The sequence below is a fragment of the Arachis stenosperma genome, chromosome 6 (assembly GCF_014773155.1).
Source record: "Arachis stenosperma cultivar V10309 chromosome 6, arast.V10309.gnm1.PFL2, whole genome shotgun sequence".
NCBI lineage: Eukaryota > Viridiplantae > Streptophyta > Magnoliopsida > Fabales > Fabaceae > Arachis > Arachis stenosperma.
Genome location: NC_080382.1, coordinates 139062246 through 139180325, shown reverse-complemented (window position 1 = coordinate 139180325; position 118080 = coordinate 139062246). Strand labels below are relative to the sequence as shown.

The following is a 118080-nucleotide window of genomic DNA, read 5'->3' as shown; positions in this document are numbered from 1 at the left end:
CAATAATAATAATAAATAAAAATACGTCAACTCGATATCTAAGAAAAAATGATGAGATAAAATCATAATACAGTTCTAAAGTAAAAGTTTAAATTAGAACATAATATCGTTACACACACATATTGAAAGTAATTTCACACTACAATATACTAAAAACAGGTAAATGACTTAAATTTAAATACGAAACATTTTTATTTATGCATACATGATAACACCATGGTCTAAATACTTCATAGATAACATATCTTATATAGCTTCGAATGATGACACGAAAGTTGGAGAGTGTGGTAGTTTGTTTCCACGATAGTTGCCTTCTTGCAACGACGCCTCATAGGAAGAAAAGAATTGTTGTAAAAGCTATCAAATGAAAGATTTATTGGTAAACGATGATATTTTCTTCTAGTATACATGGTCTTTTATAATAGTAAAATGAAGATGGAATTAAATTTTATATTTTTATATTAGGAATAGAATTTGATATTTATTCTAATAAAATTATTATTATTATCAATATAATGGGTTAACAACTTGCCACTAATAAATATATGTTCTCAAATTTAGATTCATATACCACAGGAAAACACTATATAGACTTTAGTAAAATAAAAATAAATATGTAATTACCTATTATTAAGTAATTTTTTAATAGTGTATTAAATTTTGATTTGATACAATTATAATGAAGATATATTTCTAAATTAGTATAATTATATATTCATTAAATATTAATTACAATATAATTATTTAAAGATATTTTTTATAAAATAATTTAGAAAAATTATTTGATATAGGTGAATCGGGTAACAAAGATTTTTTATTATTATTATTACTATTATTGATATTATTATTATCATTAAAAATTATTAAAAGTATTTTTAATTGATAATTGATAAGTAGTTTAATAGTGCATTAAATATTGATTTGATATAATTATAATGAAGATATGTTGCTAAATTAGTATAATTATATATTATTCATTTAGTATTAATTATAATATAATTACAATAAAATAATTTAGAATAGAAAAAAAAAATTTATTCGTTTTGGAGGGAAAACGGAGGCATAAGAGATCGACACGTCACCTTTAGTAGTTGGGGAAAAACCCAGTTTTAGTATATTAAGTAGATAGATATTAAACTTTAACTCTTTTTAGTAAGTTAGACAAACACTTTTAGGCACTATAGCAATCACCTAAATATTAATATAATTTATTATAATATATATTAATTAATTTTACTACATTAATTATAATTTGTTATATTAGTTAATTAATTTATTCATTTATAAAGTCTGAAATAAAATAAATAATTTGTTGTTTATTCTAATTGAATTTATTAAATTTAATTATACATTATATACAAATTAATAATAATTTATAAATCACTCTAATTTATAATATTCAATAAAATAATTTGTAAATCACTTTGTATTATATATGTATTAACGAAATATTATATATGTCTTAATGTGTTAATTAAATATTATATACGTATAGAAAAATAAATACAAAGATGATTTATACAATATTAATAATATTATATTAACACGGTAATTTTTTTTATATCATATAGTATTGATAATGATAATATTATTATATAATAATATATAAATTTTACAATATTAATATAGAAAATTGAAAAATTATTTTTTATGGGAATCACTCTTAGTAGAATAGTATGTCCCTTATATAGTATTGATAATTGTTGCTTAATTTAAAATAATTGTATGTCGGTATGTTAATTTTATTTTTCAATAATGATCTAAATAGATAAATCTAATTGAATTGAATGATTATATAAAATATTTTATATTATTAATATACTAAAATTAAAGTCATTTTTCAGTACAAAATTTTATAGGTAAATTTTATACAAGATTAAGTTATTTTTTATCTTTTTATTTGTTTTATCTGTGTTACTTTATTTAATTTTAAGTAGCGTCATATTTATAATTATCGCGAGTATAATATTTTATAAAATATGAAAATTATTTTTTTATAATTTAAATATCAATGTTTGAGTTAATTTTAATTTAACTTTTTTAAATTAATGTTATCTTTCATTTAGATCTTAATTAATTTAAAATACAAAAATACTAATCTATCCTTTTCTCTTTAAATAATAATAACTTTAATTTATTTACGGTCTTTTTTTCTTTTTATATTTTGTTTTGCAAAGATAATATATGAATTAGGATGGAGTTAAAAAAAATTCTATATGATGCATGTTTGGCATAGATAAATTTATATGGAATAAAAGAGAAGAAAACAGAAAGTTAAAGAACATTGAATTAAATGATGTAAACAGATTCATTGAAGTCAAGTGTCTGTGTGTTCTCGTGTCTCATCTCATTTTTCAAAGTTTGAACACATTTTAAATGTATGAATTTTAATTATATTTGTTTTTTTTTCTCTTCAACAAATACTACCATCTCTTCCTATTTTTTTCTATAAGTTTGTCTTTTATTTAAAAACACAAAAAAATGTAAAAAAATAAAAAATTAAAATTGTTATTATATTTTAAAAAATTAAATGCTCTTTTAATTAAATATCTATGTAATTCCTATTTAGATATAAATTGTATTTTAATATATTGAGTGGTAAATATAAAAAAATATATAATAGATAAGTTAAAATAACGAATAATGAGATATCTATTTATCTATTCTATTATATAAAAATCGAATTTTTGTACTTAATAATAAAGAAGTTGACCTATCATGCGTCTTAAAATGTTTCTTGGTTTATTTCTTTTTAACTCATTAAATACAATTTATTATGGTGGATTAATTATATCAACTAATTAATTTGATTAGATATTTAAGTATCACACAATTTTATATTATATATATATATATATATATATATATATATATATATATATATCAATTAATTGAATATAATTGTTAGAGTATAATTAGGATCAATTACATCAATTAGCATTATTTAATATATCTGAATATTTATTATAGAATATTACGTTTTTATTATTTCGATTTTCTTAGCACCTATAAATACCCTTCTATATTGTATTATTCTACACAACTTGAATATATAATACCCCGAATTTTAAAAAAAATAAATAATGATATATTACTTTATTTAAAGAATATTATTTTTTAAAAAGATTAAATTAAATTTTATGGTTATTTGAGTTAAAATCAATTAAAAATTTTAAATTATTTTTATTATTATAATAAGATATTTCAAATATATATATATATAAAAGAAATATTATTATTATTATTATTATTATTATTATTATTATTATTATTATTATTATTATTATTATTATTATTATTATTATTATTATTATTATTATTATTATTATTATTATTATTCGGTTTCACTTAAGGCCGAAGCCATTAAGGAAACCATAGGAAAGATAAAGGAAGCCAAGAGTGGCTATTATGCATGACACATATATATATACAAACATTACACATGTTTTCTTTTGCTTACATATGAGCAATGACACGTATCCTCCTTTTAAATTCATTCATCACCACTAATTATCATTTTGCTTCGTTTGGTTTCTTCATTCCACCGAAACCAAAACAAAAGAAAAGAAAGAGAGAATGTCGTAAGTAAGAAGCCGTGATTCCATGGCACCTCCGAGCCTTCGAGCTTGATTTTCTTTTAATCCGTAACTCCAACAAAAAATTTAATCCGATAAAAGTGTTCGTATCCTTTATCTCTACACGTTAGCGTCACTTTTGATCGGTGGAAGTTGACGGTGACATAACTCCTCTTTCCCTTGAGTTCGGTCAATTGGAGTTTTAAGAAGCACAGACGATTTTTAACTTTTTCTTCTTCAGCAGTTCGGTCAGAAAATTTCTCCGGAGGTCCCATTAGTTTGATTTCGTATGAAGGTAGGGTTTGGTAACTTTATAATAATTAAATGTGAGTTTGATAAGTGAATGTTGATTTAGCTGATTATTGCGTGAATTTGAATGAGTTTATGTTAAATTATTGTTGAATTATTGTTGTTTGCTTGAGATTTTAATTCAGTTATGTATGAACAACTAGCTGGGATGCTTTGATTATTTTGGGAATAAGAAATAGAATTTTCAAAAGCTTTAAGAAATATATTAACTGATTTTGAATTATTAAAGAAATATTTTTGTTGCTGGAGTCGGTTGGATTATTAATTATTTTAAAGATTTTGGAGAATGGCATAAAGATGTGGTTTTAGTTTTAAAAGAAAAAGAGAAGATAAATCGGCGCGTGTACTTATGAGAATGATTGAAAGGTCACGAGAGGGTGACGGAAAGTAAATAGTTATGGTGCCGATATGAAAGTGTTAAGCCGTGGGCTTTGTTTTTGAATGATTGTGCAGGGACGCCCGTGTGTATGGAACGGCTTCCAGGAGAAAGTGGCACATGTTTCAGCTGGAGAATCAGCGCCTGCAAGTACTTGCAGAGGTCATGTTCGGCATACTTCAGCTGGAGAATCAGCGCCTGCAAGAAGTGGAAACTTGCAGAGGTTATGCCACTGGAATGCCTTATCTGACTTGCGGGTAGGATTGCGTCGGGTGCGGGTCGAAACCGACAAATGAGCTCATTACCTGCGATAGGAATAGACATGCATCATGCTTGTTTGCGCAAATCTCTGTGCTGTGTAACTCTGTGATTGTGTGTGTGTGCTGCGTGACTGATTGACTTCTGAGTTCTTTTATTATTCATGCTTATAAGTGTTTTGTTGTTAGTTGTGGTTGGTTAATAATAGCAAAATGAACTTAACTTCTAACCCCGACCCTACTAAGAACTTCCCGGTTCTTACCCCCTATCTCCACCCCTTTTCAGCTACAGGTGCAAAGGCTCATTGTCAAGTTACGGGAGTACAGAGGAATATGTTTATAAGTTGAGTTGTTAGGATTTGTTTTCCCCTCGCCTTGTTAGTTAGAGTTTTTAGAGGGGTAGGATTTGTTTTTAGGAATCTTGAAATAAGTTTATGTATTTAATACTATGTGAATATATATACTTTTGTGATTTAGTGGCGTAAAATAAAGTCTCTTTTCGTTTTCTTAATTAAAGTTTCGGTTCGTATTCGCGAAGGCTCAATATTAAACAAAGATAGTATATAATAAAAAGGTTTAGAGGTAAGTAGCACTTAGACTTTTAATACGATCATGAGGTGCTAAAAGTTAGGGTGTTACAGAATACACACAAACCTTTTCTCTACTGCTTTCTCTTACCCTTTCTAATAATAATAAATACAATTTAATTTAGTTAGAAGTTCATTATTTTATAGTCTTTTATAAAATAATCTTTTTTTCACTTTGAATATTTTAACTATTTTTTCTTTTTTTTTCTCTTTATATGTAATTTTGTTGTGTGTTAACTTTGTTTATTTAATGATGAAATATATTCATGTTAATTCTATCATATAATAGTTTATTTTTCTCCTATGTATTTTGATTTGTATAATTACTATTGATCTTAGTATTTTCGATTTCTTGAATTGTTCTTTATTTTTTCATGACTTGATAATTTAAAAAAAAAAACAAAGAAAAGAAAAAAGATAGCCAAAAACGAAGGTTAGAAGCCTAAAGCGCAACATTATTCCTCAGTATTATTATTATTAATATGAACCTTATTATTTCTTTTCTAACATTCTTTAATACAAGCTTCATTTCTTTTTCTTAATTATTATTAATACTTTTATTCTTTCCTTCTCTAATTATAAATCTACTTATAATAATTTTTTAATAGGATATTTTTTTGGTCTAATAAATTTTTCATCTATTTTTTATCAAAAATAATTTATATTAGAAAAAAAGATACAAATTAAATTTTAAAATTCAAATTTAAATAAGATGTGCAAAGGATAACTATTAAATTCATTATTGGTCAATTTAAGCACTTTGTATTATCGCCATTAAAAATTTCAAATACTATTATAAAATTCTAGATATTTTTATTTTATTGTTCTTAAATTATATATTATACCATGTATTTGAAGAGTTTCATCTTTTTTAAAATATGTGTGACGTTATATACTTTTTTAGATACAATAAATGAATAATAAAGTTAAAGTGAATAACAAAATTGATTATATAATAAGATACAAATTTTTAGAATTTTTAGCACAATTAACAAATAATTTTTAGTTTCAAAATAAATGTTTACTCTATTTTTTATCTTTTATTTGATTTTTTATAATTTTTCTTGATTTTTTAATTAATTATATACTTTGTGTTTTGTAGAAAAAATTTATCAATCATAAAATATAGAAGATTTAACCAAAAAATTTTAAAAATATTGATTAATCACAAAATAAAAAATTATGAATTATATTTTAATTATTTTATAAAATATAAATTGGGACTATTTAAAATTTATTTTTTACCATTAATATTAACTTCAATCATAATAGGTAAAAAGTAAAAATTGTATATAATAATTTAATTTTACTATTTATACTACTAAAAATATTTTTTAATGTGTTATATCCTATTTATTTTTATTTATTGATGATCTTTAATTATCTATTTTCAATAAAAAATTTCTTTGATTAAATTGATTTTTTTAATTAGTAATATAATTATTATGACATTTAGTTTGTTCAATAATATTTTTAATTTTATTTAATCTGATTAATCATCTCTTTCTTATTTTATGCTAATTTAACTAATTAAAGTTAATAAATTTTTAGTTATTTTAATTCTTACAATTTTTTATTATAATAATGTATTTCTATTAATGTATTAATATAATTTTAATATTTATATGTCATTAATAATAATAATCTCATTTTAAAGTGATATTTTATTCTCAATATATATATATATATATATATATATATATATATATATATATAAAATATGTCTAATTATAGAAAATCTACTATTTAATTTCTTTATACGATTAGATTAGACATATTTATATTCAATTTATTTGATTTTTAATTAAAATTAATTATATTAAAAGATTAGATTAAGATTATGGTAGACTAATTATATTGTTATTAATTAATTATATTAAAAAATTAAGATTATGATAGATTATTATTATTTTATTATTTTTTTATATTAATTCAGATGTTTAGCTTCTTTTTATTATTATTTTTTATTCTCTTATTCTATGTATTTATTCCCATAAATCTTGCTAAATTAAATAAGGTATTGTATATCTTCTTTTTATTCTTCTTTTATATACACATAAAATTTATTAAATTATTTCTCTTCCGTCTAATAATTTTGTTTCTCTTCCATTTATACTTCTTTCCTTCAATATTTTATTGGTTCTTATTTTTCTAAATTTTATTTTAATTTATGTATTTGTTCTTACTATACCTAATTTTTTTTATTTATGTGTAATTTACATTCTTATATATGTTATAGAGATATGATTTGATTCCATTAGCTTGCCGAATTTTTTTTTAAAATCTAAAGCTAAAGCACAAAAATATATTTATAGATATTTTACTTTATTTTTTAACTAAAAAATATATTTTTTTGTCATATTTGTTGGAATTCTAAGTTAAATATGAATATTAATTTTTGAAATAGAATAAATATATTTTAAATTTTTTACATCTAAAAATAATATTCTATCAATGTTAGAATTATTTAAATAGAACTAAGTACATTTTTTATTGAAAATACAAATTTAAAAATATTATATTCAATTCTCAATAGTCAACCTCTCATTGAACCATTGTATTTTCAAAAGATTTTTGAAAAAATGAAATAGTTGTAGGTGTATAATTTTTGTAAAAATTTAATTAATTTAAGATATTTATTATCGTCGATTAAAAAAGTAAATTGAAATGACAATTTAATATTTCTATACTCTTAAAATATTATTTATTTATTTTTTTAGTATTTTTTATCATTCAATGATCACATTAATATAATTTAATTCAACAAAATAATTTATTATCATTTGATTGAATAAAATTTCTATTTTAGGTGAAAATTTTAGGATTTCTCAATCTCAAGATCATCTATGTTAAATCATTAAAAAATATAACTAAGAATGCGGAAGCGTCTCTTCATTCGAGAGTATGATTGAGATCAGAGAGCTTGGCTCTTGTGGTTCTTTGATCTTCGTCAACCAAAATTTTCTGTATTTCTGATAGGGCTGAATCACAATTTTACTGTAGAAAAAGAACTACGAAGGCGAAATAAATGTAATAATTATCAAAATAAATAATTTTAAAAATATTTATCGAAATAAATACCTCTCTCTTATCTCGTTTACAGTGTAAACCAGATAAGAGAGGAGTATTTATTTCGATAAATATTTTTAAAATTATTTATTTCGATTATTATTATAATTAATTTATTTATTAAAATAAAAAAATCCATCTAAAATCTTATTCACATTCACAGTGTATTGTTTTATATTTGGGTATATTATTTTTCTTTGATATAATTTTTAAATCAAATTTAATTTATCTTTCGAATATATATTTAAAATATATATTTTACATTACAATCAATAATAAAATATGTTTTTGTGATTTAATTAATATTTTTAATATTATATGATATTATTTTTGTTTTAAAATAATTTATTATAATATAAATATTATATAATATTTGTGAAATTAAATTACACTAATTATGTATGGAATCAATTCGATTTAATATATGAGAAATTCTCCATATACAAGCATTTTTTTATACAAGTCTTTACAAGTTATTATATTAACGCGCTTGAACGTTACTGCACGTTCTTCTTCCTCTTTCTCTTCTTTTTTTTTCTTTCGTTTCTTACTTTCTCTTTCTCCTTCTTCAACCGTTACTGCACAATTTCACTGCATCGTCTTCTTCTTCTTGCTGCACATTCTTCTTCCTCTTCCTCCTCTTCTTCTTCTTCTTTTCTTTCGTTTTTTGCCTTCTCTTTCTCCTTCTTCATTTACGTGCTTTTCTCTTTGTTTTCTTTTTTCGTTATTCTTGATTTCCATTATTTTTTGATATCAAGCTCTGAAATCATTTTTGAAGAAGAAGAAGCAGCAGAATATGAGGAGGAGAAAGAAAAAGAGTTCTGAATTATGCATAAAGTGTCCTTTGGGTGTATTTTCTATAATCGTTTGGGTGTATTTTCTGTAATCGTTTGGGTGTATTTCTGAAGTTTCATTATTTTCAAAACGATTTCAAAGCTTGATTTCAGAAACCATGAAAATCGAAAAAAAAAAGAAGTAAGAATACCAGTAATAAACGAGTAAAACAACTAATGAAAAGGCAAAGAGAATAACGAAGAAATATCGTTTGGGTGTATTTTCTATAATCGTTTGGGTGTATTTTCTATAATCGTTTGGGTGTATTTCTGAAGTTCTATTATTTTCAAAACGATTTCAAAGTTTGATTTCAGAAACCATGAAAATCGAAAAAAAAGAAGCAAGAATACCAGTAATAAATGCAAGTAAAACAACTAATGAAAAGGCAAAGAGAATAACGAAGAAATATCGTTTGGGTGTATTTTCTATAATCGTTTGGGTGTATTTTCTATAATCGTTTGGGTGTATTTCTGAAGTTTCATTATCTTCAAAACGATTTCAAAGCTTGATTTCAGAAACCATGAAAATCGAAAAAAAACGAAGCAAGAATACCAGTAATAAACGCAAATAAAACAACTAATGAAAAGGCAAAGAGAATAACGAAGAAATACATGGAGGAGGAGGAAGAAGAAGAAGAAGGAGAAGAAGAGGAAGAGGAAGAGGAAGAGGAAGATGAGTTGTTCATAATCCACGGTGAGTGAAGAAGAAGAAGAAGAAGAGGAAGAGGAAGAGGAAAAGGAAGATGAAGATGAGTTGTTCATAATTCACGGTGAGTGAAGAGGAAGAGGAAGAGGAAGAGGAAGAGGAAGAGGAGTCGTTCATAATTCACGGTGAGTGTAGCGCTTTGGAAATTAAATAACGCATTAAAAGACTCTAATGTGTAGCAACTTGTAAAACTTGTAAGTCAAAAAGACTTGTATGTGTAGCAAGCCTCTATATATATTACATAATTTTTTTGGAATTAATCATCATTCAAATATCTAAATTAGATTTTATAAAACATTTAGGTTAGATTCGGTTCTAACGGAATCTGGTTTGGTCAAATATATAATGAGAATTTTAAATATATAAAAAAAATTAGAAAAAGTAAAAAAACTGATAAAAGGATTAATTTGGTGTACGACATTCAATGTTAGGGATTAAAATGAGTCATTTGATGCAAAATAAGGGTTTAATTTAGTGCACATATAATGATGACATAATAGATTACACGTGGACAAATAGTATTGTGATATATGGCATAATTTGACACGTAAACAAATAGTATTATGACACGTGACATAACTATCCACTTCAGTATGTCACGTGTCATTGCCCGACATATCATGGTCAAACATGAGGTGACATATTTGTCTACGTCATCAAGTCACGTTAACGAAAAAATGGATCATGACTAATATGGTACAATTTTTCCAATCTCAAGAACGATTTTAATGCACGACGTTAATTTCAGAAACCATTATAAAAATTTAATCTCATAATTACATAACACTTTAAACATACATATTTTAAATATATTTTTTTACAAAAAATAAGGACAATATTTTTAATAAGGACAATTTTTGAATAAATCACAATTACATCACACTTTAAACATACATATTTTGAATATATTTCTTACAGGTGCTCCCTCATCAAGAATATGACCCTTCTATCCTAGTAATACGGTGAACTTCAAGAAAAATATAAGCAACGTCTTTAAGAGAAACAACCTAATTTTTATGAATAGGTGTAAATTAATCTTTATTGACATACTAAACACCGCAAGCACAAAGATCCGTGCACTGAAGCTCGTCTATGGCCGTAAGATTTCTTGCTACAATGTATACTTTGCAATAATTATTGGTCTTAAATTAGAGGTGTTTTACACATAGCATTTTCCTAATTAAATAATGCACCATGCAGCAGTGGGTTGAATATTCTAAATTTATAATAATTTTACAAAATAATATTAAATACTTTTAATAAAATAATTTCGTATATTAGTGAAACTTTAATGCATTATTAATAGATAATAACTAGGTTACCCTGATATTTATTTATGTAAAGTTTATAAAGCATATTTGATAAGTGTCAAAATATTGTTACTAATCTAATAATAGATAATTAATTTTTTTATAAAGATTTTACTTTGATAATATAATAAAATCAAATGTATAATATTTAATTAATTTATAAAATTTTAGTTATGAATATTATTATATATCTTAAAACATAACTAACAACTATAAGTATTATAAGCTAAGAAACAACAAAATTATAAACTTTGTATTAATCTTATTTAAAATTAAATGTGTTTTTAACTCATTCAAGGATTTGAATGGTATCAATGTAATTCTTTAAATACTGTTTGCATAGATCTAGCAGTAAAATATAGAATTGCAACTTGCAAGAATGGTCTCGTTATATATTTATATTTTAAAAATAAAAATCAACATGTGAATATCATGATAAGGTAGGTAATCATTCATGTGGCATGTATTTTGCCATGCAATTTTTATTTTCTTGTAAATAATTCGAATATGAATTTTGAAACAAGGTTGAGAATTATTTTTTTTAGGCCAATAATATTCGGTCAATATTTGTCTTTCATTTCTACCCCCTCCCCCTTTCCGCGGCTGAACATTTGCTATACATTGCTTTATTAGCTAATTATTGTTTAAAAAAATTGTTTCCCGAACAAAAGATTGAATCTGAATTTATATAGATTTATATAGTTACTATAACTCAATAATAATTACGGTATATTGTAAAAAGAAAAAGGAAACTATATCATGCAATGAATAATATCCTTGACCCTCTATGTTCGATAAAATTTCTTTTTAAATTAGTCCTTAGTATGTGGGTTGTAAATATCATAATATATATATATATATATATATATATATATATATATATATATATAAATATATTTTTTTATTTTATATTCTATTGTTGGGTGGGTTTAAACAATATAAAAGTAATTTATCTTTATATCAAAATGGTAGTGGCATTATACCAGAAATGAATTTTAAATGAAAATTATCTTTAGATGGAATACACTAAAATCTCTATCTACAGTTTCACTCAAATTCCAAATTTTCAATATAAAATAACGGTTTAATTAGGTATCCTTTGAAAATGGTACAATATTCAGTCTTTTATTACAATAATTTTAAAAAGTAAAACAAACACAACTAAAAATTATGAATAGATTTAATGTCTTTTTAAAATTAAATATACATTTAAAATACAAACTAAATAAAACTAAAATTTAAATTTTAAATTTTAAATTTCTGTTTCAGATTTAATATATTTAATTATTAATATATTATAATTTAAATACACATCTAAAAATTAAATTATTCAAAATTTAAAATTTTGATTTTAAAATTCTAAAATAAATCTTAAGCCATCTAATTATATTTATTTGATAAATTTTTTGATATGTTCTAAAAATATTTTGAATATGAATGTATTATTTTGTATGCATAATAAACTTACGAAATAAACTAATTTTAAACATTAGCTAAAACACCAAAAAATAACATCAGTAAAAAAATTAAAATAAATAAATACTAATACTCAAATAAATAATAAAAATTTTAACTAATACTATGATAATACATGTTAGCTATATTTTTTATTCATAAGATATAAAAAATTTAAATTAATTATTGATTTTAATAATTTTGATAACGTTAATGTTCAAATAAGTAACGAATAAATCTAACTAATGATAAAATAATAAATATTAGATGCATTTTATTAAATCAAATATCAAAAGATTAATTGTATTTTTAGCGTTTATATTTAAATGCTAGAATTTATAATTTTGGATGTATTTTAAAAATAATTTATATATAACATCATATTTTTAGATGTGTTATAATTGAAAAAAAAATTATGAACATACCATCTACATCTTCTTACTTAGACTTTTAAATTTTGGATGTGTTTTAAAAATAATTTATACATAATATCATATTTTTAGATGTGTTATAATTAAAAAAAATTATGAACATACCATCTATATTTTTTTACTTAAATTTTTAATCTTTTGTGCACCTTTAATCAAACTAATTAAGTATGAATTACTTTATTTAAAAACGTTAATGTTCAAATAAGTAATGAAAAAAATCCAACTTATAATTAAATAATAATATTAGTTACATTTTATCGAATAAAAAATCAAAAGATTAATTGTATTGTTAACGTTTATATTTAAATTCTATAATTTTATGATTTTAGATGTGTTTTAAAAATATTTTGTATATAATATCGTACTATTTAATGTGTCATAATTGAAAAATAAAAACATCATTTTTATGACTATATCAGCTACATCTTCTCTCTTAAACTATAGATTTTTTTTGTCTTTACTCAAACTAATTAAATACAAAATACTTTATCTATAACAATTTTATTTATAAAATCAAATAAAATCAAACTTGTTTCAATTAAATAAGAATGAAATTTTTTATGTTTATTTTTAAATATAATTAAAAATGATGAACATGATATTTGATAACATTAATTAAGCATAAGTGTAAAAAGTGGTGATACCTTTCACCAATAAAGACGAGAGGGTGCTTCAGCTGAAATGTAATGATACCTTTCACCGATGAAAATGAGAGGAGACTTAAGCTGGACGGTTCCTGTTTGTTTGAAATTCACTCATGCAATGTGGATGTTACGTAAAAAAAAAATAACAAATCATATTTGATTTTGTGAAGTTACGTAAAAAAAATAATGTCCTAATAACTAACTATGAAGTGAGAGAGAAATTAAAAAAAATTATTTTAATATTTAAATTAAATTTATTTATAGATATGTATCTAAAAAATAAGGATATGTTTTAATAAAAAAATAATTAAATATTCTTAAAGGCTGATTAAAGATTGATTAGTGTCCCATAAAATAATAAAGTCACAATCAGGCACGCTTTTGATTTTTGGTGTGGGAGAGAGAAACGTGTATGACAAAATATGGTGTGAGGAGAGAGGTGTTTTATTTAGCTGTGGGATGACACAAATATGAGGCACGGATTTACATCCGATTTGTGATTTCGAAAATAAAAAAAATTTTAATATTAAAATTGGATCCTCTCATTTTTATTTTAACAAATAAAAAAATAAAAAATACAAATCAGACCTTCTGATTTGAAGTTTATTTTTTTTCTTCAAGCAAATCGGACCCTCCGATTTGTAATTTATTTTTTCATCAAACAAATCGGACTGTTCAATTTGAATAAAACACCATATAAAAAAATACGTAATTTTCCAATAATAATGTATATTTAATCAATATAAAAAAAATTAGCCAAGCTTAATAAAATATTATTTTAAATATGAAATAAATAAATTTGCTATTGTTAGTTTAATAAAAGTAATTAACTAATTATTCAACTTCCAATTGGTACGATACAACAGTAAGTAATTAACTAGTTATTCAAGTTTCATGTTGGTCCTTAATTTGCAAAGACTTCATGGTATTTCTTTATCTTAAAAAAAAACTTTCTTTATGAGATGAATTTAAGATTTTCTAAGAATGTAAAAGAATTATCTATAACTTTGATGTTAGACAATCTTTTTCGTTCTTAAATATTCTAAGTAAAAGAAATTAAAAGAAGAATGGTGTGTTATGATTTGCTCCTCTTGTCTCTGAGCGAATGTTAACTATGAATGCCTCCTAGTGATCATTGGCCAACAAAGGCAACGAAATTCAAGAAACTTGTATTATCATATCTTGGATCTTGTGATGGAGTGGATAAATTATAAATTTAATTGATGAAACTTTTTGGCAATATAATTTGCTTGGTCTCTTTGAATGTTACGGTCAAAACAATCAAGGAATGTGCATTGTAAGGTCAAAATGAAAATGGCGATGTATCTATGGACATTGCTAATAATGTGAAAATACTATTTAATCTATTTGAAGTATTTCAGTACTCATTTTAAGGGTTCTGAATCATAATATGACAACAAAGCTAAGTTAAATGATAAATTCACAAATTTGAGCAACAAACAGCAGCTTGTTTTCTTTCATTAAATTATTAATCCAATACAAATCAAAAGTTCAAACCTGTCACACAGACATTTTGCTCAACTATCTTGGTATATACCAGAAAAAGGAATACGTATCAATAAATAAAATAAACAAATAATACAACACAACACAAAGGGTTAAGTCTTCTATGTTTCAATCTTTATGAAGAACCCTTCTTCACTTGTTTCCTCCATAAGAACCTTGAGATAATGAATTAGGTGTATGTTGTCTGTACTCATCTCGTCTTGCCAAGTAGAATAAGTACATAAAACATTTCTCAATGAATTCGGTATATACACTATGGCAACCTTGTGTGTCTCCGAATAATGAAACAATAGAGGATGGTGAGTTTAACAAGAGTGTCTCTAGCAGTTGATACCACAATTACCATTAGCATTTGTTGAGGTTTCTGTGGTGAAGGGGTCAATCCTAACCCACAAGAAGGAGAATATGGAAGCAAGGAGAACTGGCCAAACAAGAACAATGGTTGGTGTGCGGTTTTGCCTTCCCAAAAGACCCTTCAAGAATGGGTACACCAAGATTGGTATCCACTGTTTATAGCATATGACACACCAGCCACAATGCCTACAAGGTTCACTATGAGCACTGTTGTTGGAACCTTGGAGGGATGAGAAGTGATGTCCATTTGAACACGTCCTTTGACGTGACGGTGAAGTTTGTATCAATGCCTGCAAGGACTTTGAGAAGACTTTGGAACACAGTAAAAAGATGTGCTGATGTACCATCAAATCTGGGTCATTGATGGTACAATTAATTGCCGTGGTTGAAGAGAATGAATTCAAAATCACGGTTCAAACATAAATCCCAATAATAAGAAAGGAAGAGAGAAAATAACTTAGTTCTTTAGGAGCAAATTTAAGGTGGGTTAGTTCTTGAAAATCAATCATTGATAAGGTGGAAGAAAAATTCAGTTTGTGAAAGGTAAAAGTGCTCAATAAGACGGGTAAGTTAGTCTTTATTAAATCCGTACCAAGTAGCTTGTTAGTATATTATTTGAGTCTGTATAAAATGTCAAAAATAGTGGCAAAAAAGTTAATTTTGTTGCAGAAAAAATTTCTATGAAACAAGGAGGAAGATAAGAATGGTTTAGCATTGGTTAAGTGAGAAGTAGTTCAGGCTCCTAAAAAATTGGGTGGATTAGGAGTGGGTGATGTCGTGGTTAGAAACACAACTCTTCTTTTTAAGTGGTAGTGGCGTTTCTTAAAAGAAGAATGTCTATTATGAAAGAAGGTTGTATGTTCTTGGCATAACTTGGACCCCAATGTAATGTTATTTTCTCAGACATTGTCTAGTAGAGGGGTCCAAGGATATCTGTCAGTTGCAGTTCAAATATCGTAATGTGAGAGATAAGATGATTGCTGAGTTATCTTTGGAGGTAGGCGATGAAAGGAGGATTCAGTTCTGGGAAGATGTTTACTTACAAAGTGGTTCCTTAAAGATGAGTTTTTTGAGGCTCTTCTCTATTTTAAACCAAAGAGGATTTGTCATAGGGAATTGTAGGTTTTAGGACGGGTTAAAGTGGATTTGAAACTTTCATTGGATGCGAGATTTATTCCAATGGGAGTTAGAATTAGTGAATCAATTACATGAGACTTTAAGACTTGTAAAGATAGCATGTGATACGCAAGACAGAGTTATATTGGAGTTTGACAAGAAAGATATTTTTTCAACTAACTCTTTTGTATAGGTGTTGCAGTCAGAAACACTCCCAGAGAATATTAGCAGCTATAGTTTCACCAAAACATTACGGAAAGGTTTAGTTCTGCCACGAGTAGAGTTATTTATTTGGTTTGTTTTGATAGGAAGAGTGAATACCAAAAAAAGATTGCATAGACTAGAAATTATTAGTCACAGTGATAATATGTGTGTATTATGTAAAAAAGATGTTAAACATATCTACCACTTATTTGTTGGTTGTGAGTTTATCTGGCAGGTGTGATGTAAATGATTATTTAACTTTAGGAGGTCATGGTCTATTCGAAATTCACTAAAAGAATATTTTAAGAGTTAGAGAAAAGTCGTTAACGAAAAAGATGAGCGTAACAAGTGACACATGTTTCGTTGCAGTTATTTAAAATGTTTGACTAGAAAAAAAAAAAGAAAAAAAAGAAACTAACTCTTCCATAACTTTGAGCTAGAGGGGTTTGGCCTTGGCCATTCCCTTGACGAACTTTGTAGTTTTAGAGAGCAAGTTTTCTCTCATAAATGACCTTTTTAGAGGAATGGATTTCTTCAATTTTTTTTTAACAACTGAAGGAGTAAAGTATGATATCTCACCATTAATTTTATAAATGAGACTAATAATAAATATAAGAGAGAGAGCAATAAAGAATTAGAAATCACACGTTTACATTCTCAATTTTTTTAACACTTAAAAAGATATATTTCTCTTTTTAACGCCTCCTTTCTCGGCTAATTTTTTTTTATATTGGTTAGATATGTGTGTAATACATTGTTATTGGAAGATTAGGTATTTTTTTAATATGGTGTTTTATTCAAATCGGACGGTCCGATTTGTTTGAAGAAAAAAGTGAACTACAAATTAGAAGGTCCGATTTGTTTGAAAAAAAAACTACAAATCGCATGGTCCGTTTTGTATTTTTTATTTTTTTATTTTTTAAAATAAAAATCGGACGGTCCGATTTCAATATTAATTTTTTTTTTATTTTCGAAATCACAGATCGAATCGTCCGATTTGTAATTATTTGGAAAACAATCCTGCTACGTTACCAACAACATTTCTGCCAACATCTGCCAACTCTTATTTATAAGTGTGTTTAATGAAAGTGTCTTTGTGGATGTGTCTAATAAAAATGTCTTTTTTATAGTTGTATTTAATAGAAGTGTCTTTATAGATATATTTTTTGGATGTGTCTCTTTATATATGGGTTTAAAATATAATAATTAATCATTGTTAGTAATAAGTTGGCAGATAATATGTTGGTACCCTATATTTTTTCTTTGGAAAAAAAATAAAACAAATTGATGCCTCCAATTTATAGCTCCCATAGCAAAGTTAAACACTTCTCTTCTCACATCATTGGGAGATACACTCTTCTCTCTCGCACACAAAAAAGAAATGACCTCCTTTCTCTTCTTCTCTCTCTTTTCTGAATAGTATATATTAGTATAAACCACATTTTAATAAAATAATTTAGTATATTAGTCAACCTTTAATGCATTATTATTAATAGATAACAGGTTACATTGATATTTATTTATGTAAAGTTTGTAAAGCAAATTTGAATCTTGAGACTCGGTAAGTGTCAAAATATTGTTACTAATGTAATAACACATAATTCATTTTTTATAAAGATTTTACATTGATAATATAATAAAATCATTTTTTTTTTTGTGAAATTTTAGTTATGGTCGTATGGATATTAACAATTATGACAACCCTCCATTTCGTTGTTGGTCTTCAAGATCTCCCTCCGCTCCTCAATGTGTCGGTGATCTTAATGATAAACCCCAACCCCAATCCCAGCCCTCTTTCTCCCTCCGCCGCCAATGTCTTCGATTCGAATCGAGGCATCAAAGCAGCACTACACCACCACCTTCCTCGTAGTCGGTTACGCATTCTGCTCCAGTCTCCTCGCCATCATCAACAAGTACGCCATCACCCAATTCAACTATCCCGGCCTCTTAACCGCACTCCAGTACCTCACTTCTGCCCTTGGCGTCTATCTTCTCGCCAAATTAGGGTTCCTCCACCACGATCCCTTTACTCTCGACACCGCCAAGCGCTTCTTCCCCGCCGCACTAGTCTTCTTCCTCGCCATCTTCACCAATACCAACCTCCTTCGCCACGCCAATGTAGATACCTTCATTGTCTTCCGATCTCTCACCCCTCTCCTCGTCGCCCTTGCCGACACCGTCTTCCGCCACCAGCCTTGCCCCTCCAAGCTCACATTTTTCTCGCTGGTCGTTATCCTTGCCGGCGCCGTCGGATATGTCTCCACTGATTCCGCTTTTACCCTCACTGCTTATTCTTGGGCTTTTGCTTATCTTGTCACAATCACCACTGAGATGGTTTACATCAAGCACATGGTCATGAATCTAGGGTTGAACACTTGGGGTTTTGTTTTGTACAACAATTTGTTGTCTCTCATGATTGCGCCCTTGTTCTGGTTTCTTACCGGTGAGAATTTTGAGGTTTTCGATGCTCTGAGATCCGGTTCCGGGAGCTTGTTTGATCCCAGTGCTCTTGCTGCTGTTGGGCTATCCTGTGTGTTTGGATTGGCTATTAGTTTCTTTGGCTTTGCGGCAAGGAAGGCCGTTTCCGCGACGGCGTTTACTGTCACTGGCGTTTACTGTCACTGGCGTTGTGAACAAGTTTCTCACTGTGGCTATCAATGTGCTCATTTGGGACAAGCACGCCAGCCCCTTCGGATTGCTTTGTTTGCTATTCACCATTGTTGGTGGAGTTCTTTATCAGCAGTCAGTTACAGGGCCTGCGCCGGTGCAGCGTGATACAATGGTGGATGTTGAGAAGAGTACTGGTGATTATGATGATGATGGTGATGATTTGGAAGCTGAGAGACTATTAAAGGGTAAACTTGATTCATGAGTAATGTTTTGTTTGTAGCATTTCACTGTATTGTCTCAACAGCCTTGACAAATTTTTTTATGGAATATGAGGTATCTTTCTCAGAAGAGAAGGTTATGAAATTGTGGTGTTGCTTATTGCTTCTTTCAATGCAATTCTTTAAATATTGTTTACAACTTTACATAGATTTCTAATATATATATCATGTATAAATATATTTTTGTAAATACTTTTTTTATTTTATATTCTATTGTTTGGGCAAACAATATAATAGTAATTTATTTTATATCTTGGATCTTGTGATGAAGTAGATAAATTGTAAATTTAATTGATGAAACTTTTTGCAATATAATTTGCTTGTTGTCTTTGAATGTTATGGTCAAAACAATCAAGGAATATGCATAGTAAGGTCAAAATGAAAATTGTGATGTATCTATGGACATTGCTAATAATGTGAAAATACTATTTAATCTATTTGAAGTATTTCAGTACTCATTTTAAGGGTTCTGAATCATAATATGACAACAAAGCTAAGCTAAATGATAAATTCATAAATTTGACTATTTGAGCAACAAATAGCAGCTTGTTTTCTTTCATTAAATTATTAATTATTAATCCAATACAAATCAAAAGTTCAAAACTATCACACAGATATTTTGCTCAACTATCTTGGTATATACCAGAAAAAGGAATACGTATCAATAAATAAAATAAACAAATAATACAACACAACACAAAGGGTTAAGTCTTCTATGTTTCAATCTTTATCAAGAACCCTTCTTCACTTGTTTCCTCCATAAGAACCTTGAGAGAATGAATTAGGTGTATGTTATCTGTACTCATCTCGTCTTGTCAAGTAGAATAAGTACATAACATTTCTCAATGAATTCGGTATATACACTATGGCAACCTTGTGTGTCTCCGAATAATGAAACAATAGAGGATGGTGAGTTTAACCAGAGTATCTCTAGCAGTTGATACCACATTGACCATTAGCATTTTTTGAGGTTTCAGTGGTGAAAGGATCAATCCTAACCCACAACAAGGAGAATATGGAAGCAAGGAGAACTGACCAAACAATGACAATGGTTGGTGTGCGGTTTTGCCTTCCCAAAAGACCCTTCAGGAATGGATACAAATGAGCAATGACCCATATAGCAAAGAAAAGCTTCCCAAACAATGGTCCCCAAGATTGGTATCCACTGTTTATAGCATATGACACACCAGCTACAATGCCTACAAGGTTCACTATGAGCACTGTTGTTGGAGGGATGAGAAGTGATGTCCATTTGAACACGTAGAGCTCAGCAAATTCTCCGTCCTCGTCCGACGCCTTTGACGTGACGGTGAAGTTTGTATCAATGCCTGCAAGGACTTTGAGAAGACCTTGGAACACAGCAAAAAGATGTGCTGATGTACCACCAATAACCCAAAACTGTTCATTCCTCCACCAGTCTTCTATGCTCACACCACTCCATCTAAGCTCAAGAATTGAAGTCACGAAAATCGAGACGAAGAGGAGAATGAACCACATGCTAGCAAAGTTGCTTATCTGCGCAAAGTTAACCACATTTCACTCACTTACTTGATTTCTATTGTACAGAAAAGAATTGTTTTAATCCTGAAAAGATTAGTTCACTGGTAAAATGGTCCTTCAAAGATTGATAATTATTGTATGGCATCTGAAAGATTAGTTCTGCTTGGCAAATCCATCCATAGTGAAGACTAATTTGTCAACAAACTAATATTTCGAGGGCCAAAATAGTGATTTGGTTAAGACTAAAATGAATCAATCTTTGAGAGATTATTTTCTCAGCAAAGTCTTTTAAGAGTTACCTTTGGTATTTTAGTTTACTCTAATGATAACACTGCACTGAAGATTATTATAAATATATGGATGAAAATTGAAGCTTTGAGAAGAAGCAATTACTTACCTCAGGAATAATAAATTTATTTGTGAGAAGACAAAATGCAGGAAGTATGCAGTAAGCCAGAAGTGGGATTGAAGTAAGGGGATAGACAATGGTGTTGATGTAAGCCAGCCTTTGAAGAAGCTTCAATCTACCATTGTAGCCATACCACAAGGGACAATGTCTGCTTAGGAAGATCTCAATGGATCCCAAGGCCCACCGGAGCACCTGGTTGAGACGGTCGGAAAGATTGATGGGAGCAGAACCCTTAAACGCCGGGCGAGGTGGCATGCAATAGATGGAAATCCAACCGCGAGCATGCATCTTGAATCCAGTCAAGATATCTTCAGTCACAGAGCCATATATCCATCCAATCTGGTAGAATCACAAAAGATTTTATAAATAAGCTGAATAGAACTGTTTCATTAGTCTCATTTTCAGATTTCTTTTTTGTGATTCCTAAAGAACAATGTTAAGTAGCTACTAATTTGCTAACCTCTTTGCCCCATTCTGTCTTGTCTTCATAACCGCAGCTAATAACATGGATTGCTTCCTTCAGAAGCGTCGCGGGATTGGTGGAAGGAGGAATGCCACCCTGCTCCATGAAGGTGGCAGCTATGAAAACCGGAGACTGACCAAAACGCTTCTCTAACCTCTTTTGAGACATAAGCAGTGACCTTTCATCATCATACCCTGCAAAAGAAAACACATGCATCAAAATATCAAATAAGATCAATTTTCTATGAGAGGAAGAATGCAATTAAAGTATATTCTACTCAGAAAATCCACAAGAAAAAGCAGACCTTCAACACCCTCTTCAATGTCTTCAACATTAAAGATAGGAATGGTTGATTCAGTTCTTTTTGCAGCCCTCTTCTTGTCAATGTATTTCTTGTTCCCACCCCTTCCCTTCTTTCTTGAACCACAGCAACTCTTCACAATAATGTTAGGTTCCAAATCTTCCTCAGTCAAAACAGGATCATAACCATACAAAGCCTGCCTATTGAAACAACAACCAGTTCCGACATACACTGGTCCCTGAATACCATCCAGACCCTTCAAGTTGATCTGTTATGTCAACAAAAAAAAAAAAGGTTAAATAGAGCAACCTAAGGAAAGAAAATTTTATATCTTCTAACTTCACAAATATATGATACTTACATCAAAGAAAACAATGTTGCGGTTGGCATATCGATCGTGCAAATCAATGCCATCGAAACGCTGAGGGAACTGCACATAACATGTCTTCTTTCCAAGAGCTGGATCCATCATGAAACACATGGCTTCTTTTAGAGCTTTGCTGTTATTGAAGTAATGATCACAATCGACGTTCAATAGATATGCGCCATTTGTCAAGACAGCAGAAACTCGAATCTGCAATCACACAGGATGAACCATAGTTATATATGCTTATATACAATTGCTCAGAACATAGCATTCATAGGATACCAAAACATGAAAGATGAAGAAAATACCAAAGCAATTTGCTGAAAGAGATAACAATAAAATACAGTCATCCAGATGGTACAATATCATCTCCAAAAGCAGCCTTAGAAAATATGTACTTTTTTTATTTTTGTCATATACCTTTTTCCTTCTAACCTATCTAATGATTAAAACTTCACGAACATAAATGTCCATAAACCCAAATTATTTACTGAGAAAATGTAGGCATCAGGTGAAATCATTGATCAAATTTAATGTGAACATCAGACAAACCATTAAACAAATTAAATAAGATTCAGGGTAACGAACCAGAGCATTCATAGCTCCGGCTTTCTTGTGATGTTGGAAGCCTGGTCGCTTTTCACGAGAAACATAAACAAGTCTTGGTAGCTCATTTCCATCTGTATCAAGACCTCCACTATGACCCAAGAAGACCTACAAACAACAGATAGCATTAGTGTCAAAGCGCAACATACAAAATACTTATAAGAGAAAACAAAAAATACTATGTGCACACAAAATAGTCATCAAATCAGCTACTATGTATTTGTCTATATATACATGTGTTGTTGTTTTACACATTTTCAATGTATATTTTGTATTTCAATATGTATTCTATAAGAGTGGTTGATTTGAAGGCTATTTTTTTATGTACAAGTAGCATGGTTAAAATGGCAATACCTGAATCATTCCAGGATGATCCCTAGGATTATTTCCAGGCCAAGAAGTTCCATCCTGCATTGTCCATCCTTCTTCTGGTGTCTTTTGAGCTTTCGCGACAAGGGCATTGATCCGTATTTTAAATTCTTCATATTCTCTCTGTTTAGCAAAATGATAAATATTTTTAATTTACTATAAGATAACAGATAAGTTTTGACAATGTGCTTTGTAGTTAACAAAGTTTTCAGTTGGTATGTTGTGTGTGTGTGGACAAATTAGGAGCGTTTAGCTGAAAATGGATCACAATTTGCATTCTCAAGAATAACCTTCATTGCACGGCGCTCTTTCACAAAAGAGGGTTGAACCTTGTCCTTCAAGTAATCAATCTTCTGTGCAAAATAGAACTCTGGGGCTCTTGGCTCAATATTGTGCTTCTTGCAAAAGGGAACCCACTTCTTTGCAAACTCAGCTGTTTCTGAAAGGGCTTCAAAGGTCAACATGGCTGAACCATCATCTGATACATAGCAAGAAACCTTGTCGACAGGATAATCGACAGCGAGTATAGACAGAACAGTGTTTGCTGTTATGAGAGGAGGCTCTTTGAGAGGATCCACTGTACTAACAAACACATCCACCGGGGCCAATTGCGACGGTTCTCCATCACGGTCATACCTAAACAAGTCAACCCAAGATTAGTAAAATAGCAAAACAAATATCATACTTAAAAATCAGATTCCAAGTTCCAACCAAATATGTTAAAAAGTCAGATATCCTGACCTTAGAGCAAGCCTATCAAGGTATGTCTCGCGATTGATGGGAGACCATTTTGGAAACTGATCCAAGAGCCAGGATAAGGCAAACCAGATCTCACAAATAACTGATGTCAACCATAGAGGGTATGCATCCTTCACAGGATGAGTTGTACGATATTGCAAGAAGAAAGCCAGAATAATCAACCGGAGTATGATCACGACACGATAAGGAGTTATCTGAGATGAAGGAATAGGCACCACACGACTCAAAGGTTGTCTGGCATCATCAATCCTGTCATGAACAAAAACAATTAGCCTCAAAGAAATTGATATTCAAACAGGCAACAGCTTAAGTATTGAAAATTTCTATGTTCCTTCTATAAGCAAAACAGAAGAATGCAATATAACCATGAATATATGAGCAAAAGAAAAAGTGAGCTCTAACAAATTTGAAAGCAATTCTACAGAATTAAATGTCCAATTTTAATAACTAGTGACTTTTATATGTAGTGGCTTACATTTGAAGTTCTTCTCCATTGGAACCAGTTCCTTCAATATCACCTTTCCCCTCATTGTATCTACTACCATTCACATGCACCACATTCTTCTCCTGCTTGAGTTTCCAACTTTCAACCCTTTCTTTCCAGTCAACATTTCCAAGACCATAAGAATTTAAGTCCTTTGATGGATCTACAATTCTTACTGGAACTGTAACAAGAAAGATATTATCAAGTAACAATCCATAACAACCATGAAAATATAATATGATATATCATCAGTTCAAGCCAAACCCACACCTGGTTGCCTTGGATCAACATATGGAAGTGAGTGAACCTTGTCAGATGGACCCAAAGGGCCTGATGTAGTTCGAACTGATTGCGTATCAGGTGTAGCAATCTCACTAGAAATCTGTACAAAAACTTGTTCAGTAAGTGATATTGCAAATGAAGTATTATGAGAAGTTAACTAAACATTATTACTTCAGGATTATGGAAATTGCTATTCATAGAAGCAAGAGCATGGAAATGCACAATATGAAGTAAGATCCAACCAGGGAAATAAGTTATTATAGTTAGAATCTAAAAATCCAAGTTTGATGCATTACTTGGTGTCGATGAGTCAAAAGTGGAATTGGTTGTTCATGTCTTGAAGAGGAAGACATGTCAGCATCTTCATCCCACTGCGGCCGTGCCTTGGCCTTTCCTTGGCCATAACTGAACTCATTCTCCAAATCATCAACATCATCCTCATCTTCATCTCCATCCACTCGAGGACTCCCTGAAATCCAAAGATGATTCTTTCAGTTCAATTAAGTTAAGACAAAGGATCATCAGAGTCCAAAACAAAAAAAAAGAAAACACACATGCACAAAGTAAACTACCTTTGTGCCTTTTGTATCTAGTCTTGCACTGGGGGCAACACTGGTTCCCATCCTTTCGCTCGTATTCATAACAAGGACGACAAACTGGAAATGCACACTCATTGCAAGCAACAAAGACATCGCCGCTATCTGTTAATCCAACAGTTTCACCACAAATTTGACAGATTTGTCCATTCAAATTCTTCAGGGGTTTAGGCTACAGAATAAAAGGCATTTCACAAGTTGAATTACATCAGTAGAATTTAAACCAGATTAGCTTCATCAAACTCTTATAAACTGATAAACAAAACTAGTCATTTACCATCCAAAGGAAATGCTCAAGCAGGGCTAATTAGAATCTTAGAATGGAAATTAGTTTGACTTCATTACAATGTTTGTGATGTATAATAAGAAAAAAAAAGTGAAGTTCAATTCATTAATAATTAGCAATAATATCACTATATAAGTACAAAGATCTATAAGAAAAATATCCAATCTCAGATTATTTGATCTAAAGATGGTAACCTTTTAATTTCTCACTTCTAGAGTATCCAAATACTACATAGAGACTGTTTCAGAGATACATATCTAAATCCTCACGAACTACACATAGATCCAATCCATGCCCTGAATTTCACAAACACTAAAGTAATGCATCAAAGCAAAACTCCATGAAAAGAAAAATATCAATAGCATCACATTCACATCAATCGCATTATGTGAGTTTTCTAAAGTCAAAGCATAGGTAAGAATTGAAACCGACACATACTAACTTCGAAGTTAAGATATATACTTATCACAGTTATCAATAACAATGAAAGGTTAAGATACTCAGATCCATCGTTGAAAATAGCTATGTATGAATATATATAAATAAAAAGAAAATACTAACGGCGGTTTCAGAATCGTGGCGAATTCGAACAAGCTCGTTCCTCTTATGCGAGCCAGCAACCATTCCTGCAGTTGCTTCCATGGTTTTTGCTTGTTTTGAATTGGCACAGATTTCAATGCCTTAAAAACTCTTAAAACGATATTAATGAGATTTCGAGACAGTGACACGAAAAGAAAGACGACGCCAAAAAGAGAATGAAGAAGCTTCGGCCACACTCAATGTCCCATCTTTCTCATTCTCTTTATTGAGTCACTTGTTTGCTTGCTTTCATTTCCAGCTATCAACATCATATTCATTCACTTCTCTCAGTTCTGTGATTGGCTATTTCTTATGCTGTGTCTGATTTTAATTACCATTTTTTTAGTACGGTGGATAGGTTCTTTTTTACCGGATGCGTCGGTTCCCGGTAATCTAGAGAATCCTCTAAGGTCCAGCTGATTCCCTGGCTCAAGATTAAGAAAGTCTCTTGTTAGGTGCAAATGGGGCATGCAAATATTTATATGCCGATCGTTCTCTAGTTCCCTTCAATTAATGAACTTTTGTACTTTTATTACATAAATGCCTGTAATATTATTTTTTAAAAAAATTAAATTAATAAAAGAAAGTAATAAATAGTTATATTTTTAATATATTTTTTAAATAATAATTTTTGTAGGCTTTTTTATTTTTTATTTATTTTATGTTACATTTTTTTGTTCACTGAATATAAAATTTTATACTTTTTTATCATAAAGTTTATGATATTATATTATGATGTTATTTTTTAATTTAAATTAAATAAAAAGATATACGTAAATAATTATATCTCTAATAATAAAAATTTTTTGAATTGAATGGGTTGTTAGAAGTCTAAATGTATGTACCAAAAAGATATAAAGTATAATAATTTAGCAAGATTTTGCTTATATGAGCATGGAGTAGGTTAAGGTAATAAGTATATTATTCTTTGGTTAAAGGTTTTCAAGTTTCACACTTTGTTTGGATTGAGGATGGAAAATGAAAGGAAAGAAAATAGAAGGAAAGAAAATGGAAGAAAAGAAAATAAAAGGAAAAAATTATTTTTTTTATATTGTTTGGATGAAGAGAAAATGAATAGAAAGAAAATAGAAAGAAATTTTTCTTTTGTCTAGATAAAAAGAAAAGTAAGAAAAGAAAAAATCATAACCAAATAAAATTACTTTAATACTCTTTTCTACATTATATGTAAATTATCTTATACCAATATAATTGAAAGGGTAAATTTGTCTTTTTACTCAGAATTTCTTTTCTATCTCAGTTTTCTGTTTAACTTTAAAGTGAAAACTTTTAAGTGGGTCCCATACATACTTTTCTATTTTTCTTTCATTTTTCCTAGTGATCCAAAGGAAGAATAATTAAATTTTTCATCCATTTTCTTCTCTCTCATTTTCTTTCCTTCCAACTTCATGTGATCCAAACAAACTGTTAAAGATGGAGAGGGGGAGGGGGAGGGGGAGATGTGAAGAGACTTCCATCTTTGTAGTTAATTTCTAATAAGCAATTAATAATATGATTGAAATAATGGTTAATTAGGATTTGAAAAAAAATCTTTGTTTAAAAAATTTGTAACTAAAAAAATATGAGAGAGAAGTTTGAGTGATTTGGAACTTATAGTTAGTCATTTTAAAATAGTGAAACAAAACCAGACTAATTTTGTTTATTATAAATAAAATTAACAGTTTTTCTTGTGTATTGTAAAATTTTGTTGAGTTACTTATAATCCAAAATGATATTTGGTATGCATATGTTGAATAACTATTATACACATGGATTTCCAGTACCATATGTTGCATATTATAATTTTTAATTTGGTTGATGCATCACAATCAAATTCGGTTAACACTGAAAGAGACAATGAAGGGTGTATGATTATTTTTCCATACCATAAATAAATATATATATATTTTTGGGCACTAACCAGGCTGTCCCACGAAGTACCGGTTGCTGCCGGTTTGATTTCTGACCTGCTGTCGGTGCCACGTGAGTTAATTGCAAGTGTATCCTTATTATTCGTCAAATTACAACACTGCCAGTTAAGTTTTCTATTTTTGGATGTTACGACGTCCAACAATTATTTACTGGTGCACACTACAATACAGATCTAAATTTACAGAGATTTTCGTAGAGTAGCTTTTCTTGCGACACGTGCATTTTGTGGAGCAGCTTGGCATGCAGCGCTGGCTCAGAAAATTGGCTTAGCTAGTTGGCTAGGCATAAGCGATTTTCTTTCTTAACGCAGGAGAAGGGGTACAAAGAAGGGTGTGAACCTACAAACAGTGGAACAATATTTTTCTTTTCTTTTTTATAATGTAACCTAAAATTTAAAGAAAAATATTTGTTGTTTATTCTAATTCTTAGTAAAAACTTAAAAGTAGAAATAGATAAAACACTAATATTTGAACTAAATAAATATATTAAACAAAGCTTGATTTTGTCTAAGATATCTTGTGTGATTATATGTAATTTTAAATATTTTAATTTTGAATATTTTTTCTGTCAAGATTTTTGTTTTTTTAATTATATTATTTTTATTTAAAAGTAAAAAAAACTTCACTTTATTTTAAACAAGTAACATGTTTTTAGAAAAGTCAAATTCAAAAAGGTTTTAATAAAGAGAAAATGATGCTTTTCTCTTGTAAGATATTTAAATGTTCAAAAATATTATTTATACATTAAAATTAGTCACTAAAATTAGTCATTATATATTTATATTTAAATATATTATTTATTTTATTTTTAATATATATTTTATATTTTAACATATATTTTATATTGATAGCTGATTTTAGTGTACATCTAATATGATTATTAAATGATATATTCTTTTTCTATAAAAATTAAATAACATTTATTTTAGTCTCTTTGATTAAAATTCACTTTTATAACTAACATTTATATGATTAATAAAAGATTTGAAATAAAAAAATTAACTATCCAATTTTATTTAACTTTTTTTTAATTATTTTGAACTTTTTACCAATTATAAAAAGTATAATTCAGGGTGCACTGTATTAGCTATAATTTTCACCGTAATAAATTGTATTTAATGAGTTAAAAGAAATAAATTAAAAAAAATTCTCAGTTTGTCATGTCAGTCTTATTATTAAATGTATTACCTCAATTTTTATATAATACTGGTGTATACTTGTGTATGTACCCGTGCAATGTACGAAAAATATTTAATTTTTTATCTATATCTAAAATATTTTTAATAAAAATTAACATATTTAACTTTAAATTAAGCTCAATTTATTTTTATATTGATGTGAATACTAACCAAAAATACATAACAAAGAAATTCACAAAATAATTAAAATAATAAAAAATATATATATAATATACAATAAATTAATGTCTTAATTTTTTTAATGTCTTATTTTTTACATGGTTGTTAACCAAGTGATTTCCTCCACACGCGCGTCTCCCACCCCTCACTCGTTTGTCATATATGCACTACATATAACGTGCTGCAACTTAAAGCTTTGCTCAACGTAAACCTTCTGCTGCAACCAGTGGTGGAGCTTAGTTCAGACAAGAGGACCATGCCCCCCCCCAAATTTTTTATAAAAATATTAGTAATACTTTTTTGAAAAATAAAAATTAGTTCTGTTGGCTTACATACTTTACTATGACTTAAAGTACCCAATAAGTTCAATAAGCAATACTCTCTTAACCTTTAAGTTCAAATATAAAAAATTAGATATTTTTATTTATTTAATTTAATATTATTTTATATTTTACTATTTATTTAATTTAATTTTTTATATGATAAAAAATAATAGAATATTCAATAAGTATTAATATTATTGTATTTGTATAAATTGATAAAAAAATTCAATAAATATTATAAATTTTAATATTTGTCCTTTTAACTTCTTCTTTACATATTCTATAGGATATATATTCCAATTTTTATATAAAATAATAATGAAAAATCAAAGAATTGATGCATTTTTTAAGAGAAAGGCTAATATTTAAGAAGGAGAACATATAACTTTTACAATATCAACATCTGTAGATAGTTCTTATACTTTAATGAATCACGAAAAAAGTGAGATACAACCTTCAAAAGTTTAAAAAGTTATATTTGATGAGTTTGACCTTAATTTTTTAGAACGAGACCCTGAAAAATGACTTTAAATTTGGCAATATTATCCAAACTAGAGAGATGAGATTAGACGAGCTTATAATGGGTCCATATCAAAAGCTTTTTAACAATTATTTTCTATTTGGCCCCCAAAATTTTGTTTCAAGTTCCGCCACTGGCTGCAACGTAAAGAAGGAGAAAAAGAAAAAAAATACAGCAACAACAACAGCAAAAGAATGACGATAAGGAGAAAACACGTAAAAAAGAAGGAACGCAAAAAAGAAAGAGGAGAAAGAGGAACGCGAAGAAGAAGAAAAGACGCTCCGTGTATAAACAAGTGTGAGAAGAAGAAGAAGAAGCGTGGGGGAGAAGAGAAATTTCGTGTGTATTGGACGCATGTATTTCACGTTTCATTTAATGTTATAGAATTTTTTGTGTTGGGCCAACTTGATTACATGGTTACATGAATGTGTAGCATCCTTGTTTTTTTTAAACAACAAAAAATTTAATCTATGCCTTCAAGTGAATAGAATTGTTTCAAACCTATGGAATACATCACTATGAAATCAAAATATGATATCCTTTTTTTTTGTCCAATAACCAATCTTCTTCTCCACCGTGCTTGTTTAGCATTGTGCCTATTTGTGTCAGCCGTTATATTTAGGAGTAGAATGGGTAAGAGAGGATTTTCGCCCTAATTGATCTTGCTCCATCCTACAATAGCTCGCATAGAATCTGTCCCACTTCTACCCATAAATAGTAAAATATTAAACTCTAATTTAGTCTACGGGTACCCGCTCCATCCATACTCGTTCCTATAATTATTAAAATCTAACAATAAAATTATATTTTAAAATTTATATAACTATGATTACATACATAATATAAATTAAAATAAAAATTTAAATATAATATAATATATTAATAATTTATTTTAAATAGATTACATATTTTATATATATATATATATATATATATATATATATATATATATATACGAGCAAGTATTACTTAAATCTGATCCTGTCCTGCACCGACCCACTAAAAATCCGTTCAGAGTGGGAGTAGGGACAGGAGTGGATACCCGCGAATTCGAGTAGTGTTGCCACCCTTAATTATACTTTTAAAATTTTCTTGTTGTAATACCATTTGAATTAATCTTTTATAAAAAAAAAAACAAAATTAAACAAATCAAAATATTATCTAACTAAAAAATTATATTAATTATAGCCATTAATTATATCTTTTAAATTTTTCTAACAATCAAACCGCATAAGCATACGAATCGGTCAAACTCGGAAGATTCGGTAAAAACCGGACTGAACCGCGCATTGAAACCGGACCGGTCAGACCGGGCACGTGGATTTTAAAAAATTTTGACGCTGCGTCACCTGCTGGATTCGAACCTGGCACTCCTTGGAAAATAAAGGAATTTGTAACCACCAGGCTACCATGCTTTTTTGATATTTTTGATGCCTTTTTATAAATATATTATAACTTATTAGACATATCCTAATTAATAACTTTATCTTATTAACGCTTTTATTCATGTAAAATTTAAAATCTCCTTACACTTTTGTCTTTTTATTCTAATGATTAATTTTATATTTAATTTAATTAATTTTTTATTTTATATTTACTCATTTAAATTAATTATTTTTTAATTTTACATAATTATTAAAAATATTAAATGTTGTTAAATATTCTTTAAATTAAAAATATAAACAAAAATATTTTTATTAATCATACCATATTTTTGTTATTGATAATTATATAATATTTATTAATATTAACTCTTTTTCAACATATATTTGATTAATATAATTAATTAATAAATTATTGATATATTAAAATAATTTAATTTTGCATAAAAAAATTTTAGTATAAAAAAATTAAATTTTATATAATTATTTAATTATAACCGAGTCAACCGGTTCAACCTGTGACCCAACGGTTGAACCAGTGACCCGATGACCCAGTGATCTCACCGGGTTGATTACCGGTTCGGTTCTGATAACTATGGTTTTACATGTTAGAATATATTTAATGATTATTTTTATATATGTTAGAATATATTTAGTTCATATATATTCTATATTATTATAGTTAAACAGTTATGATTATTTTTTTATATATTATTATATTTTAATGTTATTATAGCACTTCTTTCCACCCACTAATGACGTGATCTCATATTCTCATTCTTCTAACAGATCTTTCATGTGCTACGCAGCTCAACTACGGAGTCATTTACTTCTGCTTCATGACTTAAAAATTCATCTTTTGTTTTTTCTGCTACGTGTCAATCTGAAGTTGCTTTTATTCTATCTCTATAAAAATATCGCTGTACCATATAAATCATTTTATTAAAAATACTTTAGATATAAATAAAAAATTAAATATTTTTCGTACATTGCACGGATACATATACCAATATACACTAATATTATATAAAAATTGAGGTAATATATTTAATAATAAGACTGACATAACAAACTAAGAATTTTTTTTAATTTATTTCTTTTAATTCATTAAATATAATTTATTACGGTAAAAATTATAGCTAATACAGTGCACTCTAAATTATACTTTTTATAATTGGTAAAAAGTTCAAAGTAATTAAAAAAAGTTAAATAAAATTGGATAGTTAATTTTTTTATTTGAAATTTTTTATTAATCATATAAATGTTAGTTATAAAAGTGAATTTTAATCAAAGAGACTAAAATAAATGTTATTTAATTTTTATAGAAAAAGAATATATCATTTAATAATTATATTAGATGTATACTAAAATTAGCTATCAATATAAAATACATATTAAAATATAAAATATATATTAAAAATAAAATAAATAATATATTTATATATAAATATATAATGACTAATTTTAGTGACTAATTTTAGTATATAAATAATATTTTTGAACATTTAAATATCTTACAAGAGAAAAGCATCATTTATTCATTTTCTCTTTATTAAAATCTTTTTGAATTTGACTTTTCTAAAAACATGTTACTTGTTTAAAATAAACTGAAGTTTTTTTTTTTACTTTTTAAATAAAAATAATATAATTAAAAAAACAAAAATCTTGACAAAAAAAAATCAAAATTAAAATATTTAAAATTACATATGATCACACAAGATATCTTAGACAAAACCAAACCTTGTTTAATATACTTATTTGGTTCAAGTATTAGTGTTTGGCTTTATCTATTTCTACTTTTAAGATTTTACTAAGAATTAGAATAAACAACAAATATTTTTCTTTAAATTTTAGGTTTTACACTATAAAAAAAAAAGAAAAATATTATTCCACTGTTTGTAGGTTCACACCCTTTTTTGTACTCCTTTCCCTGCGTTAAGAAAGAAAATCGCTTATGCCTAGCCAACTAGCTAAGCCAATTTCCTGTGCCAGCGCTGCATGCCAAGTTGCTACACAAAATGCACGTGTCGCAAGGAAAGCTACTCTAGGAATCTCTGTAAATTTAGATCTGTATTATATAATACACCTTTATTTATTAACTAAACTCTATAGGGTAAACCGTTATATAGAGAAAAAAACAAATAGATTATTAATCTTTTCATATGTGAATATTTAAATTTTTTAAAATTTAAAAATATATTTAAATTTTTTATTTTTTTAAAATTTGTACATATTAATTTTGAATATTTACTTAGATTTGTCATATTTAATAAAAAAATTAAATATGATTCTCATTATTCTGATAGTTGATAGTTAATACAAATGCATACATAAAAAAAATTTTAAAATGAAACAAATTAGATAGAGATTAATATATTTATATTTTGAAGAGATAAAAAATTTAGATGTATTCTCCCGCTACAAATCTGCAACCATAGACTTTTACTCAGATTAATTACCTGCAAACGAATATATTCACTAAAAATATTGTGTTAGAACTTAGAAATATATTACCTTTAAGAGATCAAATTTAATACTCACACACTAACGCACACTAGTTTGGTTTAGAAAATAGAAATATAATTCTAGAGCTATTGTTAATCATATTTTTTGATAAATTTTAATATGATATTTTCATGCTTTGTTAAATTAAAGTATTATATTGGTGTTTTAAAATTCTTAGTAATTAACTGTATTTTAAATTTATTCATCTAGCTAAGTTGTTTGATATCTTTTCTTTTTTTAAAAAAATTGGAATTGAAAATTTTAACTTTAATTTTTGAAAAATAAACTTAAAAAAATAGATAGATAATAACCCAAGCAAAAAAAAAAAAAAAAATGAATCTATGATACTGACACTCAAAAGTCGAAAATCTTATTGATGCCAAATTGTTGTTCATATAATCATAACAAAAGAACATTTCTACTATATATACTGTTGATGTTGTTGTTACTTTATTTAGTATTATTGTTGTTAACATATTATACAAGAAGATATATAAATTCTACGGGAAAAAAATATGTATTTAGTAGATGAAGATTTTATCATAATTATTAATATTGAGATTATAATTCAAAAAAGTATAAAATATAAAAGACATTTTAGTAAATATATTAAATTGAAAGAGATATAACTAAATAACTACTTTTAAATTAAAAAATAATAATCAATATTTACCGTCTAATTAATCTAATACATATCATATTTAAAAAAAAAATATAGATGTTGTAGTGCATCGTTACTTTAATAATTTATAGGTTGACACATATATTTTGTTAGGAACAGATATATTCACAAAAAAATATTTAACTAATTAATATTAATTAGTAAATTGCAAGCCCAAAGTGGTGATCAACTTATTGTAACGTAACTGGCTAGTTTTTATTATTTTCCTAAATTTATCAAATATCTTAAAAATTTCATGTTTGTTTGATTTTATTAATTTTACTTAAACATTCTTTCTTCAGCAATTGAAAGGTGGTAACAAAATTTGGTTTGTTTCAGAAAAAAAAAAAAATCTACTTTATGAAGCTTATACTAGATAGTGCAAAAATGTATGTTATTTAAATATATTTAATTTCCTTACAAAATTCTACAAATAATAAATAAATAGGGATATTCTCCACGTACAAGCATTTTTTTTATACAAGTCTTTACAAATCATTTATATTAACGCGCTTTGAATCGTTACTGCACGTTTTCACTGCACCTTCTTCTTCTTCTTACTGCACGTTCTTCTTCCTCTTCCTCTTCTTTTTCTTCTTCTTTTATTTCGTTTCTTGTCTTCTGATCTCTTTCTCTTTCTTCATTTACGTGCTTTTCTCTTTATTTTATTTCTTCGTTATTCTCGATTTTCATTATTTTTGACATCAAGCTCTGAAATCATTTTTGAAGAAGAAGAAGCAGCAGAAGAAGATGAGGAAGAGAAAGAGAAAGAGTTCTGAATTATGCATAAGGTGTACTTCAACGAATTTTGGGTGTATTTCTTAAATCCTTTGGGTGTACTTTTGTAATTCTTTGGGTGTATTTCTGTAATTCTTTGGGTGTATTTCTATAATCGTTTGCGTAAATTCCTGTAACCGTTTGGGTGTATTTCTATAATTCTTTGGGTATATTTCTGTAATCATTTGGATGTATTTCTGAAGTTTCATTATCTTCAAATTTGGCAAGAAACTCGTTTTCATGGAGGAAGAAGAAGAGTCGTTCATTATGCATGGTGAGTAGCGCGCTTTGAAAACAGGAAGTAGTTGAATAACGTGCATTTATTTACTCTTGAACGTGGGAGTGTGATGCATGTGTTTTGTTGGACTTGTGCCAACTTGTAAGACTTGTAAACCAAAAAGACTTGTATGTGTAGCAGACCTCAAATAAATATAATGAAAAAAAATTGATTCTTTTGTGGCTAATTAATTTGAAAATGAGAAATTAAAATATTTTTTATTTTTGAATTTTAAAAATGTTATATATACTCTAAAATTTAGTTACCAAATAAATCATCATATATTTATTTTTAAATATATATATTGTTTAATCTATATTAAATATTTATTTTATATTTTAATATATATTTTATATTAGTAATTAATTTAGTGCACGATTCTTAGTATTTCCGTAGCGTAATTGTTCTGGTTTTATACTTATATAATATACTATTTCATTTGATGTATTCCTGTGTATTTTTTTGCTAACTGTATATAGGGGTGACAAAACGGCCTAAATTCTTCGGATCGCGACTTGCCGAACCCGCTTAAAAAGACAGATCGAGCTAGAATTTGAAACTTATCAAATTAAAAAAATTTGTCGAACCCATACCGCCAAATTTATGGGTTTTGGCGGGCAGGGCGGGAGGCCGCCGGTCAAAGATTTTTATTTTTCCTTTTTTATTAAATAAAAAAGTTATTATTACTACAAAATTAATAATTATATAATTTTCAAACATTTTTTTTGTTTTTATTCTTCTTTTAATTATTAATTTTATTTATTTTATTTTACAATTTCGTATATATGCTTCAATTATGTGACTTATTTTTTAAAATAAAGATGGTTCTATTGATAAATATTATTTTGAACAATTTTATTGAAGTTAAAGATTAAAAAAAATATATTAAACAAAATTATATTATAATTTGACTATTTTTTATTTGTATTTAATTTTTTAATTATTATTTTTTGATTAATTTTTATGAATTTTATTTTTTTTAAAAAAAAAGGAGTCAAACTCGTTAGTCCGCCAGTCTGTCAATTTGCCATAAAATAAAATAGACAAATGCGTTAGTCCGTCAGTCTGCCAATCCGTCATAAAATAAAATAGACTAGTATTTTGAATTCATTTTATTTGACATAATAGATCGGTCTATTTTTTTTAATATGAGACTAGACAAGATAGTATAAGTTAGAGCGGGTTGGCTCGCTTTGCCACTCCTAATTTATATATTAAGCTTTAAACTTAAAGAATAACTTTTCTTAATTTTTTAACAATTAAAAAAATATAATCTTTTATCATTAATTTTATAAGTGAAAATGTAAAATTAAGAAAAATCTTCTTTGAACACGCCTCATTTATATACTCGCTTTAGTAATTAATCTATTTCTTATTCTTCCAATAAAGTTCTTGCTATCTTTGTTAAAAGGAAAATGAGTGAACCTTAGCTTACTCAAGTTACTAACTAATAATTAAGTAGTAATTGCACTAACTGCTATTGTGTATGTGTCAAAGTTCAAAAGCAACATCTGCAATGACTTTCACAAAAAGCAATTGCATGGTCATTGAGTAGGTGCTAGTAGTGGGGTGACTTTACTTACCCAAGAGAACTACAAAAAGATCATAAGCCATCAAAGCCATATATATATATATAGTTATAGAGACAAACAAATCCCAATCAGAGCAACAAAAATAAGTGTTGTTGTTTGCTTTTTTTTTTTTTTTGTCAACACAGTTAGCACTTACCAGTATTTAAGTATATTCTTTCGAGTTTTGAAGAAAAGTTCTTCACGTGCACGAAGACAACAATTAACATTGCATTAATGCTTTAATTTGTGAATTATATAAAGAGTAAAAATATATATTTAGTTTTTTTTTATTATCCTCAATACATGATTAGAATGTCAAAACAAAAAGTATTTACGGCCCACGGTAGAAAAAATTAAAATTTTATGTAAAATAAAAAAAAATGAATGTATAAAATATAAAATCATAACAGAATTTAAATGTAAAATCAACCTAACATAAATTTTATTAAAATTGATTTAAAATTTAAAATAATAACATCAAAAGATAAAAATTAAATCAAAATTCGACTTACTATATTTGCGATTAACCTTTTTTATGTAAGGATATATAATTTTTTTTTATTTCTTTATTATTGATTTGAAAAAAGACTAAAGAATTTTTTGGGAGAAACTATTGTCGCACTCTCTATATGGTTTTTTTTCTGGTGATTACTCTAAAAAGGTGTTGTAGTAAAAAATTTTATTGATAAAAGAATATTTATTCAATTATGTATAAAGAAGTAACAATAATTTTAATAAACCAGTAAATTGACAAAGTACTAAATGATATGATAACAATAAATAAAGTTATAAAAGAATTAAGGAGTAAAAGTTTAGCTGCATCTCAACTACAGTAAGCATCCATCAAGGGATTTGGAAGAGGAGAAAGATGTTTAATAATTAGGAAAAGAAGTACAAGGAGAAGAATAGAAGAATAGAAAATTCAGAGAAGTTGTCATCAATACAGGGAGAGAGAATTTATCACACACGCCTAAAGAGCATATCCTTGCAACCTCCTGTTAATAACCTTCTCTCTGGCACTACGCCTTGGTCCCCACTCATCCTGATAAATTGTCACGTGTCCCGTATTTATAACTAACTCAATATTGCAATTTGTGTCGCTCCCTTCAAACATCTCCTCCTTTTCATTAATAACCATAACATTACCCTCCTCTTCAACAACAACCTTGTCCACAAGGTTGAAAGTGGGGTAAACACGTTAAAATTTATCAGCTTATTTCCATGTAACCTCAGCACCCGCACCTTGCCTCCACTGAACCTAAACTTGTTGCACTTCTCTCCCATCCTTTAAGATTGTTCTAGTAGCTAGCAGTTGATGAGGTTTAATGATGAGACCAAATTCAGTGGAGTAAAGTGGCATTGGTAAGTAATGATCACGCTGCTCACCATGAAATCACTTTAAGGAGGAGATGTGAAAAACATCATGAATTCTAGCTTCTGCAGGTAGAGCCAAACGATATGCCATTAGGCTGAGCTTGTGACTGATCCAAAAGGGGCCAAAATAACGCATACCAAGTTTCTGGTTCTTCCCCAAGGCGGCTGAATGTTGTCTATAAGGTTGGAGTTTGACCAGGACCAAGTCCCCCACTTCCAACTCCAAGTGCCTTCGATGCTTATCAGCAAAGTGCTTCATAAACTGTTGTGAGCGAGTGAGATTAAGCTTGAGCTGATCAAGGAATTGATCTCTAGCGTGTAGCATATTCTACAAAGATTGCTCATCATCTGAGCAGAATTCATACCGCATCAAGTTGGGAGGGTCCTGACCATACAAGACCTTAAAAAGCGACATTTTAGTACTGCTATGCACGCTAGTGTTGTACCAGAAGTGGCCCATGGAAGCATCTCAAACCATCTTCATGGGTTGTCAAAACAGAAGCAACATAAGTACATCTCCAAGGTTTCATTCACTTCACTTTGTCCATCCGTTTGAGGATGATAGGAAGAACTCTTTGCAAGGCTTGTCCCTTGAATCTTGAAAAGTTACTGCCAAAATCGACTAACAAAGACTTTATCTCTATCCGAAACGATGGAACGAAAAAACCCACGTAGTTTAACCACATTTTTTATGAAAGCCTCAGCAACCATTTTGCTACTAAAATCATGCTTGAGTGGAATAAAGTGAGCAAATTTGGTTAAACGGTTTACAATCACTATAATCACCGAAAATCCAGTAGAGGGAGGTAAAACAACAATAAAATACATACAAATGTCCTCCCAAACTCTCATAGGTATGGGAAGAGGCTGCAACAACCCTGCGAGAAGCTTCATCTCAGTCTTCTCCTGCTGACAAGTAGTATACAATAACACATAGCTACATATATGACGTTGCATGTAAGGCCAATAATAGGCCGTACAGATTCGATCCACTGTTTTTGTCACACCAGAGTGCCCTCCCACTACACTGTCATGATATTCCTTCATAATTGAATTAATTAAACTGCTGGTTTGGGGAATCACCACCCGGTCTCGCCATAAGAGAATCCCATTTCTCAAAGCATAATTCACATCATTCGAGAAACAATCTCTGCATTGTTGCATAATGGCATTGAGGCTAGTATCCTGAGCAATTTCAATTTTCAGCTGGTGCAACCAATTAGACTTTGGTGATGACTAAGCAACAAAACGTGATCTAGAAAGGGCATTGGCAGGCACGTTATCCACTCCGGGCTTGTAGTGGATCTCGAAATCATATCCTAGCAGCTTGTGTCGCCACTTATGTTTCTCAGGAGTGTGTAGATTCTGCTCGAGTAGTGCCTTAAGACTCTACTGATCTGTACGAATGATGAATTTCTTCCCCAATAGATAATGGTAGAATTTCGCAATGGCCTCGGTTATGGCATAAAATTTCCGCGTCTAAGTTGACTGGTTACGCATTGTGGCTGATAATTTCTTAGAAAAGAAAGCAATGGAGTGCTTATTCTATGGCAACACCGCACCCCCTGCCGGACCCGAAAAGCATCAGTCTCAACTTTAAAAGGCAGCTCAAAATTTGGCAAAGCCAAGACTACTTTGGAAGAGATAGCTCACTTGAGATTTTCAAAAGCCAAATAAGCTTGAGCATTCCAATTAAAAGCACCCTTTTTTAGAAGATCAGTCAACGGAGCTGCAAAAGAAGCATACCCTTTAATGAAGCGGCGGTAATACCCAATAAGACATAAGAACCCTCGCAATTGCTTAAGGTTTTGTGGCTGCTTCCAGCTGAGGACTGTCTGGACTTTATCAGTCTCCATGTGAACCCCACCTCCCGAAATTGTATGACCCAAATAATCGACTTCATGAGTACCAAACAAACATTTAGATAACTTTGCGCATAATTTCTTCTGCTATAACACTTGAAGAATAGTTTCCAAGTGGCGAAAGTGTAGCTCCCAAGATGCGCTATAGATGTCATAAAAAAATACCAATGCAAATTTCCTGAGATACAGGCGAAACACGTCATTCATAAGGCTTTGAAATGTGGCCGGCGCATTTGTGAAATCGAATGGTATCACAACCTCATAAAAGGCCTTGATGAGTTCGAAAAGCCATTTTGAAACGGACCTCAGGCTTAACCAAGATTTAGTGATAGCTAGAGGGAAGATCCAACTTAGAAAAGACAAGAGCACCAAACAGTTCATCTAACAATTCATCTATGGTCGGAATTGAAAAACTGTCTTTGATCATAATATTGTTCAAAGCAAGGTAGCCAGTACAAAATCTCCACATCCCATCTTTCTTTCGCACTAGCAAGATTATAGATGCAAAAAGGGCTTTTACTAGACTGAATAATCCCCTCATTAAGTATTTCATGTACCATCAATTTAATTTGGGTTTTTTTACTATGAGAATACCGATATGGTCTCGCCTTCATAGGTCCTGTATCCTTAACCAAGGGAATGCAGTAGTCATGAGCCCGCTGTGGTGGTAGGCTCGAAGGTTTAGCAAAGACAGCAACATATTTAGTCAATAACTGCATCAAGTTAGGGTCCACAAAAGCTGGAAGCTGTAAGAGTGATTGGTTTTTCTCTACGAATTCCTTCAATTCCAAAGTAAACATTTCAGCTATGGCATCAATGTTGAACAGCCATTTAATGTGATAGAATTGAGCACAACCAGCAGTTTGGTGTTTAATTCCTTGCACAGTGGTGAGTTGTCCATTGTGCATAAATCGCAAAGAAGTTGCATCATAATCTACTATATGGGCTCTCAAGGACCTAAGCCATGTAGTGCCAATGACCAAGTCACCTCTCGCCACATGCAGAAAAAAAACACCAGGGATCGTAATAGTGCAACTGCCTAGATCAGCCTCTAAAGCCCCAATGCGACCTTCCACTAGTAGAACATCAAAATCACCAACCATCACTTGGAACCCTAGTGCAGGCTCCACCGGTAAGTTTAAAAATTTGGCAATACGGGGCTGAATAAAACTATCGGAACTTCCCCCATCAAGTAAGGCATGAACCTTTAAGCGATTGATAAAGGCTTTAATCTGAATCATGGCTGGGCCTTCAGTACCATGCATCGCATTATAGGATAAATGATGCTCAATGATATGTTGATCCAACACCTGCAAGTTTGCGATCGCATCCATAGATGCATCCGTTGGCCCCCCTGGCACTGTCTCATCCCCCAATTCAAGCGGTAATGACATGAAGTGCCTATTAGTACTACAATGGTTCGTTGAGAACTTCTCATCACACCAATAGCATAACCCTTTTTTCCTTTTATTTTGGACTTCATCCGAAATAAGTTTCGAGTGGAATTTTTGGTAGTGTTTTGGTAGGGGTTGTTGTGGTAGTGTAGGAAGGAGTGGAGGAAAAGATTGGCGTGCATTAGGTCGCGAAGTAGCGGCGACAACTTGGTTAGCAAACTGATGGCGATGGGCAGCTGGCCCTGTAGTGTGACGTGGTCCGGAGTAAATTTATCCTCATATAATCTCGCCAAAGTCACAACACACATCAAACTCGGAGGACACTGAGCTTTCACTTTCCTTTCGAATATCCTGCCTTAATCCGCTTATAAAATAGTCTTTAAGCGCATCAAGTGGTTCAATCTGAGTACGATTAGCTAAAGCAACAAATTCGGAATAATACTCACTCACCGTTCCATGTTGTTGAAGTTTGAAGAGCAATTTCCTGGGAGACTCGAACAATGAAGGTTCGAACTCGAGCTCAATCGCCCTCTTGAGTTGAGTCTAGGAACGAAACGGTGCCACTCGCTATGATAATTGAAACCATAGAATGGCCGATCCCGACATTTGAAGCACTGCTAGACCCGTCTGTTCTTCATCAGGAACCCGGAAGAAATCAAAGTATTGATCCATAGAGAAAATTCAACTCAAGGCATCACTCCCATCAAATTTTGGCAGATTGACGTTCACCCTTCGAGGTTGCAATTCCACGCGAAATGGCGGGTCCCCGGTTAGCTCGCACCATGTGAGAACTCACGAGAAGGAGAGCTCGAGCGGTGTAGATTGTGGAGCAGTTGCGTAATGGAGGATTGAAGCACGTCAAATTTGAGATTCATAGTCTCAGAGGCTCTAGCCCCTTTGCTCTACATTCCTCTGCTGCCAATTCAATCATTTGGTAAAGTTTTTTAATATCCGCCTCCATGCCTTTCATTCTCATATTGTTCGCGACAGACATGGTCAATGAAAGCACCAATGGAAGGGTGTTGCAGTAGAAAATTTCACTGATAAAGAAATATTTATTCAATTATGTATGAAGAAGTAACAACAATTTCAATGGAACAGTAAATTGACAAAGTAGTAAATAATGTGATAACAATGAATGAAGTTATAAAGGAATTAAGGAATAAAAGTTCAGCTGCATCTATTAAGGGACCTAGAAAAGAAGGAAGAGGTTTAACAATTAGAAAAAAGGAGTAGCAAGGAGAAGAATAGAAGAATAGAAAGTTCAGAGAAATTGTCATCAGATACAAGGAAAAAAAATTTACCACATGCCTAAAGAGCATATTCTTGCAACTTCATGTTAATAACTTTCTCTCTAACACTACACCTTTATCTCTGCCCGATCAATTTCCACATCTTCCATATTTGTAACTAACTCAAGATTGCAATTTGTGACGCTCCCTTTATGCATCTCCCCTTTTCATTAATATAACCATAACACATTCTCTATATGACTTTAATTTTGCCAAATTATTTTTATTTAACTATATTTTTTTCTACAATACCTTTTTAAATGCACAACTCTCATATCCATAATTACTTTAATTTGTTTAATACGAAGGTATATTTAATCTAATAAGTATTAAAAATAACAAAATTATTATTTAATTGTTGTGTATTTTAATCTAACGAATATTATTAGTTTAAAAAAAGTATTAAATACTATTACAATTTTAGTTTTAAAAAATAAAAGTACATAAAAAGGTTAATGCTATCCTACCCTCTCTAAAGTAACGTATAAGTTACCCTCTCTGATGTGTCACATTTTAATTAGATGTTTATTTTAACCTGAATTACCTCCTCCACTCTTTCGTTGTCGTTGCACCTCCCAAGCATCATCCTCTTATTGGTGTTTCGTTTTCTCTTCTCAAATCATTCTTCTAGAAAAAGTACTCCAACTCTCTCTAATTGCGTTTACTCCTCCCCACTCCTTCGTCGTCCTCATTACGCCTCCCAAGACATCACGGTCTCGTTGGTATCTTATTTTATCTTCCCAAATCATTCTTTCAGAAAATGTACTCCAACTCTCTCTAATTGCGTTTACTCCTTCCCATTGTACTCTTTCATCGTCGTCGTTACGCCTTCCAAGCATCACCGTCTCATTGGGTGTCTTGTTTTCTCTTCCCAAATCATTCTTTCAGGAAAGGTATTCCATCTCTCTAATTGCGTTTACTCCTTTCCACTCCTTTGTCGTCGTCGTTGTGTCTCCTAAGTATCACCGTCTTATTGGGTGTTCCATTTTCTTCTTCTGTTTCACTGTCTTTCAAGATATTATTAACTCTCATGAGATTAAAGTAACTCAAGTTAAAATAAACATCTAATTAAAATATGACATATCAAAGAGGATAACTTACATATTACTTTAAAGATGGTAGGATAGCATTTACCTTAAAAAGTTACAGTAAATTTGTTTTAGAAATTTTATGTTATATCTTGATCAAATTAGTGGAAAGATTACAGTAAGTTTTACACCACAAATTACATATTCTTCCGATACGGATTAAATATTACCTTCATATTTATATTATACATGAATCAACCACTTAATAAATACATTACATATTATATGCTCTTGTTCTTTTGTAGATATTGAGTTCCTGACCTTGCACTATATTTACTTATAGTACCACTATATCCATCATTTTATTTTCTCATTGGTATATCTTTCACATTCTCCTACAACCCAAATAATTTCTCAACATTCCAACGCTGTATATTTTGGAAACAGAACTTTATAATAGAGAATTTATTTAAGAAATTCTCAACCCAACTACCTTTATTTTTATTATCCATCTAGCTCAATGTTTTTATATGAAGTAATGATTGTACCTTCCTCTTCGTGAACTCTCTCTTGTTTTTGTCATTCTTTACACATAGTCACTGCATCCACTTCGGACTTATAATTTTTTATCATCATTCTTGGGTCAAGTTGCTACTTCATTTTATTATTCTTCTTGCCAAATTCTACACTTTATTGGTTGCTCAATCTCGCCTCTTCCGTTGTGGTTGATTTATATTGCAAGGTATATACTATATACATAACGATTTTCTATGTTCATAGTTATTCATTTTCAACTCTTTCCAGGTCTCAAATAACTCCTTAGTATTATTTGTCCTTAGTAACTCCATTCATAGATGAATCTGCTAAGTTACCAAAAATGTTCATTGACTATAATTGTACAAGCTCATCTAGAATTCTCATCACTTTTTTTTAAAAATAACTTGGTTGTGAATACTTCATCTGTATTATATTCTTACGAGTTTGTATTCTTGTTATTTGTTCATCTATATTTTTTTTTTGCATAAAATGAGATTTGAATCTTCAATTTTTGTTTAAGTGAACTAGTAACTAGTAAGTTAACTACTAGGTGTGTGTTTGGATTTCAGTTTGTAAACGGGAGTTTGCATAGAATTGATTTTACAAACTTGATTTTGATGAAAAGTAAGTTTGTATTGAAGTGATTTATGTTTGGCCATCTTTATATCAAAATGGATTATAGTAAGATAAATATGGTTTGGAATACACTACTCAAAATCACTTTTAGATGAAAAATTACTAAAATAGATATCAACTTAGATAATTTTTTATATTATCCTATTATTTTAATTTAGATATTTGAATAATCTTATTAATTAATTTTATAATAAAAAATTAATATATATTATTTTAAATAAAAATAACATATAAAAATTAGCAAAATAAAATTATATATATAAGAGTATTTTTTTGGTGACTATATATAAGAGTATTTAATCAAATATGTTATATTTTGTTAAAATTTTAAGTATTAACGTAAAAATGTTAATTTAGTATTTTTTTACATCGTATTTTCAGTTTAATACTCTTAATAATTTTATTCTTAATATTATTTTAGAATCTAACGTGTATAATTTTATTAATACTTATGATTAATTTTTTATTTAATTTATCTTTTTTAATAAGATCATAATGTATATTATAAAAAAATTACAATAAAAAACTATATATACCAGAATTATAATTATAAAAAAATATTAAAAATAATAAAATTAAATATTTATCTTGACAGTGATGAAAAAAATCTAAAAATTTTTTATAATGTATTTTATATAGTATATTTTTAGTTCTCTTAGTACTCTTTTTTAGTACCTTATAAATTTTTACTATTATTATTAAAAATAATAATAATAGAAAAGAAGAGCTTATATAAAGAGAAATAATAAATAATATATAATAGAAAAAAAGAACTCATATCAAGAGAAATAACAAGAAAATAAGGCCAATTCACCTAATAAAAATTTCATAAATAATACAATAACATGTCTATAGGATAAAATTGGTAAAGAAAAAATAGATGTTGAGGGTAAATGGCTAAAAGTCCGTTGGTGAAACGCAGAAGCTAGAAATTGTTGCTTCTGGTAAACCTGGTTTTAAATACAAAATCACTTCTGCGTTTACCAAACTAAAAATTAGCCAAACAAAAATGTGAAGCTTTCAAGAAGCTTAAACGTGCTTTTTCTTCTCAAACGGGTTTGCCAAACACACCCTAGATCGACTCAGATTGATTAGGAAAAAAATATTTGATAGAAACCTAAAGATTATTTTTGTTTATTTATTTTTAACTCGGACTAACCTAAAGAGGCCCAGACCGATCCGGCCCAAATATGAGAAGAAGCTAAGAAGGAATGGAGTTTAATTCCCGCCCGCATTTTAAATGCCCGCCCTTGCACACTTACGTTACTTGGCAGTCGCATTTCACGCTCCACACACACAAAAAACAAAATCTGATATAAAGTCTTCACGAAAAATAATAATAATAATAACAAAAATAAAAATAAAAAAAAACAAACAAATTAATCGCGGAGAACAGAGATTTTATTCTGTAGAGAAAAAGAGAACAATGATGCAGTGAGAGTGAGAGTAGAGAGGGTCAAAGCAAGTAAGAAGAAGAAGAAGAAGAAGAAGAAGAAGAAGAAGAAGAAGAAGAAGAAGAAGAAGAAGAGGAAGTTATTTTGTTATTGGTATGATCATGGAATCTCCAGAACCTTCGAAGAACAATGCAACTTCTTCGGCCTCCACAATCAATGCCGTCGCCATCAATGACTCCCCTCAAGTTCAAGTATAATACACTCCCTAATTTCGTCATTTCTTTTTAATTTGTTATTGACCTCAAGTACAATTACAACATCTTTTTTAATTTTTATTTTCTGCTCTTTAATTAGGGCTTTGAAGTCCTCTGAATTTAGGGGGTGCTAAATTATCGTTTCTGACTTGCTGGGAATGTTGGTGGCTCGAGTTATAGGGTTTTCTCTGTTGATTTTCTAAGTGATTGGCATGGCTAATTTTAGTATTTTGAAGGTCTAATTCCCAGTGGGTGGGTTGGACTTTGGTGAAGGATAATTCAAAGCATATTTTTGGAGTTTAGGTTAATTAGGTTGATTAGTATGATGTGATGGTGCTTTTAATTTTGATTATGCCTTTTTCTTTGGTTCATTTTGTTGCTACTAGCTATGCCATCAGATTACTTGTCTGTGCTCAAGTTAGTAGTTTATAAACCATTGCTGCTTTTTAGTAGATTTTTATATTTTTTGTACCTCTGTAGGTTTGAGTTCAGTTATTCTAATAAATTATTGCATACACTTCTGAATTTTAAGGTTTTCAAATTCTAAATGAAATGTTTTTTAGAAGGGTCTTTTTCCCCGGTCATGGTGTTAGTAATAAGACCATCAAGACCAGGATTCATTGAAGGACTACTATACAATTACATTGTGCTTTGTGTCATAGATATGGATTCTTGGTATTTGCCTCTTTGGTCCTTGTCCTGATCCTTGCGCATAAATTTATATCTACATGCGTCTGGAGTAATTTAATTAAAATTTAATGGACTCTGTTGGATTATTTCATTTTCTTTTTCAGTACGACAGAAATTAATTGTGTTCTTTTCCAATTCCAGGAATCACCCTTTTTCAGGTTTGTAAACAACTTATCTCCTATAAAGCAACCTGCCAAGGCTTCTCATGTGGCACAAGGCTTTGTTGGACTCAATTCTCCGCCTCTTGTATTCACATCACCGCGTATTAGTTGTCACCGTGAAACACACTTATTGGAAAGGTTTGTGACTTAAACTGTGCTCATTTTCGATGCCATTATTGACAATGCATTTGCTGTTTGTTGACCAATTTTGTTCATATCAGACCTTCATGTGCTCAGTCATCAAGTCGATCAGAATCTCAAAGTGACAATAGAGGCAAGTTAATTGAAGCTCCTGGTGATTCTGCGAAATCAACTGCTGAACTGCCACTTGCAGGGGAGTTTATAACTGAAACTGTGAAGGATTTTGATGTAAAAAATGATGCAATTACCCAACACTGCAGTCCGCCGCCATCTGTTGATAAATATCTGGTTGATCCTGTGGATATTGATCAAATGTACTCTGTCAACCCAGATGAGAAACAATCTAATGATACTGAATCATCTCTGAGTAACTTAGCTCAATCAAAGAAAAGCATATCAGAAGTTGACAGCAAAGATGATCCTTGTGATAAAGCAGATAAACCTTTGATTTTGTTAGAGAAAGTTGATAAGGCTCAAACAGGGCCAGCATATGTTGAAGGGCATGATCAAATAACAGGGGAGAAAAATGATGTTTTAATGGCTTTGCACAAGCGCATGAAGGTAGAGCCTACTTTTTGCTGATGTAGTCCCTGCTAATGTTAATGCATTCTAGTCTTTCTTGTATGTTACTTTATTGTTGATCCACAAGGTATTAAGATTCAGCGTGCTGGAAATGAACTGCAGGATGATAATGACTGTACATCTCAGTTGCTTCCCGAACAGACTCTGCAGGATGTTAAAGATTGGGAAGATTGTGATGAGATGGTGTCAACCTCACATGTAGGTGCTGCGAACGTGTCACAAGATGCTTCTGAGGTATTTGTCTAACTTCTTTTTTATAGTTTATCATAATCCTCCTGAGGCAGCTTGTGTGTGATTTTGTCTATTTATTTTCTTTGTCATTTCACACTTCTTTTCCTTTCCCGCTATCTGTTGCTTATTCATGTTATGTTCATTTCACAGTCTCATATCTGATTTATACTTTATTGACAATCAATCTTTGAAAATTTTGTGCTTTGCCATCTGGTTTGTTTATGAAACTTTGCATGCATCATGGCAGGATTTATTTTAAGGAAATTAGCAGCAGTGGTATACTTCATATCTCCATATCTCTGTGGCAGATGGGTAACTAAAAAAATATCCCATTTTTTGCCTTTGTGCTTATTAGTCGGTACCTGTGTTGGAACTCTGAAAATTTTGTGAATGGTTTGGATTAAATTGTAGAAGTCCAAGTGAGATCTCACGTTATGTTTTAGGGTACTCTTGAGTTTTGGGTAAGCATTTTCTTTATCTATCTTTGAGCGTACAAAATATTGAGAACTCTTAACCATTTGCTTGCTTTTAATAGGTTTTAGTCATGTGGGGTGATACTACTGTGGCCTAGGTTGCATTAGAACACTTGACAAGTGATTTATCTATCGTAGAAAATTCTTAGAACAAAAAGTTGCAGTTTGATTCTCATGAACTTGCACTTTTTCTTCTTTTCTTTTTGGTTTTGTTCTAGTCTATAATAATTATTACCGTCAAACGTCAATGCAGGTTACTCTAAAGCATCATGGCCTTCGTAGACGGTGTCTACAATTTGAGGAGGCTGCATCTAATGCTCGTGGAAGTGATAAATCTTGTATGAAATCAAATGCAGCTCCAATCAAAATAAAAATGGTCAAGCTGTCTGAACCTGGCACTTCTTCCTTGTTTCCTCAAAGATGTAGTGGAAACTCAACTGTGACATGTCCCAAGCCATCAGGCATTGGATTGCATTTAAATAGCATTGTAAATGCTATGCCTCCTGGTTGTGCTGCAACTACAGGTATTAGATCATCAGATTGTTTACAAGGGAAGAAATCTGCATTGATTGGTATAAATAAAGTGGAGAACATGAAGGGACGCATAACTTCATCAAATATAGATGGGCAATCATTAATTGATAGTGGAAATGAGAGCCAAGCCAACATTTCCTCACTACCTGTAGATTCTTTCATTTCTGGGTCTCATAGCCCTACAGAACCTGTTGCTATATGTCCTGAAAGTCTCCATGATAAGAGGAAACTAAGCCCTACAGGTGACGGATATCCTGAGGAATCGAAGCAACCTAGCCCGAGCAAGAAAAAGTCAGTTTTTAACTTTTTATTTTCTTTCTTGTATCTCACACACAGATGTGCACACATAAATATTTTGTATTTGAATTTGGTTACTTAATTCACATTTTTGTTTAGGAAGAGAGCATCAAGCAACAATGATGATAATGGCTGTAAAAGGTGCAACTGTAAAAAGAGTAAATGTTTGAAACTGTAAGTAAATTTCTATATTTGCTTTGGCATATCTCAGGATGCAGTAGCTGTATATTCTGATTTGATCGGTTTGCAGTTATTGTGATTGTTTTGCTGCTGGAATCTATTGCGCTGATGATTGTTCTTGCCAAAGCTGCTTGAATAGACCAGAGTATGAAAATAAAGTTATTGAAACAAGGAAACAAATTGAATCCCGTAATCCTCTTGCATTTCTTCCCAAGATTGTCCCTCAATCCACTGATCGTCCATCAAATAATATGGTACAAAATCTGTGTACTGTGTTTCACTTTTGTAGTTGTCTTTTGATTTCAGCAATGAATTGATTGATTAATGTGCCGTTGCAGGAGGATGCAATTCTGATGACACCTTCATCAGCCAGGCACAAAAGAGGTTGCAATTGCAAAAGGTCAATGTGTCAGAAAAAATATTGTGAATGTTATCAGGTTGCATATACATTATAACCTAATAATTCCACACCAGTTTCCTCTCCCATATCTACTAATATTTAATTTTATATTTAAAAAAGGCTGGTGTCGGATGCTCTAGCGGATGCCGATGTGAGGGATGTAAGAATGTTTATGGCACAAAAGAAGGTTAGAGTTTATATTATGAATAAGCTTTTCTCAATTCTTAATACATCACAATGTATGCTTTTGTGTAATCTCTACTGTATAAAGGGGTTGAGACAAACAAACTTCCATTATCACAATTCATTTCAAATTTCGTCCTCAATGTATTTTCAAAATAATTACAAGGTATGGCAGTTAGAAGTGTTTTTTAATATAAAAAAAAATCACTAGAAGTTATGAGAAGTTAGAATAAAAAATAAAGGTTGCAATATATGATAAACAAACAAAAAAATAGAAATTTTATAATTAACACACAAACGAAAATATTGTGGATTGATAGGCATGGTGCCTAATCCACTAGTAGTAATAGTAAGTAGAATGCTATGAAATGATATTCAAAAGTTTTGGTAGCATGGTTTCTTTCTTTTTTTCAAATTTTGTTTTCCCCCCCTCATCCCCACTGATATGGAATTGATTCAGGAAAATATGAAATTGAGCCCAATGTGCTTAATAGTTAAAGACCATGTGATGCACATCCTTTTTTGGTTTTAAAACTGCAGATTATGTTGCAAGGGATCATGTTTTCAATAAAGAAAGGATGGGTAGCAGGATTGAAAATGAACCAGATGGTGCTTTTCTCAACAAACTGGAAATGGTGGCAAGCAAGTCAGATTTGTTCCATGTCTCACCTATAACGCCATCATTGCAATGCTCTGAGTAAGACTTGCTTTCACCACAAATCCTTTTGCATATTTTATAGGATAGGAATTAACAATACTGATTACATACTTCCTGATGTTTTTACTTTTTTTTTTCATTGGCCCTGTCCATTTGTTCAGCCAAGGAAAGGAGGCTGCAAAATTCGGACTTCATTCTGGACAGCATCTACCCTCCTCTGAAACTAATGTTGATATGCTTCCCTCAAGTGCAAATTATAACAAGTCTCTGGAGAACTCGCAGAGTGTTCTTGCAAACCTGGAAACAGATGAGATGTTGGAAACTGCTTCCTATGATTGGCAAGTGGATTGCAGCGATGTAATGGATCAATCATCACCATGTGATTTGGTTGCTAACATACTTCAGGATACTCCCTTGTCAAATCCTGAATCAATGTCAAGTGCTTCACTGTTCACATCTAGTACAAAGGAGTGCGGAAACATCCCTCTATCCCAATCACAAGGACGCATTCGCCTAATATCCGGGAGCTCTCTTCGTTGGCGTGGTTCACCAAATACCCCAAGGGCTAGATTAGGTGTAAAACACCTTCAGTCTCTTGATTCTGAAAGCAGACTCTTCGACATAATGGAAGATGAAACACCAGATGTATTGAAGGAAGGTTTAACACCCACCAAGTCTGTGAAAGCAAATTCCCCAAACCAGAAGCGAGTTTCTCCTCCCCATAGTCGTCTACGCGGACTTGGTTCAAGCTCCTCTGGAAGCTTCAGAACTGGCAGGAAATTTATACTGAAATCTGTTCCTTCCTTTCCCCCATTGACACCTTGTGTTGAATCCAGAGATAATAGCAGTGAAGATTTAGGTAACAATGCCAAGTAACTGATTCCCAAAACCAAAAGTTTTCCCTCAATGTGAGTGTCATGAGAAGATTTATGTAATCTGGTATGATTGCTAGCATCTTTTCTGGTATGAGCATGGTACAAAGTTCTGTATTTCTCTCTCTTTAGCCTCCTTTTTAGTTCTTTTTATTTGGTGCTGTGTTCTGGTGTATCTAATGTGTCCCAATATTACAGTTTTAAGTGACACATCTAGCTGTGCCAAACAGGTTCAGATGACTTATTTTATGAACTATCAGTGCAAAGTTTGAAGTTGTCTGTATCACCTGTGCAGTATTATTTTAGCCATTTGGAAAAGTTTTTACCTGGAAAAACAGATTCTACTTGATTTTATATTCTCTGGATTCTCATTTTAAGGTAAGGTGGCCATTTCAATTCACCTAAACAAAACCTGGTGTTAATTTCATAGAAACCACAAAATAGGCAGAGATAAAAGGAAAATTATGTGTATTGATAATACTCAAAGGAGAAGATAATGCATAATTTGAAAGAAACTCTCATTAGATCACTATAGCAGCTCTCACTCTCCTAAGCTATTCCAGATAAATGCTTGAATCCCCCTCTCTCACCCACTCATACATTAGCCTCTCACCTCACTTCCAATGCCTCCAATCAAAACCTTTTCTTATGGGATGAACTTATTCAGGGTAAACTAACCATGAGTTAGCTAGATAAATGCCACTGTAAGAATGGCAATTACGCCTAATGATGTAGCCATACGAAGGTTCCTAAGAGTAGCTACGAACGTGATGTCGTTAAAGAGCCCTTTCTAGTTTCTACTTTCTAGTGTAGTGTGTGAATTAGGGCGTATGTGCAATATATAACCAAAAATAATTGTTAGATAAATCTGGCCCAATAAGGCCTTTTAAATAAAGGAACGCCTGACCTAGGGCCAACATTCTTGGAGCTCACTTTGATCTGATCCCTATCTACCATTTCGCAGTAACTCGATCTGATATGTGCAAGCCAGCTTCAAAGCCTCGATGCAAGAATCTTTATTCTTAGACTGTCAAGTCAGGAATATGCTTACACCAACCCTTAACCACCTATGATTCAGAATCCTTCATAACAAGGGTAGTATTAGATCAAGGATATTTCCACTTTGTGGAAGCAACTTGGTACATAAGACCTCAAATCCAACTTTGCAAGAACACGTTCCAACTCAGAATTGGCCTTTTCAACAACATACAAATGACAATTGGTGGGACATTCCAGTACGGACAAAGGATATGAGCCTACAAATAACACTCGATGCCCGACCTACGAGATCGATCATTCAGTGGGAACAGTGTTACTGTTACACCTGACCCAGTAAGGCCTTCCCACAGAGAAAAATCTAACCTAAGAACTGATTGGGTCAGTCTTACCCCGATGAAACTTGACCCGACTTGGTGCGCAAACTAGCTACAAAGCCTCGAGCGGGAATCTCTCTCTAACTTGGAGATCACCAAGCTCTCCAAGTCCAACCCCTACAATCAAGTGGTTACTAACACAATTTAGCTTCCAAGTTAGTAATTGCCATTCTCTCTTAAAAGAACTCCTAAAGACGTGATCACAATCTTCATTTCCCCCTTTTCAATTTTATCCTTTGGAAGCCAAACAATATCAACATTACGTCAGCCTATTAGTATACCACGTTAATTAATTTTAATGTCCATGCACTCGTTATCAATCAGATTTTTTTTTGGATAAAATCAACTTTTGTCTTTTGCACAGTAGGTGCAAAATAATTGGAAAACATGAACTTCGATATAATCACAGATGGGATCAGATCAAAATTGTGTGTAATATTTAAATGTTAATATCCTAATTCAATTTGGCTGAAATTACCCAATAAGAGTTATAAATAAGTTGTTTGACGCCGTTCATCTCTCCCTGGCTATATATGATATTCGAATTTGGATTTGGCTTGGATACGCCTTGTAGTACACTATTAAGAATATTATTAACCGACTTAATCCCATTCTAGTATTTTTCTCTAATTCTAGGAAATGGATGGGAGATGACGTCTTGCTTGAGGTTGTCAACGATGAAGGTTTACGAATTGTTGGAGCGGCGGATCTTCTCATTCAAATATAAGCAAGTTGTTATTATTGATAAATCACGATTTTTTCCGATTATAAATGAACCCATTTTTATTCTTACATGAGGGTGCAGAATAATCAACATGCAAAAATAAAGGGACAAAATTTTCCATCAAACAGTACAGATATTTTTTTTTTCAATAACAGTCAACTATTTTCTAACAAAATACAGTAGAAATGGCAACCAACAGTTTTACCCCAAAATTAGGTTTAACCCCCAAACCCAGAAATATAGGATAGGCCATAACTTTGATAAAATTCAACTCATCATGCAACAGTCTCCAACTCAATCGGGGTCATCACTCATCAATGTATAAAGGCCCCGGTCCCAACTAAAACTGCACTCTCAACTTCATTATTCTAGTACTACTATTATCCCATGTCAAATTCAATTAAAACTGAAACAGACTACAAGGAAAACCTAAATGGTGGTTTAGAAAGAGAAAACGTAGCATTCATAAATTCCAGCAAGCAAGTAGAGATGTTTGAGAATTGAAGCCTCCAGCTGGCAAAACATAACTATCAATCAGCTTCCATACACCCAATCACTGATTTTTTACCTCGGGCTTGAGTCAGGAGAACCATCTTCATACGAGACTAGGCCTTTCTTTCCATTTGGGCTTCCGGATGACGACCTTGACCTGTTGACTCCGCTTGCTTTTCGTGGAGATTGTGATTCTACAGAAGACCTCGATCGTGACGGACTCCTGCTCCGAGATGAGGACATGCGCCTCTCTGCACGAGGAGAGACACGAGCTCGATATGGTTCAACTGGTGAACGGCTACGAACAGGGCTACGGCTTCTGCTATATCGTCGACTGCGATAACGAGGGCTGCGTGATAAAGGTGTCCTGCTCCTCCTGCCTCGGTATCTACAGATGGGTTTTCACAAAATCATGTCTACTTAATAGGCAGGCATATCAGGAACGGAAAACACAAGCACCAGAAATAAATGAACTGAAGATAGAGATACAAATCACACCTTTAGACTCTAAATACAAGATCTCTGTAATTCTAAGAAATAAAAATGTCATAGGAACAAGGAAGCTTGAAAGAAAAAGATAACCTTGGAGGAGATCTTGCACGTGGTGGTGGGCTCCTGTATCGCCTGGGGGAATACCTCCTATAACTTGTGTATCTGAGCAGAAAAAGTGAAAATAGAACATTCAATTATCCAAAGCTCAATATCACCTCAAGATGATGACTAATCCGAGAGAGTAGATAGAGCTCTACCTGTCACGGTCACTTCTTCCATTGTAGCGGTATGACCTCACAGGAGAACGAGAAGGGGTTCTATACCTTCTGGCATAAGAATATCGTTCACTAAAACCTCTTCCCCTTCTGATACGCTTTGGTGAAGCATCAGGTGAGACGCTTCTCGAAATGCTCCTACCACGAGGTGTCCTTGTCCTACGGACAGGGCTGCGACTCCTAGAATAGCTGCGGCGATCACTTCTACTTGGGGCTCTGACAGGGCTTCTACTAATGCTTCTCAAAGGAACCCTCCCAGAGCTTCTACTCAAGCTTCTGGCAGAGGACCTAACTGGACTTCGGCTTATGCTCTTTCTTGACACTCGCACAGGGCTCCTACTGATTGTTCTTCTTGATGGTGGTCTGGGAGAACTCCTGCTCCGATGACTGCGAGAATGGGATCTCACAGGGCTTCGGCTGACACTTCCACGATCACGAGCTCTCACAGGGCTTCTACTGATACTTCTGCGATCACGGGCTCTCACAGGACTTCTACTAACACTGCGATCACGGATTCTCCCAGAGCTTCTACTGATACTTCTATGATTGCGAGTTCTCATGGGGCTTCTGCTGACACTTCTCCCCTTCCTACCCCTCACTGGGCTTCTAATGATGCTTCGGTCTGGACTTCTGCTTGTCCTTCTAACAGGACTTCTGCTTATGCTTCTAGCAGGACTCCTGCTCAAACTCCGCCTTGATGGAGCAGGAGGGCTTCTACTACGACTTGGACTTCTGCTCAAACTCCTGTCTGGACTTGGACTTGGGCTTGGGCTTCTTTTTCCACCCCTGGGACTAATACTCATACTCTTACTCACAGCTCGCTTAGGACTCATGCTTCGACTCCTGCACATCACCTTTTAATAAAATACCACATCTGGAAGAAATGGTAAGCATGAGAAATAACTGAGGTCCAACAAGATTTGAAAGTAGACCTAGATTTCCCTGGATGATCATCAACCACATCAGGTTGCCTTTCTTCACTTCTGTCAGATCGATGGTTGGTTCCTATGCCATTGCTGCGCCGTGCTCCATTCTCCTTTGGAAATTCTTCCTCTGGCATATCCAGTTCCTCCCGCTTTTTCCGATGTGCAAGAGGCAATTCATTCTCCACATTTAATGGAGACTGATCTTCAGCTATGAAGCAAAAACAAAGGCAGGACATGACATTACTAACATTGCCCAACAAAGTAAAGCTAGAGTAATCAAAATCCAAGCAATTGACTTGCATAAGCTACAAATTTACCAGCGACTTACGTAACAAACCAACAAGAACTGCATTAGTTGTGAAAGTCATCCAAGTCGTGAAAGGAGTCACACTTGAATTTAAAATAAAGAAGCTGATTTTTTTACAAGTGAACTTCATTGACTTCTTTCAAAACTTAAAATTGATGACTAGCTAGAAGGCAACAAGGGAAGATAGCAGAAAAAAAAGGATGTCTGCTCCTCTGTGAAGTTGAATCTTTACAAAATTCTATTATGTAATTCAAGATTTTGTTTCAACATAAGTAATGCACACGTATAATGCCACACAAAATGGAAGTTGAATTTATAAAAAAAAAATACCATTTTTCTGCCCATGATCTTTATGCTTCAGATCTTTCCCATCAGCTTGACTTCTGCTATCAGGGCTATTGCCACTCTTAGTTCCACTATCCGAATCAGTTAGACTACCAGAATCCCTAACATCAAACGAGAATTTCAGTGTAAATTAAGAGTTAAGACAATAGTTGAAATCAATTAGGAAATGTTACATTGTATATTTAGACAATGGTTATTATTAAGTTCTTCCCAAGTACAGTAACTAATATTTGATATAATACAGCAACACACATCAAAGTATACGGGTCACATCCTAAGAGAACAAATGATTTAAACCGTGATCAGATGTTTAATCAGATTCAGTACCGTTTCGATCTACGTTTTGACTTCTTGTCACGCTTCCTGCGCCTCTTATCTCGGCGTTTATCTCTTCGCTTTCCACGTCTATGTTTATCCTTCCTCGAAGACCTCTTTCTCTTCCTTCGCCTGTCATCACTAGAGGAACTTACATAAGATGATGAAGAACCATCCGACTCAGAATCACTATCACTTTCCGAAGATTCCATGTCCGAATCAGAACTCTCAGAATCTGATGAGGAGTATTTTCTCCTTTTTCTTCGGTCTCTTGAAGATTTTTTGTGCTTTCCCTTACGCTGCACTTCTTGACTATTGGCTTCAGATTTATTTATCTTCTTTCCATCTGCTCGAGCATACGGAATCAGATGAATAAATAAAAAATAGATCATATAAATTGCTGCATAGAGCATAATCACTCAAAAATAGATCACATAAATCGCTGCATAGAGCATAATCACTTATGTGGAGAAAATAAGCACACTTCCATACACTACTCATTTCATCATTTTCAAGCATTGGGAATATAATATTCAATAGATGATATAGGATTTGAACATTGCCTTTAATATTAATCATAGAATTTTTCGTTTTCCATAACAGGCTAAGGGATTCTTACCGTCATTGAATTCACCACAATTAATTATTTTAACGGTCACAGTTGGATGCCCTTCTTCATCACCTGTGTCTTCAATTTTCTTCAACACATTATGCCCGTGGACAAGCTTGCCAAAGACTACATGCTTTCTGCAAGATGATTCCACAATTTTGAACATGTAAATTGTACATCTAGTCCCATCCGAAGAAACAACAACTCGGTATCATAGGATACACCATCACCCACCCAACACAAATTAAACAATGCATTAATGCAAAGGCCCCATTTGGATAAAAGAAAAAAATAAATACATACATATTGACTGGATCTTGTTACATAAGATCTACTTAGAAATAAACCCAATGGCATTCAAAACATCCTGAGAATTACATCTCAGTCGTTATGAACAAAGACAGCCACCTGAAATGATTTATTTTTTGTAAATGCTTATAAGCTTTTTGCTAGAGCTTGTATAGCTAAACTCACAACGGGTTTCAAAATCTGTGTTCTCCAAATCCTACTAAAATGTTTCAAAACTGCTTATTGCAGTAGATTGAAAGGAACAAGTTTCTCATTAGAAGGCTTTACTAATTATAGATTTAGATCCTTTAAAGTGAGAATAATTGTATAGTAAGAAAGAACAGGGCTGAACACCCTTAAATCAACTACTTTGATTGTATGGGAGTCCCTACTTAACAATCCAAAATTGGTCAATCTCTTGCTTTCTCACAGTTCCTTTTTTATGGGAAAAGATATTTCATTATGATGGGACATCCTCACCTAGATACAGAAGATATAGTTAAGAATTTGAGAGATCCCTTGCTCTCTGTCTTTTAAATACTAGTATCCCAAGAAATGCCTTCTCTATCTTTAACACACCTTTATCTCCTGTGTTACCAACTACTAATTCTAATTCCTTAACAGCAAGGCCCATTAATTAGAGGGTGGTCCCCATCATAGATAGCCTACGAAAATAAACACATTCTAAATCTAATAAAGCACTTAAATGCTACAAAAATGAACCGGACAAACAAACCTATCAAGATGGTGATCCGCTTTTAAAGTGATGATAAAATGAGAACCCAGTGTTTCGCGATCAGCAATTGCCATTGATAGAAGGCCCGAAGAATCATGCTTCAGCCTAGGTGACTCATCTGAAACAGAAGTACAAAACAGAAACAACTTGAGAGACGTAAAAAAAACCTAAAGGCCAAAAAGCGAGTGCAATACAGTTCTGAACCCATGCTGCAGAATATGCAGCTCAACTTCCTGGCTTAACATTCTCACCTGGAAACTTTGAACCATATATGCTTTCCCCACCAGTCCCTGCAAAACACAGGAACCAATTGACACAGGAGTTTAGTATAATTTACAGCATATGATGGATTTATGGAACCACAAAAAGGATGAAATATGACTATCAATGACACAGAAGACACTTTAAGACAAGCTTCTAGTTCATTCACTAAACCAGAATCCAATAAAAAAGACTATTATATGCCATTGTCAGGAATTCTTTTAAGTTTGTAATGGATCAATATAAATTTGAAGAGGAGTGATAAACACCACAACATAACATAATCCTAACTACTAAACATGACACATTAAAATATAAAAACAAATAGAAGAAACAGAAAAAAAAAATCCATAAAACAGGGCAAACAAAATATACATAGCAATAGTATTATGAATACAGTGTCTGAAACTTCTAGTAGTGAACCACAATAGAGCAATATCAAAAACTTAATTTTTTTTATCCCAAAAAAAAAATTGCAAAGGCATATCTCTTGTACCCCCAAGTCAATGACGGGGCAATAACAAATTTTTTTAGTTAGGTCCCTAATTGACTTAGAAAAGAAATTACCATTCTCACAGGAAACATGAAACAAGGCTTGCAACTCGGACAACTGAATGATCAAATGATAAAAAATAAAAGTGACTAAATATATCGTATGAAATTTCAAGTTTCAAAAATTGAAGTAATTCATAATAGGAGGCAACATAGAGACAACTACATACCGTTTCGATTGACAAAATCGCCACCCTGCAAAAGGAAAACCAACCATTAATACATATAACCTGGAGCAACAATGCATACGAAATTGTTATGGACATCATGAGACTTAGAATTACGAGAATGTATAACTCATTTAGTAACCTTGAATCTATATCACAAGAAAAGCAATCGTGACCATCAGCGCTGTATCCTACAGAATAAACCAGGATAACTGACTAAAAGACAGACAACTACTAAGCCATGTTTAACCAAAAAAGAAGGGTGGAAAAGTTGTATAAAATTACTGAAGAACAATCAAGACGTAAGGTGAATAACCAAAAAAGAACCAACATACCCGCACAATAGAGCCTTTCAGAATGTAATGGAAGAAAGAACCCTTGTAGTGTAGTGATTTCCCAGTATTTGGGCTAACTCCTTTTTCTCCTGGATAAATAATGAAATTTCTCAGGAAATAGCAGGACAGGAATCAACAGATTGTTAAATAGGAAGATTATATATTTTTCCAGTTGTTCAGTTGACTACGGAAATTTCTCAATGGGAGAAAAATGAGAACCAATAAAAAAATGGCAAAATTGAATAAAATCTCCCAAAAAAAAAAACAAAGCCTTATTCTACATTTCTACTAGGTGGATCAGCTACATGAATCAAACATCATTTTGCCCTATCATAGTGTCTATCGTGAAATTGTCAAAATTTAATAAATTTTCAAACAAATCAAATTAATTGTTTACCTGTACACAGTGCACGAAAATTTTCTGCAGTCTTTGGAGCAATGTCATAGAAGAGCTGCAGCGACAGCGTACAATTAGGTTGACTATTGCAAATATATATCATTAAAACTAAAAATTATAAAGGAGAATTACCTCGAAAACCATCCTCTCAACTGGATCTCCGTCTATAGAAACATCCATATACACGTGGGGATTCTTCTTCTTTGCCATTATTGGTGCTTTTTTAATTTAAGATTTAACCAAAATAACCACCAATCTGAAGCATCAATTATAAAATTAGATAAATGGTCAATTCTATCAACGCAAGATAGGTACAAGATACCTTTTGCAACACTTAAATAACTTCATGTGAGTTCATAAGATAATTGCTGCAACACTAATGAACATAACAGGATATTTTCGGTACCCAAACCAAAAGTAAGTGGGGCAAAAGTAACTAATGGCTTTGTCTCACAGTCAACAAGCCATTATACACCTATATTTTCACACACTAGCTGTGCTCAACTCCAGACTAAATTACTTATATTTTCACCAAGTTATTCAAGTGTGAAGATTCTCAAAGACTGCAAGCAGAACTAGCAGGGAAAAGCAGACTACAAATTACAGGGAGTTCTTAAGAGAAATAAAAGTATAGTTCAAAGTTTTTTTTCTTTCAAAGATAATGCTGTTTGATGATCAACAGTGCTACTTGTCGCTAGAGTGTTATTTGTCATTAGATTTTAGAAGAATAATTTAGGAGTTATCTAACTAGTGTGAATTATGTTATGAGTTATAGCAAACGGGATTCTTGTTTGCCATGGCAGTCCAGTCTAAACACTGAACTGAACTCTGAGGCAATATTAACATGGCATCGTTAAACAAGCATACATCATTTCACTCTGAAACACAGATCTACTTAAAGAAGGTATGTATCAACTATCCAATGGAACTGAGTTACACAAGATAAGTTACCTAAAATAGGAATGAATTCTCCTTCACAATAAAAAATATGTACCTAGACTAAATTACAGAATCAAATTAAGGGCTACATTACATCACAAATATGCGCTATTATAAACCCGAATTTCATTCCAATGTGGTCAATGAGTGCATTCCTAAATTAACTTTATGTGGTTAAAAAAACTTATGCATTATACAATATAATTCATAATCAGAATCATTTCAAAATGAATAAGCTCTATAAAACAAACTCCCGTGTAAATAGTAGTTTTAGACTCGGCCTTACAAGGAATTAAGTTAGAGATAACATGAACTACTATTTTCTAAGCATAACTGAAATGACACAACAGGCATAAAACACAGAAACATGAAACTACACAGCTTAGTAAAGTGAGGAAATTCCCATCTCCTGGAACAAAATCAAAAACTGATTAATGTCACTCCGAAACAAGAAATCTATAATCAACTCATAAAATCACAACAAATTCCATTATAAACTTCCATCGACCAAACGAAATTCATGATAGTAACCAAACATTGGGCATCAAACCTACTAAATTGGAACAAACAAGAATAACAAGCAATAGATACGTCAAATTCGGGTCTCAAACCCTAAACCCTAGCTCCAATACCTAAAACATGCAACAGAGTGTTAAAGATGAAGCCCAAAACCACAAACGTAAGAAAAGAAACACATAGGATTATACGAAACGCAGTGTAGCTACACACAAAACGACAATCTGAACAGTGGGTTCAAATTTGGGGTGGCTTTAAGAGCGGAAAGGAGTGTCGTTCATCAGTGTAAATCGTAGATTCGCCAAATGGTACAGAATGGAAAGAAGAGAGTAGCTGGTGGTTATAGTGAAAAACGACAAGCGTTTTGGTGGAAGAAAGATGAAGGAAGCAGTACGATTGTGCTTACCTGAGAAACGCAGAACCACATAGAAAGGGGAAAATGGGTATCGAAAGTGATGAGATGAGAAGAAGAAAGTGAGGAGCATAAAAACCTAGGCATTTTATATATGGAGGAGGGTTTAGCCTAGAAGCTACTTGTACTGGCCAGGGAATTTACCGGACTACCCTTGTTCATCATTTTGGTTTCTTACCCTCTTGACAAGCAGGAGAGAGAACTTTTTCAAAAAAGAGAACATATTTTTTTGTATCTTGTTGTAAAATAAATAAGGAAGGGGTAATAAAATAAAGTATAAATAGAAAAATACTACTATCAGTATTTATTAATACTATTATATTACTATAAAGATAATATATTAATATTATATTAATAGTATACAAAGAGAAAAAGTAAAGAAGTGCTTTATTGTATAAGAAAGAGAGAGAATGTTTGTTGTTAATATTGCTGTGTGCCTGTGTGTATTGTCCCGTACCATACTCCCTATTTATACATGTATAGGGTTCATATTTTCAACTTTCATTAAATGTAAATTTTTTCTTGGTAACATGAATACTTAGTCACCCATGAAATTAATGGGCATCCATATCCTTTGTGTTTATCACAACACTCCTCATTAGATGACCATTTAGGATTATTGTCTCGTTAAAATCTTACTAAAGAAAAATCTAATGGAAAAAAAAACCTTAGTGAAGAAAAAAGTGTACAATATCCTTTGTGATGGGGACTACCTCATTAAAAACATTGTCAAGAAAAATCCAATGGGAAAAAAAATCTGACCAAGAAAAAAAGAGTACAGTCTCCCCCTCTTGTCGATATCATTTAATGTCCCGAAATCGGTGCATCCCAATCTCATGTACCAATCTTTCAAATGAGAATTTTGGGAGTGACTTTGTGAATAAATCTGCTAGATTGTCACTTGAGCGGATCTGTTGGACATCAATTGTCCCTTGATTTTGAAGATCATGAGTGAAGAAGAATTTAGGAGAAATATGTTTTGTTCTATCACCTTTGATGTATCCGCCTTTATATCCGCCTTTAAGTTGAGCAATGCATGCTGTATTATCTTCAAACATGACAGTTGGAGCTATCTTATGATTAATCAGTCCACATGATGACAGAATATATTAGATCAAACTCCTGAGCCAAAAACACTCGCAACTAGGTTCATGTATTGCTAATAATTCAGCATGATTAGAGGAGGTTGCTGCTATCGCCTGTTTCGTGGACCTCCATGATATAGCTGTACCACCATATGTGAACAGGTATCCTGTTTGAGATCTCCCTTTATGTGGATCAAACAAGTATCCAGCATCTGCATAGCCAACTAATTATGACTTGGATCCATAGGGATAAAACAATCCCATATCAACCGTTCCATGAAGATATCGAAAGATTTGATTGATTCCATTCCAATGTCTTCTGGTTGGAGATGAACTATATCTTGCTAGTAAATTAACAGCAAATGATATATCGGGTCTTATATTATTTGCAAGATACATTAGCGCTCCAATGGCACTAAGATATAATACTTCAAGACCAAGGATATCTTCATTTTCTTCTTTAGGATGGAATTGATCCTTTTCCACATCCAAAGATCTTACGATCATTGGGGTACTCAAGGGATGTGATTTATCCATATAAAATCTTTTCAAGATTTTTTTCGTGTATGTTGTTTGATGAATAAATATTCCATTTTTTGTATGCTCGATCTGCAGGTCGAGACAAAATTTAGTCTTTCCAAGATCTTTCATCTGAAACTCTTCTTTTAGAGTTTTTATAATTGTTGGAATATTTTCAGGAGTCCCAATAATATTTAAATCATCAACGTACACAGCAACTATAATGAATCCAAATGCAGATTTCTTTATGAAAATACATGGACAGATATCATCATTATTGAATCCACTTTTGGCCAGATACTCAGTAAGACGATTATACCACATTCGTCTAGATTGCTTCAGACTATATAAAGATCTTTACAATTTGACTGAGTATAACCCTTGCAAATATTCATTGGATGGTTTAGATATCTTTAGCCCTTCAGGGACCTTCATATAGATATCCCGATCTAATGAGCCGTATAAGTAGGCTGTTACCACATCCATTAAATACATATGCAGTTTATGATATGCAGATAAACTGACCAAATAACGCAATGTTATCGCATCCACTACAGGGGAATACGTTTCTTCATAATCTATATTGGGCCTTTGTGAAAAACCTTGTGCCACAAGTCGGGCTTTATAGCGCACAACTTCATTTTTCTCATTTCGTTTTCTCACAAATACTCATCGGTATCCAATAGGTTTTACATCTTGTGGTGTACGGACTACAGGTCCAAAGACTTCACGTTTTGCAAGTGAGTCTAATTCAGCCTTCATGGCTTCTTCCCATTTTGGCCAATCATTTCTTTGTCAACATTCTTCGACTGATCTTGCCTCAAGATCCTTACTTTCATGCATGATATTTAATGCCACATTATATGCAAATATTTCATTGACAATTGTCTTATTTCGGTCCCATTTCTCTCCTGTAAACACATAATTTATCAAGATATCGTCATTTTCACAATTTTCAGGTACCTGAACGTCATCTGGCGTTAAAACTATATCAGAATTTTGGACAACTGCAGGTGCCTTTACTATGTCTTTTTCAACAGGAATAGTATTTACCTCTTTTCTTTTTCGAAAAATTTTGTCTTTGGAATCGATAGGCCTGCCACGCTTCTGGCGTGTATTTACTTTGATGGCAGTTTGTCCAACTGGGACATCAATTCGAATTGGGGCATTTTCCGCTGGTATATAAGATTTGGTTATCTTCTTTTATCGGAAAATGCATCAGGCAATTCATTTGCTATTCTTTGCAAATGTATAATCTTTTGAACTTTTAGTTCACATTACTCAGATCGAGGATCTAAATGCATCAATGATAATGCATTCCAATTAAGTTCCTTTTCAAGAAGCTTATTCTCTCCCCTTAATGTTGGAAATTTTGATTCATCAAAATGACAATCTGCAAACCGGGCTTTAAATACATCTCCAGTTTGTATCTCAAGATACCTCACTATAGAGGGAGAATCATATCCAACATATATCCCCAATTTTCTTTGGGATCCCATTTTGGTGCGATTATGTGGTGTAATGGGAATATATATTGCACACCCAAATATTCTTAAATGGGAAACATTTGGCTGCTGGCCAAAAGCTAATTGCTAGGAGAGTACTGATGGTAACTCGTTGGCCTCAAACAAATAAGTGCTGTGGCATGTAAAATAGCATGCTCCCAAACCGAGGTTGGGAGATTTGTTCTCATAAGTAAGGGTCTAGCAATTAATTGGAGGCGTTTAATAAGTGATTCTACTAACCCATTTTGTGTATGAACATGAACTACTGGATGTTCAACACTTATTCCATTAGCCATACAATAAGCATCAAATGCTTGGGAAGTAAATTCACCAGCATTATCAAGACGAATTGCTTTGATTGAATTTTCTGGAAATTGTGCTTTTAATCAAATAATTTGAGCCAGTAATCTCGCAAACGCAAGGTTGCGAGAAGACAATAAGCACACACGTGACCATTTCGAATATGCGTCTATTCGGATCATAAAATATCTAAAAGATCCACATGGTGGATGAATAGGTCCACATATATCGCCTTGAATCCTTTCTAGGAATTCAGGGGACTCAAATCCAATCTTTACTGGTGATGGCCTTAAAATTAACTTTCCCTGAGAACATGCAGCACAACAAAATTCACTAGATTTAAGAATCTTCTGGTTCTTTAGTGAATGTCCATAGGAATTTTCAATAATTATCCGCATCATGGTTGTTCCCGAATGACTCAATCGGTCGTGCCAAGTTATGAATTCATTTGGGCTAGTAAACTTCTGGTTTATAATGGCATGTGATTCAATTGCACTAATCTTGGTATAATATAACCCAGATAAAAGTGAGGGTAACTTTTCTAATATAACCTTTTTATTTGAATCATAAGTTGTGATTCATAAGTACTCATGACCTCCCTCATTCATAGTCTCAATATGATATCTATTTCGACGAATATCTTTGAAACTCAATAAGTTCCTTAGAGACTTGGTAGACAATAGTGCATTATTTATTATGAATTTTGTTCCTCCGGGAAACAAAATTATAGCTCTTCCGGAGCCTTCAATCACATTGCTTGGGCCAATAATAGTATTAACACATTCTTCTTTTGGCACAAGATGGGTAAAATATATATCACTTTTGAGAATGGTGTGCGAACTTGTACTATCCGCAAGGCATACATCTTCATTATAAATCCTTGCCATTTTCTTCAAAGACAAATAATAATAAAATGATAGCATGCACAGTCAAATTGAATTCTTGATTGGAATTATTTTTCTAAAAAACACTGCACATAATGTCATATACTAAAATTTTATTTTAAAATTTGACACATTCAATGATTTCAAAGCATAAACATTAATATTTTATTGTTTATATATATTACATTTGAAACTTAAATACACAGAAAATAAAACTAAATAATAAGTTCTTTACATTATTTATTTACATAGATATTTAACAATCCCACATATTAAACTATTCCATCATTGATCAAATGACCAATATTTCCTTCAGGATCCTCAAAGAAGTCAGATACATCATAATGAGTGGTGGAATTTTCAGCATCATTTGAAACAAAATTTGATTCCTTTCCTTTGTCATCCTTTTTCAAAGATGCCTAGTAAAGATCGACTAGGTACATTGGGGTACGACAGGTACGTGACCAATGACCATTTCCACCACAATGGAAACACTTATCTTTTGTTGATTTATTTTGCCCAATATTTCTTTCTTTATCCCACTTCTAGTGAGATCCTCTCTTTTGAACATAATTCTTTTTCCTTCCATAATTTTTCTTGTTATTAAAACCTTGTCATTTACCTCTTCTGGGGTAATTTGCCGCATTTACTTCAGAAAATAGCGCGGCGCCAGCTGGGTGTGCTTCATGATTTTTTAAAAGTAACTCATTGTTGCGTTCAGCAACAAGAAGGCAAGAAATTAACTCAGAATATTTTTTAAATCCTTTTTCTCGATACTGCTATTGCAAGAGCACATTCGAGGCATGGAAGGTCGATAAAGTTTTCTCTAGCATATCATTGTCAGTTATCTTTTTCCCACATAATTTCATTCGTGAGGTGATTCGAAACATTACAGAATTATATTCATTTATGGATTTAAAATCCTGCAGACGCAAGTGTGTCCATTCATATCGGGTTTGAGGAAGTATCATCGTTTTTTTATGATTATACCTTTCTTCAAGGTCTTTCCAAAGATCTGCAGGATCTTTTAATGTGAAATATTCATTTTTCAATCATTCGTCAAGATGACGATGAAGAAAAATCATGGCTTTGGCTTTATCCTTCTGAGATGCATTATTTTTAGCTTTAATGGTATCTCCAAGATCCATTGAATCAAGATGGATTTCAGCATCTAATATCCATAATAAATAATTATTTCCAGATATATCAAGAGCATTGAATTCAAGATGAGAAAGTTTTGACATACTGAAAATTTGTTATCTGGGTGTTCCTAAAAATTTGATTAGAGTCTCATCTTGATAACGTGTTGTTAAATAAATAAGGAAGAGGTAATAAAATAAAGTATAAATAGAAAAATACTACTATCAGTATTTACCAATACTATTATACTATTATAAAGATAATATATTAATATTATATTAGTAGTATACGAAGAGAGAAAGTAAAGAAGTACTTTATTGTATAAGAAAGAGAGAGAGAATGTTTATTGTTAATATTGCTGTGTATATTGTCTCATACCATGCCCCCTATTTATATATGTATAGGGTTCATATTTTCAACCTTCATTAAATGTAAATTCTTTCTTGGTAACATGAATACTGAGTCACGCATGATATTAATAGACATCCATATCCTTTGTATTTATCACAACATATCTAATGTTTTTGAAAATTTTGTAAAATATCTTTAAAGTTAATTTGATTTAATTATATCTTTAATATTTAAAATGAGTTTTAATTTTACTTTTTATTTTAATTTTTGTAAATTAAATTTTTATTTTAATTACAGACTCAATAATCACATTACGTTCTTTCTCATCTACTCTTATTTAGAAGTGGCAACACTACCCGAATCCGCGGATACCCACTCAAGACGGGTTTTAACGGGGCGGGGGCGGAGGCAGGATCGGGTTTAGGTTAAACCTGCCTCCAGTATATATATATATATATATATATATATATATATATATATATATATATATATATATATATATATATATATATTATAATAATAATAATAATAATAATAATAATAATAATAATAATTAGTAAAATAATTAATAATATTGTATCATATTTAAAATTTTATTTTAATTTATATGATGCATGTAATGATGGTTATATAAATTTTAAAATTTAATTTTCTTTGTTGAATTTTAAGGGCGGAGTAGGTACCCCCAGAGGCAGGTTAGGGTTTAACATTTTATTACCTGCGGATAGAAGCGGGACAGGTTCAATGCAGATTATTGTAGGACGAGACGAAGTTGGATAGGGCAAAAACCCGCCCCTACCCTCCCTATTGCCATCCTTACTCTTATCTCTAACAAATACAAAAAAAAATTCATATTTTTACTTCTATCATTATCATCATATACTCTACCTCCACATCTCACTTACTGATATATGATTAAAAATCACAGTATCATTATCAATAATATTAGAGCCATTATAACATAAACACCTAATATTTTTTTAACCTTTTAAATCCTCCTGTTCGTTCTTGAGGTGAGTTCATGAACTGAGGGAATGAAGGTTGGAGATCCTACTTCAGTGACAGAACTAGATTGGGTAGGTAACTTACAAGATACTCCGATGCCAAAATCAGTAGTGTTTTAAGTGAGATGGAACAAGTGTCTTTACTTGCTAAGCACCTTTCCCTTTTATTTATGCTTCTTTGGGTAATGCCGTTTTTCAACATTTAATACCTTTAAATTACATCCTTAACGTCTGGATTCAGCAATTTCAGACTTTGCTATGCTGCCGTTATGGTGCGTTTAGTGAATTATCGTAATGTCAGATTCTTATTTACTCGTTATTTCATTGCATTACTATTTGTCTAGAATAGTGCTTTCAACTTGGATTCTTGGACCCTGGCTTTTTTGTCACAGGTATCCGAGTTTATGAATCCGGTTTGCTCTTCAATTGGGACACTAAAAGGTTCTTTGAACGGTTATCATTTTTCTCGTTTTGCGAATCATTAGCCCATTTTCGAATTATCTCTCCAGTAATAAATGCAACATTATTTTAAGTTTAAATAGATTTTATTTCTACTTTACCTTTTTCACTTTCTAAACCATTTCACTTCCCAAATACGACCAATTATCTTTCTTTTTCTCTTTAAATTTCTCTTAGCTTTTGTTTTGTTGCGAGCATTTTTGTTTTGCTCTTTTTGACTCTCTACAAAACTTGCTTGTTGGGTCTGTTGGCTTGAGGAGGGTTAGTGATATTTATCAACAAACTCCACGATAATCGTCATTTGAGGTTAGTGAAGTTTCTATTTCTCCCCCATTTTGTGTTTTTACTGAAGAGATTCCTTTTGAACCATCGTTCTGCATGTTGTTCCTTTCATTGCGTCTGCTATATCTGATTATGCTCATTGTAGTAGGGCACCACTATTTCTAGTTTCCAAATAGTTGATTACTGTCTGCCCCCAATTTTCGTATTTCTCATGCATTTTGTTAGTTCATTGAGTGCTTTGAATGAACCATAGTCATAGGATTTGTCTTCCCAGAGTTTTTTCTTATTTATGGCAACGTAGTGGTGATAACATAATGGTAGTGCCTCTGTAGGTTTTCACGAGATGGCCAGGAAGAAGGTTGTTGTGAGCCAAGGATGTGGCGGTGCTGCTAATCCGCCGAGACCCCGTCCTGCCTCTATAATAAATAATGAGCTAGAGGTGGATATATACTCGTGGGTTTCCGAGGAAGTCAAGAAAATGCCTACCACAATTACTCAAGAAGAGCTTGATAATTTGAGGGAGGCTCAGGTCATCTTTGATTCCGACCTGAGCAACCTTTATATCTTCGCTGTTCTGAGGCCTGGAGATCGGTTATGCCACATAAACAAGCATGCCGGTACCGCTCCAGATTGGCTATGGATGTACGAGACCTTGTTTTCTTGGATCGGGGTTCGCTTACCTTTTACTGATTTCCAAATAAGCCTGCTAACACATACTGGATGTGCTCCTTCCTAGCTCCATCCCAATTATTGTGCCATTATCCGAGATTTTGAGCTTTTGTGTTCGTTCCTGGATATTGAGCCTGCTCTTAGAGTTTTCTTCTATTCTTTCACTCTTACTGTCCCCTTTAGATCCCAAGGCCGAGGGTTCGCCTCTTTCCGAGGTGTCCCTAATAGAAAAATATTTACTTTGTTTGAGAAATCCTATCATGGATTCAAAGAAAATTTCTTTAAGATTGGAGGGGTAGATGACACGACTCCCTTCTTTTTTACTTTGGAGGGTGCCAAAAGATTTAATTTTTGTTGGAACTATAATGTCTCTTCACAGTGAATCCAAGTTTCCGGTGTGAATGCCAACGAATTTTTGAGTATCAATTTGTTAATGATATTGTGGAGTGTGCGTCCTCTAGTTTTAAGGGACATTCTCATAAATGAACAAGCTGTTCGGAATGCTATTAGTAAGATTCATGACTTTCATATCCTTGTTTCTTGCTTTGGTACATTTTTTGTTTCTCTATCTCATGAGTTCCTATTTGCTTTGTTTTTCAATTGATATGGCCGGGGGACTTTCAACTATTGCCGAAATGAAGAGGAGATTGGCAACTCAACCTCCAATCATGGCCAGTGGCAACAAAGTTTCTTCTTCCGCCACTATTAGTCGTCAACCACAATCTCGGAGAGTTGGAGAGAGTGGGAAAGGGCAAGGTCCTGAGGTCCATGTCTTAGAAGAGGATTCCCTTGCCAACTCTCCAATTAAAAAAAAAACTAAAGATTGTTGGACAAGATGATACTGCTGCTTCAGTTCCTACCTCCTTCAGGCATGTGCTAGATAAAGGTTTTCGTGCTCTTGACTTTATATATCTCCATTTTATGGATGAAGATACGAGGGGGGTACTTGCCAAAATGTCCTTGGAGGACACCCTTCCTCGAGTTCAGAGAATGCTTCTCTGCTCGGCCACTTATGTCCGCAATGCCGAGGTAGAGATCTCAAACATCCATTCGGACTTCCTTTTAAAGGATAAGATGATTGCTGATGCTAACGCCCAGATCCAGAAGCTAAATACCTCAGTTTCCAGTTTTCAAAAAAAGCAAACTTTCTTAGAAGACGAGGTCAAAGTTCTTAAAGAGACGAATGCTGCTTCCGATTCAAAGGAGGAAAACCTGAAGAAGCAAATTTCCGAGCTGATAGGGAGAATTGATGAACTCGACTTTCGGTAAAAAGGGCGGATACTAGAAATAGGGCTTTTTCGGACGAATTTTGAGACGAAATCGAAATAAATTTCAAACAAATTAGAGACAAAATATTTCTTTCAAACAAAATTGGGACGAATTTTTTTTGTCCCAAAAAGCCTTATTGCTAATTTACATTTTGTCTGAAATTTCGTCCAAAATTTTTTTCAGACGATTTTGTGACAAATTTCGAATAGGCATTTATCTACTAGATTTTTAACTATTATGATGTATTTTAGACAAATTTTAGACAGATTAGCCAACATAAAGACAATGTATTTCAGACAAATTTCAAACGTAAAAATATTTCATTTTAGACAAATTTCAAACAAAAAATATATTTTATTTCAGACAAATTTCTAACAAATTTAGTCAAATATAACAATTTTTTTCGAACAAATTTTAGACAAATCAAATATTTCTTTTCAATTAAATTTCAGACAAATTTAATTTAAAAGAATTTACATATTTGAAACAAATTTCATACAAAAAAAAATTATTTTCGCACAAATTTTCTACAGATTTAATATAATATTTCAAACAATTTTCATACAAAATAATTTGCTATTTAATATATAAATATTTTAGAAAATAAATTGTATTCGATCTGCTTTCTATATTAAGACCATCATAATCATTTTTCTCATATTACATCATCGAAATTATAAACACATAATAAAGTCATAAAAAAGTTAATTACCATAAAAGAATTAAAAAATATTTATTATTAAAATACGTTTGTTTATAAATATAATCAAACTAAAATAAGAAAAAAAATACTTAAACTAAAACAAAGAAAACCTTTAAAAAGGTCAAATATCATGAATAAAATAAAATGTACTAACTAATTCACCTAAAAATTCCTTAATCTAAATCAGAAAATACATATACTCCTGACATCAATCACTTATATGTTATCATCCTCATCATCACTAGAGCCTGTCCCAAGCTCATCTTCTGCAGGATTAGACAAGGTTGAAGAAAGTAGGAGATTCAACTTTTTATACAAAGCATGAATTGTCTTTTTAGTAGAACCAATTCTTTTCTATTGAACCTTTAGTTGACGTCCTTGATCTTTTAACTTTTGCTCAGCATCATTCAACTTAACCTTTTGCTCTAACCACTGGAGAATACATAAATCACAACAAAATGTTAAATTCAAAGACATTGGCAAATGATAGAAAAAGAAAAGTGTTAATAGAGTTGAAGGAAAATTACTAACAATGTTAATAGGATCAAGAGTTTGTATTGAATCAACAACCATAGCACGAGGGGAAAGAAGCTGAGCTTTCTTCAATATGTCCTGAAAACTAAATTAAGATAAAAAAGTATACAAGTATCTACACTTCACCATACAGTTCTCGCAAGTTAAGGCTATTACATGAAATAATCGCTTAATAGGACCCAGACAATAACTTCAATAAAAATTCATGTATAAAACATAAAATAATATAGCAAGAAGAATGCTAGCAGCAAAACTAATCAGAAGTAATCCAAATTTCCACCTCAATATCAGTACTTAAATATAAATATATATCTTATTTAATCCTAAGGCGTTCTACTCTATTACCAATTTGCTCAAGGCTCTTTTACATGACACAAAACAAAATAAATGCAACCAAATTAGAGAATGTTAACTGACTCTAAACCCAAAGCACAGTCACAAATCAAATGTTAAACTTCAGTGCCCACATCAGGCAAGTCAAATATTATCCCAAACTACAATACCAGGATGAAGGAAAGAAACCCAATAAAAGCTAACCTCTTCACCAGACACATAAAACTCGAGATGCTTTGCCTTCACTGCAACCCTTTGCTATCATTGTTGCCATCTTCCAATCAAATTGTGACAATAAAAGAAACCATTAGTGGTAAGAGTTTTGTATCCTCTTAATTTGAAAGAAATCAAATTGAACTCCTCCCAAGTCCAATCAGTAAAATCTGAAACAAGATAGATAATAATAACATTACAATCCACAAGATCGATTCTGTTACAAGTGAGCCAATCATTTCACTTCATTTGTATCCTCTTAATTTATTTTGTGGCATTGCAGATGTGATCCAGAAAGAACTTATTGTATAAATATTGCTCTTATAAAATTTTAGTACCAGAAATAAAATCTCTCACACAAGGACATATTTATAAAGTTTAACTTTAATGCACTTTCAGGTTAAGCAATTTTAGACATGCATTCAATTAGGTAAAGTCACCTAGCAAAAGTAAACTACTTTTTTACATTGATTGTAGAAACCAACAAGTTTAATATCTTTCAACTTGTATAACTTTTACTACAAAACTTCAATTAGGCTAAAGTTTGGTTTGGAAACTCCTAACTTATCTAGCAACAAGTTTCTTGATTGCAACCCAATTGCTATTCAATTTTAAGAGTTACAAGTAATGGAAGTTGATGCATAACTTGCTGAAAACTGGTTCTTTCCAGCTTAAACCATTAACTTTCAAAAATTCACAACTCCCAATCCTTAACTCCTAAAATTCTGAAGCTTTAGAGAAATAAATCAAGTTAATCAAATTTTAAAACAAAATTAGTTTCGCTCCAAAACTCAGCTCGTCGGAGTCGCAGTACAACAAACAAGTTGCTACCATGTTTGAACTTTTCTGCTGCAGGATAGATTTATCGACCAAACTTTAAAAATTCGCCATAAATTGTGTATTTAACGAAAAGGCCTCAAATTTTCCAGTCCAGCTCCACATATTCCCAAGTTTAATCTAAATTTGGTCCCACGTAATTCCGATCATCACAGAATTAGTTATAGCTTTTCAAAGTTTCTGACTTCTTTTAGAAGTAATGCAGAAAATCAGATTTTATAATTCATCTTTGAAAAATCATAACTAATTCTCTAGTTAAGACGAAACCTTCAAAATTGAATATTAATAACTATACTTATTGTAGTTCGCTTAGCTTTTAATCTCATAACATTCCAATCTCTATTAAGTTGCTGGTTTACTTTCAAAGTTGCAATTTAATTTCAAAACTCGAATTTTTCAGCAAGCAATTCAAATCTCAAATTCAATCCTTTAAACATTTTCTAAACCCAATTCCAATCAATCATCAACTAAATCCATCACCGATACAAAAATCATATAACCAACTCAACAGCAATAAATCCAACATAATCCATCAAAATTTAGAATTTTCATCAATCACTCATCAACAATTCATATTCCACCCATGATCAATCAATTCCACAAAATCCACAATTTCAATCAATTCACAGCCACAATTCAACATTCACACAACCAATCAATTACTCTCAATAATTCAACCTATTTGCAGTTATTCAATAAACTTTATGGGCATTCTTAAATTAAAACCATTTAAAATTTAAACCCCCTACCTCGATGCCACAATCGTATTATTTAACGCAAAAAGCCCCTTTATCACTAATCGTGGCAGCAGCAGCGACAGTTTCAACATAACCGGGATAGAGCCAGCGACACCAACTATTATCACACTCGCAGCAACAATTTCGACATTTCCGGCAGAACACAGCAGTACTAAAACAACGATATTGGCTACCGTAATTAGAATAAGAATATAACAGAAAAACAATGCTAAATAGAACAAGAGTGAAAGCGTTACAGGGTTTTGAACGGGAGAATCGATGTCAGAATGAAAAGGATGGCGCAACAACTTGTCTTCTCTGGTGACAAGCTTCAATTGTGATAATTCCAGCAAACTCAACCGAGTCAAGAACATCAGAAGCAAGCGCAGGGTTGTTACAGAGCAAATAAGGTTCAGAGGTGGTGATTATGGTAGCTAGGCACGATTAACTCACCATGAATTCTGGCGGCGACCAGGAATTCCAGCGGCGGCAGAGGAACGGCTCCTCCTCTGTTGCGTCACTTCCTCACACGCGTTGCTTCCTTCCTTTCTGCAGTAGCATCAACGGCGACCTCTTCTCCCTATTTGGTTCCTCCCAACGATGGTGGTGGCTTCTATCAACGGCAGCGGCGGCAAGGCGCGGCGACGGTGGCAACGAAGACGAGCTCCTCTTCCTCGCGTCACGTCTGTCTCCCTCAACGCCTCTGCAAAGCAAATCTTTCTCTCCTCCGGCACCTCAACGACAACGGTGACGGCAGTAAGGACCCAGCCGCGTCGTCCCCTCCTCTCTTCCCCTCTTCTCCCTCGAGCTCCCCCTTCTCCATTCTCTGTTTCCCTTTTCTCCCTCATTTACTGAGTGTTGTGTGCGTGTGTTTAGAGATTTAGGGTAGTAAATTGAGAAATTTGGGATATTAGGGTTTTTATTAGAAATTTTTAGGATTAGAGTAAATATATATGAGTAATATAACAATTTTATAAAATATTTGAGATAAAATAATAATTCAGAAATCAAATATAATACTATAAAGATTACTTTCAAAACGCATAAGATTTTATTGATCAATATATCAATGAGTTTAAATAATTACTTTTAATTTAAATTATAAAGTAAACATACTAATCACATTTTATAAAATATGGTTTAAATCCTAATATCAATTATCTAAATTAAATCATATAACTTTTTATTATTTTTCTGTCACCAGAACTTTAATTTCAATTTATATGAAATAACTAATTATAATAAAAGTTGTCCAAAAATATTAACTGACTTAAACTTAAAGTATTTACGAAAATCCATTTAATCATTTTTAATAAGTTAATCTCTAAGAGCTCAATTTAATAAAATAAACTGTAATTTAATCACAATACAAATTTCTTAAATTAAATTATATAATACTTCTATTACTAAATTTTAGTTTCAAATTATATGAAATAACCAATTATAAAAATTACACAAGAATTGTAATTAACTTAACTCAAAATATTTAATAAAACTAATCTAATTATTTTTAATTGATCAATTTCTAAAAATAAAGAGTGAAGGGTTCGGAGAGAGGGGTGGGTGCAAGGATTTTCATAGCAGTGATGAAGATGAAGGGCGGGGTGCCGAAAAACCTTTGGTGTATTTATTTGTATTTTTTTTTTAAATTTTTAATATATCTTAATCTTACATTGAAAAAGTATATGATTTTTTTTATTTTATGTGATTTTTTTATTCTTATTTATTATTTGTATTATTTTTTTAGAAGATTGGATATAATTTATTTTTAAGTTTTTATATATGTGATTCTTTTAGATACACTTTGTCTTAAATTTTGAATTATTATAACGTAAGTAATTAAAAGAATAAATTAAAAAATAATAGACTAATTTAAAATATAAACAATATTTTTATATTAAATGTTAAAATTTTTCGATAAACATTTGAAATTCGTTTGAAAATTGATGCACTTTCAAACAGAATTTACAAATGATGTTATTTTCATTCTAAATTTGTGGAAAAAAATTTTAGCTACTTCGAAGGATAAGCTATAGTAAAAGCATTTAAGACTAATTATAGACAAATTTGGAATAGAATTAACATTTTTCAAAATGCGTCCCAAATCCGTCTGAAGTTATTGCGCATATTCAGATGGAATACAGACGAATTATAGTTTTTGTCCAAAATGTGTTGCTAATCTGTATGAAAATTTTGGCGCCATTCAAAAAAAATTGGCGCCAAAATTTGGGACAAAATATAGACAAATTAGAACAGAATATATTATTCCAATGTCTCCACTAAAAATTGTTCAACATTTGTCTCAAATTTGTCCGAAATAAAAAAAAGTTATTCAGACGGAATAAATTTCGTTTAAAGTTTTCGTTCGAAAAAATTCTATTTCTAGTAGTGGCAGCTGTGGATGGAGTTTTTGATGCCGCACAAAACATCCTTAACCAAATCAAAGTAAAGGCTCCCGACCTGAACGTCTCTGAAATCGACACCTTCAAGAAGGTGGTGGATGGAAATTTTGTTTCTATTTTATAATTTTATAATATTTCCTTAAGTTTTGTGAGCTCTTTGGTTTGGAACTTTGGTATCTTTTGTAGTACTTTTGAATACTTATGTGGTATTTCCCTCATTATAATTGAGGTTCCTTTTATGCCTCCAAGTGATTTCCGGGATTATTTTATACGTGCTAACGTTTTACTGCTTTGACATGCTAAAGAGATACTTTGAAGGTTTAACATAACCATTGAAATATAAAATTAATTTGCAAAGGAGGTTTATCATAATCATTGGAATATAAAAGGAGACTTAGTGCTTGTTTCGGCGTCATTATTTTGATAAAAAAAATCTTTTTTTTTTATTTTTTAGCGTGTTTAGCAAATTTCTAGTAGTAAAAGTAAAAGCACTAGAAAAATAAAAAAATTTTTTTTGAGAAGCTGTAATTTACATATTTTTTTAAAAGATCTTTTTCTCTTCAAAAAAAGATGTTTTTCATCTAATAAATAAACAAAAAAGTACTTTTATATCGTTATATCCAAACATAATTGATAGATAAAAAGATCTTTTTGCATGAGATACCCAAACATAAAATTACTTTTACTTTTTCATAAGATTTTTTAAAAAAAGATATTTTATTAGAAGCTCACCCAAACAAACTCTTACACTTGCTCAAGCACAACTTTTGCAAAGAAAACTTAAAGCACGTTTGCTAAATACAAATAGGCCTCGTTAAAAACTTAAGTAACTAAAAAAAGAGTGTTTTTATTCTCTTGAAAATTAAAAATTCTAGGAATAATACCTTTTTAAATGGGTTGTGTTCCAACTTTTCAGAATCTCAGTACCATTCAATGCATCTAGCTTGTATGTTCCTTTTCTTAATACCTCTTTTATTCGGCAGAATTCTTTTCAACCCGGAATGAGCTTGTCCCTTGTTTCTGAGGATCCGGCATCAGCCTGTCTTAAAACTAAATCCTCAAGTTGAAAGCTCCTATGTCGGACTTTGGTGTTATATATCTTGGCTATCCTTTGTTTCAAAGCTTGCTCAGCTAATTAGCGCCTACTTCATAAAAATTTTGCCTCTATTCTCGCAAAAAAAATTTCTGTCTTTAAATTGCGGCTGTTTTTTTGCTTATGGAAAGAAGTAATGTGATAAACCATGAAATGGAAGGAATGCAAAATATTGCACTGCTACGAGTCAAAGACAAAACACAAGTTGCGTTTTGTATTTTTTTTTTATTTTGAAATGCACCAAACGTAGTTTACGTTTTGGGTTTTTCAATTTTTTTTTTATTTCGGTTTAAGGCTAAATGCAACTTGCGTTTTATTAAGTTAGAAAAAGAAAAATTTTTTGAGACCTACAAAACGCAGGTTGTGTTTTGTTAGTGTCAGAAATTTTTTCTTGGAAGCCCCAAAACGTAGGTTGCGATTTATACACAAAATAATATTTAAATCCACACGTTTGCCTATAAATACGAAGTCCGGTTCATTCATCTTCATCTTCACTTCTCCTCTTGCTCTTTCTTGCATAAAGTCCTTAGTAGGGTATTTTTTTGGCAAATAACTATGTCAAAAAAATAGAGTTAGATAAGGCTGAAGTTATGGAAGGTGTTGCAAACTTGCGAGTATATTATAATGGTGAGGTTATAACAAACACACATGAAGGTGTGACTTTTGTTTGTGAATGTCCGTTGTCATTTGCCATTTCCATGTACCATGAGTTTTGTTGAGTTGCAAAATGGTCTTTGTAATAACATTCAAAGCCACATTTTGAAAAGGGTGAGCAATCTTTTATACAGAAGTTCTGTGCAAGTATTTGGTAGGCTAATACAGTTTCAAATGATGCCCATCACTGACAATACCAGTATGCAGCAGATGTTGTATATTTATCAACAAACCCGATCTCACGTGCCGATGATAGAGTTATACGTTGAGTTTGAACAGCAGTCGGGGATGAGTATGGTCGGCGACGAGATCAATGTTGATGAGCTCGGGGATATAGATTGGGAAGAAGATCATAATGACAGCGAAGAGGAATTCGAAGCTAACTATGAAGTCGATGACGAAATCGATGACGGAGACTTGGCAGGCAATCCGGCGGTGCAAGATGAAGCGAATGCCATTGTAAGCCAACACCCGTTTGGTGTTCCGTCTTTTATGCGGACTCTAGATCTCGAAGCGATGCATGCCCTGGAGTTTTCTGAGTATGCGAATACGGGTATGTTATGATTATTAACTCAAGTTTTCTGTAAATTATTTTCCTGGTCTGACTGATGGCGGTGCGCATGTCATAGGTGAAGGCAACGTTGCGACGGAAGATGGCGAGTTTAGTGTCGGAATAGAATTTGGTTCGAGAGAGTCGGTGATATCTGCAATCAAAAGCTACACCATCTCTAGAGCAGTTGATTACATTGTGTATGAGTCTGAGCCGTAGACATTCTATGCGAAATGCAAAGGGTATGGTGCAGGGTGTGACTGGCTTATCCGAGCTAGCTTGATTCGAAAAAAATCTTGTTGGGAGATCATGAGATACAATGGCAATCACACGTTCACCATGGGCACGATTTCACAAGATCATGCCAAGTTGGACTCAGACACAATTGCAGATGCCATTACGCTGTTGGTCGAAGCAGACCCCTCGATAAAGGTGAAGTCTGTTATTGCAGAAGTTCAAGGCAGGTTCAACTACACTGTGAGTTACCGCAAGGCTTGGTTGGCAAAGCAGAAAGCTGTCGTAAAAGTTTTCAGTGATTGGGAAGTTTCTTACCAGACTCTGCCAGTATGGTTGAAAGCAATGACAGTGAAGATGCCAAGGTCTCGTGTTCAAATTAAAACGCTCCCCGTTTACCGTGAGAGTGAGGAGGTTCAAGGTGTAAGAGTTCTGCACCACATTTTTTGGAGCTTCTATCCGTGTATTGTAGGATTCAGACACTGCAAGCCACTGGTGCAGGTTGATGGCACGCACCTGTACGGAAAATATAAAGGTGCACTTCTGGTAGCGGTTGCACAAGATGGGAATCAAAATATTGTGCCTATTGCATTTGCGATTGTCGAGGGCAAGGCAGCAGACGCGTGGGAGTTTTTCCTAACCAATTTGCGGAGATATGTTGTTACCATTGATGGTGTGGATATTATTTCTGACCGCCATACCTCCATCGACGCTGCAATAGCTCGCAGTAACGGTGCATGGTTACCACCAAGGGCGTGGCACATGTACTGCATCAGGCACATCGGGTCCAACTTCTTAAGGAGGTTCAAGGCTCCATATTTGCATAAACTCATGGTGAACACAGGTATTTCAACTCGATGTTATGGTTTTATTCATGGTAAATTTGTGGCATCTGCTTATGATTAAATGGTTTGTTCAACAGGCTATTCTAGGACGGAGCAGGAGTACAACAAAAACTACCAGAGGCTTAAAGAGCGGGGTGAGACATATACTCAATGGTGCGATGAGATCGGTGTTGAGAGATGGGTGTTGGCATTCGATGGTGGTCATCGTTGGGGACATATGACGACAAACTTGGTAGAGTGCATAAATTCTATTCTGAAGGGTGCACACAACCTTCCTTTGACTGCTCTTGTCCGGTCAACTTTCTATCGGCTGAATGAGTTGTTCACTCGGAAGAGTACCGAGGCTCATGAGCGTCTCCGCAACAGATTCACGTATTCAGAATTTGCAACGAAGAGAGTTAAAGAAAGCTTCCGACGTGCAGGAAACATTGTGGTCAACCGGTTCGACAAGCGCAACGAGATGTTTGAGGTTCGCGAAATGTAAGATGGTACCATTTACACTGTTAACCTTGCGCAACGACACTGCGATTGTGGCCATTTCCAGGTCGAGCGACTTCCATGTCGCCACGTGCTTGCATGTTGCGCCAACCAGCGTCTTGATTGGCAAGTGATCACATGGCTCTGTGTCTTTGCACCGCCGGACCCAAGCAATATTAACCTTCCCCAGCACGTGATCTTTCGGACTGGGCTCCCGATCAAAACACGCAATGCAGTTCTCCACCAAGAACTGGTGACTGCTATCTGATCTACCCGTAACGGCCTCCCCATTAACCGGGAGGCCAAGAATATATGAAACATCTTCCAGTGTCACTGTCACCTCACCGACCGGAAGATGAAATGTATGGGTCTCTGGCCTCCATCTTTTGACCAAAGCACTCAGTAGTGCAGAATGACCTCTCAGTTCGCCTACTCGTGAAACGTGTTGAAACCTAGTCAGTGCTAGTGAAGCTGCAGCTACCTCGTTAAAGGTCTTTGACGGATCTAATTTTCTAGGCAACAAATTCCTGATAGCCTACGAAAAAATTAATAATAATAATAATAATAATAATAATAACACAGTTACTAATCCTAATAATATTATAATTATTACACAGTATTCTATGGCTAGCAATCATAATAATAATAATGTCAATAACAATAATATATAACAATAATAAAAAAACCAATAACTAAACACAGGGGTGTTCAAAATCGAACCGGATCGAACTAAATCGACTGACCGAACCGAAAAAATCGAAAACCAAAAACCGAAAAAATCGGAAAAAACAAGTTTTACTATTTTTATTGCGGTTCGGTTCGATTTTCGGTTCTGACCATGAAAACCCCAACCGAACCGAAGCGAACCGAACCGGTATATGAAAAACCCTAAAAACCAACCCCCATCCCCTCCCAGACCCCAAACGCGAACACCCCCCAACTCCCCAAGTCGTGACCTAAAGTCACATAACCCCCCTCACCCCCAATTTCGAAACCTAGCTTCTCTCGCTCTCTTCTCTCAGTCTCGCCCTCGCAGTCGCTCTCTGCTGCTCTCAGTCTCGCCCTCGCAGTCGCAGAGTCGCAATCCCACCAGCCACCAGCACCCGAAGCCTTCTTCCCAGTTCTCAGCGAGCACCGACCCAGCAGGCAGCAGCGTTCTTCCCAGCAACGCCCAGCGTCGCCAGCGAGCACCGACTCACCGACCCAGGAACGTTCTTCCTAGTAGCGCTGAGCCGCCGACCCCAGTTCCCACCGAGCCTCCATCGTCTTCTATAATGGAGGCTAAGCCTCATGTTTGGTTTTTTGTTCTGAATCTATTTTTATTTTTAAATTCTGGTTTAGTCTTATTGATTCTAATTTATAATTAATACTTGGTTGAATTGTTCTTGATTTTATGGTTGAGTTGTTGATTCTGATTTCGTTTTTTATTTCTAAACTTTTTGTTCTGTTTTGATTTAGGGATTTAGGGTTAATTCTGATTCATGATTTTCAATTCTATTTGTATATTTTGGTTTACAGGTTTAGGGTTGTTGGTTCTGATTTTTTGGTCGAAGGTTGTTAGATTTTTATTCTCTGTTATGATTTTATTTGTTGTTGATTTACTAAAATTGCTTCTGATTGTTGTTCATTGTTCATTGTTCAATGTATTGTTACGACATAGCCTGAATAGTTGTTTTTTCAATTCCCACTGTATGGAATGGATGTTAGCAAGCAAAGTTGTATTCACTGATCATGATATCTGGAAAGCTGTTTTTGGTTTGAAGACCATATATTTAGAACTCTACATGGATGAATCATAGGCCACAGTATGAAAATCAATTATTTCCAATGGCCTTTTTCATCCTTCCTTCTAGTCTATTCTAGAGTATACTAGGTGTTTTGTTTTGTTTGCATGCTTTAGAACTTTATGAGCTAGTGACCCTTTTCCTCTATTGATTTTAGGACTTTATTGCTGGGTTCAGTATTCATTGTTTTATTTGTTGTTCATTCTTTGGGGAAATTGCTTCTGATTGCTGGTTCACTAGTTCAGTGAGTTTCTCTCCATGCATCAATCCTAGACCACATATTTTGTCTGCTCCAACGAAAAGGCACCTCACTCAACTAGTCAACTGTGATAAAATTCTTATTTAATTAGTTTGTTTTATAATTAAATAAAGATCTCTATTTTGAAGCTTTTAATGGAGTTATATATTAGAGATACACTTGACTTGTAGGTCGCTAATTAAATTTGGTTGGATATCATTGTATTCAGGAAGAGAACAGAGAAGGAGAAAATAGAGTGTATATCATTAACTTATGTAGCAAATACTGATATACAACTGAATCTGTTATCATGTAACTGATTTTCCTATACCATTCTTACATACTCTTATCCAGTAAAATTTTTTCACTCTCAAAGGGAGAGGGGTGAGGCTTATATAATATTTCCTAACAAGAATTATATAGTGTATATATGACTCTAAACCTCCGAAAATTAGGTACGACACCAGTTCATCTTATACTTATTTTCTTTTTGACTCAATAATTGATTATTTGAATTCCTTTTGTCATTCAATTTTATTAGATCAAGATTTTGTTAGCTATTGGAAATTTGTTTTTGTCTATTTTAAGGTTATGACTTTGTGAAATAGTATGGTAATATTTCTTTTGAATTGACTGAAAAAAACCGAAAAACCGAACCAAACCAAACCGATTTTAATTGGTTTGATTTGGTTCGGATGATCTTGATAAAAAAATCGAATCAAACCGAACCGCAGTTTAATTAAACGATTGAATCGGATGACTTTTCGTTCAAAAACCGTATCAAACCGCATCACAAACACACTAAACAGTATTATTACTATTATTATCTTAAAAAATAATCATAAATTATTAATAAATAATAAACAATTATTAAACATTATTTACTTTCCATTAAAAAACAATAACCATTTATTACTATCATTACACAGTATTATTTATTTATTATTAGAAAATATTAATAATTTATTTACACAACCGTATCATAAAAATTAATAATAAATTATTTAAAAATAATAACAAACTTTAAATTTATTTTTATAATTTATTAGACAGTACGACTAGTATGATAAAAATTAATAATAAATAATTAAAAAATAATAACAAATTTATTAAAAATAATAAAAATTTATTATACAGTATTTTTTATTACTAAAAAATAATTATATTAATAATAATAACAATAACAATGTCACTAACAATAACAACATTAATAATAATAGCAATAACAGTTACAGTAATCACAATAATAATAATAATAACAACAATAATAATAATATTAAAATTAACAATAACACTATCAAAATAAGAAAAATATTTACCCATTGAGGATGATCAAAATATTTAATAATGTATTCTTCCGGTTTGGTAAAATTACGAACCATTATTTATAAAATCCTTTACCGTAAACTTCTTCTTTTTCCACACTTCTTCACTTTTAAACTTCTTCTTTTTCCACACTTCTTCACTTTTACTTCTTCGGTTTTTCCTTTCACTCTGGTTTCACTCTCCTTTCACTCTCGTTTCACACCCATTACTCCTATATATCTGCGTTTGGTCTTCGTTTTTATAAGCAAATTTACTACCCTCCATGACGCGTGTCACACATGCAGCTATGGTGGCTACCAAACGCAACTTCCGATTTGCTCTAGCAGGCTGACAAACGCATCCTGCGTTTTGCCTTCTCCAAAGCTGGTCAAAAGTGAAGCTGTTTGCATGTAGGGGACACAGAGTCATGTTTCGTTCTTTGATTGCCTGGGCCTGTCAAACGCAAGCTACGTTTTGCAGCGTGTTCCTCTTCCTTATTTTTCGTCAGTGCCAAAACGTAACTTGCGTTTTGTGCTCTCTGACAATGCCAGCTCCACATTCATGCATTATACACCATGCATCTATTTTTTACCAATTCACCATTTTTTAATCCATTTACAAATTAATTTCTGTTAAATTGCCATTCAAAACAGTTTGCAAAAATTTCCATATTTTAAAAAATTTTGCCATCCCTAACTCACACCCCTCCATGGTTGTTGCTTCAGTCCAGGACACCACCTCCTTGCAACAGAACTAGAACACTTTAAAAGATGGAGGTTAAAGTTGAGTGTTTATGGTTTTCATGGCTTATGGGTTGTATTTTTTGTTTTGGTTTAAAAAAAATGTTCTGGTAGTATAAAAATAATTTATTTAGACGCCATTAAGTAATTAAAAAATAGTTATTATTATTTTTTTATTTTTTTGTGTGTTTAAAAAAGATTTTATATTAAAAATATAAGTATTAAAAAAATAAAAATATATTATTTTTAAAAATTATCATTTATATTTTTAAATTTTTTTTTATTTAAAATAAATATATTTTAATATAATAAATAAAAATTATTTTTATATTATTATACCTAAAAATATTTAATTAACTTTTTAATTTGCTATAATAAGTTTTGTTTATTTAATTAACTTCATATAACAAATTTGATCACCTCGCCTTCTTGCAAATAGGGGTGGATTAAATACTTAGAAAAACTTATTATAGCAAATTAGCAAGTTTCCAAGAAAAGGCCGCTCCCTTAATTTCCACACAAAAATTGGCTTAATTTTGTCCTTTACTTGTGACAATTTTTTGTGCACTATATATGTAAGAATTTCAAGTATGAACTGAAGACTCTAGTGGCTATTTTTTATTTTTATGGAGAATTTTTGTATCCCAAGATGAATTTCTATTTGATTATTTAATAGGAAAATAATAATATTATTTTCAAATTCATAACAACTTTTTTATTTTAATTATATTATTTTATTCTTATAGTCAAATTGATAACGATATTATTCCAAAACTATTCAACGTTTTTTTTATAGGAATGTATTCATAAATAGCAAAAAAATATAGAAATAAAAAAAAAAGAAAAAAGATACGCAGGGGGTTGGTTCCTACTCTAGGACAACTAAATTAAAACAAAATTATAATAAAAAAGATAATAACTTGAATAAATCTCGTAGTGGTTCTTGAAATTTATGCCATTATCTAATTTAATTTTTGAAATTTTAATTTTACTATGTAGTCCCTCAAATCAAATACCATGCACCAAAATGATCCCTATAACCTTTTTCGACAGAGTCACCAACGATGTAGCATTCTATTGCCATGTTAGACATTGTAACATTTCAATTGAGATCCAATTTAGTTCATCCCCTTTTTATAACCTTAATTCATTCTCATCAATTCTTCTTCTTCTAAAACAACTTGAATAAATTCTCATAGTAGTCCCTGAGATTCACGTCATTATCCAGTTTAGTCTTCAAGATTCTAATTTCACTATAATAGTTCCCCAAATCGAACTCCAGGCACCAAAATGATCCTTCAACCCTTTTTCGGCATTGAGTCGCCAACAATGTGGCATTCTATTGCCACGTTAGACATCGTAACATTCTAATTGAGATACAATTTGATCCCTCCCCTTTTTATAACCCTAATTCATTCTCATCGATTCTTTCCAAACATAAGTTTCCTACATCAACCATCGTCAGTTCAGTTTCTAAACCTAAATTAATTAGTTTCTTACTTACACACACAACCCTCTAATGTATTTCTCAAAACATTTGAAGGAAAAACCAAAAAAGAAATAGATAAAGAAATTCTTTGCCAGATTAGAGATGTTGCTCACGAGGTTGAGGATGTCATCAACACCTTTGTGGTCAACGTGGCAATGTACAAGCATAGAACCAAGCTGGGAGGATGCTCCATGGTTTGGACATTTAAAGTTGCTATGCGATGTGGCTAAGAAAATAGACAGAATTAAAGCCACTGTCAATGATATAAGAGACAACAAGATCAAGTTTACTAATGCCTTCCAACAAGAAAGTGAATCATCGTCAGCAAGAGAGGACGAAACCAGATAACTTCTTTCCAAACATCAGTTTCCTACATCAACCATCGTCAGTTTAGTTTCTAAACACAAATCAATCCGTTCTTTACTTACATACACAACCCTCTAATGTATTCCTCAAAACATTTGAAGGGAAAACCAAAAAAGAAATAGACAAAGAAGTTCTTTGCCAGATCAGAGATGTCGCTCACGAGGTTGAGGATGTCATCAACACTTTTGTTGTCAATGTGGCTGTTGAGTTTGGAAAACTGAAATGATGATCAAATATTATTAAAATGTAAATTAGGAAGTTATTAAAATTATTATTAAGTGTTTTATTTAATAATTTTCAATAGGTTGTTAGATGATTTGTGTTCAAGTGTGCATGCAAGCAATTTAATTCTTATTGGGTCAAAGTTACACAAGCCCAAATTAATCTTTGAACAAATTCAGCTTTGAGCAAAAATAATTCAAATGTTAGTGGCTGATTGTTTAAAGAAAGAAAGAAATCCAGGGAGGTTCAAATCCATCAAAGCTCATCATAAATTAAAGAAAGAATCAAGTGGTCTAAAGCCTTGGAAGAAGCCTTTCAATGATCACAATGCAATCTCTTCAAGTGACCAAAGGCTCCATACGGTGATCACAAAAATGTTCACTCTCTCACATGCCTTGGTAACCGAAAATCAATTCAATTCAATTTATTTGCATTGAAATCTCCACGGTTATCTACTTCCATGAGATATGGAATTCAAATCTTAATTAAATTAAATTAATTGCATTGGTAACAGAAAAGAGAAAAATCAAAATTGATTTGATTGCTTTTATTGCCTCACACGTTACTATGCATAGAGTATGGGAAGTGGGATTTAATTTCGTTTAATTATATTCATTGCTTCCAAAGTTTCCTTTTCTCTTCTCTCTCTTCTCTCTCTTGTTTTTAGATTGTCACTTCTATCAAAGAAGAAGATGATGCAAGCTATTAGAGAAAATCACAGAGAAGCTATGAACAAGCAAAAGGCTAAGGTGATGATGGCCTTAGCAAAAAGAAGATCCAAGGCATGGCGTGTCGGAGATCTTTTCCACTAAAGGCAAGATGTGGTGAAGAGGTTTCAAGATCTCCATGCCTAAAATAGAAGTAATCCGATTCGGTCAGAGAAGAAGATATCTGAGGTGAAGCTCATTTCCACTTTGTTCATCCATCATAGAAGGTAGCTACTGTAGCTACGTGGAGGAAGAAGCAAAAATGGAACAGATGGATCTGTCAAGGATCAAGAGTTCATCAAGGGTCAAAAATTCTTCTTGGGGACCAAGTCAGGATGGAAGGCTCAGATTGATGAAGTTTAATGAAAAGGGATGAGAGAGAGATAACTGCATGTTGATTTTGCTTTTGGTTCCCTCTCTCTTCTCTCTATCCGAACCGGTTTTGTTTTTTGAAGAAGAAGAAGGTGGCTTGGTTCAACCAGTTTTAACTTTGGAAGCTTCCCCTTCTATAATAAGGGTGAACGGCCAAGGGTTGAAGTAAGGAGTGAGAGCACAGGTTTGGGTTTCCATAGCTCTTTGAGCTGTTTATTCTTCTCCTTCATGGCTTTCATTGAATATTTTTTTTTTCTCAGTGAGTCTGTCTATGTTTCATTGGTAAAAGGCAAAATGTGAGATTTTGTAAGAAAAAGCCAATGAGTGAAAAAATGCAGAGAGTTAAAGAAAAAGCCATTATTATCTCAGAAATTCTTTGTATGTATTTCTGTTTTGTTGTCATGATTCTGAGGGGATTCCCTTGCAAGTTGGGTTAGCACTTTGCGGTTGAAAGCTAGATTGAGGTCTAGTCAATTTCAGGTTGGGGTAGAATCTGGACTTGTTCTCATGCAAGTTGGGTTAGCACTTTGCGGTTGAAAGGTTGGTAGTTGTCCAAGTCAAGTTCAGTTTTGGGGATAGATTCTGGACTTGTCCCAGATAGGAATGGGTAGTTCTTAGGGAAGAATTGGTATATGTAATCTGTTGGTTATAGTGAAATTCCATCACTGTTGTGATGGAGACTGGATGTAGGTTGCATTGAACTTAGCAGCTGAACCAGGATACTTCTGGGTGTGATTCTCTCTTTCTCATCTACTCCAGTTCTGATTCTGTTGCGTAGGAGACAAAATTGAAAAATATCTCCTAACCGGTTACAAGACAAAAAGAAAATGTCTCTTGACTTGTTATGAGACAAAAAACAGAAGTATCTCCTGAAGCTATCTTAAAAGGCAGAAAGTAATATTAAATAAAAAGAGGGGCTAAGATTCAACCCCCTTCTCTTAACCAATGATTACCATCAATGGCAATGTACAAGCATAGAACCAAGCTGGGAAGGATGCTCTATGGTTTGGACATTCAAAGTTGTTCTGCGATGTGGCTAAGAAAATAGATAGAATCAAAGCCACTGTCAATGATATAAGAGACAACAAGATCAACTTTACTGATGTCTTCCAACAAGAAAGTGAATCATTGTTAGCAAGAGAGGATAAAACCAGACAACTCTAAAGCTCGTTGATCTCCTCCAAATCGACGACCTCCTCAGGCTGAAGCTCTTCTATTTCCTCACTTACGGGATCTTTCCTCTGATTGGGCGCCATCAATAAGAGAGGTATTATTTGGGGCGTCCTTCTATTTGGCGAGGTAGGTGGATTGGTTCTTCTTGAAGTCCTCTTCCTGGAGTTGGCGGGCACGAGCGGCTTACGCTTGGATTTGGTGGAAGGTAGAGAAGTCGTGGGAGGAGTTATCGAAGGTAGAACTTGTCGTTGGGGCCAATAACTTCGGAAGGTTGAGAGCGAATAAGCTTTGGGAATGGAGTGAGATTGGAAGAGGGAAAGAAGAGTGTGCACCGAAAATGAAGTGATAAGGCGGCAAGAGACCAAATTGGGTCTCAATTGCAACGTAACTTACCACGTCAACTAACTATTACAGCCTCCAATATGGCAATGAAATGCCACTTCATCACTGTAATTGCTGATTCTACGTCGAAAAGGGGTTTGGGGACTATAATGATGTTCGAAGTTCAATCTAAAGGACTATTATAGTAAAATTGGGATCCAAACAACTAAATTAAGTAATGACATGAATCTCAGGAGCCATTATAAAAATTTACTTATAACAATGTAGTAAGAGAAAAGAATAGTTTATATGCGACTCTTTTGAACCTCTTCAACCAACTCCATAGATGAGGAGCAAATAAGGTCAGGGCTGATTTTATTGTCTTCTAAGGTTTTGAGATTCTTAACTAGCCAAATTAAAGTCTCCACAAACTTAATTATTGACTGCCTCAATCTTTATTTTCTCATTTAAATATATGCAAAAAAACCAACAACAACAATAATAATAATTCAAAAATTTGAGAATAAACCAAAATTAAAGCTATTCATGTTTTTTTTTTGTCATATCTATAGTTATTGATATTTATTTTCAAACACATTTGAAATTATTAGAGCTCGTTTATCTTTGGAGTGCTTTTTATGATTCTGAGAGAGAATTCTACTTACATAACTAGCATGTGAATTTTATTCAAAATTGTTATTGTTTTCTCAATTTGTTTTTATTAAAATCTATTAATTCTCTTCTTTTATAGTATTTTTTAATTTTTCTGATAAAAGAACAATACTAAAAAAAATAATAGCATAAAATTATCTTATTTAACTTAATATTTATAATTTTATATATATAATATTTATAATTGTATATTCGTTACCTATAAAATTATCTACTTATTTTCACAGTAATTAAAGAATACAAAATAAAAAACGAATGTATTAATATTAAAAAAGCCTCAAAAAACAAGTTATCACTCCCCTATGGTTTTGACTCCCAAATATTTTTATAATAAAATTCAATGATTCATAAAAATGATGCATTCATCACCCATAAAGGTATTTAGACTTATTTTAGATATAAGTTTAATTTTTATATATTAATATAAAATATTTTATATAATTATTAAATACATTCATTTTTTTAATAATCATTTAAGTAGTTAATATAAAAAATAGTTTTTTTATTAAAATAGTAAAAAAAATTTAGATACACCAAAAGTTATTAGCAGTAATATATTGACTTAATTATAAAACTCTTAGTGATGCAAACTTTTTCTTCTAATAATTTTGACACTTACCATTAATTTCCAAAACTATCCTGCGACATGGACTCAAAAAATTAATAGTTAAATTAGTCATTTGTTTGAAAGATAAAAATTTACGTAAAATTGTATTCACATAGTCATAAAGTTGATAATAGTAGCTAAGAATACATGAAGACGGTTAAATGTGTATTTTTATCATAAAATATATGTTACAATATAAAATACACAATAAAAATTAATTATAAAATAAATATAAAAAAATTTAAGAGTCTAATATTTTTATTAAAATTTGATTAGTATTTAACTAACAAAAAAAATGAATAATCTTATATTATTAAATATAATTTTATACTATTAAAAATATTAATGATAATTAATTAATGATCATAAATCACAAAATTTAATAACCCCTTAATACTCCTACATAAATACACAATGATTAATTTAATTACTGTTTCTTGAAGTGTTCATAGCATTTATTTTTTTCAAAAACGATTTCACTTACACCAATTAAAAATAGCTTTTAATAAACACAAGCTAAGCAATAACAATTGTGTTTAATAAAATAACTTTTAAAATTTAAAAATACTATAATAGACATAAATGCAAGTATTAAATTTGAAAATTAGTTAACATATAAAGTTAAAAAGAATAAACTACCATTTCTACACATAAAGTTGAAAACGCTGACATATCTACTCATAGAAGATAAAAATTACCATTTATACCCATAAAAAAGTGATTTCGCAAGAAAAATTACCCAAACCCTAAATAATTACATAAAATCTCCAAACTACTTTTGGTGAGTCTCATCCTCTTCATCTTCATCTAAACCGTGAACCTCATTGCTGCAGCACCCTCCCCTTTCCGCATTCTCTCTTTTCCTTCTACTATATCTTCTTTAATCGTCCCTCTCTCTTTTTCTCCTCCCTCTTCGCACTTTTTTCCTTCCTCTTCTTTCCCTATTGATGTCTCTCTCATCTCTGTCGTTCTTCTCTCTCTTTTGTGTATTAATGGTGGTTCCTCCTTTTGCTGTCGCGAGCTCCATCTTCTCCTCCCCTCCTCTTTTTCTTCTTCTTCTTCAGGAGGTTTTTGGCTTCAGGAAGTAGCAATTTTGAGTCCTCTATTTTCTGCAACCACAACTTCTTCAACGTTGAGTTCCTTCCTTTTTCAAATGTCGTATCTTCGTCTTCTTCTCTCGATGTCGCTGCTCTCTTCTCCTCCTAGCGATGCGTTTTCGTCATCTCCTCCCAGCGTCGTTAAAATCGAATTAATGTTCTGTGTTATTTGCAATGAAAATAGTGATCTTGAATATGAGAAATTGATAATTTTTGGTGAAGGTTCTAAGAAATTAGGATTTTATTTTGAATCTATGCATGTTCTATTCTTCAATAATTTGATCTAAGTTTGTTCTTTTTTGTGATTTTGAAGAGGATAGTGGCTGGGTTATGTTGATGTTCAAGAGGTGAGAGAAGAAAAATGAGTAAGTGAGAGAGAGAGAGAGAAAGAGAGAGTAGGAAGGGAGATGATGCTACGGCAGTGGTGGTTTAGGTGCTGCACATAGTGAGTGAGGATGGGTGCGTGCATGAGAGAAGAGAATGGGGTAATTTGGGAATTTTATGTAATTATTTAGGATTTTGGGTAATTTTGCTTGCAAAATCAATTTTTTATGGGTACAAATGGTAATTTTTATCTTCTATGGTAGATATGTCAGCGTTTTCAACTTTTATAGGTAGAAATGATAGTTTACTCTATGAAGTTATATTATACTTTTAAATTTTGAAAAGTACAAACTAACTTTGAAAAGCTCTATCTTAGATACTTTTAAAAGTACCCAAATTTTTTAAAAGCTGCGAGCATAAGCATATGGTCTTTTTGATTTATCAAACACAAAATAAAAAATTTGAAAAGCACCTCTTCAAAAAATTTTATCAAATTAAACCTTAGTCATAATTAAGATGAAAAAATCAAAATTTTACATAAAATCGAAAAAAATAAATTAAAAATATAAAACGTAAAATTTTAATAAGATTTAAATTATAAAATCGTAAAACTTAGTATAAATTTCGTAAAATTACTAGACTCATTTAAAATCATAATATCAAAAAAATTTAAGAATTAAATTGAGATTCTAACTATTATCTTATAACCTTACTTCGGAACCTTCCGATTCTAAGTCCAGTCAATAACTCCCTTCGTAACTTGTAGCATGGCGGCAATTGTATATATTCACGTCAAATCACGTGTTTAATTTTAGTTTTTTGAGATGGTGAAGATGAAGCTTATTTGCGAGATCAGAATGACCAGGAATATATGCATGGAAAAATATGTAGTGGTAGAAAATTAGAGGGAAAGTGATAGTGGTTGAATATATACTCATTCTTCTTTTTCGTCGAAATTATATCCGCGTTAGAATTTAGAAACCATCTCATTTTTTAAGCTATCTGAATATGACACCGGTCCCTCCACAGGAGGTATCTCCACGGATTTTATAATTCTTATACCCTACATGAAATTATGTAATGTAATTTATTAATAACAATCCACTAACTAATAAATAAATTATAAAATAATATTACATTACTAATAAAATTTATTATTTTTTAGTTGAAATTTACTCGACATTTTAAATCTAAAGTATTATATTCTAAACTAAGTTTTAAATTTAAATTCTAATAATATAAAATAAAATATTAATTAAAATTAACTAATATTAATAAAATATATTAATCTCTTAATATTTCTCTAAAAGTCTATGAAGAGACTTGATAACGAAAGATGTATAACGAAGGAACTCTTAATATTTCTCTTAATATTCTTAGTCCCTTCTCTTAATATTTCTCTTAATATTCTAGTTCTGCTTATATTAACGAAAAATGTATAAACAGAGAAGGGACTAAGAATATGAAAGACGTAGCCTAATCTATATTCTATATTCTATAAGGCCAAGTTAAAAGTCAAAATTTACTTAAACTAGAAAATTTTTTTGATGATTAGCAGTTGAATGGCATAAAGAATGATATTTTTTATTAAATTTATAAGAAATTATAGGTCAATTTACGCTAATAAAATTACGGACCTGCTACACATACAAATAAAAAGGTCCTACAAGTTTTACAAGTTTCCATCCCATACTTCATTCACACGCGCACTCATCTCTCTTTGAATGGAACGTAAATTATACGCGCCCCACTCAACGGTTGCTCTTCGCAAAATAGTGCTCCTTAATGGCGTACTCTTCCACTTCTCCAAGCCCTTCAAAGAAAATACAAACCGTCCGTTTTCGAGCAACATTTCAAACTGTAGAGATAGGACTTGTCGCGAAGATTAGAACTCTCCATCAACACAACATAGAACTCTCGATCAACAATCTCCAGAAAAAACGAAGTTATAATACTCAAGGCACGTTATGTTACTATTTTACTCATATTGTATATTTTCCACATTTCTAAAACGAAGAACTAGGTTTTACTGTTCTTTTACGTTATTCTAGGTTTTACTGTTCTTCTTGTTCTAGGTCTCATTTTACAGTTTTTAATGTTCTACTTGTTCTAGGTTTTACTGTTATTCTTGCTTCTAGGTTATTCTGTTCTTCTTAGTTGTTCTAGGTGTTACTGTTCTTGTTGTTCTAGTTCTTCTGGTAACTGATTTTTGGGAGTATATTGCGTGATTTGGTGGGTGTATATTGAGTATTTTGTTGGGTGTATATGGCATAATTTGTTGGGTGTATATTTCTGAACTGATATACTGTAATATAGTCAACAGTTGCAACTGTTCTAATATTTGCTTGTCCATGGGTGTATATTGCTTGACCTTGTATATTAATGCATGTTTGAGTGATATCTGATTGATATATATGGGTGTATCTGACTCATATCTATGGGTGTATTTTTCATTTCAGAAAAAATGGCAGGCAGAAACCAAGCTGAAAAAATGTAAGAACAAATATATGTCTTAGATGAAATCAGTTTTATATAATAGAAATATATCTGACTATAATTTTGCTTTGTTTACAGCAAATCAAAGACCTTAAGTGTGCAACACATTTGTTAAGTGAGAAATTCAGAAACATGAGCGAGGAGAAGAAAACAATTGTTAAGGATTTGGGATTTGGTGGCCTGATGCACATCTCGCCGCTAAGGGTGCATCACCAAATTGTCAGATAGATTCTAAGGATATTGACACTGATTAATGTAAATGTTATATAGTCCTGTAACAAATTGAACACATGCTGTAAAAATTTTCCAATTATAATCCAATTTATTGTAAAATTTCTTTCAATAATTAAACTCTCTCTGCTATATTCAAAATGTATGAATTATAGGTACTATAATGTGAAGGAAAATATCAAACCAAATATACACCCATAACCTGCCATTTTTTACACCCAAAGAAAGTTGAATATACACCAAAAAATCTATCCCCCTGATGCTTTATCCCTAAAACCCTGAACCCTAAACACTTAAAACCTAAACCTTAACCCTTAACCCGTAAACCCTAAAACCTAAATCGTAAAACCTAAAACCCTAAACCCTAATACCTAAAACACTTAAACCGTTGTAAAAAAAAACAGTATTTTATAACATAAAAACAAGATTCTGAAGTATATATATGTATATATATGTAAAATGTGAAATACAAGAAAATTCAGAAATACACCCAAAAGAACACTGCTTTTATACCCAAAAGAATGCATGCTCTTGTTTCTTTGTGTGCTTCTCATCCCTGCCTAGAAGTGGTGATCCAGATAGATGGGAATCCATATATGACGATCTTCATAGAGATCTACATAATACACCCAAACACAGACTATAAATACACCCGAAAAAAAAATTAAATTTACACCTCTACTGCAGATTTTAAACAAACATTACCTGAAAGCCACTTGTTATCCACAAGACCAAAATTCAGCAGAAAATCATTCCAATTCCTATCAAATGAGTCTTTAAGCACACCCACGCTTCTCACACTTCTCTCGTAATGTAATTCCTCACATCCTTTTCCATAAAATTTAACTCGCGATGACTCCCGGCAACCGCAACAAATGATTGGTAAGTTTTGCTTGGTCTAATACCAGCCTCCTCGTTATTCTCTATTGTACGACGAATGGACATGCTTAGTTCCCTGTGCTGTTTGAGATATTTTAGATTTCCATTTTTCCTCTCTGCTACATGTAATCAATTGATTCTTAATCTCACTTCCCTTCCTATTTGTGCTCCGAACTCTTGTAGAAAACCCTGCAGCCTTGGCGTAGTTCCTGTAAACTTTTCCAGCATCTTCAAGGGTGGTAAAGGTCATTCCAACCTTGGGAACAAACTGGTCATCAACAGAGAGAGGCTGCAGAATACACCATGTCAAAAACAAAAAATACACCAATCATATCTGATCTAATACACTCGAACGACAACAACTCAACTAAAATAACAAAAAAAAGTCATAAACTGTAAATACACCCACACTTCTCCCAAAAATACACCCAAAAAATTCTGATCTACACCCGAGCGTCTGCTATAAATTGCAGATAATTAATCAAAACTAATACATTAGATTCAATTCACAGATTTATGTTCACGCGTTAGTTTCACAGTCAATGTTCACGAATTATTCAGCTACACAATGCTATACAAATAACTGCAACAAATTTCAGAGTAATCATATGTAAATCAAACCTCAAACTAGTGAGGAAGGAGGAGAAAAGAACGATCGAAAAAGCAGGGGAAGACGCGCGAGAAGAAGAACGAGCAAATTTGGAAAGAAGGAGAACGAAGAAGGAAACAAATCTTTTAAATTTGGTAGTTATATATAGCGCGTGTAAGGGACGTAGCACTTACAGCGTGTTTTGGGGAGTTAGGGTTAACTGACTTGTAATGCTTACAAGCCCTAATCGCTTGTATGTAGAGCTTTTCCAAATTAATTAATAAAGATTAAAATAATATAGATGTCATAAATTAGAATTGGTTATTCGTCTAATTGATTCGATTTAGACTATTTATATGTTTGATTTATTATGTGCATCCTATATAAATAGTAAATCTAATTTGATTTACCACTAGTACAACATACACACAGTAAATCAAATCAGTTTGATTTAATTTACTACTAGTACAAATTATTAATATTTTTAGGACAAATCACACTATTAAACTAGAGTGGTGAAAAAATTACGTGATTCAACTAAAGTAAAAAACGTAACCTGGATCACGTAATTAATAGAAACATGTTTCTGGTTGATCCATGTTACGTTTTTTGCTTTGGTTGAATCACGTAATTTCTTTTCCACTCTGGTTTAATAGTGTGATTTGCCCTATTTTTTACTTTTAAGTTAATGAAGATTAATTTTAAAACATAAATGTTAATTAAAAAAATACTTTCAATTTAAATTCAAATAAAATATCAAAAAAACCAAAACGATAAAGAATAGAAATTTAACTGTAGTTCAAATTCTAAAACACCTATATTTTTATAAACTTATGAATTTAAACTGGAACAATAACAATTTTTAAAAATTCATTATAAATCATCTTTTGACTCATTAGCATCTTAAGAATTATTATAGAGACTTTTAATATTAAAAAGTTATTATAAAGTATAACTCTCCAACATGACATACGAGTTAAAATTTGAATTTTTTCAGAATAAAAAATAATAAATAATTATAAAATATAAAAAAATTAACTATATTTATACAATATATAATTTAAAAAATAATTAAAATATCATATCAATTAAATTATCATTTAATTTACAAAATTAAATATAAAACTTACATTTTAATAAACGTTATTTCTAACTCAAACTTAATTTTTTTAGAACATAACATCATCAATTAACAGAAAATTTGACATTGTCAGCCACATATACTTAACAAATGTCTATGAGATCGATAAGAGTACCCGACAAAGAATTTTACAATAGATTTATAGACTTTTCAAAAAAAAAAAAATCAAATAAGTCTAAAAACAAATTATGATGGACCCATGGATTTTTTAGAGGACAAAAGAAATAAATTTACAAAAAAATTTTTGACTTATAACTTCATATGAAAAATTACATTGTTAGATATATAAAACAAAGTAATAAATTAAACTGTTACGTAATATAATCTTTTACTCATACAAAAAATATAAATTTAATATATTTCATAAGAAAATCAGTTAAAATGAAAATATTTTCGTAAAAATAAAATATTAGATATAAGTTCTAAGTCAGTCTTCTCTCTGCACAAGTGCGTGTATATATATATATAGATCACACTTCCACAAGTCATTATATATATGATAAAGACAAATATATAATATTTTTATAATGAGTGAGTTTTATAAGTGTTTTTAGTATACCTTTACTTTATAATAAAAATAAAGGTTATTTTAATATTTAAAAACAAAAGTTGAAGTAAGGAGTTAATTTTCTTTAGTTAATATTAGCCTTTTTTTAAATTATTTTTAATCATAAATTTTAAATTCTTAAAAAAAACCAATTTTATAATAAAAATTAGTTAATATGCTTTTTTTTTTTTTTAACTATTAGACATCGGGGTGACTTTTCCTTAGCGACTCGGTCTAATAAGTTGAACACTTCAACACCCTTTGTTGAGTTTTATAAAAGAATCAACTCATGAGAGACATTTTCTATTCAGAATTCACACTTGAAATTCCTAACACTTGGGTTGGCTATTCAGCATTATATCTTATTCTATACTTAAAATCAAATATAATCTAAAATCCATGAAAATATTTTTTATAGAAGAATAAATCTTCTCAATTTTTTTTTATTTATTTTGTCAAGTATAATTTTTATTATTTAATTTTTTGTATATATATATATTTTGTATATAAAATATATGATAAAAAAAATTACATCTTATCATAATAATTGAGAAAAAAGTTTGAGAAGATCCCCGTGTCATATTCACAAACATAGCTTCAAAAATGAGAAGCTTTCTAACGCGAAGAATATAATTTCGACCAAAAAGAATGAATATTCAACCCCTACATACACTTCCCTTCTAATTTTCTACCACCGTACTACATATTTTTCTATGCATATTGTTCATATCCTGGCCCAATGATTAAGGGCCCAGGTCCAACCAAAAGACCTGATCCAATAGATTAAGCCTAGCAAAGCACCGACCTCCACTTAAGAAGTCGGTGTCAACCACGACTTAGTATGAAGAAGTCGGTTATGAGATTAGCTGGCAGATAAACACTCATTCAAATGAGTAACCGCCCCTAAAATCTCTCCAACCGCTTCATAAAACCATATCTTAACCTCCCTAAGATAATGGGACGGTTAACACCTAAAGATATGGCACTACTCCAACGGTGGTTATTGGCTCACCACTATAAATACACTGACACCCCTCAGGTATCTCTAAGCCCAATACTCTCTAGACCTGCTCACACTCTTGCTAACTTAGGCATCGGAGTGTCTTTGCAGGTACCACCCCCCATTCACTCACGCACGCAAGTCGGACGGAGCCTCCCCAGTCGCAGATACTTCCGGAGTCCTCCTCCTTCACACGTTTGGGCCGTCAAACGTCATCCTTCTTATTAATCTCCGGTTACCCACCGTAACATTGGCGCCGTTGCCGGGGACCCGAGAGATCATCCATCGATGGCGGATAGATCCCACGAGGAAGTCCATGCGGAAACAGATTCCGAAGAAGAGAATCTGAACGCGGGTAACGACAATGCGGATCTAACCCTCCACCAAGAAGTTAATGATCAGCATAGAGAAGGTACCTCCGGGGTAAAAAACCCGAAAGCAAATCCCTCAGATGAGCGAGAATCGGAAAAAGGTGGACCATCCCACGTAACTGAACTAATGGGGTTAGTCCACAGTCGCTTAGAACAATTGGAGCAAGAGCGGGAGAAGCAGAAAGAAACTGAAAGGTACCTCAAAGAGGAGATGGAACGGCGAAAAGAGTTAGAAAGAAAACTCTTACAGCTAGAATCCTCCCTCAAGGGCGATAACTCCCGCGACGACCAAGAAGATCAATTCCCAGGTGGAGAGGATCCCTTCAGTGAGGACATCATGAGGGCAAAAGTTCCGAGAAACTTTAAAAGCCCTGATATGGACCTCTATGATGGGACCACAGACCCAAAGCATCATCTAAGCAACTTCAAAAGTCGGATGTATCTAGCCGATGCCTCCGACGCTACGAGATGCAAAGCTTTCCCGACCACTTTATCGAAAGCGGCCACGAAGTGGTTCGATAGCCTCCCACCAAGGTCGATCACCAGCTTTGAAGACCTCTCAAGGAAGTTTTTGATGAGGTTTTCAATTCAGAAAGATAAAGTAAAACATGCACCGAGCCTCCTGGGAATAAAACAGGAGGTCGGAGAGTCTTTACGAGCCTATATGGAAAGGTTCAATAAGGCATGTTTGGAGATCCAAGACCTGCCCACAGAGGCAGTCATAATGGGGTTAGTCAATGGACTTAGAGAAGGACCCTTCTCACAGTCCATATCTAAAAGACACCCTGCTTCCCTAAGTGATGTACAAGAAAGGGCCGAAAAGTACATCAACATGGAGGAGAACGCAAAATTAAGAGACCTGAGTTGGCGACCTGGACCCTCTCCCTCATCTAAGGAGAGAGAAAGGGAAGTCAAGAAGAAGGAAGAACTCGGTCTCGAGAGGCCCAGAAAATATCACTCTTATACTCCTCTCAAAACTTCTATAGTGGATGTATACAGAGAGATCTGCCACACTGAAAGGCTGCCACCCCCTAGACCTATTAAAAATAAAAAAGGGGGAAGCCGCAGCGACTACTGTGAGTACCATAAAATATATGGTCACTTCACCAATGATTGTTACGACCTTAAAAATGTGATAGAAAAGCTGGCTAGAGAAGGTCGGCTTGACAGTTATCTCATGGAAAGGTCGGACACTCACGGGAAAAGAAAGCGAGATGATATGGATAGAAGAGATCCACCACTGCAGACTCCAGAGAGACATATTCATATGATCTCGGGAGGATTTGCGGGAGGGGGCCTCACTAAATCCTCTCGGAAAAGACACCTCAAAAGAGTCTATCAAGTCGAGGAAGAGACACCCGACTTCCCCACTATCTCATTCACAAAAGAAGATGGGTAAGGGATAATTCCCGGGCATGATGATCCCGTGGTAATAACTATGATCCTAGCCAACGCCCATCTCCACAGAACCCTAGTAGACCAAGGAAGCTCGGCGGACATCCTCTTCAAGCCCACCTTCGACAAGCTAGGGTTAGATGAAAAAGAGTTGAGAGCCTACCCCGACACCTTATATGGATTAGGGGATACGCCAATAAAACCACTGGGATTCTTACCCCTTCACACCACTTTTGGAAGAGGGGAAAAATCAAGGACTCTGAGCATAGACTTCATAGTCATTGATGAAGGGTCAGCCTATAATGCCCTAATCGGCAGGACTACCCTTAATCGCCTCGGAGCAGTGGTATCCACTCCCCACCTTTGCATGAAATTCCCGACTTCATCGGGAATAGCAACGGTGAGGGGAGACCAAAAATTGGCAAGAAAGTGCTACAATGAAAGCCTAAATCTGAGAGGAAAGGGCAAAGAAGTTCACACCATAGAGCTCGGCGGCACAAGGGCCAGAGAAGAGCTGCGACCACAACCGGGAGGAAAAACCGAGGAGATACAGGTTGGTAAAGAGGAAGGAAAAAACACTCACATAGGAGCCAACCTAGGGGAAACTCTAAAACAAGGGTTGACTAAGCTCCTAAGAGAAAATTCCGATCTCTTCGCCTGGAAGGCCTCCGACATGCCTGGGATTGACCCCGAGCTCATGTCCCACAGGCTCTCGGTTTATCCAGGGTCCCGACCTATACAGCAAAGAAGACGCAAGCTCGGCCCGGAACGAGCCCTAATAGTAGAAGAACAAGTGCAGGCGCTCCTAGAAGCCGGCTTTATTAGAGAGGTCAAATACCCAACGTGGCTAGCCAATGTAGTGCTAGTCAAAAAACAAAATGGTAAATGGAGAATGTGCGTCGACTATACCGATTTGAATAAGGCATGTCCTAAGGACCTTTATCCCCTACCAAGTATTGATACCCTGGTGGATTCCAGCTCGGGGTATCAATACCTATCATTCATGGACGCCTACTCGGGATATAACCAAATCCCGATGTACGAGCTCGACCAAGAGAAAACATCTTTCATCACACCGAGGGCAAACTATTGCTATGTGGTCATGCCATTCGGACTAAAGAATGCAGGAGCCACATACCAACGGTTGATGAATAAAGTGTTTTTCCCCCACCTAGGAAGCTTGATGGAAGTATACGTCGACGACATGCTAGTAAAAACCAAGGAAGAAGTCGACCTCTTAACCGACCTCTCACAAGTCTTCGACACTATAAGGTTGCATGGGATGAGACTAAATCCTGCAAAATGCGCCTTCGCGATTGAGGCAGGAAAATTTCTAGGGTTCATGCTAACACAGAGGGGGATTGAAGCCAATCCCGATAAATGCAGAGCCATCCTAGAAATGAAAAGCTCGACTTGTTTGAGAGAGGTTCAACAGCTCAACGGCCGACTTGCAGCCCTCTCAAGATTTTTGGCAGGATCGGCACTAAAATCCCTCCCACTATTTTCCTTATTAAGGAAGGGATGCCAATTCGAATGGACTCCGGAATGCGAGGAGGCGTTCCAAGAGTTCAAAAGGTTCTTAAGCCAACCTCCTATCTTGACCAGACCAATACCGGGAAAAGACCTCGTCCTATACCTATCCGTAGCAAACAAGGCCGTCTCGTCAGCCCTGATCAGAGAGGACGAGGTCGGACAACACCCGGTCTATTTCATCAGTAAGGTCCTGCAAGGCCCTGAACTAAGGTACCACAAACTAGAAAAGTTTGTCTACTCCTTAGTAATAGCCTCACGAAGGTTACGACCTTACTTCCAGGCTCATACAATAAGAGTCCGCACAAACCAACCCATGAAGCAAATCCTCCAAAAGACGGATGTTGCAGGGAGAATGGTTCAATGGGCAATAGAACTCTCCGAGTTCGATCTGAGATATGAAACTCGGGCAGCAATTAAAGCCCAATGCCTCGCCGACTTCGTTGCAGAATACGCAGGAGATCAAGAGGAAAAGCCGACTACATGGGAACTCTATGTAGACGGATCCTCCAACAAAACGGGAAGCGGCGCGGGCATAATATTGGTAGATGAAAAAGGAACCCAGATAGAGGTCTCCTTAAAATTTGAATTCCCGGCTTCTAACTATCAGGCAGAATATGAAGCCTTGATCGCCAGATTAAAATTAGCGGAAGAAGTTGGCGCTACGAAGGTGATGGTATACAGCGACTCACAGGTGGTGACCTCCCAAATAAGCGGAGAGTATCAGGCAAAGGACCCCAATATGAAGAGGTACTTGGAAAAAACCTTGGAGCACCTTGGGCGTTTCGCGGAAACCGAGGTCAAACACATAACTCGGGATCTAAATAGTAGAGCGGATGCCCTCTCCAAATTAGCAAGCACCAAACCAGGAGGAAACAACAGAAGCCTGATCCAAGAAACTCTCCAAGAACCCTCAGTTGCAAAAGCAGAAGATAAGCAGGAGATACTTGAGGTAGTCGGTTTAAACCTCGGATGGATGGATCCCTTAGTCGAATACTTGAAATTCGACATCCTCCCTAAGGAGGAAAAGGAGGCCAAAAGAATCCGAAGGGAAGCACAGCATTACACTTTGGTAAGAAATGTCCTCTACCGAAGAGGAATATCAACACCATTGTTAAAATGCGTACCGACCTCAAAAACTGCCGAGGTGTTGGAGGAAGTACATAGCGGGATCTGCGGAAATCATCTCGGAGCAAGGTCATTAGCCAGAAAAGTAATCCGAGCGGGATTCTACTGGCCAACCTTGCAGAAAGATGCCACAGAATTTGTGAAAAAATGCCAACCATGTCAGATGCACGCAAATTTCCACGTAGCTCCACCAGAAGAGCTCATCAGTATCACTTCTCCCTGGCCTTTTGCAAAATGGGGAATGGATTTGTTAGGTCCTTTTCCCCAAGCACCAGGACAAGTTAAATACTTGATCGTGGGAATAGATTACTTCACAAAATGGATAGAAGCAGAACCGCTAGCCACTATCACCGCTCAAAGAAGTCGCAGGTTCCTCAACAAAAATATTATCACAAGGTACGGAATACCTTATTCCATCACTACAGACAATGGAACCCAATTCACCGATGCCACCTTCAGAAATCTAGTGGCCAGTATGAAAATCAAGCATCAGTTCACCTCGGTAGAACACCCACAAGCTAATGGGCAAGCCGAGGCAGCTAACAAGGTCATACTGGCAGGATTAAAGAAGAGAGTACAGGAAGCAAAGGGAGCTTGGGCTGAAGAGCTCCCTCAAGTATTATGGGCTTATAGGACAACTCCTCAATCCGCCACAGGAGAAACACCCTTCCGACTAGTCTATGGCGTAGAAGCCATGATTCCAATAGAAATCAATGAGCAGAGCCCAAGGGTAATTCTCCATGACGAGGTCGGAAATATACAGGGACATAAAGAGGAGCTCGACCTGCTCCCTGAAGTCCGAGAAAGTGCCCAGATAAGAGAAGCTGCGCTGAAGCAAAGAATGACTACAAGATACAACAAGAAGGTCATTCGAAGAACATTTGCTACAAATGACTTGGTCCTAATCAGAAATGACATTGGAGTCAACAAATCGGGAGAAGGAAAGCTCGCCGCAAATTGGAAGGGACCATACAAAATCAAAGAAGTAGTAGGGAAAGGTTATTATAAAGTAACCGACCTAAGCGGAACTGAGCTACCAAGGTCGTGGCATGCTTGTAATATGAAAAAGTACTACAGTTAAAAGCGAACTCTACTCCCTGATGTACTCTTTTCCCAACTTCATGATTTTTTCCCAAAAAAGGGTTTTTTCTGGAGAAGGGTTTTTAACGAGGCATCATAGTAGAGGCTAAGGGAAAATAAGGCTATCAAGACCCTTAGTAGCAAGAAGGTACCTTCCTAATTAATAAAGATCTTTTTCATTTATAATATCTCTTATAAATATCCTTCTTTATTTTTCTAAATCCTTCTACGAAACGCGCCGACTTAAGCTCGACAAAACGTGAAAATCCCATGAACCGACCTAGATGGTCGTCAGGATAAAACGACGAGGTACAAGTCGGTGTAAAGAGGTTATATGAGTCGATCGTAAAAACTCGGAAGACAAATCCGACTCATAAGTCGGAACAACATTCCGAGAAGGAAAGCTCGGAAATACACCGATCCTTAAATCGGGGTGTAGAACCGAGTAGAAGAAAAACGCATCGCAAAAATAACCTAAGTCATAAGAACTCGCCAAAACAAAGTTGAGTATAAAGGATAATGAAAAGAGATTGAAAAAACCTAGGATTGAAGGCTGCATAAAGGCCCTCAAATTAAAAGGCTCGAAAAAATGAGATAAGCCAAAGAAAAGGTTTTCAGAAGAAAGATCGAAAGAGTTTTTGAAACATCAAAAACAGAAAAGCATACACGCACAAGGTAAACTACAAACCCTTATCCAAAAAAGGGTATTTCGATTAAATCAAAACCCTTTATTCAAAAAAGGGGCACTTGCCAAAGTATTTTGTTAACGGCCTTAAAAGGCCAAAGGAAATTGTTCGCAAACACCAACAATAAATAAAGTTTAAAAGGGGGGACTCACAGGCCGAGCCCCCATATAGCCATAAAAAACAAAGTTATCTTTTCAAGGGAGTAGAGGAATCACCACCAGATTCAGGAGGGGCGCCGCCAGGACCAGTAGGAGGAACGGAGGAAGAAGTCGGAGCATCTTTAGAATGAGGAGGAGACTCAATAATCCTCTGCCCCCGAGTCTTCAAATCTAACTCGGAAACAACCTCGGGAGCAGGAGGATACACGATGGCACCATCGATGACGACTTTATCAGGATGTAAAGGAGAAAGGTCCAGGTCGGGAGCGATAACTCTGACATGTTCCAAGAAAATTCTCCAAGACTCCTCGGCACCATCGGCAATAGAGTCCTCCAACTCGGCGTATGCGTTCCGAGAATTCAGCAAGTCCTTCCTCACGGCCACAATATCTTGAAATAAACTGTGGTAGCTGTCTTGTGCCGTTTTTCTCAAATTCGCCTCCAAAGTACATTGAGCCCGCAGCTTACCCTCCTCCTCCTTAAGGTGATCCCTCTCTTTCCTCAACTTATCTCTCTCCTCCTTCAACTCCTTCTCATGTTTTTCGTAAATAAGAAGCCTCCCCTCCAACTCCTCAACCCTCGAGGATGCCCCCAAAGAGCTGAGGGGAGCCTTCTCGAAAATGTCCAAAAGTTTGCCACAAACACCCGCTGCCCTAAAACTCTCCTCAGCCATGGTAGTGAGGTGGTTTCGAACAGAAACATCATCCATACTGATAAAAGGATAGATGTTCTTTCGGACAAATGCCATAGCATCCGCCTTAACCCCACCATCAAAAGAAGAAGAGCCAGACTCCGGAGCCTTACGCTTCTTCTTTTCTGGCTCGGAGAGAATTTGGGCAGAAGGGGGTGGTCGAGACAAACTCGAGGAAGAAATGACAAAGGGTTGAGAAGGAGTGCCAGTATTTTTAGGAGGAGGAGGAGGAGGAGAGGTGATCGCCCTGGCACCACCAGACCTAGCCCGGGACTTCGCTTTAGCCTCCTGGACCCTTTGGTAAGCCTCCTGAGCATTCTTCTTTGCCATATCTACAAAGAAAAACAACGAACAGTTATAAGTCGGCAACATTCAAGTCGGTAGAAACAACTCGGAAATTAGGAATGCATGCACTACCTAATTGAGATTGAACAAAAGTCGGCGTTCCCTGAAGGATTTTTCTGGTATCCAAATATGGGGCCTTCCCCCATGCTTCTCGGAAAAACCCCACAATGGCCGCCTCCACCTCGTCCAGATCATCCAGACCAAACTTCTCACGAGGGGAGGCCGCCAACCAATAAAGGGGAAAGCGAGGGGAAGAGTGCTCATCCAGGAAAAAGGGGTGATGACCTTCTACAGCTTGTACTTTGAAAAAATAGTTTTTGAAATCATGAAAAGATTCGTCGAAGAGGGTGAAGATCCTCCGACCTTGTATGGCTCGGAAGGATACCCACTGCTGTTTGTTGTTTAGCCCACTAAAGGGCTTAGTCATATGAAAGAGAAAGAAGAAAATCCTCAAAGAGGTCGGAAAGTCCAGAGCGTGGCTAATAAACTGATAGATCTTCAAAAAATCCCAAGAGTTGGGGTGAAGTTGAGTAGGGGCAACTCTACAGTGGTGCAAAACAGATATCTCGAAATCAGAGAAAGGAAGAAAAACACCCAAACGGGTGATCATACATTCATACATGAAGAAAAAATGAGGGGCCGCCTCATTAACTCTCCCAAAACAGACCCGGTCTTCAGGACCCGGGATTATCAGTTCATATTTTGGCTCATCCTCCTCCGAAGTACAGAGCCGGTGATGAGTACGAAGATGAGTGATAAACTCAGCGTCGACCAGGGGTTCCTCCCCAAGGACAGTGTCATCAACCCACAAAGAAAGAACATCTACGGAAGCCATTTTTTATATATAAAGAAAAGTGGCAGAAACCTACAAAAGGAAAAAAGAAAAGGAAAAATCAAAAAACACGGCCCCTAAAGAGGAGAGACACAAAGCTAGAATCTACAGGCCAACCTATCCACTCACAATGCAAAACATGCAAACATAAGGCATGACATGGAAGGAATAAAACTAACCTTTATCCAAGAAATGAAGGTTGGAGAGAGCGGAAATCTTCGAACACAAGAATGCAGCACGAGCAAGAAAATAAGAAGTTTGAAAGATTGCAGAAACGGAAAATCGAAAGAGAGGGAAAGTATTTATAAATAGGCTAAGGGGCATAATGGTAAAAACGAGGCAGTCATTAATGAGACTGCACCGTTACCAAAGCCCTCGATCCCTAAATGATCCCTCAACGGACACGACGCTTGAATTGACGTAACTGTCAGAAACAAAAGGACGCAAAAATCACGTCGGTTTTAAAACCCGTGAAGGTCGGCTACGAACCCGAGTTAAATACTTGAACCCAAGCCTTCAAAGGATCTTGGGCTCAAGTAGGGGCACTGTTCATACCCTGGCCCAATGATTAAGGGCCCAGGTCCAACCAAAAGGCCTGATCCAATAGATTAAGCCTAGCAAAGCACCGACCTCCACTTAAGAAGTCGGTGTCAACCACGACTTAGTATGAAGAAGTCGGTTATGAGATTAGCTGGCAGATAAACACTCATTCAAATGAGTAACTGCCCCTAAAATCTCTCAAACCGCTTCATAAAACCATATCTTAACCTCCCTAAGATAATGGGACGGTTAACACCTAAAGATATGGCACTACTCCAACGGTGGTTATTGGCTCACCACTATAAATACACTGACACCCCTCAGGTATCTCTAAGCCCAATACTCTCTAGACCTGCTCACACTCTTGCTAACTTAGGCATCGGAGTGTCTTTGCAGGTACCACCCCCCATTCACTCACGCACGCAAGTCGGACGGAGCCTCCCCAGTCGCAGATACTTCCGGAGTCCTCCTCCTTCACACGTTTGGGCCGTCAAACGTCATCCTTCTTATTAATCTCCGGTTACCCACCGTAACACATATATATACCAGGTCATTCTGAATTTCTGATCTCGCAAAGAAGCTTCATCTTTCACCATTAAACACGTCCATATATACACAACTAGAAAACAAAACACGTCCATATATATTACAATTGCCCATGCTACAAGTTACGAAGGGAGTTATTGACTTGACTTGACTTGGGATCAAAAGCTTTCAAATTATGGTTGTCATTACTTGTATAGCAGTCCGCATCACAACCGTATTGATGTATATGAAATCGTTTTCGGAAAAAAATGATATATGAATTTTAAAAATAATCATCAAATCAATGAACTATGAATTTATGTCCCAATATTATACGAATAATTAATTTTTATTATTGACTTTTTGAATACACATGGGATGATTGGTTTGAAAACTAATATAATGGTAAGAAACATTGTCAAAATTATTCGTTATTTAAACATTTTCCCTTAACTCTACGTTATAATCTTCATTAAAATGTCTCCACATACATATACGTATAGAGTGTGAATTATTTATTGGACAGTTGTCACAAGTAAAGAACAAAACTAAGCCAATTTTTGTGTGAAAATTACGGGAGGGGCGTTTTCTTAGAAACTTGCTAATATGCTATATATAATTTTTTTTTTTAATTAACTTTAGAAAAATGTTAGGGCCAGCAACTTTGTGATTTGTAGCCATTAATGATAGTTTTAATGGTGTGAGATGGGTGTAAAATTTCATCCAATGACTCACTTTTCTTTGCTGGTTACATACTGGTCAGAATTTACCAAAATTGCTAGCCCCTAGACTTTTCCTTAACTTTATATAACAAATTTGATCACCCCGCCTTGTTGAGAAGTATAAAAAGAAGAAAGAGCCCCCATAGGCCATAGCCATTTTCTCCTCACAGCTACTGACACTTGAAATTCTAATATTTAGTTGTGTCTTGCGAGTGGTGTGAGTCATCATGACGTTGAAGGCCACACTAGTACTACTCTTAATAGTTGTTGCACTAGTCCTTCTAGCAACACCAACACCAACAATTGCAGCAGATGATGGAAATAATCAAACCCTTGAAGGATGCAGAAGCGACTGTGGTGGTGTCCGAGTTCCATATCCATTTGGCATAGGGAACTCATCATCCGTCCCCCATAAAAGCTGTTTCTTGCAAAGTTCGTTTAATCTTGCATGCCCAAATTCAACTTTATACTGGGGAAATATCGAAGTCTTAGACATAAATATTTCCCAGGCTAAAGTTGACATGTCGATTCCTATCTCAAGTATTTGTCGTGACGGTCGTAATAATTATACAGGAGTTTCCATAAATACTCCTTCTTTCACCATTTCTAGTGAAGACAACAAGTTCATTAGTGTAGGTTGCGACACCTATGGCTATCTTTACAGCTCCTATAAAGAGGATAATACAACATATGCAACAGGGTGCTTAACAAGATGTTACGGCAGTTCTAGGGAAGTTGAGGATGGACATTGTTCTGGGATTGGGTGTTGTCAGGTAGATATTCCGCCTAAAATGAAGATGACCTTTGTCAAGTCATTTTCCTTTTACAATTTCAACCAAACTTTGAGCTTCAACAACTGCAGCTATTCTTTTGTTGTCAAAAAAGAAAACTACACATTTTACAAGGAACACTTGAAGAAGCTGCCTTTCGATGAATTCCCTGTGGTGTTTGATTGGAGTGTTGGAAATAAAGAAACATGTGAAGATTCTCGGAAAAGAGGTACCAGTTATGCTTGCAAGGGAAACACCACTTGTAATGACTCTGTCCCTACTGGATATGGTTACATATGCCAATGCAATAAAGGTTTTCAAGGAAATCCCTACCATCCTCTTGGCTGCACAGGTAACTAAGTACTTGTCTTTCTCTATTTATGTAATGATTTTGGTGATTGCTATGCTACTTTGAGATCCTATAACTCATTGTACTATTTCCTATTGTGCATGTAGTATTATACTGCTCTTAAACTATTATTTTCAATTACAGAATAGAGGGGGGATGAAATTACATAATTATTCACTAAATAACAAAGTTTGAACTCTATGTTTATTGTTTAGTTTGAATCTGTGAAAGTCTCATAGCTTTTGTTTAATTTGATCATTTTATTTTCTCTGAACGTGCAGACATTGATGAATGTAAGACAGGACAACATTCATGTGTAAGTGATCATAATTGTCACAATACAAATGGATCCTACATATGCGTCTGTCCTAAGGGGCAATCTGGAAAAGGTACCAAGGAAGATGGTTGCCAGAAGAAAAATTTCCTTCTGCATATTGTCATTGGTAAGAAATTTAATTATATGTGCTTACATTTATAAATAATCAGTCAGTTATTTATATTTAAATACATATATTATTTCGTAATTTTATTCTATATTAATAAAATTATAGATATCAATTCTTATTTTAATAATAGATGGTTGGTATTCTATTCTAGTATATATATATATATAAAAGATAAGAATAATCATATTAGATGTATACTAAAATTAGTTATTATATATAAATACATGTGTTGTTTAATTTAATTTTTAATATGTATTTTATATTTTAACATATATTTTATATTAATAACTAATTTTAATAGCTAATTTTAGCATATAAATAGCATTTTTTGATAAAATAATACTTCATTTTGTAAAAGAAAATTAAAGAATTGCGTCCAACACATTACATGCAGGGGCTAGTGCAGGATTTATAGCTATTTTGGTGGGGACTTGTTTGTTATACCTAACGTATCAAAAGAGAAAACTCATCAAACTAAAAGAGAAGTTTTTTGAGCAGAACGGTGGTCTTATTTTGCTACAACAAGGAGAAGAGTCCTCCCATACTAAAATTTTCACCGCTGACAAATTGAAGAAAGCCACCAACAACTATGACGAGAATTTAATCATTGGCAGAGGAGGTTATGGCACAGTTTTCAAAGGAGTTCTGGAAAATAAAACAATTGTTGCTATCAAGAAGTCCAAAATAGTTGATCCTGACCAAGTTGTGCAATTCATAAATGAGGTGATTGTTTTGTCCCAAATTAACCACAGAAATGTGGTGAAGCTTTTGGGTTGTTGTTTAGAAACAGAAGTCCCTATGCTAGTTTATGAGTTTATAAGCAATGGCACACTCTTTGATTTCATCCATAATGAAAACAAGAGAAATTATTTCAATTGGGAAAATCGTCTCAGAATCGCAACAGAGACAGCAGGAGCTTTATCATATCTTCACTCAGCTGCTTCCATTCCAATTGTCCACAGAGATGTTAAGAGCGCTAACATTCTCTTAGACGAAGATTACACTGCCAAAGTGTCTGACTTTGGAGCTTCTAGATTTGTTCCATTGGATCAAACTGCACTAGCTACAATGGTGCAAGGAACTTTTGGTTATTTGGATCCAGAGTACATGCAGACTAGCCAACTAACCGAAAAAAGTGATGTGTATAGCTTTGGCGTTGTGCTCGCGGAGCTTCTTACAGGAAAGAAACCTTTTTCATTTGAGAAGTCGGAAGAGAAGACAAATCTTGCTAAGTACTTCTTATCTTGCGTGAAAGAGGATTGCTTGTTGGAGGCTCTTCAAGTTGGAATATTGAATGAAGAAAATAAGCAGGAGATTGTGGAAGTTGCTATTATTGCAACAAAGTGTTTGAGACTTACAGGAGAAGAAAGACCAAGTATGAAGGAAGTGGCAATGGAATTGGAGGGAATAAGACTAATGTCAAAGCACCACTGGGTTAATAATAATGGAGACAAGAATTTTGAAGAGACCCAGCACCTACTTCCTATATCATCATCGTCAGAAAGATATGAGCACGGTAATAGCAGTAGTGGTCAGCAAACTACAGAATATGATAGCATCATCAAGGATCAAGAAGTGCTAATTGCCTTACCAAGTGGAAGGTGATATTGCTAGTATTGTGATAGGTGAAGATAACCATGCAAAATCTTGATGGCCTCTCTTTCATTTTAGAGAAATGTTATTTGTACACTAAAATCAGCCACCAATGTATTTGTGTATAAATACATATATGACTTAGTTCATTTTCAACGTGTATTTATATTTCAACATATATTTTATACTGGTGGGTGACTTTGATGACTGAGTTTACTCAGTTTAATGTATACGTAGTATAACCCTTTATTTTTATCTGCTTGTGATTGTGTTGCTTTTTTTTATTAATAAATTATGGTTCCTATTGGTGTATTGAATTCCTTCTTTTTATAAATTTTGAAAAATATTAGAAAATTATTAAAATTTATTATTTTTTATCATCGTTTAATCATAAGGATAAAATATGTTATTAGATTAGTAGACTAAAAGAACTAGAGTAAAGGAATTAAATTAATAGCTAAGTGAAGATTAAAAACAATAAGTTTTGATAATTTTTTAACATTTTTGATAAAAATAAGTAAAATTTATTAATATAATTTTAATAATATTTAAAAATCATTGTTAAAATTAAGATTATATATATATATATTTTTAAATTAAAAAGTTTTCTTAAATATTAAAAAGATGTTATTTTAATAAAATTGTATAATCATCTTCACTAGTATAATAATAGCTGACCTATGTAATAATACACATATTTTGTAACAATATTTATCAATAATTACCGTTTAGTTCGGTTCAATTTTTAACTACATCATAATACTGACAAAGGGGACCTGACGTTCATATGGGTCACTAATTAACAACAATGAAGAGATAAATTAATTAAGAAATAATTTAAATCTATTAGTAGCCTAATCGAGTTCGAATGCACAAACTAATATTGCATTGCCACAACCCCAAGTGTTCTCAATTTTCATGCTTGTGTTAGTTTGTCATAAATTAAGATAAGTAATTATTAATTTCACAAAATTAAGAAACTTATGTATTTAGAGTGTGTTTGGATGAAGAAATTTTATAAGGCAGTGTCACTTTTTAAGGTAATTAAAATTCTTTTTGTTAAAATCGTTGACAAATTTAGTAAGATATTTTGATAGTAAGAAAAAAGGGAAATTCAAATCCCATTTAATTAACGAAGTGAAATTTCCAAAATTCTTCCTACACAAATGAAAAATACAAATATATGTTTCTTAAGGAAAACATAAATTCAGAAGCAGAAACTTAAAACTTAATAAGACATCTAAAACAAGAGATAGTCCAATCATAACAAAACAAAGCTATTAATAAGAAATCCAAAACATCCTAGACTGCAAGACAGTAAGACAGTGCAGAGAACTTAACACAAGATAATACCACTACAGTTGCTTAATTAATAATCATGGTTATTTAACTAATTGAATAAGTATAATTAATTTATGAAATTTCTAATGTAAATTTAGCATATTTTAAATATTATATGTGGTGCTTTAAACAAACTTATTAACATCCAAAATTATTATTATTATTATTATTATCAATCCAATATACCGGTATTTAAATTGAAATAATTAACTGCTGCTATAATGCGTTGAACAAGCTTTCTTCCTAGAGCTTTCTCTCTTTTCACAACAGACTAATTGGCCAAAACCTGTGGGTTATAACTGATCTCGTTGAAATTGTAATTAAGATTATATATTAAATAGTATTTTATTTTATTAATTAGGTACTTCTTAGGTATTCTTGAGGTACTTTGGTGTACATAAATAGTTAGATAGAGTGTATCTATTAGGGTTAGGATGTCTAATATCCTTGTCTAAAATAGTAGAGCAAGCACCATATGAGAGGGAGGTTCTGAAAAGAAAAAAATAGACAGCTGAGGAGTGAAAAGCTTTCTTACATTTTTTATTACTATTATCCATATATATACAATGATATTAGACATCCTAACCCTAATAGATACACTCTATCTAACCATCTATGTACATCAGAATACCTCAAGAGTACCTAAGAAATACCTAATTAATAAGATAAAATACTATTTAATATATAATCTTAATTACATCCCCTTTTTTTGTTGTAGTTCTCGGCTATAAATCTAAATTTGATGTAATATTTTAAAATAGAGTTTGTGGAATAATACGATTTTGCTTCTTACAGTATACAAAAAGCAGAAGATTATGTATGAGTAATAGGAGGACAAAAAGACTCAATCATCAACACCAAAAAAGAATCGTCAGCCTTGAACATAAGAACTATGCATCTCCACCAGTACCAAAGGTGAAACCATTGCTGTCGGCTTCACATTCTGGGGGAGTAGTGTTCCCAAAATGCAGGCACAAGTGCCGTTCTCCTGCAATGGCAGTTGCCAGTAATTCATAATCATATGTGACTAATCTGAATTTCCTTTTGATTTGATTCATGTTGATATTTGGGGGCCTATTACCACATCATCTATTTCTGGCTATAGATATTTTTTAACTATTGTTAAGGATAGGAGTAGGTTTACTTAAATTTTCTTTATGAAAAAAAATCTAAAACTCCCTCTCTTTTAGAGAATTTTGTTGAAATGATTTATACACAAAAGGAAATCATGGTAAAAGCCATTAGAACTGATAATGGACAAGAATTTTTGATGACTTCTTTCTATCAAAAGACAGGAATTTTACATCAAAAAAATTGTGTGAAAACACCACAACAAAATGGAATTGTTGAAAGAAAGCATCAAGATATTCTAAATGTAGCTAGGGCTCTCATATTTGCTTCTAATCTTCCAAATTGTTTTTGGCATTATGCAGTGGCTCATGCTATTTACATAATTAATAGAGTACCCCAAGTTACATTTAAACATAGCCCATATCAGATTCTTAATGGCAACATTCTAGAATTAACATCTCTAAAGCTTTTTGGTTGTTTAGCCTTTGCTTCTACTTTATATGCTCATCGAAAGAAATTGGATCATAGAGCACGAAAGTGTGTCTTTCTTGAATATAAATCAGGGACAAAAAACTATATTTTACTTAGATATTAAAACCAAAGAAGTTGTTATTTCTCAAAATGTTGTTTTTTATGAATCCTATTTTCCTTTCAAAGAGATTTTGTCCTCAAATGATCAATCTTTAGGCATTAAAAATTCGTACTCTCAAAATATGTACTCTCAAAATTCTAATGCTTCTCATCTTGAAATGAATTTTCATTCAGATCCTTTTTGCAGTAGTGAAACATCAAATAAATTGCTTAATTTGGACACTCTTTCTAATTTCAAAAATAATTCACTGACAAGATCAAGAGACTTGCATTCTAATGAAGAAATTCTCGTTTCAGAACCTCATGCACCTGCATCTAATTCTCATGCATCATCCTCTCCTAATTCTCACTCACTGGAACTTGCATCTCATGATTTTTCTTCTGGTCAACCTTCCATTTTTGAAGCAAATAATTTGAATCTTGCTGTATCATTAACTAATCCAAATAGCACCTCTAATGCTAATGAACTTAGAAGATCATGCAGGCAAAGAAAACAGCCATTCTATTTGAAAGAGTATCATTGTATGCAGGTCAATGCTTCGGCTCAGCAATCTCCAACTTCCTTTGAAGTGAAGTATCCAATCTCTGACTATGTATCTTACAACACATTGTCAATAAGGCATAAAGCTTTTTCAGCAGCTATATCCTCCACCACAGAACCAAGAAGTTATGAAGAGGCCATCCTCTATGATTGCTAGCATAAGGCAATAAGTGCTGAATTGAATGCTCTTTAGGAGAATAAAACATGGAAACTGACTTCTCTTCCTTTTGGAAAGAAGGCAATCAGTTGCAAATGGATTTTCAAGATCAAGTTCAAACCCAGTGGTGAGGTAGAACGCTACAAGGCAAGGCTCGTTGCAAGAGGCTTCACTCAAACGGCATGTTTTGACTACTTTAATACCTTTAGTCCAGTCATCAAACTCACTACTTTAAGAATGCTTTTGGCTGTTGCTGCTAC

General features: G+C 32.9%; 5 protein-coding genes and 1 pseudogene across 6 annotated transcripts; 4 read left to right on the top strand and 2 right to left on the bottom strand.

Moving 5' to 3' along the window:
- The first annotated feature begins 18482 nt into the window (after positions 1-18482).
- On the top strand, positions 18483-19892 carry LOC130933193 (GDP-fucose transporter 1-like; annotated as a pseudogene).
- A 275-nt stretch (positions 19893-20167) lies between these two features.
- On the bottom strand, positions 20168-26918 carry LOC130935205 (cellulose synthase A catalytic subunit 1 [UDP-forming]). Its single transcript, XM_057864817.1, has 14 exons — positions 26625-26918; positions 25754-25949; positions 25478-25650; positions 25170-25281; positions 24891-25080; positions 24398-24664; positions 23947-24292; positions 23642-23779; positions 23270-23395; positions 22676-22888; positions 22318-22582; positions 22011-22207; positions 21539-21889; positions 20168-21156 (listed from the first exon to the last, which is right to left on the bottom strand). Exons 1-14 carry the CDS (start codon positions 26703-26705, stop codon positions 20572-20574), a joined length of 3240 nt encoding a protein of 1079 aa, XP_057720800.1. The 5' UTR covers positions 26706-26918; the 3' UTR covers positions 20168-20571.
- A 20568-nt stretch (positions 26919-47486) lies between these two features.
- Positions 47487-53394, top strand: LOC130932889 (CRC domain-containing protein TSO1-like). Its single transcript, XM_057862344.1, has 11 exons — positions 47487-47712; positions 48547-48704; positions 48788-49268; positions 49392-49523; positions 50247-50818; positions 50924-50998; positions 51075-51258; positions 51343-51441; positions 51525-51591; positions 52128-52284; positions 52407-53394. The coding sequence occupies exons 1-11, from the start codon at positions 47617-47619 to the stop codon at positions 53119-53121; spliced, it is 2736 nt and encodes a 911-aa protein (XP_057718327.1). The 5' UTR covers positions 47487-47616; the 3' UTR covers positions 53122-53394.
- Positions 53395-55073: 1679 nt separating this feature from the next.
- Positions 55074-63662, bottom strand: LOC130933345 (peptidyl-prolyl cis-trans isomerase CYP95). Of its 2 annotated transcripts, XM_057862933.1 has the most exons (14): positions 63574-63662; positions 61845-61968; positions 61713-61767; positions 61316-61404; positions 60984-61008; positions 60252-60290; positions 60001-60118; positions 58986-59113; positions 58379-58712; positions 58037-58152; positions 57406-57607; positions 56456-57316; positions 56289-56360; positions 55074-56094 (listed from the first exon to the last, which is right to left on the bottom strand). In XM_057862933.1, the coding sequence occupies exons 2-14, from the start codon at positions 61920-61922 to the stop codon at positions 55779-55781; spliced, it is 2433 nt and encodes an 810-aa protein (XP_057718916.1). In that variant the 5' UTR covers positions 61923-61968; positions 63574-63662; the 3' UTR covers positions 55074-55778. The 2 variants fall into 2 exon arrangements, with proteins under 2 accessions (XP_057718916.1, XP_057718917.1); XM_057862934.1 differs by lacking the exons at positions 61845-61968; positions 63574-63662 and adding an exon at positions 60829-60871 and having other exon boundaries at positions 55087-56094.
- A 17779-nt stretch (positions 63663-81441) lies between these two features.
- Positions 81442-82665, top strand: LOC130934797 (uncharacterized). Its single transcript, XM_057864331.1, has 2 exons — positions 81442-82180; positions 82259-82665. The coding sequence occupies exons 1-2, from the start codon at positions 81442-81444 to the stop codon at positions 82663-82665; spliced, it is 1146 nt and encodes a 381-aa protein (XP_057720314.1).
- A 28426-nt stretch (positions 82666-111091) lies between these two features.
- Positions 111092-114378, top strand: LOC130935947 (wall-associated receptor kinase 2-like). Its single transcript, XM_057865888.1, has 3 exons — positions 111092-112083; positions 112362-112523; positions 112921-114378. The coding sequence occupies exons 1-3, from the start codon at positions 111189-111191 to the stop codon at positions 114129-114131; spliced, it is 2268 nt and encodes a 755-aa protein (XP_057721871.1). The 5' UTR covers positions 111092-111188; the 3' UTR covers positions 114132-114378.
- Positions 114379-118080: the final 3702 nt, after the last annotated feature.

Bases quoted from the DNA above. Each gene is read 5' to 3' on its own strand.
- LOC130935205 (XM_057864817.1), bottom strand. From the start codon at position 26,705: ATGGAAGCAACTGCAGGAATGGTTGCTGGCTCGCATAAGAGGAACGAG. The intron at 24,665-24,890 runs GTAAGCCACTAC...TGTTCATGACAG, and splicing joins AATGGAGAAGAACTTCAAAT to GATTGATGATGCCAGACAAC. The intron at 21,157-21,538 runs GTAAGTAATTGC...AACTTTGCGCAG, and splicing joins ATAAATTTATTATTCCTGAG to ATAAGCAACTTTGCTAGCAT.
- LOC130932889 (XM_057862344.1), top strand. From the start codon at position 47,617: ATGATCATGGAATCTCCAGAACCTTCGAAGAACAATGCAACTTCTTCG. The intron at 49,524-50,246 runs GTATTTGTCTAA...ACGTCAATGCAG, and splicing joins TGTCACAAGATGCTTCTGAG to GTTACTCTAAAGCATCATGG. The intron at 50,819-50,923 runs GTCAGTTTTTAA...ATTTTTGTTTAG, and splicing joins CCTAGCCCGAGCAAGAAAAA to GAAGAGAGCATCAAGCAACA.
- LOC130935947 (XM_057865888.1), top strand. From the start codon at position 111,189: ATGACGTTGAAGGCCACACTAGTACTACTCTTAATAGTTGTTGCACTA. The intron at 112,084-112,361 runs GTAACTAAGTAC...CTGAACGTGCAG, and splicing joins CCATCCTCTTGGCTGCACAG to ACATTGATGAATGTAAGACA. The intron at 112,524-112,920 runs GTAAGAAATTTA...CATTACATGCAG, and splicing joins CCTTCTGCATATTGTCATTG to GGGCTAGTGCAGGATTTATA.
- LOC130934797 (XM_057864331.1), top strand. From the start codon at position 81,442: ATGGGCACGATTTCACAAGATCATGCCAAGTTGGACTCAGACACAATT. The intron at 82,181-82,258 runs GTATTTCAACTC...TTTGTTCAACAG, and splicing joins TAAACTCATGGTGAACACAG to GCTATTCTAGGACGGAGCAG.
- LOC130933345 (XM_057862933.1), bottom strand. From the start codon at position 61,922: ATGGCAAAGAAGAAGAATCCCCACGTGTATATGGATGTTTCTATAGAC. The intron at 60,119-60,251 runs GTGAGAATGTTA...CTTCTGTTTCAG, and splicing joins ATATGGTTCAAAGTTTCCAG to ATGAGTCACCTAGGCTGAAG. The intron at 58,153-58,378 runs GTACTGAATCTG...GTTTGATGTTAG, and splicing joins TCAAAACGTAGATCGAAACG to GGATTCTGGTAGTCTAACTG.